The sequence below is a fragment of the Spea bombifrons genome, chromosome 4 (genome assembly GCF_027358695.1).
Source record: "Spea bombifrons isolate aSpeBom1 chromosome 4, aSpeBom1.2.pri, whole genome shotgun sequence".
Lineage (NCBI taxonomy): Eukaryota > Metazoa > Chordata > Amphibia > Anura > Pelobatidae > Spea > Spea bombifrons.
The window spans coordinates 72,969,626-73,094,874 of NC_071090.1; the positions used below are offsets into that span (position 1 = coordinate 72,969,626).

General features: G+C 38.3%; 6 protein-coding genes across 8 annotated transcripts in view; 4 read left to right on the forward strand and 2 right to left on the reverse strand.

Annotated features, from left to right (window-relative positions):
• ACSBG1 (acyl-CoA synthetase bubblegum family member 1) overlaps positions 1 to 5,655 on the forward strand; it is a 13,956-nt gene extending 8,301 nt beyond the window's left edge. For both annotated transcript variants that reach the window (XM_053461861.1, XM_053461860.1), the window contains 11 exons: positions 128 to 216; positions 433 to 553; positions 659 to 739; positions 1,274 to 1,423; positions 1,691 to 1,867; positions 2,268 to 2,449; positions 2,609 to 2,842; positions 3,449 to 3,666; positions 3,833 to 3,972; positions 4,044 to 4,290; positions 5,266 to 5,655. In XM_053461861.1, coding sequence (XP_053317836.1) covers positions 128 to 216; positions 433 to 553; positions 659 to 739; positions 1,274 to 1,423; positions 1,691 to 1,867; positions 2,268 to 2,449; positions 2,609 to 2,842; positions 3,449 to 3,666; positions 3,833 to 3,972; positions 4,044 to 4,290; positions 5,266 to 5,342 — 1,716 coding nt within the window. In that variant the 3' untranslated portion in view covers positions 5,343 to 5,655. The remainder of the gene's footprint in view (positions 1 to 127; positions 217 to 432; positions 554 to 658; positions 740 to 1,273; positions 1,424 to 1,690; positions 1,868 to 2,267; positions 2,450 to 2,608; positions 2,843 to 3,448; positions 3,667 to 3,832; positions 3,973 to 4,043; positions 4,291 to 5,265) is intronic.
• A 150-nt stretch (positions 5,656 to 5,805) lies between these two features.
• Positions 5,806 to 13,631, reverse strand: IDH3A (isocitrate dehydrogenase (NAD(+)) 3 catalytic subunit alpha). The gene is made up of 11 exons (XM_053461862.1): positions 13,554 to 13,631; positions 11,195 to 11,257; positions 10,592 to 10,675; positions 9,728 to 9,842; positions 9,425 to 9,612; positions 9,062 to 9,195; positions 8,624 to 8,726; positions 8,423 to 8,487; positions 7,603 to 7,687; positions 7,240 to 7,392; positions 5,806 to 7,032 (listed from the first exon to the last, which is right to left on the reverse strand). Exons 1-11 carry the CDS (start codon positions 13,584 to 13,586, stop codon positions 6,949 to 6,951), a joined length of 1,107 nt encoding a protein of 368 aa, XP_053317837.1. The 5' UTR covers positions 13,587 to 13,631; the 3' UTR covers positions 5,806 to 6,948.
• Positions 13,632 to 17,121: 3,490 nt separating this feature from the next.
• On the forward strand, positions 17,122 to 39,311 carry CIB2 (calcium and integrin binding family member 2). The gene is made up of 6 exons (XM_053463623.1): positions 17,122 to 17,605; positions 29,913 to 29,947; positions 35,438 to 35,549; positions 36,967 to 37,114; positions 38,171 to 38,366; positions 38,889 to 39,311. Exons 1-6 carry the CDS (start codon positions 17,555 to 17,557, stop codon positions 38,908 to 38,910), a joined length of 564 nt encoding a protein of 187 aa, XP_053319598.1. The 5' UTR covers positions 17,122 to 17,554; the 3' UTR covers positions 38,911 to 39,311.
• Positions 39,312 to 44,133: 4,822 nt separating this feature from the next.
• SH2D7 (SH2 domain containing 7) lies at positions 44,134 to 54,946 on the reverse strand. Its single transcript, XM_053463723.1, has 6 exons — positions 54,840 to 54,946; positions 53,151 to 53,240; positions 47,884 to 48,049; positions 46,531 to 46,692; positions 44,848 to 45,645; positions 44,134 to 44,205 (listed from the first exon to the last, which is right to left on the reverse strand). Exons 1-6 carry the CDS (start codon positions 54,944 to 54,946, stop codon positions 44,134 to 44,136), a joined length of 1,395 nt encoding a protein of 464 aa, XP_053319698.1.
• A 7,279-nt stretch (positions 54,947 to 62,225) lies between these two features.
• Positions 62,226 to 79,410, forward strand: TBC1D2B (TBC1 domain family member 2B). The gene is made up of 13 exons (XM_053464678.1): positions 62,226 to 62,718; positions 64,996 to 65,149; positions 67,120 to 67,285; positions 68,158 to 68,330; positions 68,931 to 69,133; positions 73,176 to 73,547; positions 75,114 to 75,224; positions 75,345 to 75,529; positions 76,061 to 76,555; positions 77,073 to 77,190; positions 77,678 to 77,863; positions 78,345 to 78,466; positions 79,128 to 79,410. The coding sequence occupies exons 1-13, from the start codon at positions 62,389 to 62,391 to the stop codon at positions 79,321 to 79,323; spliced, it is 2,811 nt and encodes a 936-aa protein (XP_053320653.1). The 5' UTR covers positions 62,226 to 62,388; the 3' UTR covers positions 79,324 to 79,410.
• Positions 79,411 to 85,435: 6,025 nt separating this feature from the next.
• On the forward strand, positions 85,436 to 120,172 carry DAPK2 (death associated protein kinase 2). 2 transcript variants are annotated; one of them, XM_053463546.1, is made up of 12 exons: positions 85,436 to 85,538; positions 89,184 to 89,283; positions 99,346 to 99,567; positions 103,028 to 103,166; positions 103,719 to 103,848; positions 104,130 to 104,178; positions 104,321 to 104,347; positions 105,375 to 105,527; positions 108,038 to 108,083; positions 113,601 to 113,690; positions 118,645 to 118,728; positions 119,696 to 120,172. In XM_053463546.1, exons 2-12 carry the CDS (start codon positions 89,207 to 89,209, stop codon positions 119,774 to 119,776), a joined length of 1,098 nt encoding a protein of 365 aa, XP_053319521.1. In that variant the 5' UTR covers positions 85,436 to 85,538; positions 89,184 to 89,206; the 3' UTR covers positions 119,777 to 120,172. The 2 variants fall into 2 exon arrangements, with proteins under 2 accessions (XP_053319521.1, XP_053319520.1); XM_053463545.1 differs by lacking the exons at positions 113,601 to 113,690; positions 118,645 to 118,728; positions 119,696 to 120,172 and adding an exon at positions 108,587 to 109,271.
• The last annotated feature ends 5,077 nt before the right edge of the window (positions 120,173 to 125,249 follow it).

Genomic DNA, 125,249 nt, shown 5'->3' on the forward strand with positions numbered 1-125,249 from the left:
CAGCATGCAATTCCTTTCAGAGATTGGAATATATTATAATGAACCTCCACATTTTCCCAGTTGTTATTTTTGTTGATACTAAGTTGTTTTGGTTCTAGCCCTTAGCGTGAGTTTACTATATTTGCAGCTTGGATTGGAACGGTTTCATGGTGTTGGAATACTGGGGTTTAACTCACCTGAATGGTTTATTTCTGCAGTAGGCGCTGTCTTTGCGGGGTAAGTGCATGTTGTCATCAACAACATTATATAGGGAGGTTTTCGGAAGAATTTTAAAGGGTAAATCACTCCTTCTGAGGGGTCACATATAAATGTTTATTGGACAAGCAATTTATTATGTGAAAGTGATCCAATGAGTGTTCTCTTGTAAAACATATTTGAAGAATCGTGCTATAATGTATATAATGATATATTTTTCTTAATGTTACAATTTAGAGGAATTGCTACAGGCATTTATGCAACCAATTCACCTGATGCCTGTCACTACATTGCCAGCGATTGTACAGCAAATATCATTGTGGTTGAAAATGAGAAACAGCTGGAAAAGATCTTACAGGTAAAATAAGGATGTACCTTACACAAGCGGATACCGAGGAACGATTGTGGGAAGAGGCCGGTTCCAGCATTTTCTGATTTACTAAACCGACTTTTTTATTTACAGACATGGGAGAAACTACCTCACCTCAAAGCTGTTGTTCAGTATAAAGGCACTTTACTGGAGAAACATCCAAATGTGTACATGGTATGCAATTATTTATGATTAATGTGGATTATGTAAAGACTGGAGGCTGACCCTAAAATTGCTCCTAAAATTATATTCAGCTTTTTTACAGCAGACACAAGGCTGCTATTAGTGTATGACTTGAAACCTATCTGTCTGAAAAGTACCTACCAAAATTCCTTTCATTTTAAAGTTTTCACTTTCGTTTTCTTCTCTTTTCTTCAATGTTTCTCATCTGTAGCCATAACAATGGAGGCTCATGATTTTTACATGTCTATGTGTAGCTTCTTACATTGTGCTATTTTATATTAAATTCAGTAATATTAGCATAGATTCTGTCATGTGTTCTTCCTTTGTCTTCCTATAGATGTAATGCAGCCATTTCTTCTTCATCATCAATATTTCCATCCAAAATGGTTGCAGGTGTTGTAGGTATGATTAGATGTAAAATGTAGGCCTTATCCAAAACTAATAAACATCTGTCTTAATGGAATGCTCTTGTGTTAAATGGACGTTTTATGTATCTTAACGCCTGAGATTTATGTTGTTTATCAGTGGGAAGAATTTATGGAACTGGGGAAAGATATAGCTGAAGAGCAGCTCGATGACATCATAAGCACTCAGAAACCCAATGAGTGTTGTGTTCTTATTTACACATCTGGTACCACTGGGAATCCGAAAGGTGTAATGCTCAGCCATGACAACGTAAGTGGAATTACTAAATCCCTGTGAGTACAATAACAAATTATCCACTATAACTAGTACTACCTTGCCCCAGAACACTATATTTGTTTTTAACTCTATATATGCCCTTAAAGCACACAAAAGGTCAAACACCCCAAAAACTAAAATAAAAAAATAGCACACTTTGTTAAATCAAGATAAAGGAGGGCAAATTAATTGCTTATTCTTTGATCCTCTCGCACTAAATTATTTCCTTCTCCATGGCATTGTTACTCCTGCCTCCAACAGATCACCTGGACAGCGGCCCACGCCAGCAGAGCTGGAAACATGATTCCTGCCGAAATCCAGCAGGAGGACATTGTCAGTTACCTGCCTCTCAGCCATATTGCAGCCCAAATATATGATCTGTGGACTGGTATTAAATGGGGAGAGCATGTCTTCTTTGCTGATCCAGATGCTTTAAAGGTTTGTGAATAGCTAGTTAGACAAATGAATACTTTAGGCATGGTTTGAAATCTTTGAGGGTTGTTCCCAATATTTTTCTCTGCTACTTTATTATATGGTGTTAAAAACACTTAGGGCTTAACTCAATAACTTGTCTAAGCAGTTGGCGTAGGTCATTGCCACATCCAAAGCTCATTATAACCAAGGCGATACAGACAGTAGTGTAAGTACGTTTACGTTTGCTGATGTTCCGTGCCATGTTCCATGGTTGCGTGATTGAGGGAAACTCGTTATTGATGCTGGTGAGAGGTATAGGTGCTGAGTAATTCACAGCATATACATGTTTGTAAAGAATAAAATAGGTCATCCTGATTGAGTGAGCACTGTGAGCTAATATATGTTTCTTTGTTTTGATTTAAAGGGTACGCTTGTGGATACACTGAGGGAGGCTCAGCCTACATCACACATGGGGGTCCCAAGAGTATGGGAGAAAATAATGGAGCGCATTAAGGATGTGTCAGCACAGGCTGGAGTAGTGAGGAGGAAGATGCTTTCCTGGGCAATGTCTGTTAGCCTGGAAAGGAACCAGAGACAACCAAGGAAGTACTTAAAAAATGTTTCATATATTCTTCAATACATATTTATTTATCTACAAATAGCACATTAAACTATAGGCCATGGTTTGTAGCATGATACTTTAGAAACATTGGCAATGTTTTGATCTGCAACACTCTCAAGTAAATTGAGCTCTCTTTGTTCTAGTGGGGAACAGAAGCCTTTTCTCACAACGCTGGCTGATTTTTTGGTCCTGTCCAAGATTCGCAAGGCCTTGGGTTTCTCTCGCTGCCAGAAACATTTCTCAGGCGCAGCACCCATCTCCAAGGAAACATTAGAGTTCTTCTTGGGCCTCAATATTACACTGTATGAGGCATATGGCATGTCTGAAACAACAGGACCCCATTGTATGTCTGGCCCGCAGACCCACCGCTTTCAATGGTAAAATTATTGTCACATCCTTATTGGCGTCTTACATCTTTTCGTACAGAAGCAATTTAAACTCTTTTACTATGTCTTCATTCAACCTCTTGAACACTTAGATTATCTAAAATACATATTAATCAAGACAAGAAGGTCTTTCTGTTTAAACTATATTCATACATAAAATACTTTATTAAAATTAAAAAAGGGCAGCAAAAATATAAAGAAAAAAAACATTTTTCCTACAATGATAAATTGTGTATTGCTAAAGCAAATCGAATAAAAGTCCTCAGTATATATTTACCTATTATGAGTTTGGAAATACCTTTATACGTTTAGGAGTTGCTTGGAGCCTTTTCTTAATAAAATAAAAATACTTTTACAATTTGTTTTATTTATTTTGCAATGCCCTAAACCAGAGAACAACATGACTAGAGCTCAGTTTTTATACATAACCACTGTAGGATTGTAAAATCTATGAACTGTTAAGACCCACTCCTCACTTTAATGCAGCTTTAAATATTAAAAAGGTCCTTATTGAGTTAGTTTGATAGGGCTGCATAACTGTTAAAATATGAAAAAAAGACTCCTTTTTCCACGTAAATGTCCTGCATCATTTTACAGCTGCGGTAAGGCAGTACCTGGGTGCCAGGTGAAAATTGTGAATAAAGATGGAGAAGGAAACGGGGAAATCTGCTTCTGGGGGCGAAACGTCTTCATGGGATACTTAAACATGGAGGACAAAACAAGAGAGGTTTTTGACAATGAAGGCTGGTTACACTCAGGGGATCTTGGAGTGTTGGATGATGATGGCTTCTTACAGGTGACGGGGAGAATTAAAGGTACCCGTATCTCAAACCATTATAAAAACCTAGACTGTAGTTTTATTCAATGTTGTATTGATATTGCAAAATATTTCTTTAACGAGATGTGGCAGTTAAGATTACATATTACATTTTCTTAACCACGTTTATAAGCGTGTTTTTTTGTTTTGTTTTTTTTAATCAGAACTGATTATTACTGCTGGAGGTGAGAATATCCCTCCCGTCCCTATAGAAGATGCTGTAAAGAGATGTCTGCCCATTGTCAGTAATGCTGTGTTAATTGGAGATAGAAGGAAATTTGTGTCAATGCTTCTCACCCTTAAGGTATAGTATGCAGTTCAATGACTGAAGATGTTCACTTAGACACTCCATAATAATAATCATTCTTTATCCAGAGCACAGTGAACCCAGTTACTTTGGAGCCAATGGACACCCTGACGCAGGAAGCAATACGGTTTTGTCACGGTGCTGGTAGCGAGGCCACAACTGTGTCAGAAATTCTGGGGCAGAAGGATCAGGCTATTTACAGAGCCATTCAAGAAGGAATTAACAAAGTGAACAAAGATGCAGTTTCCAATGCTCAACGCATCCAGAAGTGGACAATCCTACTCAAGGATTTCTCAATATCTGGTGGTGAAATGGGTAACAATACAACTCTTACTAGATTAACATCTTAACTCACTAGAATGTTAAATTCACTTTATCTCTAAGCGGAACACCACCTTTTAAATAACAGAGCTTTCCAAGCTGCGGAATACACTTTCTTCTTTGTGTTAAAACGCATATCTACAGGCTACCATTTTAACATTACAGTACTGCGCAAACATTTGAGGCAGGTGTAAAGAAATGCTGTTAAGTAAGAATTCTTCCAAAAATAGTTTATTTTTATCATTTAACAAAATGCAACGTAATTGAACAAAAGAAATATGAAAATCAAATCAATATATAGTGTGACCACCCTTTTCCCTACAAAATACTATCAATACTTCTAGGTACGCTTGCACACAATTTTTAAACAAACTCGGGTGGTAGGTTGTTCCAAAAATCTAACTAGAGAACTAACCATAGTTTCTCTGTGGATTTAGGCAGACGTCTTTACAAAATCCCCGAGTTTGAGCAAGTGTGCCTAGAATTGATGCTGTTTAAGAGGCAAAGGGTGGTCACACCAAATATTAGATTTTCCTTCTGTTCACTCACTTTGCATTTTGTTATTAACAAAAAAAAATATTTAAGCATTTTCACTTTGCAGCATTTTTTCACACCTACCTATTTTGCATAGCATATACATACCAGAGCTGAGTATATTTGCATGAAATATATTATTATAAATTCTTCAAGGTTAAGCATTCCTTACATCAAGGGTTGTTGCAGAAGTACACTTTCCGTGAGGTGCAGAACTTGGGATCGAGTTGTTGGCCACAGACATTTGGGCTCCCTTTCAAAACACAATTGTTCCCACTGAACATAATTAATTAAAAAAAAAAAAAAAAGTATGCGAATGGCGCATTTTTATTTTATTTTTAAATTTTTTTTAAGTGTTAAGTTTGTGTCACCTTTTTCCCCCCAAAGAAACCTTATGCTATGCACTTACCTCATTATTATCCATGTTCACTTCAGGGCCAACAATGAAAATAAAGCGTCATGCAATCATAGAGAAGTACAGAAAAGAAGTGGAGGCTTTCTACAGAGAGTAAACCCCCAAGTGGTAAACGTGTCTAACTTTGGTAACACTTGAAGTAACCATTGATGTTCCAACACACAGATGAACATATGGGTTTTTTTGCTGCATTGCATACAGCTACAAATTAAATGAGCTTATAGACACTCAACAAATAGAACTATATAAGATTATCCAGATCTCCAATTTAACAATTTTACGTGGTTTGCTAAAATTAATTTCTGGAACAGTGTTACAAAATTGAAGGTTATGATAATTGTATAATACAGTGAATACAATTAGTTACTTATGTGTTAAGTCTGGCTTCTCAATAAACATTTTGAAGTACACATTGTGTCCAATGCTCTTTAAATCGGCATTCACAATTAATGTCTCATCCCATGGCCATTATCGACCTATATTTTGTTGGAAGTAGAATTCTTATGCGTGTATAATACATAGTATTCCCCAGTTATGTGATTTTCCTATTTAGATGCAAATTCTGATTCATCGAGAACAGCTTTATTATGTTGTATCTGGCATAATTATTTACAGCATTAAAAACCGTGTACATATTTCTATAGAAATAATCCACTCATCTCACAAAACTAGCATTACACCCCAAAATAATAACCACATAACTTGAATCACATTCAGCTTTATGTCTCTTTGTAAAGACCTTGCACATTTAATGAAGACGCAAACCGAAGTGAAGTGCAAACAGAACACAGACTGCAGGAAGTACAGAGTAAATTAATTAACTGATACACAATAAATAGAGCTTCCAAAATTGGAGGTTTAAGGCTTAAAACAAAGACAATCGTATGGGTGGGTTATTTCAGACTGTGCTTAAACTCCATGTGGCACCGTACATTGCAGCACCCTCTAGTGGTGAAAAGTTTAATGGACAATAGCAATCAAATACCAGAACCAAATGAGAGCATTCTTTTCCCGTGCCACAGGAGGCTAAAGGAAGGGTTTTTTTTTTCTAACGAAAACAATAATGGAGTATTTTAGAAAACTATAATAGGAAATAATAGGAGGCTTTATGGAGTAACACGAGGTATCAAGTGGGCCTGTATATGTTATGCATTAGAAGCAGGGCTATGGAGTGCTTTAAAAGGACCATGGAAAGAACTAAAGTGGGATTATATTCAGCAGTGAGATACTTAGCGTCAGATGATATGGTGCAAAATAAATATCATTGATGCTTTAAGAACGCACTTTAAATAGTTATTTTGCATACAATACACTGCATCTACTGCAGTATGCAGCAAATATATTTTATAAAGGCTCTTACACGATTCATATCACATTAACATATAATATACAACCAAGCTGCATCTTAAGAGCTACGAACATGGTCGGTCAATTAAACATGGGATCTAGTATCTTAAACTTAGAATACTCATTCATGAGAAGTGTTATTTTGCCTGTAAATTTTCATGTGAACATGCTGTAATTCCACTTGGATTTAACAATTTAAACTTTTTCACTGCCAGTGTGTTCTGCTTTTCATAACAGATCTTTCTGACAGGGAAGGGATAAGATGTTGATGTATAAAGCCAGAAACAGCAGGATACAATGTGCGTGTGATGTCAGCTGGCCAGATTTCAATCAGGAAAGAAATGCAGCAAACAAGGCTAGTCACTGTCCCGTATCCTGCGGCAGATCTCATCGGTGAAATCGGAGCACTTCGAATTTCCTCCCAAATCCTTAGTTATAGTCTAAGGGACAGAAAAGTCACAAAGGTGAAATATTTAACCATGACGTGTACTATAATCACATAAGTTAAAATATTCAAACATACAGTTGTTTATGATACATTTAAGAAAAATAAAATGCAAAGCTCACTAACCGTGATATTAAAAATCAGACTGAAAAACTCAAAGTATTACTTTTACAAGCCTGTCTACAGAGTCATTGGTTCTCACCTTGCCAGATTTAATGGTCTCAAAGCAAGCAGCCTCTATTTTCCGCCCATGCTCCTGTAAACCCATGTGCCGAAGCATCATGACTGCACTAAGGAGTAGGGCAGTAGGATTAGCCAGGTCTTTCCCTGCGATATCTGGTGCAGTGCCGTGAACCTACATGGAATAGGAAGCAGATACAGATGATGAAAACAGAGCTAAGATGAGTCTACATACAGTCTATATTCTCTATATACAAAGGGAATGGGAATAACATAAGGAATAAGAAGCCACATACACTGTAGAGCAACAAGACTAATTTAGAATTTTACATTACAGTAAGCGGGAGCATGGGCTACAGACAAATAACAAAACTTGCAGATTTACCGATTCGAAGATTGCTACTCCATTGGCTCCAATGTTGCCACTTGGGGTGACTCCTAGCCCTCCAATTAGACCAGCACACAGATCACTTAAAGAGGCAATGAACAAGTAAATTATTAGCAAATCTATTTTATTAAAACTACCCAAGACTTAAGTTGCTTACTTAACTACTGCACCACAGACAAACCAAAGTCAGCCGCCTATGATGGTAAATTGTGTGCCCCTAATGACTTACAGTCCTGAACGCCTCTTACTACCATCCCAAGGCTCTCACAACAAGATTCCACCAAATGTACCGTTTGGGAAGTTGATAGAGTATGCAGTAATGATCTTTATGGTTTAGCCCTACCAGCTTAAATTTGGAATCATTTGTGATGTAAGTATTTTTAGTGCCACTGAATTAACCTCCACAAAATATGAGTGCCCTCTGGTACTCGGGAATCAAATATTTTGTTAATAGTGCGGTTCATACACTGATATAAACACGCATACGATGGACAGAAGTCTAAATACAATTTGGTATTTTTACAGTCAGCAAAAACTAGACTAGATGATCCAAATGGTTCTTATCAGCCATCACATTCTGTGTTTCTATGTAAAGTATTTGTTTTACACCTATGTGCCACAATGTGTAGGTGTAAACACTGACACATTACAGCTGATTCGCCCATTTTATGGGACACCCCTGTCACATTTGGTCTGTGTTACTATTTCATTTTCTCCAGCACAATAAGCTACTGTGAAAGATTGATATTGATAAAATAACAGGGCCTCAGAAACTGGAAAGGGAGTATCCGACTAGAAGAATCTGATGACAAATTACCTCAGGATATCTCCATACAGGTTTGGCATGACTAGCACATCAAACTGCGTGGGATCCTGGACCATCTGCAAAGGGAAACACACATCACATGTAAAAGGAACACAGTGAATCTTAGTATATTGCTGCAACATGATATATATATATATATATATATATATATATATATATATTCTTGATAGATGCTATATTTAATGTCCTTACGTTGAGACATACTGTGTCCAGGTACATTTCATTAAACTTTATGTCTTTATAATTTTCAGCAACCTCTCTACAATTCTTCAGAAAGAGCCCATCAGACATCCTCCTGAAAAGAGAAGAGTTAAAGTTAAAAAGTGTTTTTTTTTTTCTTACTCATGAAAATAAATATTTTCAGGCAGTGGTGGATATCAAATGAAATATTAACTACTGTGATACCACCTGCAAACATGCGTTTTTTGGCATGTCACTACTTGCGTCTCATTAAAAGCAGGAAAATCATGAATCACATCTCAAAATGCACAATTGATGTCATACTGGAGAAATCTTTTCCCTCTGGGTACATATTGTGCAAGACAAATTGGTCTTAACCCCACTGCTCCAGCTCTGTTAGATCCATAATGTCTATAATGCTCCCCCCTACTTCAGTGGAAAGAAGCTCACATGATGTTAGCTTTGTGCACAGCAGTCACCGTGCTCCTCTGATTGTTCCTCGCATACTCAAAGGCAAATTCTGCAATCCGCTGGCTAGCTTTTTCAGTAATCAGCTTAATGCTCTGCACCACTCCATCCACAATCTGAAACACAAGAAATCATCATTATCTACGGCTCTCAAGTAAATATGACACTTGCCTAACATTACCAACGGCCCAATGACCTTTTATTGAAGGTCCACTGACCTTTGCCATATTGTGTATTATTGAATACACAAATTTAAGATTTAAGACACCACAATTTGTGCCAAAAGCCCAACCACATATATCAACATTCCAGGAACAGAGAGTCATATTTTGCAGTGCAACATACCACATGTTCAATTCCACTATATTCTCCCTCTGTGTTCTCCCGAATAGTAACCAGGTCCACATCTGTGTAAGGTGTTTTGAACCCTTCAATGGAAACACAAGGACGCACATTGGCATAAAGGTCAAATGTTTTGCGCAGGAGCAAGTTCATGGAAGGATGGCCGGCAGCAATAGGTGTCTTCAAAGGTCCTGCAAAGACAAAAACCAACATGTTTATCCTACACACATCACTTACATTTGTGGCCACTTTAGCACACATACCCATGAACAGCCTATTTGTGAATATATATCATTAAGACTGTACCTTTGAGGCCCATCTTGTTTTTATCCATGGATTCTTTGGCTTCAGGAGGAATCATCCACTTCCCACCAGGTCCTTGAATGGCTGTGACATTTCTTTCCTCCCACTGTATTGGAGCCTGCATGCAGAAGAGAAACATTTAATTACTTTTTCTTTTTAACTTTGAAATTATAGTAACAAGTCATCCTATCCATTGTGTACATTGTGGACAAGAAAGAGCAGATAATGACTATCCCTCATGTGCATTCTTCATGGTTTTTTTTTGTGATAGTAATTATGACAACATAATTTGCACTGCGTGTTGTCTGCCAAGTGTGGTGGGATTGACCTTCCCTGTCCCACACCTATTGTTCTAGCTGAGAATTCTGCAAATGAGTTTTTGGACTTAATAAAAGCAAGTTTGGCAATAGAGCTTGCTTTGGGACCATTCTCTAGCATAGACTGACTCCATTAGGGCACATAAAACATATACTCAAATCAGATATTGAGCAATACCCTTATTCTGAAAAAGAAAAAATCACTATACGTAAAATATAAACAACCACTGACTTTAAGAACCTTGTTTTCGCTAATTTCACACCTAAAATAAAACCAGCATTACCAGATAGTCAAAGGAGGCAATGTGAATGAATTGTGGCTTCAGTGCTCCTGGAGTTGACATATTATATGGAAAGATGTGAAAGATTTCAATCCATGGAATACATTATTTGCCACTTTAACGGCAAAAGATGCTACAGGAGGAAGGCATATTTCACTAATAACAGTAAGAAAAACATTGATAAACAATAAGGGTAACATGTTAAAGCAAAAACAATGAAATGTGGATTATGTAATACACATAAACAAGGGGGCAGGTTTTATACTCACTTTGGCTGCATCGAAAATCTTCATGACAGCAGACGAAATCTCTGGCCCTATACCATCTCCGGGTATCAAGGTAACTGTCTGCATCTGTAAAGAAGATATGTAAGGTATATTAATAACAAGGGCGATATACCGTATTTGCTCAATTATACACCCCTATTTGCAACTCTGCCCCCATATATGCCTTATACCCCCTATACGCCACTCTGCTTCCAGAAAGCCCTTATAACCCCCATATGCCACTCTTCCCCTCCCCCGACTTACCAGTGCATCCCTAGACTTGTCCCCCTTGGTGTGTAGTGGGGCGGCCGGTGGAGGTCTGCGAGATGCTGTTGCCGGTACTTCCGCCAGGGTTTCTATGACTGAGCACCGGATGGTCATAGAAGCCACAAGCGGAAGTTGTCTGTGCGCATCCCGCAAACGTTCACCGGCTGCCAGAGAGGAGGATCCAGGTTCCCTGCAGCTCTGTGGGAATCTGGATCTTAGTCTTGTAGTCAGACCTCTATTTGAGGTCTGATTATAAGACGACCTTGAATGTAAGATGATTCGCACTAAAAAATAGCCATTGTCTTATAATCAAGCAAATACGGTTACCTGGTTACTTACCTGGCTTGAATAGGGCCGGGCTCCATTTATGCATTGGTTTACTTTTCCCGATAGTCGGGTGACCTGCATCATTATGGAAACAGAAGGAAATAGCATTCATTTTCATAAATATGAATGTTTATAGAACACTGATATGATATAGCTTCTGACTTATAATGACCAACGTTATGGGTAGCTATAACATGTTTGAATAACGATCATAAGCCCAAATAGCCACACACTCATATCAGATATCTCTGTGCACCATAACCTAAATATTTGTCAGGAGATCACTACCAAAAAAAAAAACGGACAGTTTTTTAATCTCAAAACAATGCAATTGAAACAGAGACAGCCCAAAGGTTACATTCACTGGTCATCACAAATCATTTCAATGAGGAATACAAAATTATGTCATATATTACTCATTTACAAATTATTAATTACTCTTATTTGAAAGACCACACAGAAATGTCTGTAAATTTAGAAAAAAACCCTTTGGTATTAGATTTCATTTTGGCGCAGTCAGAACACTCCCAATAATGGTTTTGTCTTGCCTTCTGTAAAACACAAGGATGCTACGACAAATGGTAGTTGCAGTTTTACATATAGTCCACATATATTTCTGCATTAATGACCCTACAGGAATCCAGAACTTGGAAGCATCTTGCAGAGAATTTGATTCAGCTACATTACGGGCTCAGCAGACATTCCAGGGGAAGGGGTCTGCGCATGAGCACAAAGCGCTGCCACTGATTTCACTTATCACATATCAATGGTACAAAAAGTTACACCACATAAGAGGCAGTACTAAATTTAGAATTATTTTTGTAGGATGCTGTCTGGCACAATGGAGCATCCCTTTAAAGCCCTTATATGCCCTTTAATGCATACAATAGCTATGTAGTATCTTTCTGTGTTGTCCATCTTACCAATGCATGAGGGCGATTCTACAGAATCTCTGCAGATGCTTTGCCTCTTTCTCCACCCCTCCTACCTAAATGCCATGCAGGAGATGTGTAAAATAATCCCACGCACACGGTATGCTTACTCTATTTACACTGCAGGCCGCTACAGACCCCTGTGTGAAAAGTCTTTCTATTGTTTTTAATGGGAGCGTTTTCCTACATATCTTCTCTAGTGGGGGGGGGTCAGGCACATTAAACTGGATGATGACTGGCATCGCTCTACATGTATCTGGTGCTATAGTGTGCGGCCACCAGCTGGCTATCCCTGGCTGCACTCCACATGAGCATAAAAACATAGCGTGCAGCGTTTCATATCCAGCCGTCGGCCACACTTCCATCTTGATGGCCACTAGCCTTAAAGCTCCAGAGCCGTCGTCTCCAGCAAGGCCCTGCTACCAAGGCTCAGGGAGGAACTGTGCCACAATCTAGTCTGCCAAAAAGGCTAGCATGTCATCGGTGTGAAAAAGGATGGAACTTAAACTCCCTGCAGAGTATTTCACATAGAAATGCTCTGCATGGATGAGGAAGAATAGCAGATTTGGGTCATTATTTTTGCCAATGCCAGGGTCATGTAAAAAAAAAAAAGTCACGCCTTAAACTGAAGCCCTTGACAGGTTGTCCCTAAAAGACTCAGGAAACTAAACTAGGCTGTCAACCTTGTGCGACCCCACCGATAACCTTCACCACTAATACACATTCTATCGCAACGCAATCCATGTGATAATGTAATGTATATTAGCCTTAATACACGGCCATTTAAATGCAGCAGGACAATAACTGTCTACATAATAGAAACCTATGCAGTGCAGGCGTCTATTGAATGCAGCCGGGAAAGGTGCCCTCCCAGCACATCGTGCACTTCCTTCCTGTCTCAGGGTACCTATGCTGCTCTGTGATAGAGATTACGGTGTATTCCCTGTCATCAATGGCAGTGTCACTCATCACTGCCCACGGAGCCAGCTTGCCTGCTATACTTAGCAATAGTAACTAACATGCCAGAGCGAGCTGCATGCATTTATAGCGATCAGCTTGTGTTTCAGTATTCTGTTTATTTTGCAGGAACGGTGAATACTGTGTGTGTCCGGCTAGAGTCACCATCCGTGCTTCCTGTAAACCACGCAAGGTGACCACTAAAAACCGTAAATACCAAGAAGATGTCTGCCAACGCAGCTCTTTTACGGCTAGTGGGATTTCTAAACACAAACCCCCCAAAATACACCATTACATACTGTCTCCCTGCAGTGAACGACACGAAATCTGTGACTTCGTTATACCCCCGGGAACCACAACATGCTTCCCAATTGCATCTACGAATTCTCTAACGTGACCTCAAAGAACGTGAACAAAATCTTTAACACCCCATACTTCCGCCGCCCTGTTTAGCAGTGACCACCGAACCCGCAGTCTCTTACCAGTGACCTCCAAGCGCTGCCAGCCATGTTCATGCGGGATCAAGAAAGGGGCGGAGTCATTAACATCTACCACGCCCACTATGCTACCGGAAGTCCTATCCTCCCCTGTACCGGTAGTTTATTGCTGATAAGGCTTACTAATATGGAGGCGTGTTTATCGTTAAAACTAGCGTTGTAGGGGAGGGAGCCATTGGTTTACTGTTAATTTATTTACAGACGGGAAGACTGATAACGTGTGAGCGAGTGAGGCGATAGGCCGCTAATAATACCGTATAAACAATGCTTCTTGTTTTGTTATTAGGCATTTGCTTTGAAAGGTAGTCAATACTGATTATTGTGTCAACATAGATAACTGTGACGTATTTATATAACGGTGTACACTGCTTGCTACATTGCTGGTATATACACAGCGAACATAGGTCCGTTATGTTACTGTAAAGTCCAATGAAAGAGCGCCAAATCAGTTATACATACAATCAGGCATATGTATGCTTTATTATGGAAGATGAGTGGAGTGCATATTAACGAATATTTTTGTGTTTAGTTTTTAGTTTCTGGACTACCTTTTAACTAAACAATTCAGGTTACTGGACTGAAATCCCAGAACAAAAAAGAACCCGGTATTGGGCATTTAATTTAAAGTTTGTAATAATGCATTCAATGATGTGCTCCTCAGGGGTTGGAAACAAGTTATAAAAAAAAATGAGGGATTACTGACCCCGTCAGTATTATTTTACCGTATTAATGATTATCTCTTGATCCCAGGTACATGTCCGGACAGTAGGATTGATGCCAGCGTGGAAGGTCAACGCGCCGTGTGTTATAACGAAACCAGTATGGTCAAAGGTTCCAAACAGTACTTTAGAATTTGTCTGGATAAATGAGACACTCTCCAAACATTCCCACATCTGATCTATTAGAAAAACTTGCAAAATAATTAAATTACCCATATACATAGACAAAAATGCTGCTGTTATAGGTAAACTGGTACTACTTTACCACGTTAACTACAAAAGTAATTTTGTAAAGTTAAAAAAAAACTAAATTTGTAACTTTAATTGTACACAGTAATTGTAAACTATTGTCAAATATTTTCTATACACAACCACTCTTTTTTATGCTTCTATTATATCTTCCAGTCAGTTTTAAATAGAAGTGAGCAATTGTTTACAAATTCCACTTGTATGCTATTAAAAATGAGTTCTGACTGCACAAAGGTCAGCTAGGGCATAATTTACAGAAGGGCTAATAGATTTATTGAGGTGATAAAATTCACATGCCAATGAGAATTTCAACATAAGTTCTCCTTAAGAGAAAAAATCAATTAAAGACAAAGGGCTGAGGAAGCCAATATAGTCCAACTATTGATCAGTCAGTTGATAGTTTAGTGAATAGGCATGCACTTTATGAACAATAGATGAATATTAGACATTTAAAGCCAGTGCACACTAAGCATTTTTCGGAGGCTCCTGTGAGGTAGCACTTGTACTTTACATAAAAATAATTTTCCACGCATTAAGAGGCCAGTATGTGTATCTTTGTGACCACTGTATTTCTTATAAAACTGAGTTTTATATTTTAGCCAGTGTTTTGTATACACACAAAAAAACAGCCATTATGGGAACTGTACTAAAACAAAAAAGAAAAGATAAAAATAAGGTTGCTGGGTAGCTTAGGGACAGCAATGTGCGGCCATCAACTGGATACGAGCAGCTCATGCTTCAAAAGGATAAAACCATAAGGTGCATGTACGTTATTTTGAAGCCACTGTCACCTTGTCATCCCCAATCTGGCCCTGAAGGTTGCAATGTCTTTTTAAAGGATTGGAGGCCATCATTATAGGTGACTTCAGAATGCTGTAATTCTGTCATATTTTAGCTACAATGTGGGTGGTTTACAAATTATCTACAATCTGACATTAATGTTTTGATAAAACGCCTTTGGTGCAAAATGTGTTAAGCAGTTTCTCTGTCCTTGAGGCTGGTATGATATTTATTGTATATTTAATTTTGTTAATATGGGATCAAGTATACAAATAAAAGATATGTTTATTAATTATGCATTTTTTTCAGTGTTTTGTCTTCATGGAATGGTGGTGTTTCTGTCCAATGTGACATAATACCTAGCAAGTGAACAGACAAAAATAAAGCCAAGGACTTAATGTTAACAAGTTTAACATTTTCACTTTTTACTGCTTTAACATACACGCTCTGCAGCATTTCCAACATAAGTGCTTTAGGATTTAATTGCAGCTTAAATAACCGTGTTCTACTATTTCATGGTTACATATAAATTATTTAGGTATCCTTGCCCCTTTTCAATCCCTTCACCTTGGTACATGTGATATAGGAGAATCACTTACATATGATATAGTAGAATTTAGTTACAAAAAAACAAGTTACCCCTGCCTGCCCCTTAATACATGTTAGACTGTTTACACTACAATATAATAGTAAATCATAACTCCTATATCATATTAAAGCATACCTTGGTCATGCTCTTTGGTTTGAATCAGTGATCACCCTAGTGTTTCCAATAATGTGTTTGCTGTGTACTTAGAATTGGAGGCAGACCTGCACCAGGTCCCATAGACAGAAAAGCTTCTGAAATAGCATATGTGAATTCACGTTTAGTATACTATAAATCACACTTAAAAATACTCTCCTTATAAAGCCAAACTCTGCAAGAACTCCAAGAATCCCCAAATAGCTCACTTCTAAGGAGTCTCCAAAGCCTCCTATTTCAGTTACATTGACGATATGTGTATCAACGTTTATTCCTATATAGTTTTGTTTGAGGCCAGTCAACTCATTTTTAAGAGGTTTTTATTATTTTATGTAATAATCCAGATGTAGACCGCTATACACTTACCTAACTTTTTCTCACAAAGGGGGGCTTCCCATAGTGGTCATTGTTAAAGGCAGTGGACAGTTTCTACATGATTGCTATTTACTTAGAATATATATATATATATATATATATATATATATATATATATATATATATATATATAGGAATTCTACACAGATAAGGAATGTAAAATGTTGCAGGTATCTCCAGGTAACTAAAGTCAAAAGTTGATTTATGCCCTTAGAGTTCTCAGATAATTTATATAAATGACAATGATGGTATTTGAAAGAAAGATGTTGGTAACATTTTTGAAAATAATACAGCTCATGAAATTGACCAAATATACCCCAAAATATAAACGCATGTTTCAACCTAACACAATCTATATATCTCTAGATTGTAAGCTTGCGAGCAGGGCTCTCTCCACTGAATGTATCGGATTCCTTTTTGGTATAATTAAACCAAAGAGAGCTGGTGTGAGGGTTTGCTGGAAAGTTATGGTTTTACTTTTAACCCTCTCATTATGAAGGACCAGCACTGGCAGGTTTCTCTTATGTAAAGTACTGAGCTGTGTATTATACAGGGGCAGCCAAGCTCTTCCTGTAGCAGAAGCTCCATAGGGTTGGCTCTCTGGGCATGGAGTTCAAATCACAGCTCTCCTGCAAACTCTCCCTTTGGTGAATTAACCCCCATATGTTTGGTTTCTAGTTCTTGAACTAGGTGTCTCTCCAAGAACTGCAAGCAGTTGTTTCCAGCGCCCCCGTGTGGCGAATCGCGTAGGTGCAGCGTTATGACAATCAGTGGGAGGGGTTTGCCCTGCTGATGCACTGCTATTTCATGTAAGACATCCAGGAGACTGCAGGCTGATGACACAGGGCACAGCATCAGCATCATCAGCATTGGTTCGGAGCCGCATCCTGTTTGTCCAGCCTCAGGAAAACGGAGCCTTTTCCACCTGTAGGCATGGTTGTATGTAAACGGCATTCGGTGCTACATCCGATTCCTTGTCTTCACCCAGCCACCCTAATGCAGGCTGTATCACCTCTGGCTCAAGCTGCCTGCGTGTAAATGCCAATGCATACACAAGGAAACACTTCTGCCCCTCCCAGTGTGATGCATTTCACGACAACAGAAAGGACCCCTCATCTATCATGGGCAATAAGCAAACTATATTTACTGATGAACAGCTAGATGCATACCAGGTAAGGGAGCCAGAGCTCTGCTGTCAAACTATGGGGAAATTGGCAATCACCCATCCCTTATGTAAGAGATTCTGTTCACAGATGACCTAACATGACTGCTAGTGATGTTAAGCAATCGTTTTAATGATATATTTAAATAATTGTGTAAATGAAAAACACTAATAGGTATATAGCTAAATATGTATGTTAACATTATTATAAAGGGGGTGATCTTCATGTGTTACTATAGATACTTGTGGTTTTATTAAAATGGGAATATTTTAATAAAATAAAAATGTCAAGGTTTACATGGATGTATCTTAAGCTATATAAGTGCATATGAAGCCTGCATTAAAACACATTATGCGCGTGTTTCACAATTACACCATTATTAATATATATATATATATCAACTCAAACATAATCTCCAATGTTTATTTGTAAATTATTTGATGTATTCAGAGTGTTTACATGCACAGCTTATGTAAATAACATCTATGTTTCAATTTAAAGAACATCCATTAAGTTGTTGTTTTGTGGACCCACAGCGAGGAAAAGCTTATCGCTCAGTGACTCACACTCACTAGCCATTAGCTTGTTTCTTCCTCCAGGCCTCGATTGTGTATTACAGTATATATATATATATATATATATATATATATATATATATATATATATATATATCGTTTTTTGAGGACCAGATGCTGAAGGTTCTTGGTAGATGTTTGTACACCAGCTTGTGGAGGTTATGGATGTGTGTCATATGGTGAGGCATGGGGCTTGAAAGGCTGAGAAGGATACTGTGAACCAGTGATAAGTGTGCTTGGCAGTTGTATACTGCTAGGGGCAGTGTCCTAAGTTGTGTTTGGTGTTTGTCAAGGCCTACTAAGATCCAGCTTTAAGGAGTTTGCAATACCTTGTAGTGGGCCTGCATTCTTAGAGTGTGATGTAGAACCACACAGACCCAGGAGGCCCCTTCTTTAAATATAAGGATGGACCTCTGTGTTCTTTACAGGTTAGGTGACAACTCACCTTACTATGTGATCTTTGGTTTATTGAAAGGCATCACATGCTTATTAAGTGTGATCTTTTTCAACAGAGGTAAAAGATTGTGTGTATGGATAAATACAGGTAGTTTGGGGTATCCCACAAAGACACAGTTGTTTATTGTCAGTCTGGAATGGATATGTCCAGGGATGACTGTCAATAGTTAAATAAATCATGAAGGACAGTTGGTGATCCAGAACTGTGAGGACTTCAAGACCTTGGGAGATATACAGTCACTGGTTGAACTCTGAGGTTCCTGATTAGGGGTTACAATGAATAGTTAATAACTGGTCAAGAATCGTGGAATATATAGTTCAGTATCTGCTGGAGATCTTCCTTTTGGGCAGCCCAGAAAATGATGGATCACAACTTATTTTACCATGCATTGCTCCAAGCTTTTGTAAGAAGTTATAAAACACTTGAATCTTAACATAGAAAATGACAAAATGGAAATCATCTTGTAACAAAATGAAATATTAAACCAGTGTAAAGATATTTAAAAATAAGCTATTAGGCATTGGGAAGAAATAGTGCAGATATGTATGTTTAGATAAATTATTGTGAATGAGACAGGAAAAGTGATTAAACGTTTGTAGGCAAGGGAGGTTGTGTCTGTGGTGAACATGAGGCCTCACTATCGAATTAAGATACAGAACACTGTACTGGAGAAGTCATACTGCATTGCTATATACACCATGCCATCTTATCGTATCTTTTAGCACAAGCCTGAATAATTAATTTTGAGGACGGCAGAGGGTAATCCTGGAACTTTAGAGTATTGATTCCCCTCCCCCATTAACCTATGAGCTGCCAGATGTTTACATTGTGTAACATCACCACGTAGCACCTGTTCTTCATACACAATCCCATGGGCTAGGTCAAATGTAAGTAAACAAGTCAATGGAATACTAAGTGACAGTAGTGGGGTGTAAACAGCTCTTTAAATTCTAAAATGTCCTTACATTCCCACGTTCCCTCTTAATTGTCATTTTTGTTTGTCTTACGTTCAATTTGCAATTTATTGGTGTTATACATAATTAGTAATTAATGCATTGTACATTAACACCATGCATTCATGTATGTTGTGCGTTTTTTGTTACGCAGAGGAACACTGTACACATTAATGCACAATTCTAATATGTTTCCATATCTCTTTCTGAAATCAGAAAGAGATATGTTATTTAAGATAAATAAATAATATAAGACGTTAGGAAGCATGAATACGGGACTCCTAGATTTCCCCATCTCTGGTAAAGAGGATACATATTTTATATCAATATTCATTGTACTTCCATGTGTACACACCTGTAATATGTCATTTGTTACACAGTCAAATATTGGGATATATTGTGTATTAAATATATACAGTATCATTTGTATTTTCTATATGAATACAGCACAGGTTACATGTATATATGTCTCTAGAGTTTGTATCTATGCAGCGAGGAAACACTTCATCTGTTTGAATTTAAGTCGCTCATGCAGGTACGAAGCGAAACCCATGGGAAACTTGCCAATACTTAATTGTCAGGTAGTTTCCACAAGTTTAACTAAAAAAATAGGGATAAATCCACAGTAATACATAAATCTATAAAAACAGCATATACATGGGGCCTAGAATGAGTACTTAATATTTTGTGGGAAATTAATTGAATGAGTTAAGCATTGTTTGAGGCAGGTTGCTTTTTTAAAAAAAAAACTCAATTACATTACAACTATGTTTTGAGAAAAAGGAAGATAAGTTGAACAGAAGAAATAGAATTCATTCCTTAGCGTAGATACAAGAATGAAGGATGGTTGGTAAATACTTCAAAAATAATGAAAAAGGCTATCGTTTCTAGTTCAAAGTTTTATACATTACAATTATTCTGTTGTTGATGTAGATAGACTAATATTTATACAGACATTACATGAAAATAATGCAAACATCAAGTTGACTGCAAGGCTGTTGGAATTCTGTATTATAATATTCTTTGAGAGATTGCATACAAGTGTACACCGGGTTTTCAAGGGGAGTTAATGAACCAAAATAATATTGATAATATGTTACATAAAAAAGAAATCAGGGTTAATGTGCTGGAAGATGAGAAGGGGCAATGTATCAGCAGGATTCATGTAAGTCTACGCAACTGTGGTTATAAAATTAACATTGATTTTACTTTAGGCCCAAACCTTATCATTTCATTAGTAGTCTCAATATGATACTGCAGTTGGTCATCCTGGAGGATATTGCAAAAAAAAAAAAGGCTTGACACTGGTTTTGTGGTGTAAGCCTTTGGAAGACATTTCTGAATATTTGAAGTAATAGTGTTTCTTTTTACCAAAAATACTAAATGAGAATAAGAGATACTTTTGTTTCACATGTAGGTTTGAGTCAGGGCTGGCCTTAAGAGAGCAGGCTGGTCAGGCGGTTCCAAAAATGTTCACAGGGCTTTTCCAACCAGGATGGGCCCTTTGTGAACAATTTTAGATTGGCATGGGGAAGCAGGGACGCAAGGTTATGTGACTGTGGTGAAAGCGAGGCTGCTCGTACAGTATGCAGGCTGCCAGTGGGGTAAGCAGGGTGCAAGAGGGAGGGAGTAAGAGGGGAAGGGAAGGAGTATGTATGAATGTGTGTACATATGCTAGAATGAGAATGTATGTATAAGTGTATGTTAACATGAATGTGTAAGTGTTTGTGTGTAAGCATGGATGTGTGTGTGTTAGCATAGATGTGTATGTGCAAGTGCTTGTGTGCCGGCATGGATGTGTGTTTGTGTGTTAGCATGGCTTTGTATGTGTTAGTGTTAAGATGGATGTGGAAATGTGAGCATGAATGTGTGTGCGTTGTGTGAGAGGGAGTGTTTGCTAATATGAGTGTAAGTGTGTGTTAGTATGAATAAGTGTATGTTAGTGTAAGTATGTGTAAGCATGTGTATGTGTGTTAGAGTGAGTGTGTAAGGAGAGAGATAAAGTGAAATAGGAGGTGAGATAAAGAGACATGGGAGAGATGAGATAAAGAAAAAGAAGAAAGCTAATGAGAAAGAGGATTAAGGAAAAGGGGCTGAGATAAAAGAAAAGGGTGAGAGGTAGGGAAAAAAGGGAGAGAGAAAGAGGACTAGAGATGAACAGAAAGCGTAAAGATAGGGAAAAGGGTGAGGCAAAGATGGAGAGGGAAAAAGGAGGGATAAAAATAAAGAATATGGTTAATAAGAAGGGGAGATCAAACGGAAGGCAAGAGAAAGGAGAGAGGTAGGAGGAAATTGATGAGATAAGGAAAGAGAAGAGAGAAAGGTGAGAGATGAAGGTGGGTAATGGGATAGAAGGACAGAAACTGCAGGGATACTGAGAAAGAGGAGCAATAATGAGATATGGGAGAAATTATGAGAAGGGGCATGTTTGGGTTGTGAAAGTGTTTGTAAGAGAAAGTGTGTGGATGAAATTTGTGTGCTGGCCAAGCCCTGTGGATGCAATCTGGGTCCAGAGTAAGTCCTATTTGTGCAATATGGGTACACGGACTGGCCTTTGGGGTGTGCAACCTGTGATCTATTTTTGCAATTTCCATTCATTATTTATTTGATCTATACCTTCAATGCCAAGTTTGCTTGTGATTTTTGCAGTTGCTCTATACATGCAATGCTATGTTTCCTTGTATGTATTTGACCTACAACTGTACTACATAGGGGAGGAAAAGAGTTGCACAGTAAAGGAGTGGACACATGGACTCTGGGAGTGTTAAGGCTGGCCCTTGTTAGAGTTATGGCTAGGGGGGGAAGAAGGGTTTGGGTCACAGAAAGTGTCTGATTGTACCTCCTCAAGTTAGGCAGTTAGGAGGTATGCTTTTATTTGTCTGTGTTCAGTTTCTTTCAAAATTTCAGGTGCAGTTAACAGGAAAAAAATGTTGTCATCCTTTTTTGTTTTGCTAAGCTCACAAATATTTTGAAAAAGATTATTTATGTAAATGAGAGGGGGAAAAGTATACGTTGTGTGAGCAAAATTCTTATTGACTGTTGGTGAAAACCATCTCAATTAAACTTTAAATCTTTCTTTGTTATGTATTTCCTTTGATGATTTGCTATTAAGTAAGATTTAATATTAAGTGGAGTGAAATGCAGTGTGGACAAAAAACATAGATGTAACAATGCGTGTGTGTCCACTATATGGACAAACGTATTGGGACACACCTCTTAATTATTGAAATCAGGGTTTGAACAATGCTGTGCTTTCAACTTTGTGGGAACAGATTGGGGAAGGCCCTTTTCTACTCCAGCATGACTGTCCCCCCTATGCACAAAGCAAGGTTGATAGTTGAATCCATGATTGGATGAGTTTGGTGTGGAAGAACTTGACTGATAGAACCCTGACCTCAACCCCATTGAACCCCTTTAGGATGAACTGGAATGGAGATTGCGAGCCAGGCCTTCTCACCCAACATCAGTGACTGACCTCACAAATGCTCTACAGAATGAATGGGCAAAAAATTCCATAGAATCCCTCCAAAATCTTTTGTAAATCCTTCTCAGAAGAGTGGAAGCTGTTATAGCTGCAAAGGGGGGTTAATTACTTATTAATGTCTATGTATTTAGAATGAAAGTCCCTGTTGGTGTAATGGTCAGGTGTCCCAATACTTTTGTCCATGTAGTGTATCTATGTATTCTTGCGTTTGTTCTCCCATGCTGTAACAATATCACCTCTATATGCTGATCTGCATCAGATTAGAAGTTCAGCAATTGCACATCATATGGACATATGCTTTGTGTCTTCTACTAGAACAGGTGTAAAATGACTATCCATTTTTATCACTTGTATGGCTTCTTCACAAGTTATTATTTATTACTGTTGATGAACACAATGAGAGCCATGATCTGAGGTTGACTCCTTTTGTTCTTTGACAGACACAGCGTATTCGAGGGATTAGACTCATTTCTAATAATTACTGATACCATATCTGCACTGCATTGCAGAAAATGTAATATTATTATTATTATTATTATCTTTTATTTATATAGCGCCAACAGTTTACACAGCTCTTAATACAATACATAAATTCATGAGATATGACAAGACAAGACTTGACAGACCAAGACAAACCGATACATTCGGTGGAGAGAGCCCTGCTCGCAAGCTTACAATCTAGAGGGAAATGGGGTGACAAACATAAATGATGTTCTATTCTTATAGTTATATATTGATCTGCTCATCTGTGATTGCATCTTATTATTGTCAATTGAGAGATATAAATGATATATGATATATTAACCCTACAGGTCATTGGTAGTTTCAGCATTTTGTGGCCACACATCCATCCGGCACTGGGAGTCAGTGTGATCTTGGACCTTCAATTAGCCTAGCTCTGCTATTAATGCACTGCTGCTTTTAAGGTCACAGAAAGTTCTCATTCTCAGAATCTCTAGTGAATATTGTAGAAGGAACATTAACTTCATGAGAACATTTGGAAGCAAACTAGCTATAAATCTTCATTATTTTTTCGTCGTCACCATTTCCCTTATTATGCATTTGCTGCTCTCCCATACATACATACATCCCATGTTATACATAATTAGTAATTAATGCATTGTACATTAACACCATGCATTGATGTATGTTGTGCGTTTTTTGTTACGCAAAGGAACACTGTACACATTAATGCACAATTCTAATATGTTTTCATATCTCTTTCTGAAATTAAGATAAATAAATAATATAAGACGTTAGGAAGCATGAATACGGGACTCCTAGATTTCCCCATCTCTGGTAAAGAGGATACATATTTTATATCAATATTCATTGTACTTCCATGTGTACACACCTGTAATATGTCATTTGTTACACAGTCAAATATTGGGATATATTGTGTATTAAATATATACAGTATCATTTGTATTTTCTATATGAATACAGCACAGGTTACATGTATATATGTCTCTAGAGTTTGTATCTATGCAGTGAGGAAACACTTCATCTGTTTGAATTTAAGTCGCTCATGCAGGTACGAAGCGAAACCCATGGGAAACTTGCCAATACTTAGTTGTCAGGTAGTTTCCACAAGTTTATGTGTTTAATCCAAGCAAACATGGGTCCTAGCTTAAGTATGATGAACTTGAATCACTATGGCTTTTACTTACCCTTTCAAATATTGTAGGTTTGTTCTAGATCACTATGTCTCCTCATATTGGACATGTTTAACTAAAAAATAGGGATAAATCCACAGTAATACATAAATCTATAAAAACAGCATACATGGGGCCTAGAATGATTACTTTTGTGGGAAATTAATTGAATGAGTTAAGCATTGTTTGAGGCAGGTTGCTTTTTTAAAAAAAACTCAATTACATTACAACTATGTTTTGAGAAAAAGGAAGATAAGTTGAACAGAAGAAATAGAATTCATTCCTTAGCGTAGATACAAGAATGAAGGATGGTTGGTAAATACTTCAAAAATAATGAAAAAGGCTATCGTTTCTAGTTCAAAGTTTTATACATTACAATTATTCTGTTGTTGATGTAGATAGACTAATATTTATACAGACATTACATGAAAATAATGCAAACATCAAGTTGACTGCAAGGCTGTTGGAATTCTGTATTATAATATTCTTTGAGAGATTGCATACAAGTGTACACCGGGTTTTCAAGGGGAGTTAATGAACCAAAATAATATTGATAATATGTTACATAAAAAAGAAATCAGGGTTAATGTGCTGGAAGATGAGAAGGGGCAATGTATCAGCAGGATTCATGTAAGTCTACGCAACTGTGGTTATAAAATTAACATTGATTTTACTTTAGGCCCAAACCTTATCATTTCATTAGTAGTCTCAATATGATACTGCAGTTGGTCATCCTGGAGGATATTGCAAAAAAAAAAAAGGCTTGACACTGGTTTTGTGGTGTAAGCCTTTGGAAGACATTTCTGAATATTTGAAGTAATAGTGTTTCTTTTTACCAAAAATACTAAATGAGAATAAGAGATACTTTTGTTTCACATGTAGGTTTGAGTCAGGGCTGGCCTTAAGAGAGCAGGCTGGTCAGGCGGTTCCAAAAATGTTCACAGGGCTTTTCCAACCAGGATGGGCCCTTTGTGAACAATTTTAGATTGGCATGGGGAAGCAGGGACGCAAGGTTATGTGACTGTGGTGAAAGCGAGGCTGCTCGTACAGTATGCAGGCTGCCAGTGGGGTAAGCAGGGTGCAAGAGGGAGGGAGTAAGAGGGGAAGGGAAGGAGTATGTATGAATGTGTGTACATATGCTAGAATGAGAATGTATGTATAAGTGTATGTTAACATGAATGTGTAAGTGTTTGTGTGTAAGCATGGATGTGTGTGTGTTAGCATAGATGTGTATGTGCAAGTGCTTGTGTGCCGGCATGGATGTGTGTTTGTGTGTTAGCATGGCTTTGTATGTGTTAGTGTTAAGATGGATGTGGAAATGTGAGCATGAATGTGTGTGCGTTGTGTGAGAGGGAGTGTTTGCTAATATGAGTGTAAGTGTGTGTTAGTATGAATAAGTGTATGTTAGTGTAAGTATGTGTAAGCATGTGTATGTGTGTTAGAGTGAGTGTGTAAGGAGAGAGATAAAGTGAAATAGGAGGTGAGATAAAGAGACATGGGAGAGATGAGATAAAGAAAAAGAAGAAAGCTAATGAGAAAGAGGATTAAGGAAAAGGGGCTGAGATAAAAGAAAAGGGTGAGAGGTAGGGAAAAAAGGGAGAGAGAAAGAGGACTAGAGATGAACAGAAAGCGTAAAGATAGGGAAAAGGGTGAGGCAAAGATGGAGAGGGAAAAAGGAGGGATAAAAATAAAGAATATGGTTAATAAGAAGGGGAGATCAAACGGAAGGCAAGAGAAAGGAGAGAGGTAGGAGGAAATTGATGAGATAAGGAAAGAGAAGAGAGAAAGGTGAGAGATGAAGGTGGGTAATGGGATAGAAGGACAGAAACTGCAGGGATACTGAGAAAGAGGAGCAATAATGAGATATGGGAGAAATTATGAGAAGGGGCATGTTTGGGTTGTGAAAGTGTTTGTAAGAGAAAGTGTGTGGATGAAATTTGTGTGCTGGCCAAGCCCTGTGGATGCAATCTGGGTCCAGAGTAAGTCCTATTTGTGCAATATGGGTACACGGACTGGCCTTTGGGGTGTGCAACCTGTGATCTATTTTTGCAATTTCCATTCATTATTTATTTGATCTATACCTTCAATGCCAAGTTTGCTTGTGATTTTTGCAGTTGCTCTATACATGCAATGCTATGTTTCCTTGTATGTATTTGACCTACAACTGTACTACATAGGGGAGGAAAAGAGTTGCACAGTAAAGGAGTGGACACATGGACTCTGGGAGTGTTAAGGCTGGCCCTTGTTAGAGTTATGGCTAGGGGGGGAAGAAGGGTTTGGGTCACAGAAAGTGTCTGATTGTACCTCCTCAAGTTAGGCAGTTAGGAGGTATGCTTTTATTTGTCTGTGTTCAGTTTCTTTCAAAATTTCAGGTGCAGTTAACAGGAAAAAAATGTTGTCATCCTTTTTTGTTTTGCTAAGCTCACAAATATTTTGAAAAAGATTATTTATGTAAATGAGAGGGGGAAAAGTATACGTTGTGTGAGCAAAATTCTTATTGACTGTTGGTGAAAACCATCTCAATTAAACTTTAAATCTTTCTTTGTTATGTATTTCCTTTGATGATTTGCTATTAAGTAAGATTTAATATTAAGTGGAGTGAAATGCAGTGTGGACAAAAAACATAGATGTAACAATGCGTGTGTGTCCACTATATGGACAAACGTATTGGGACACACCTCTTAATTATTGAAATCAGGGTTTGAACAATGCTGTGCTTTCAACTTTGTGGGAACAGATTGGGGAAGGCCCTTTTCTACTCCAGCATGACTGTCCCCCCTATGCACAAAGCAAGGTTGATAGTTGAATCCATGATTGGATGAGTTTGGTGTGGAAGAACTTGACTGATAGAACCCTGACCTCAACCCCATTGAACCCCTTTAGGATGAACTGGAATGGAGATTGCGAGCCAGGCCTTCTCACCCAACATCAGTGACTGACCTCACAAATGCTCTACAGAATGAATGGGCAAAAAATTCCATAGAATCCCTCCAAAATCTTTTGTAAATCCTTCTCAGAAGAGTGGAAGCTGTTATAGCTGCAAAGGGGGGTTAATTACTTATTAATGTCTATGTATTTAGAATGAAAGTCCCTGTTGGTGTAATGGTCAGGTGTCCCAATACTTTTGTCCATGTAGTGTATCTATGTATTCTTGCGTTTGTTCTCCCATGCTGTAACAATATCACCTCTATATGCTGATCTGCATCAGATTAGAAGTTCAGCAATTGCACATCATATGGACATATGCTTTGTGTCTTCTACTAGAACAGGTGTAAAATTACTATCCATTTTTATCACTTGTATGGCTTCTTCACAAGTTATTATTTATTACTGTTGATGAACACAATGAGAGCCATGATCTGAGGTTGACTCCTTTTGTTCTTTGACAGACACAGCGTATTCGAGGGATTAGACTCATTTCTAATAATTACTGATACCATATCTGCACTGCATTGCAGAAAATGTAATATTATTATTATTATTATTATCTTTTATTTATATAGCGCCAACAGTTTACACAGCTCTTAATACAATACATAAATTCATGAGATATGACAAGACAAGACTTGACAGACCAAGACAAACCGATACATTCGGTGGAGAGAGCCCTGCTCGCAAGCTTACAATCTAGAGGGAAATGGGGTGACAAACATAAATGATGTTCTATTCTTATAGTTATATATTGATCTGCTCATCTGTGATTGCATCTTATTATTGTCAATTGAGAGATATAAATGATATATGATATATTAACCCTACAGGTCATTGGTAGTTTCAGCATTTTGTGGCCACACATCCATCCGGCACTGGGAGTCAGTGTGATCTTGGACCTTCAATTAGCCTAGCTCTGCTATTAATGCACTGCTGCTTTTAAGGTCACAGAAAGTTCTCATTCTCAGAATCTCTAGTGAATATTGTAGAAGGAACATTAACTTCATGAGAACATTTGGAAGCAAACTAGCTATAAATCTTCATTATTTTTTCGTCGTCACCATTCACCATTTCCCTTATTATGCATTTGCTGCTCTCCCATACAGAAACTCAGCACTTGTGCACATGTCCCCAGATGCTCTTTAATACATTTCCGTAATGTAGAGATAGGTGAGGCAGGTGCCAAGCAGGGGCCTAATCGGGTCCCAGCCATGGTATATTAAATCACAAGCAAGTAGAGCTGAATTTAGTAACCAAATGTCGGAAGACTTCAACCACCAATGGATGTTTTAACTGAGTCAAGTCTCATATTGGGGTCATGTCATATAAAGTAATATGTCATAAAGAATTCAGCCTACGGTTACTATGTGATGAGCAGGAAGACATCTTGATACATCCAATGCATTCGGCATAGTAAATGCGGCTAAGTGCCCTTGTTTGTTTAATTTCCAACTGTATTGTATATTCACAGAAGTTTGTGAAACTGTTTTAGTGGACTGAATGTTCATAAAGTCATATAGACTCATATAAGCTTTCAAGACGTTAGAGGTTCCTTCTTATTTGATTTTTAACAAAGATGCATTCATATAATATATGATCAAACACTGAATAATATCATAGTCCTAGGATCTACTAAGCATAATCTATTTCATACTCTATTCCATACTATATTGAGGATTAGTCGATTGCTGTGTGACTTCTTACCTTTGTCCAACTGTTTACATTTCCCTTTGTATCCCCAAAGCACAATATTCATCCTGCAGATACCCCCTAAATGCTTTATTTGGCCGTGTAAAGACACAGATATTAATGCAATGAGTGGTTCTTTAGTCTTTCAATCAATGTTAAATAAGAATGGTTCCAGCAAATGTTTAGCAATTTGTAACACCAGTTCGGTAGGATTTTTACCCCTTACAATTGCTCTGAAATTTCCTTTTATAGCTTATAGATTTAGTTTATTCTTGTGAAACCAAGCGTAATAATGTTCATTGATTTATTACAAAAAAATAATGCAGCTCATTGTACATCTGGAATGTCTTTTAATAATGTGTAATTGTTCCATTTTATTTCAAAGTCAATAAAGACATTAATAGTTTCATTGCTTTCATCCAAGATGAAGGCTTTCAACATGTACGTGACTATAACACATTTAGAAGCACAACTCAGAAGTTGCAGCATTTTATATAGATCCTGGCTTTTTTTCAGTAAATAGGGTGTTTCAATAAATAGAGTAAATTATATGAAATGCTTGTTTCTTGCAGGACTGTACGTTCTTCACAAGAAAGGAAATCCTTAGGTGAGTTATTAGCTTAATGATCCAATAGTTTTAATGTTAAGTTGCAAAAATTAACTTAACTTCTAGAAGACAAAATTGGGTGTAATGCACAATACATAAACGTATGTAGATTTAAGAAGAACTGTACAATTTAGATTATCTGTATAATCGCATACAGAAGGTTTCAGTGGATTAGTCACACTCATTTCCCGTTTGAACACTGTAGTAATGGGTGATGCTAACTAGGATTGTCTCATTACCGGAAAGGAATTAAGTTAAAAACAAGATTTAAAATGTTTATTTCTTATTTTAGAAAATGTCCCAATTATTATCTGCATAATTAGCCTTGTTCTCTGGATCACTAATCCAAATTGAATCCCATTCCCACCTCTATTAACTATTCAAGAGGTATTGACCCTACTCCCTCCTAAACCTAACTAAATGTAAATGTTCCCAAGGACTTAGAAGTCCTTATTAGTTGTAGGGTGACAACATATAATAGGGATATAAGCCAACTGGATTCATCATTGCCTATGCCATTAAAAAATAGGATAGATGTTTGTTCTACTACACGTATGTGCAGCATCCTAAAATAGTAACCATAACACCTTATGCACCATCTACATCTTCAAATCATATGTGAAATGTTTCAAGAACAAGACATATAATGCTGAAGGAGTCCTCTGCAGACCAGGAAGATAGCTGGCAATAATAATCGATAAAAAAGGTGTTAACTGTTTTCCCGCATACAGTCCTAGAAAAATGGAGGACATTCATCAACTATAGATCGTTATTAGCACATGGAGGTCTTTTTTCAAGGACATTTTCTCTACAATTGCACAGAATGACAGAGATCTATGGCTAATTGTGTGCTCATGTTGACACCTTTAAGATAGGTGGCCAGTATATGTCAGACATCCTGTCTGTTGCTGAAAATAAGCAGTCGTATTAAGACAATGTATGCAGGCAATCTATCTCCATCACGTACTGTCTTCCTGTTATAATATGTGTCATCATTGGAGTCTACATGTAATTTTACCCAATAGGACAAATTGTTTTGGGGGATTGACATGTTCTGTTTTGCGGTATTCTGTGTTTAATGTACTCCCTCCCAATATGTAATATAAAGTAATATTAAAGGGACACTCCAGTGTCCCAGGCAGCCCCTTAAACAAACAATGCATATGAAAGTACTTTGTAAGTGCTTCGTATCACATGCTGAACAAATCTCCTGCACACAAAATAGCAGGTGGTTGGGCAACAGGGCAAACGCATACCTCCCCCGGGTTAGCCCCCCCATATTAATTTTTTTTACAAAAGATCATGGCATTTGTTAGATCTTTGTTAGATCAGGTTTGATCAACTGTTTTTTTCGTTAGATCAACTCTAAAATAGGCAATATTAACAATCTTTTTCAGGGGGGGCTAACCCGTAGCCAGCCCCCCCTCAACAAAAATTTCAACAAAATGTTACTGATTATGATAGCTCTACGTTAGATCAGGTTTGATCAGACAAAATTTTTGTTAGATCTAGTCTAATTACGGAGATATTGCATATTTAATGAGGGGGGGCTGGCCCCCCCTCAACTGAAATTTGGATTTTTTTTAATGGATCTTGGTAGATATTCGTTAGATCAGGTTAGATCAACTGTTTTTTCCGTTAGATCTACCACGCAGGAGGCGGGAATTCACAATCCTATTTTGTGTGCGGGGGATGGGTACACATACGGTCTGGCCCCCCCTCAACTGAAATTTGGATTTTTTTTAATGGATCTTGGTAGATATTCGTTAGATCAGGTTAGATCAACTGTTTTTTTCGTTAGATCTACCACGCAGGAGGCGGAATTCACAATCCTATTTTGTGTGCGGGGGATGGGTACACATACAGTCTGGCCCCCCCTCAACTGAAATTTGGATTTTTTTTAATGGATCTTGGTAGATATTCGTTAGATCAGGTTAGATCAACTGTTTTTTTCGTTAGATCTACCACGCAGGAGGCGGTATTCACAATCCTATTTTGTGTGCGGGGGATGGGTACACATACGGTCTGGCCCCCCCTCAACTGAAATTTGGATTTTTTTTTATGGATCTTGGTAGATATTCGTTAGATCAGGTTAGATCTACAGTTTTTTTCGTTAGATCTACCACGCAGGAGGCGGTATTCACAATCCTATTTTGTGTGCGGGTGATGGGTATACATAGGGGCTGGCCCCCCCTCAACTGAAATTTGGATTTTTTTTAATGGATCTTGGTAGATATTCGTTAGATCAGGTTAGATCAACAGCTTTTTTCGTTAGATCTACCACGCAGGAGGCGGTATTCACAATCCTATTTTGTGTGCGGGGGATGGGTACACATACAGTCTGGCCCCCCCCTCAACTGAAATTTGGATTTTTTTTAATGGATCTTGGTAGATATCCGTTAGATCAGGTTAGATCTACAGTTTTTTTCGTTAGATCTACCACGCAGGAGGCGGTATTCACAATCCTATTTGGTGTGCGGGGGATGGGTACACATACGGTCTGGCCCCCCCTCAACTGAAATTTGGATTTTTTTTTATGGATCTTGGTAGATATCCGTTAGATCAGGTTAGATCAACTGTTTTTTTCGTTAGATCTACCACGCAGGAGGCGGTATTCACAATCCTATTTTGTGTGCGGGTAATGGGTACACATACGGTCTGGCCCCCCCTCAACTGAAATTTGGATTTTTTTTTAATGGATTTTGGTAGATATTCGTTAGATCAGGTTAGATCAACTGTTTTTTCGTTAGATCTATCTACTCACAATCTTCTTTTGATTTTACATATCCATGCCTGTTCATTTGCACATCAAGCCACAGGTGCATACCTCTCAACTGTCTCGATTAATGCAGTACAGTCACGATTTGGAGGCTCTGTCCCGCTGAGCTCTACCTCTGTTCCATGGAATTCGGGATTCAGAATCCTGCGGGTCCTGATCGTGTTCTCTGGTGCCTGGGTCACCAGAAAACGACTACTGGACATGCTCAGCATTGTACGCATGCACAGTAACACTGCCAGCTTCAGTGACAGCACTAGCGCGCATGCGCGGTAACGCTGACACTCTGATCTTCACAGTTTAGGAAGAGTGATGGCAGCAATGCACATGCGCGCCAGCGTCCCAATTTGCCGAGATGTTGGGAGGTATGAGGTAATGTCATAAATAACAGACTCCACAGACACATTTAAAACACATTTTTCTCCGAATTTAGGCATTTTCTTGCAGTTTGCCTAACACAATGTATAGATAACTTTCAATATTTTTTTATTCTCTGCATTCACAGTATGTGTACCCATCCCCCGCACACAAAATAGGATTGTGAATACCGCCTCCTGCGTGGTAGATCTAACGAAAAAAACAGTTGATCTAACCTGATCTAACGAATATCTACCAAGATCCATTAAAAAAAATCCAAATTTCAGTTGAGGGGGGGCCAGACCGTATGTGTACCCATCCCCCGCACACAAAATAGGATTGTGAATACCGCCTCCTGCGTGGTAGATCTAACGAAAAAAGCTGTTGATCTAACCTGATCTAACGAATATCTACCAAGATCCATTAAAAAAAATCCAAATTTTCGTTGAGGGGGGGCCAGACCGTATGTGTATCCATCCCCCGCACACCAAATAGGATTGTGAATACCGCCTCCTGCGTGGTAGATCTAACGAAAAAAACAGTTGATCTAACCTGATCTAACGAATATCTACCAAGATCCATTAAAAAAAATCCAAATTTCAGTTGAGGGGGGGCCAGACCGTATGTGTACCCATCCCCCGCACACAAAATAGGATTGTGAATACCGCCTCCTGCGTGGTAGATCTAACGAAAAAAGCTGTTGATCTAACCTGATCTAACGAATATCTACCAAGATCCATTAAAAAAAATCCAAATTTTCGTTGAGGGGGGGCCAGACCGTATGTGTATCCATCCCCCGCACACCAAATAGGATTGTGAATACCGCCTCCTGCGTGGTAGATCTAACGAAAAAAACAGTTGATCTAACCTGATCTAACGAATATCTACCAAGATCCATTAAAAAAAATCCAAATTTCAGTTGAGGGGGGGCCAGACCGTATGTATACCCATCCCCCGCACACAAAATAGGATTGTGAATACCGCCTCCTGCGTGGTAGATCTAACGAAAAAAACAGTTGATCTAACCTGATCTAACGAATATCTACCAAGATCCATTAAAAAAAATCCAAATTTCAGTTGAGGGGGGGCCAGACCGTATGTATACCCATCCCCCGCACACAAAATAGGATTGTGAATACCGCCTCCTGCGTGGTAGATCTAACGAAAAAAACAGTTGATCTAACCTGATCTAACGAATATCTACCAAGATCCATTAAAAAAAATCCAAATTTCAGTTGAGGGGGGGCCAGACCGTATGTATACCCATCCCCCGCACACAAAATAGGATTGTGAATACCGCCTCCTGCGTGGTAGATCTAACGAAAAAAACAGTTGATCTAACCTGATCTAACGAATATCTACCAAGATCCATTAAAAAAAATCCAAATTTCAGTTGAGGGGGGGCCAGACCGTATGTGTACCCATCCCCCGCACACAAAATAGGATTGTGAATACCGCCTCCTGCGTGGTAGATCTAACGAAAAAAACTGTAGATCTAACCTGATCTAACGGATATCTACCAAGATCCATAAAAAAAATCCAAATTTCAGTTGAGGGGGGGCCAGACCGTATGTGTACCCATCCCCCGCACACAAAATAGGATTGTGAATACCGCCTCCTGCGTGGTAGATCTAACGAAAAAAACAGTTGATCTAACCTGATCTAACGAATATCTACCAAGATCCATTAAAAAAAATCCAAATTTCAGTTGAGGGGGGGCCAGCCCCCCCTCATTAAATATGCAATATCTCAGTAATTAGACTAGATCTAACAAAAATTTTGTCTGATCAAACCTGATCTAACGTAGAGCTATCATAATCAGTAACATTTTGTTGAAATTTTTGTTGAGGGGGGGCTGGCTACGGGTTAGCCCCCCCTGAAAAAGATTGTTAATATTGCCTATTTTAGAGTTGATCTAACGAAAAAAACAGTTGATCAAACCTGATCTAACAAAGATCTAACAAATGCCATGATCTTTTGTAAAAAAATTTAATATGGGGGGGCTAACCCGGGGGAGGTCAAACGCATAGGGTATTTTGCAGAATCTTGCCATGTATTTGCATGGAGGTCAGCGCATACATTTAAAGATGTATATATATAGCATTAAAGTTCATATGATGTCTGGAGTGTCCCTTAACCCCCTCCCTTTAATATATTAATGTATGGTTGCACATTCAATAGTACAAAGAGACCTATATACATAACATAAAAAGTGTGACAGTTGGGCTGGCAGTTGTTTAGTAGCAAATGGGCCCTGTTGACGGCTGTTTTCACACAGCTTCTGGGTTAGTACTGCACTCTCTTTGATTAAATAGATATATCCGGTATAAACATTATTCTGTCTGTGGTGATTACAGATTACATGGGAGATTCTACGAGCTGGCTCCTAACATGGTACCCATGGACTATACAGATGATCCTGATGTCAAACTGCCCATGCAGCTTATTATTAACATGCCTGAGCTTATGGTAAGAATTACATACTATTGTATAAGCATACCTGGGAACACTGTGTGTTTTACCTGGAGACTCCGTGAGAAGCTCCGCTTCCCCGGGTCTCTGGGTCACCACTGGAAAACTCTAGGTCGAAGAAGTAGAGCCCCAATCCCCACACATTTCACAGTCAATAAACTGTGTGTCCACCCACTGATGTCAGAGTTTACTTTCTGCCCGCATCTGCAAGGAAGAGCTCTAGCTAGGCGGTGCCATAAAGTTCCCAGGCATCATTGTAAACAATATGTAAGTTATTATGTATGTTACTATGCAAGTTCCAATACATCTCTCAGTACTGTATAGCAAGTAGAACAAGCATACAGAACCACTAATGAATGAAATGTTAGGAAAGAATGCTAGGCTTTAGAGTTTGTGACATGCACAACCATACATAGGCACCAACAGGGGTTTTTATGACATAGACATTAATATGTAGTTGGTCCCGCTTGGTATGCAAAAGGGAACATGCAAAGACATTTTGGACAATGCTATGCTTCCAACTTGGGGAACAGTTTGGAGAAGGTCATTTTCTATCCCAGCATAACTGTGCCTCAGTACACAAAGCAAAGTACATAAAGACATGGTAAGATGAATTTGGCATGGAAGAACTTGGCCAACCCGCACAGAACCCTGACCTCAAACCCATCAAACACCTGGGGTGAACTGGAACAGAGATTTTGAGCCATGCCTTCTCATCCAACATCAGTGCCTGACCTCACAAATGCTCTACTGGATGAATGGGCAAGAAGTCTCACAGAATTGTGTGGAAATTCAGAACAGTGGAAGCTGGTATAGCTGCAAAAGAGAGGACCAACCACATATTAATGTTTATGTACTGTTGATGTCCATAGTGTATGAGGGCTGTGTACAATAGTTAAAACGTGATGAGAGCCAACATTTGTGACATTAGTTTGCTCTGCCTTTGACACTGGCACGGAAAAAAGTCTGATCAAGGAAAAATAAGAGGAAAAATAAACAACTGTCAAGTCTCCATGAGTTATTGACTGATGGCTAAACTCATATTCACACGAAAAGTAAACTCATATATATATATATATTACATTTAACAAGAAATCCCTAATGTTTTGGGTTTCATTTGCTTTCCACCTATGTTTTTTGCTGGATCACAAATAAATCAGTAAATATACTTGCTCTCCACTATGCAAAGTTCCAAACAAATATACAATCAGAGCGGTGTGGAATCACTGAAATACTTAAATAAAACATAAAACCATCAGTTAGGAAGTTACTTTAAAGCAATTTTCAATATTTCCCTAACTATACAATATGTTCTCATAAAATAATCTGTCAATATAGAGAAGTGATATTGGTGAATGGCACTGTTACACATGAGTGCATACATTCCATAAGCATGCCCTGCTTTCCTTTACAGGAGAATCCGTTCAAAGAGAGGATTGTGCAGTCCTTTTCAGAAGATGGTGAAGGAAACCTCAGTTTCAATGACTTTGTTGACATGTTCTCAGTGATGAGTGAAATGGCACCCCGGGAGCTTAAAGCCATCTACGCTTTTAAGATTTATGGTAATCTATCACATATATCACATGGAATTATAGAGGTAGTCTAACAGTAACAGTATGCTTTAGCCCAGAGTCTCTGAAGCTGCCATCCTGCTTTTTTCTTTCTACACTCGCAAAGCTTTCCTCATTCTGGGGCGATGATAGAGGCTTGCACTGTTGCAGGGGTGAGAAAGACAGAGATACATGTCGGCGGCAGGGGCGTAACTAGAAACCACAGGGCCCTGGTGCGAAAATTGCCTTGGCCCCCCCCAACTTCACAACTTGTCTGTTCCTTCTTTGCCCTCCCTTCCAACATACACTCTGGCACACATATGTAAACACACTTACACATATTTTACCCACTTACACGTATATATATGTACACACAGACACACACACACGTACTTTGTGTGCATGTGTATGCTATGGGCTCTAGCCCTAGATCTTTTGGAGACCTAGTAACTCCCCTGTAGTCAAATCTGACAAATTAATAAATGAAACTGGAACAACTGTCCTTTTCTACTCGGTTTTCTAAACTAAAAATAAGTGATTACAGAAGAAACAAGACAATGAATGTATTAACAAGTCTGGGGCAGTGGCAGTTGTGAGGATCAATTTGATCCCTGTATAAGTACAAACCAGTCTAGGGCCACTTCCTGTCACCTGAGTGAATGATGTGTTTATGTGGCAAGGTACAGGGTCTGTAAGGAACAAATTGAATGAAGAAAACTGGGCTCAAATGAACTATTAGCTTTAATTATTAGATATAGTTACAGTATGAGCAGAGGAAAGCTCCCTAAACTATCTAGGGTGGTAGAAACCACAATCATATTGTAATCGGGTTCAGACTGACATTCAAGACACCCCTGGTAAAGACAGTTGCCTCCTCAAACACAAGCTAAACAATATCTTACATTAAAAAAGATAGGATAGGTATAATGTCTATAGTGTTCTATGGAAAGAGGGGCCCTGATTTTGATTAGTACATACCAAAGTGTGTTCTGTGGAACAGTACTGCTCACAAACTACAAACATTGATCACGATTCATGTTGTGTGAACCATTATTTTATATTCTTTAGATTTCAACACGGACAACTTCATTTGTAAGTCAGATCTGGAGAAAACTCTGAATAAGGTGACAAGAGAGGAGCTAGAGGAGGAAGAAGTCACTCTGGTGTGCGAGAAAGTTATCGAAGAAGCCGACATGGACGGGGATGGGAAACTTGCATTTGCTGATTTTGAAAACATGATTTCAAAAGCTCCGGATTTTCTCAGGTAAATCCTGGGTTCGGCACACTTAGCAGGTAGTCAGACATAGCCAAAGTTGGTACACAGAGCAGGTAGTCAGGAATAGCCAGGTACATTGTACAGGACAGGTCAGCAGGGCACAAAATCACTAGGTAGAGAGGAGTCAAATAGGCCAGGAGTAAGATTTGCCGAGAAACAGGAGTCAGAACGCCAGAATCTTGCAGACAGACTAAGGACCACTAGGCTGCCTATGTACAGCAGTTCCAGGCATTTAAGCTATAGCACAGACACTGCGCCGCACCACACATCTGCTGTACTGTTCACGACCCGACGTGACTGCGCAGGAGACAGCAGTCGAGTAAGTGCTTTCTGATCAGAGACCACACTCTGGCTAGCTCTTACTCTCCTGCCACAAGCAGGTCTCCTAAACATGACATTGAGGTATGTAAATATATCATAAAACAATTCAAAATCAGCGATTGTAGTAATCACTTAAATATTTACAATTGTGGGTCATTATTTACTTATGGGTTTTCATTTTACTTGCAGTACTTTCCATATACGAATATGATGTTGTGATTGAACAGTTCCTACCGGTTAAGAACTTCTGAGTCTCAGGCCATCAGCCTCCACAGCCCTGCAAAAAAACAGCACAGTGTCTGCAGACAGAATAGATGTCATGTCCTTCTGAAAATATACCATTCTTTCACCTGGAATTATTTGAATCTAGGAAAATTTTAAGGTTATTACCGAAGCAAAAAATACATACGTGAAAGAAGGAAATGATCAGTCTTGGAAAAACAAAAAAAGATGCCTTAGATATGGAAATATGGGACATATAATGGACCATGTAAACTTGGATACATGAGCACACCTTACACCCGGCTAATGAAGTGTTTGGTAGAAGAGCACCGTTTATTCTATTTTCAAATCAATATACATAAAATGACATTTTTCACTGTAGATTTAAAAGTATAAATTGTGAATTATTTTTACTTAAGGGCTTGTGCCTTAAGATCTAGCGATTCCACAGGTTTGTGGAGTACAGGACAAACTTCAAATCCATTATAGAGAAACATGAAAATAGCCACCATTTTGTATTAGGCAAGCAATGGAATCAAGTCTCAGGAACAAGAACATGGTGGGACTTTACATGTGTTTTTTTTTTTAAAGATACTATGGTTTGAAAGTAGTCTGAAAATCTATCTTACTTGTGAACACAACTAAATATGGACTAAATTTCAAAAACATGCTCATGCCTGTCGTAAACAACCAGGTAATCAATTTCTTCCAGTGAGACAATGAGTGTCTTGTTGGTAAATGATAATATTTTGGAAGATAAAAATGTTTCTGCTAGACGAAGGTTGAGCATTAAGGGCTACAATGGGACTGAGGATGCAACAACCTAACTACTGGAAAATGAGTAAGGAAATCCCGTGTCCCGAGGCCTCAGTGACAAATTAGTGAAATACTAAAGGGCATTCCCAGCTGGGAGACGGATATAGTAGCATTAAAGCTTGTTCATTAAAAAAGTGACATGGTGCCTTTTCTAAATAATACTGAGTATTTGTAGACTTCCTATAGTGGATAAAGACGTAGTGGAGATTATATCTACTATTTACGGTAGCTATAGTAAATATATTGTAAAACACTCCTTTAGGTTTTTTTATTATAGAGGGCACATTTTTAGAACGGGACTTATTGTAGTAGGGGAAACAAGTGGCAGATGGAGACATTTCCTCCGTTTTCATGCTAGAAGACAGGACCTCTTAGTGGCCCACTGATGTGAGATTGTTAATTCTCTTGTGTGGCACTGGACACAGAGGACATCTCAGCTACCACAGTCAGTTCTGTTGGGGTACACCAAAAAGAGCTGAGGCAGAGATCTGTATCATCAAAGACACAGCAACAGGCCTATCTACTCATGTGTGATATCACAGTAATACTACTTATTGTGAAAAGCATCCATTTTATCTTGCAGAAGAGGTCCACAAAAAGTGATTTTAGTCATACATACTAGTAGTTTACAACTTTAATTTGTAAAAGGCCTGTTTGGGCTACTTACCTCAACCCAATTATACGTTTGACATATTTTTGTGGTTATTGCTGAGATTATGTAATGTTTGGGCCTAGCTATAACATCTTCATATCTTACATGGTTATTTGAAACATCTTATGTTAAAGTGCCTTGCCATGAGAGATCTCATATTGGGTTCAAGGAGCCACTCTATTCAAGGCAGTTCTTCATCTATGGTACACATTGTCGATAGAATCATTCCCAATCTTGTCAGTAGAAACAGTGTGGAATGTGTTTTGTCATGATACCATTGGCTTTGTAATTATATTTTAAAGTTGAAACTAATTTGGTTGTAATATTTTGTGTCCTTCTATAATACTTTGCTAATACTCAGAAGCACATTACAAGACATACAATTACAATACATTTTCTACTTTTGATAACCTATCCCACACAGGCTGTCAGGCAACTACATTCAATATTTATTTACTTGCCCCAATGAAGCGATTGTCTCTCACTTAACAATAGGGCTAAATGTGTAGGTGACACACTGAACAGTATGCTTGCATCTGATGGCTTATTTCTTTCCTATTATTATACAGAATCTTTTTAGAACCGAGAGGCTAATCTGTGGACCAGTATTATATTGGAAGATATTTTTACATTTGTTACCAATAATTAAAAAAAAATAATAATAAACTGACAAAATCAGTTAATGTAAAAAAAAATCTCCGGGGCTTCAGTTATTTTTTGGTATGGGGCGATTTATTGTTAGTCCAGAGCATGTCATTGGATTTCAAAATGCTTCTTTCCCCCGTTGTCTTAGAAGTGCAATTATAAATTACATTATATTTTCAGAAATAACATGTATGGGCAAAAAAATATAAGTGGTAGATTTGAATGCTCAAATTGTGAAATTGCTGTAAAATATAAGTGTGGGTATAATACTTTTATAATAGCTAATATGATGATACAAACATGAATAATATTAATAATACCAACAGGAAACACTGCTGCAATTCTGTACTTTCCTTTTGCAGGCATTTAAATAATAGTGGCTCTTAACTATAACTATTGTATCCCAATAAATGTCAGCATTGTGTTGTTTTCATATTTATTTTTCCGATCAAATTTGCAGGTAAAAATGAAAAGTTGGTATATGTCATTTGTCTGATCTAAGAGAAAACATTTTATTCTAGAGAGTGTATATGCCACGTATAGTACCATTATACTTTATGTATAGATTATTCTACACACATATGAAAACAATAGAGTTTAAACACAATTTCTTCACAATTATTTGTCGTACGTAATAATCTTTAGCCAAAACTGAACCCGTCTACAATAGCTTTATTTCCTGATCAAGATTCCAGCAATATTTTACTCCATTTTCAGTTTGTCTCAAAGTGGGTTTTACAGAGGCAATAGTATTTAACCTGCAAATTACCATCAATATAACATGTATGATAGATGATCCTATTATTCAGTATTTAATGATTTTGGTTTCACAAAACTGCAGCTTTACCGTTGAATATTTATTTTGGGAATCAGATGTAAAGGGTTTCCTTTCCAGGTCAAGAAATGATTTTATGAACATTGCACCCTGTTGTTTAGAGTGTTTTATAATGCCTTTTGAAAAAATATACATTTAATTATTTTACCTTTAATTTTTCTTATTTTCAGTATGGTGTCCTGCTGCTCTCAATACACACAGATTAGAGTCTTCTATCACATACCTGTGTTTTACACAGGATCTTTTAAAACGTTTATCTTTTTTAAAAGAAGAATACACAGAATAACCCTTCTTAGTGCAAAATAGCATCAATCATAGTTTTGCACAAAAATTGTGTGACTCAAATAATGTTTTACAATTTATTAAAAAGCAAAATGATTTAAAGCATGCAAATACAGTATGTTTTCATAAAAACGTAATAAAATATTTTCAGACATGATTGTTAACTTTTTGAATACATGTTATATATCTAAAATCTTAATATAATAATGACGAGACTGTTGAACAATAAAGTAAATCTATGAAGTAAATCATCATGCAGAATTCCGGATAACACTAACAGCATCCTTTATTAATTAATAATATTCTTCAAAATGTTTTCAATTTTATTTGGCATACTAAATATCCAAAATAAATTTAATGGTTGGGTTAATAGGTATACAATGTGTTTGACAGCAAAGTGGTGGGTTTCTCGTTACTTGGGGCATTACAATGTTGCCTCAAAAAGGTCACATCCCCTATTCTCTCCTTTTCACATTCCAATAATCCTAGTGCTCTTCCATCGCAACATCCCCTATCTCATCCCTCCATCTTAATCTGCATTTCCCTCCAACCATGTTGGCATAATGGATAGATGCTGCCACAATGACAGCCTTGTCTCCCTTACTTTAGACTAAAAAACAATAGATAGGGTCCAATATTCCCTTTCTAGAAGATGCTGCACCCCCCATGTTTCTTAGGGTTCTTAAACTTGGGCTACTGTATTACATTCCCTACCTGCAAGAGTTATATTGTGGCATGTTGTTTTGTGGTTTGTGTGATTGACCTATTACCCACAATAGAGCAGGTGTCCACATGATGGGAACAGATGAATTAGTAGTTGAATCAGTTAATTTGAGTTCTTTACCTGTGCTTGTGATAGGTTCACATATATTTATGTAGTCATATGAAAATGTGTTCTATTCTAGTGTCCTGATTGTTGACAACGATAACTTTTTGTTAGGTTTTAGGTTGTTCCTATAGGTAGGAATATTTGCACACCATTTTGCCATATGGTCCATTTACAAAAAACAAATTGAAAAAGAAATATATAGCAAACAAAAAAACACAGGTTTGATGTATATTTTCTGATAAATTACGTTCAGATCTATCTTGCCGATACTGAACTCTTAAAATAAGATATAAATTTAACAAAGGTAACATTATTATTGAATCCAGCAAATTAAAATGTTACATATGGATACCTTTTATATTCATATATTTTTCAATATGTTTATTGATTTCATAAGGAAAGTTTTGTTTTCCATGTTCCTTTCTTTAACTAACATTGCACTAAACAATGTTAATTTCAGAAACACAATGGAAGGAATACCTCACAGTGATCTCCTTATGTATTTGTTGAATGAAATTATTTCTTCTTGTCGGCAAAAAAGAACCTTTTCTGTTTTTCATTCTGTTAAGAAAATAATGAAATGTAATATAAGAAGGTGGTTAAGTTAAAAAGATGATTCTAGCCTGTTAAAACATAGCCCAGAGAAGCCAATAGGTATCTCTCTAACTGTTGTATAACTACAAAGATGCCCAGTGATACTTAGGCAGTCAAACTCAGTCTATGCATCATGGAAAGCTTAACACTTGTAGCACAGCAACTGGAGAAGTGGATAATCTTGGAGGCAGTTCTAGACATGAGGCGCATGACTGGGGGCAGATCATACCATTGGATAATCAGGCTCCCTGACTCGCCTCTCCTCCATGAGCCAGTAGGATCACCCTTTTAATAGACCCATATACTGTGCCTAGTGGGTTCAGCTTCCATTCAGGGTGGGATTAACATAGGGGCTGATGGAGCTGCAGCTCCAGGCCCCAACCTGGAAATAGGCCCAGTCAGGGCCAGACTGACTGGTCCCATGCGTGGGCGATGCGGCCGCCAGTGCCGTGTTTAACATAGGCTAAAATGGGCAGCTGCCCCTTGAGCCTGCAGAAACTGCGGGTGCCGCAACTGTGATCTGGCCCGCTACTTAAGGGGGCACAGGTGACCCCCGCGATCACTTCTGCAGGAGTCCACTACTTACCCGTGCTTGTACCGCCAAGGGGACCCTGCTGGGCATCTGCGTCCCCTGGGCGGTAAAACAGAAGTTGTTCGCACAGAGTGCAAGCAACACAGAAGGAAGCTGCGGGCCCCTGCGGAAGTCTGCGAGCGGCACAGACATTTGCAGTTCAGGTAAGGGGGTGTGGTAAGTTGTATGAATGAGTTTTAGGATCACCTCATGTAAATGAGTGTCTGAATGAGGGAATTAATTAGTATCTGAATGAGTGAATGAATATTTAAATCAGTGAATGAGTATCTGTGAATTAGTGAATTAATATTTATTTCAATCTGCAGAGAAAGGATTTGTGGCACTAAAATGTGGCTTCAGGCATCCCGTGTATGATTACTTTTTTTAGTTTATTGATGTACTCCCAATTCCATCACATAAGATTCTATCTTATACTATCTGCCTAGCACTGATGTTCTTTTTAACCAGTACACATGGATGGCGAGGAGTTAAGATTCTGTCTATTCTGTCTTTTTTATTTATTTTTTAATAAAAAGGCCCACCAAAATCCTCAGCACCAGGCCCATGATGCTCTTAATCCGGCCCTGCTTCCATTGCAAATTTACTCAGTGCTGTGCATAAAAAAGAATTGGCTAGTAGGGATTCAGCTAGTTATATGTTAAACACTTGTTTTTTAAAGTTGAGATTAAAATATAGACATACCTTCCGAATTACATTCTGTTTTTTCACTGTAGGCTCTGTAAAACCTCTTGTAACCATCTCATAAGTGTTATCTTCCAATGTGCTCTGAAGAGGCACCCTTTCATATAAGTTTTCAGATATGACCTCCTTGGAAGTTTGGGTGGTGGTTTTGCAAGAAATTGAGATATTGGATATTTGGTCCATAGAATGGCAATCACCCATGGCATTTAAACGCTTAAACGGTATTTGTTCATATGTACTCCCAAGATCAGATTGGGAAACTGTGGCAGAATGCATGGAAGAGCCAGCAGCCATCTCAACTCTTCCATGCAACAGGGGGCCATTCAATGCTGCATTACGAAATGTATTAACCATGTCTGTGCACTGGAGCGATGATGCAAATTTCATTTCCAGAACTTTATATTGTGAAACTTCTTTTACTTTAGTATCTACTCTCTGAGCTTCTTGACTTGTCGATGAAGAATGGGAGGAGCTCTGTAAATGCCCCAGCGCAAAAGGTAGGCTCTTGTCCAACATTACTTCAGAATACACAACCTGTGGAATGTTATTCTTCAACATGTTCTTTCGATTAACTTGTGCCTCTTTTGCCAACGAATAGACAACATCAGTTTTCTGACATTGAGAATAAACCCCTTCTTTTGACTTGTGCTCTTGTTGCTTTGCTGGCACTGTTAGGCCACTGGCATTACTGGGGCTTCCCACTAGGCATTTCCTAGGCTTGGAATACACCTCATCATCATCATCTTCCGCATCTTCAAGCAGATTGCTGCTTCTTTCTGGTAATGGTGGTGCAGTGTCCTAAAGCACAGATTAGAACATTTTTGATAAATGTGTCATACTATAAAAAAAAGACTAATGGTGCAACAGGCAGTTGTCTGCTATCAAAGACTCTAGACTATATCATGCCTGTGTAGGGTTCTGAATATGTACCTGTCCCTGTAAAGGGTTTCCCATCTAACCCAGTACCCACAGCTGTGACAGTCGGCTTTGAGGTTGCTGGTATCTCATGCTGTAGGTCTGGAGAAGAAGCCTCCCTGTCCATAACACTCTGAGAGGTGCTTGGATCAGAAAATAACATAGATCTTAAATGTTTAATTCAACTTTCAAATGAGTTCCCCTTACTACTGGATGAGTCAAATGTGTTCCAGGAATTGGAACCACAGAGCCTCATTGTGGTGGAATGGGCAGGTGAACAACTTCCCACGCTTGGGGTTGCTGGATCTAATCGCATGGTTCCTGACAACCTCTGTCTTCCAGTTTATAATATTGAGGTAGCTTCAAGAACAAGGCGCAGAGGCAGCTTTTTGGCAAAAGAGACAGCGGATCGAAAAAGGCCACACTGACAATTTAGCAAACATTGATGTAATACCGTAATTAAAATGGATAAAAACGAGAATAGTGAAAAGTGCTATAACCTTTTGCAGTAACTGATTAAATTCCCAGTTCACTATAATAGACATCAATATGTCAATGTGTGCATCATCCACCCCAAAATAGTGGTATTTTCATATTATAAGGATGTTACATGTGGTCAAATATGAACCCATCCTTCCTGGGTATAGAGGAACCAGAATGAGTGGGAACATGTCACCAGGGCAAAGGTAACAGTTTCAACACCCAAAAAATCTATTAGAAAGGATAAACAAATTAAAAGTAGTATATAAAGTGCCAGAAATATCATACTTCACCACGGGACCCAGTGCGTTTTTCTTGGGCATTCCCCTCTCTCTTATTTTTAAGGGGGGTGTCTGGCATCTTCTTTTGAGGAAGAGAATTGGCATTTCTCAAACTATTCTTGTCTTCATTTATTGAACTTATCTCGTCATATTTGTTATAATCAGAAAACTGTAGGGTAAACAACACATTCATTATTAAGGGTACAAGCTTAACATTTCAAGAGCCACAAAAACTTTAATGGCATCCAAAGATACTATGCACAATGTAAGTCCACAATTCACAAATAGCCCTGTTTGAATCTGTCGTTTATATCTGTTGCTAATGCCTTACTTAATTACCCAGTATGCACACATTCCATGATATAATGTTGAGTTTACTAATTAGTTTCTTATAGGCAAAGCTGCTTTTGATAATTATCACACAGAGTACATTCCTGATTAAGTTTAGTAAGCGTTAACGTGTTCTTGCAACTGGTCTAAATGTCCAGTTATGAAGTGCTGCCAGAGGCATTGAGGGAGGAGGTTACTGGGGCTGAAGATTAGAATTTATTTGTGAAACTACTTAAATAGTAGCAGTCACCATCAAACTTTAGCATAAATAACACATTTTTTTATACTACATATAGCTTGTACATTTTTGTGAATTAGTATTCTTTGGTAATATCGGAATTCAAAGTTGACCTCATGGATAAGTGACAACCTGCACCAGATTCAGCATTATCTGATTTCCTTTCCTAAAGCTTTCTTCCTTTGCTTTGTCCACTCTTACAAAGGCTGTCTGAGCCAATCAACAATAATCATCATGGGAACGATAACACAATAGCATGGAGTTCTAGCAAAACGTGAAAAATGAAATAAAGATATCTTTCCCAATGGCTCTTTAGGTGTGTTTTTATAGTCTTAACTCCCAGTACTGTCGTCTCATCCACTTCTAGAAGCACAGAAGGTTCAGGGACATAGCCGCTGGGCCACTTACCTACTGGTGCCTAGGGCAGCTGCCACTCTTGCCTCATGGAACTTATGGCCATGAGTATTTAATACATATACACATGCCTAGATTGGTCATCTGACATGCCAGGCAAATGCCCCGTGGTCCAGTGGCTGGTCCAAATACTTACTAATATTGCTACTTTAGTGGCAGATTAGGTCCTAGAGTGTGCAATCCCCTGGCTGGATACATGTAGCTGCACGCTATGAGAGTATGAAAGCATAACATGCCATTTGGTGGCTGCTGGCCTTAAAGTGACAGAGCGGCATAATCATCCCCTGTCTAGTCCTGCATAACACAATTACATTGGTATAGATTTGTAAAATATAGAATTTGTGTAAATTGATCAAATCTTTAAATCTGTGCTCTTACCTTGATGAAGGTTTCTGTTAGTTTCTCTCCATAAGGATCAATAGGTGAGTTCTGGTAATGGCTTATAAGCGCAGGTAGACTGTTATGTGAGCAGCAGTCACCTGACACCACCAGCCTCCCATTTTTCAGCTGGTTTATGATATAATGGCGGCATCTTTCTTTCCCCCTGTAATCAGAAAAATGCTATAAGTTGAAATGGAAAAACACACTATTCTGGTGTGCAGGATATGTTGCTACCTCTGTCTAACTTTAATAACCAGCTAGCGCTCAAATTGAGGTTGAAAATTGGTAGATAAGAAAATATTTTCTATTTAACAGAAAAAAATTGTTTGTCCTTATTCTTCATGGTTAAATCTGTCATTCTTTGTGGACCTTTCATGTGTGTATAACTTTATACTGTCATCTGTTTGTGCCTATGTTTATAGATAATTTATCTTTTAGCTTGCTTGTCCTCTATTGCTACTTGCATGCTACGTTTGTATATACCGTACATTTGTTAAGCCACTCATCAGGCCTAGTACAGTACAGATCCTGAAATTAATGGTGGCCAGACAAAATATTGCACTTTGGGCCCAATTTAGACATTTCCACTTTTGTTGCCAAGGTTTAGACATTAATAGTGTGTTGAGCTATTTTGATGGGAAAACCAAATTTACACTGTTATACAGGCTGTACACTCCCCGCCCATTTTTCTTTTAAATGGGGGTGTTTTTCCTCGCTGCCGTCAGCGGGAATGCCCCCGACATCAGCGGGAACTCCCCCAACATCAGCGGGAACTCCCATTAACGTCAGTGGGACCAGGGCCGGCCTTAGGGGTATGCGGCCGCACAGGGCGCCATGGCAGCAGGGGCGCCTGCCCGGGACTTAAATTAAAACATTGTTTGGGTTTTTTTTAAACTTTATTTAATATCCTTCATGTTAAATAAAGTGAAAAAACCCCCCAAAAAACGATGCTTTAATTTAAGTCCTAGGCAGGGGCGCCGAGCGATTGCACGTGAAGTCCGCGCCCCTCACTCTCCGTGACTCCGTTGCGGTGCCGACATTTCATGTTGAGCGCCGGAATATCATGAGAAGTAGGGAGAGGGAGTAGATAGTTAGAAGGGGCGGGGGGAATAGTGAGGAGGGGGGATAGTGAGAAGGGGCAAAGGGGGGGTAGTGAGAAGGGGGCACCAGAACACTTAAGGCTGGCTCTGAGTGGGACCTCCCACCGAGATCAGCGGGACCGCACACTGACGTCAGTGTGCAGTCCTGGCCTCGTTCCGCAAGGGAATGCTCCAGGTAGCTGGAGTCCAGAAGTTCCCAGGTATGGTAATCAATTTTGTGAGTTAGTGTACATTCACAAACACACATAGTTACATATACACACTCACATACACACATATATATATATATATTTATACAGGATTTTTTTATTGCACCCATATTGCAAAACAATGGACTTGCCATTGCACCCACTTTGCACCTCCATAAATTTCACCTGGATCCATGTTGCACCTAAAGGACTTGTTTTATTAATTTAATAAATGTGTACAGGGATGAATAGATATTCCCGGCTGCTGCTGCTTTATGGTAATTATTGTAAAGTTACATGAGAATAGTTGAACAGATCAGCTTGGGTTCTGGCTCTGTGTGTCTGTGTATGAGGATTTAACAGCCATGTGCAAAATGACAGCTGCCAATAACCAAAATGGCTGCCACAACTCATTGTAATGCTATTGCCAGTAACAAAAATGTCCACCACACAATCGCAAAACATCAGATACAGATGGGGACGCGCATCTTCGGACGGATCCGAGCTAAATATTACTCAATATGGATGCACACACCATTCTGCATGGAGCTCTTGGGCAATAAGGCTCACAAATTTGCTGCAAACTGTGATTTATTTGCTATGCAAATCATATTCCCAAAACAAATTCATAAAAATAAAGCCTAGCTCCAATTGGACCCCTCTCTGGGTATACTTTGCTGGCCCAGACTGACCAGCCCAACTACTCACTGGTAGACCTGCCAGAACCAGCTAGCTCACGTGGGTCCAGGCAGGTAATGCCACACTTGGCTCAGGGATTTTCTTCAGGGCCTCTCCTTGCCCTGGGAGCACTTCCTACAACAGTCTCTCTGATTTTCCGGTTTTAATGCCCAGCACCTCTGCCTGATGTGGGCTTAATTCAATTCCGCGACTGGATCCTGCAAACCCAGATTGGGCATCAAGTCTCCTGCCATACTGAGTTGGAGCATTGGCCTACCCTGCTCTCCAAATGCTCCACCCCAGGGACTCCTATATGTTGATCTTGGCCTGCAGCTGCCACGCTAAGCTGTGATCATCTTCACTCACAGACACTTGGTGATGTTACTTTCTGGAACACAGTATCAGTGAGGGAGGATTATTCCTGCATGTCATGGGACACAATCAGATCACCTCTTCGTGGGACAGGTGAGAGGTATGGACCAATCAGAACACAGGGGTCCTGGAGCAATTTCTAGGTGTGCTCGGTCTTGATTGTTGAAATTTCCCTTAAGCAGTTTTGCACAATCACATTCCTCAGGGGCCACAAATAGACCAGGAAATCTGTGTATCCTTGTCTGAAGATAAGTAGGTTAGTTTCATATTCATGAATTTCCAGGACTGTCCTTTTCTTGAATAGTTTAGGATATTCCCTCTGCTGGGTTGTGTAGCATGATTATCTCTGGGGTGTTGTGGTTGTATATTTTGTTAGCACGGGGTGGGCTGTCAGTCTTAGTGTCTCCTCTGTCACAGATAATCCAATTCTCCGAACCATTAGTGGCTGGCAGTAAAATTGTGTTAGCATAACCCTGAGAGAGTAGCGGATACTCAAAGCAGAAAACAGGAAAATCACAAAGAAAACATCATTAAAATGTAACATGAAATCAAACAGTGTTAAGCTGAGAGCACTTAGCCCAAAGATTTTCTGGGATGTGACAGTATGGATGGACTACCAGTTACACATAAATATACATTATACGATGTAACAAAGACACTTAGCCACATAATAGTAAATTATGTAAATTTATTATTTAGAATACTTGTGTATCTAAAGAATTTCAAAAGATTGGAAGTTTATCTTGAGTTTGTTGTATTTAGTAAAAAATATCCTATGAGGTCTTGTTTTTATGTCATCAATGACGGTCTACTACCTCACATAAAATGTAGGATTTGGTTGCCCTCCAATGCTCTCAAATGCTCCAAGTCCAAAAATCCAGCCATAGGAACAAGTCAACACCGGCCTCAAATACACATTCTGCAACAGCTGTTGTATTACTCTCTACCTCCTATATGTAGGAAGGGTTCCATAGATACTGCCAATTATCAATTTATTAATTTATACATTCCAGGAGGATAAATTAATACATTAGTTAGATACACGCACACATCTCCTAAACGCTCACTGCGCTTCCACTCTCAGGATGCTATTACTCCAGACATGCAGGGTCACATTATGTTATGTGACCCCATGCAGGGACAGACTGGGGACGAAAATCTGTCCTGGTGCTTGAAGGTCAGCGGCTGATTAAATGGCGTACATGTGCATGCTGCTGGATACACTCAACTGCACGCTACTTTTTATACTTTTCCAGCATGTGTTCATGTGTGCAGACAGCTGGCAGCTGCACACTAAAAGCAATAAAAGTATATGAGAAGCAACATTGGGCAGCCCATCAGGAATTTGCCCAATTTGCACAATGTACTGTCATAGCCATAGATCTCTCTGAAGGCTCCGACTTCAAAATTCCACTCAACCTCATATGATCATGAAAACCGGTGCTTATAATAGATGTTTCCTTATTTAAAAATATAATTGAACTGTAACAAGCTCTCTAATGCTGAGACTTAAATCTTTACCTGATAGCTAAATTGAACTATAATACTTTGTTGACCCTTGCAAGCTACTGCAGACACTCTGGAGGCATATAGCTGTGTTTAAACACAGCACAATACAAATGACGTGTAATACTTAGCCGTATGAACGTGAACATTTGCATGATATGTTTCAGTGCTGTGTTCCTGGAACAAAGTTTTCCATGTGTAGCTAAACAAACACGTTCTACTCCCCAGACCTCTTTCTTAAACAAGCATTAGTGACTTAAAAGACAAACAAAATGCTTTATTCTGGTGTGAAGATGAATTTTTCCATTGATGTCTGGGGCATAAAAACTATTTATAGATTCATGGGAGGCAAGTTAAGTCTCAGCAAGATATTTTCACAATGAAGAATGATAAGGTTAGGGGATAGTTGTTATCATGACAAATTGTCTTATATTCAGACAAGACAAGAAATGTGTACTTATCAATGTACTTACTTCTTGTTATTGCTATCAATTTATATAGCACCATCATGTTTTTCAGCACTGGTCATTGAGAGTTATGATACATTGTCATACATTGCCATTAACCGGTATAATTTATCCAAAAGCTTAATGGGACAGTTTACTGACCCTGACACTAAAGAAGAATGTGTATTAAAGTACTCTGTGTATACCATCACATGCTCTAACAATAACACACAAGCTAACACCCTACACTAACACATGCACAATCTACCACTTCACAGTAACACACACTAATGCTAACACCACATACTTATACCTACTCACTCTACCACTATACACATACACACACCAACACACACGCTAACATGCATTCGCTCTCACTCTTTCCCATTATCAGTGCAGTTTACCAGCTCTCCTTCTCTCCTCCTCCCTCGGCTGCTGCCACCCTAATAAAGTAGGCTCACGTAACACACGTTACATGATCCTGCTGGGTGCCACGGTTAACCAGTACCTCATTTAGCAAATGAACAACAAGGTGAAATGGGAGACATTATTAAGTTACCTTTCTGACACAGTATGCAAATAGGGTGGGGTGTTAATGTATACCGATTGCTTTTTTTAATACACAAGAGTAGTTGATGTGCCCATTTTTAAAATAATGGTAGGCGTCCCACCAACTTCTATATCAGTGAATTTACCAGGAGACAAGGGACAACAGCATTACACAGAGCAGCAACATGGCTTTCATTTTTATTGATACTTGTTAACATATATTAAGCTGTATTGGTTAACAGAAGCAGGTTAGTTCAACAATTATATTTGGTGACATATTTCTCTATTGTAGTTAAGTACTAAAATTAGTTAACAACAGTTAGAAAGAGTATGTGAACAATACAGAATAATTGCTCTTCTGCAGTGTTTCTATGTGGACATACCAAGGAATATCATAAAACATACTGTGGTCACAAGAAACTTACTTATAGGACAAGATATAACCAAAGGTCCTTTGGCTTAATCTGATAAGGAACCTGCCCGTCTCCTGGTTTTTCAGAAGGTCATCTGCTTCCCTATAACAGCATTGAAAACCAGATTTATATTAAGGACTTTTCAAACAAGAATAATCAAATGGCAGGAATAGAAATGATTAAAAGCCGACTCATATTCCTAAATATACATTGGGATTTATTTACACATGATGTCACTTGAATGTACCCATTTAAGTTTTTAATTAAATATGTTTTGTGAACAATATTTTAAAGTGCTTTGTAAACATGCCTCTCATGCCAATTTAAGAACAAAAGTTATAGAACTACAGGTAGTCAACTGCCCCATTTGTTACTCTAAATTTAAAAATTATGGGCCGTTATTTTTGTGTTCCACAGCACACATTTACATCATGACTGGATTACTTATGTGCACATTTTATTAGTTTTCTATGCATTCCTATACTGTAAATGTGTTCTGGACAGGATTGGATAGTACACATGTTCTCTGACAGATAGGTCTTGGGCTGCTTTATCATTGGGCCACTTAGTCTTGCCCCCAGGCTGAATGCTGCCTGTCCTCCCCTGCCTGGCCCTCTACCGCCTCCATCCCCTTGCAACTTTCCTGTCCAGGAGGTTCCTCATCATTTAATAAATAAAATAAAAAGCATCATCTGATGAGTCTGCTCACACTGAATCCTATAAATCCTCTCTTGGAAAACTAATCTCTTATGGATTTCAGTGCCACCTCTGTGCTGGTGACATGCTAGTTTATCTTTTCTTTCGTGACCACTCTCCTTGTCTTCTAGCTCACCTCACAAACCGTCTCTCTGAAGTTACATTCCAGATGGCATCCCACTACCCGAGGCCAAATACCTCAAAGGCACATCTCCTGGACATACTTTATATCTTCTACTCCCAGTTCTGTATATTCCAATCACAGTTAAGGATTCCACAACCTCCCCAACTACCCAAGTTCCCTGTTCTAATGTTATACTTTTCTGGGTTTTCTTCTTCTTCACACCTCACAAGACACAACTGCCCTTTCCAGACTAATCTTTTTATCCAACCATTCTTCGAGTGCTGCCCCATCGTGTTAATCCCTCCACTGGCTCCCCATCCTCCCCAGAATAAAATTCAAATACCTGATCCTTATTCGTAGAGCCTTAACAATGTTGCACCCTATGTATTTCTTTTCTTATCTCCAAATACACCTAGTCACATCTCCAGGATTTAATCCATGCTATACCTCAGCCAAGCAGTCAGCCCCCTTCTACCCCTCTTCTGCAAACTCTCCTAAATAGACTGCTAGCTCATAAGAGCAGAGTTCTCTTCTCAGTATGACTTATGCGTGTTAATATACTTTTTAATTTTGTATATTGTCAATTATATGACATTTTCAGTGTTATGGCTAATGTTCTATTGTCCCCTACTGTAATGGTAATATGTGATCAGTTGCTGCAAGATAAATAAAATGTAGTAAGTATAATGTCTAAAAAAAAGTTTTATTAGACAGCATGTGATATATCCAATCTATTTGTATTTCATTAAATTAACTTCATCATCAATTAATGATTTGGCATCATCCTCACGTTACCTGCAGCAGTTTACCTATAAGTGTCCTTTATGACCACTCTACGTATCCTTTGCACTACAAGTTTCACAATATATACATTCACTTACCGTCTTGACATGAGACCATGAAACCACTCAGGTAGAGATTCGCTTTCACTCTGTTCCGATTTTTCATCAGGTCTGAGCATTCCGGCCAGCTTTGTGCATCTCTCCATTCTGGAACTGCAAGTTTTAGAATAGAGAAGCTACACAGAACATATAAAGGGTAAACATCTAATTTGCTTATCTTTTACCTGCATCCTGATCTCTGAACAGATCCATTGTTTGCGGGTATGTACACACTGTATTCAGCAGAAGGAAAAAAGATGTACCTGGTGAACACATTATGTCATATATGTTCATATTCACTGGTGGTACTTTTAGACAAATTTGTTACCCCTGTATTTCTGCATTTGTGGTTAATTTACTTAGGAAGAGTTGCAGGAGAGTTGTTTTAACTCTCTTGACTTCATGATAGATCCTGAAGGGGTGACCCCACTGTAGTTACTGCTGTAGGAAGAGCTTGACTAACTCTGTATAATGTATAGTTAAACCACACATAAAATTATGCGTTATCAAGTGTTAACTCGGCCCAAACAGGACTGTGTTGGACCATCGTAATTTTCTAGAAACTTTCATGCCAACTTGAGCAAATCTTTAAGGCAGAGGAAGATAAGCAGCTGTTCATAGAGACTGTCCTTTGTGTCTAAGTGAAATGGAGAGTTGGGGGGGGTAAAACTGGAGAGGGACATATCTTAAGGCATTGACCTACAGATCCCTTAACTACTCTGCCCCCTCGCATATCTCTACCCTCCAATCCAAATACAATCCTAACCGCTTTCTTCCTTCCTCTCATGTCTTGCATCTCTGTTCTACTTTGATTACCTCTTCTCACTCCCGTATTCAGGATTTTACTTGTGCTGCACCCCTTCTGTGGAAATCACTTCCCTGTTCCACTAGACTTTCTCCCTTGTACACGACTTTCATAAAGTCTTTGAAAACCCACAAGCGTACAACCTTTCCACCTAACACTCTCAGTCATCATCCTAATCAAGCCATCTGAATGGCCAACAACTTCTACAGATCATCCAGAACCCATCAACTCATCCCCATTCAAGCAGTCCTCTACTACTGGTTTACTGCCAACTCAACCACCGACTAGATAGTAAAGTAGCCAGAGCAGGGCCTTCTTCGTCTCTTGTGCCAGTGTGTCATTGTGTGTGATTTTATTCCATTGATAGTTACAGAATCTGCTGGTGCTATATAAATACGTGAAATGTAAACTAGGATACCAATATGAGATATCTAAGTGATGGGGCTTTGTTACATTTAAGGATAGAGGTGAAAATGGGAACTACATATTTTGTGTTATGTTTCATGTAATTTAGTATTAAACTACCTGTGAATACAGCAAACTTATAAAGATACACTATAGCAATAGATGTCACCAATTGTAAAACCATGCAAAACAATGTAGCTATCATTGTTTTATTTTAAAATCTCTGAAGTCAAATTAGCTGATGCATCCTAACCAGCACGCGCAACACTATAGGTAAAACCTATAGTACAGTATAGCCTATGGCAGATATAAGTGTCTAGCAATGTTTCGTGTTTTTGGAAAATGTATAAATTACTCAACAAGCAGTATGTACAAACATTTTTTATCCAAGTTGCTGTATGTAGAGAATGAGCTGTGATTCATCATGCTGGATAAAGCCTCAGAGATTAACATGTCCCTCTTCTCTGGTTGACATACTGAGTAAGTGGATTTAGACAGAGTTACTTAATTATGGAGCATTTCAGCCACCAGAGAATGTAGAATTTAAGCAATTAACATATATGCATCTGTGAAAACAAGCAGTCTGCCACCACCATGACATCTGCCTGTAAGGAAGAGCAGAACTGAGGTGTCATTAAGTACACACAAAGTAATACAAGCAGGGTGCTGGGTTGTATAGCTAGAAGCATTAGTAACAGGAACAGGGAGGTGGTTCTGCCACGTTACAGATCTCTGATCAGATCCCACCTGGAGTATTGTGTAAAGTTCTGAGACCCCATCTCCAGAAACATATTGACATTTTGGAGAGTGTTCAGAGGAGGCTACCAAAATGGTAAACGGTTTGCAAAATTATAATCAGCTGTGTCTGAGGTAAGTAAGTGAGGGAAGGGGTGAGAGGTTAAGGGAGGGACTGTGAATATGCATATATGGATGTGTGTGCATGAATGTGTAAGTGTGTCAGAGCATGTATATGCAAATGTTGGCGTGTGAGCATGGCTTTGTAAGTGTTTATATGTGAGAATGGATATGTGTTTGTGTTTGTGTGAGAGCATGGCTGTGTGTTTGTATGTGAGCATGGCTGTGTGTTTGTGTGAGAGCATGGCTGTGTGTTTGTGCAGATGTGTGCGAGCATTGATGTGCAAGTGTTTGTGTGTGAGCTTGCATGTGTAAGCGTTTGCGTGCGAGCATGGATCTGTAAGTGTTTGCGTGTGAGCATGGATATGTATGTATAAGTGTGTGAGAGGTTATACGTGTTAATATGAATGTGTAGGGTGTGTATGTTAGTAAGTGTATGTGTGTGCATGTTTGTTGGCATAAGTGTGTAAATCAATGCAAATGTGAGAGTATGTGTCAGTGTGTATGCCAGTTACCGGGGGACAAAGAAAGAACACAGGAGAAGAAGTGGAGCTGTAGGAAAGGAGACAGGGACACGAAAACGATTGGTAGAGAAGGTAGAAAGACATTGAGAGAGTGTGAGTGAGAGTGTGGAAGCATGATAGAATGAATTGTATTAATCATGACATAATGGATATGGGTTTGGCTTTTGTGGGCATGGGGGGCAGCATTTCATCCTTGGACCCAGGCAGCACAATGTCCTTGGTCGGACGTGGGATGGAAGTTTATTTCAGAGTAAAACTGTTAGAACAAGAGGCCATAGTCTAAAGCTGTAGGGTCAGAGCTTTAGATTTAATAAAGTTTTCTTTTACTGGCAGATAAATGTATATACATATTGTTGTCAGAAGTTGTAGAGGCTAAAATAGTGTCAGAGGTTAAACATGCATGGGGTAGGTATTTTCAGTCTAAGGGAAGGTAAGGTAATATCTCTACATCAGGAAAAATGGGCAGACTAGATTAGCCGATTGTTTTTTATCAGCCATCAAATTCTATGTTTGTAGGTTTTTAGGGCATATCAATATATTTCATAGACCTAATAATCATACCTGGGAGATTGACACGCCCCGGTCCTCGCCCATTTTCCCTTTAAATGGGGGTGTTTCCCGCTACCATCAGCAAGAATGCCCCTGAAGTCAGCGGGAACTCCCACTGATGTAGTCGGGAAGGCCCCTGACTTCAGTGGGAACTCCCACCAATGTCACGGGACCACCCACTGACTTCAGTGGGCAGTCCTGGCCGCATCCTGCAAGGGAAGGCTCCGGGGAGCCGGACTCCTGAAGTTCCCAGGTATGCCAATGATGTTTCCAGAATTTAGTATAAAGCTATACACATTGAATATGTATTTGTTTTATAAGAACAAATGCATTTATTGATGTATGCATCTCGTAGAACTATAAGGTACATGCACAACCCATGTAATACATTCTTCTCCTGTGCTTCTTGCATCATACCTCCCAGTCTGGCTAAACCAACAGGAACCCAAAAGCACATATGTAAATTCTTACTTACATTACATTTGTATTTAGTTTTTTGAACAATGTGTACTTTGCACTACCTTTTGAACACCTTTGGTGGAAAAAAAGAATGCCCATTTGTTACAAATTAGTGGAAACTCTTACGTAAATTGAATTTGGGGAAAATCATTTCATGCGCCAACAAATAAGCGGTTAGTTATGTAAATAACCACATTAGGTTTAGTATCCTCTTACACAATTTGCAAACTTTATGGAAAGATGGTGATTTGCAAGTCAAATAATTACCCGATAACATGAATGATGTTACCTGAATTGAGTATAAAGCTACACACATTGAATACATATATGAAACCAAGACAAGACTTACAGTCATATTTAGCACATATGATCTATGTAGTATATACAGATATTGATATGTAGGCGTGTATCAGCATTATATAAGTAAATGATTAATGACTAGTCCTTAAATGAAGGAAAAATCAATTCCGGTTTATGTGAGCTAATACCAGGTTAGCTTGGTTAAGGCACATACTGTCACCACACTACACGGGTTGCCGTGTGGGGGCTGTAACTGTGGTCAATGCTACAAAATCACATAGATTAATCAATCCTACAGTTGGATGAACTATCCAAGCACCATCCTCTTATCTTCTAAAGTGACCCATAATCACCAATGCCTGCAAAAACAATACATTGTTACTGCTCTGTGGGACATATGGAAAAGAATTCCCTGACAATACCACCTGATTCTGCTAATTCTTCGTCCTGATCTAGAAGCCCAGTAAGTTTGGCAGAAATCACTGAGCTTATGTCCACAATTTTTATATACATTTGGAAATATATATTATTATTAAATAATATTAATATTAAATTAAATAATAATGTGTATCATGGTCCGACCAGCCCTTTGTGAGCAATTTTGTACTTGCACAGGGAGGCAGGAACAAAGCGTGGTCATGTAACGTGACGTCACATGACCCCATGGCTAAAGTGAAGCTGTAAAGAAAATCTACAGCTCAGTTAAGAGGGGTGTGTGAGGAAAGGAGAGAGAGGGTAAGGGGGGAAGGAGTGAAAGTGTGTAAGTATTGCGAGCATGCATTCATACATGTATGTATGTTTGTTCCTGAGCATGTATGTGTAAGGGTTTGTGAGCATGGATTTGTAAGTGTGTGTGACCATGCATGTGTATGTGTAAGTGCATGTGTGTTGACACGAGTGTGTAAGTCTGTGCAAATGTGAGTGTGTGTCAAAATGTGTGCCACTGCAAGGGAAAGATGGTGGAATGCCAAATATAATAATGAATAAGAGAAGAGGAAGAAGAGATATAATGAAATGGAGGAGAGATGGGGGAAAGGGGGAGAGAAAAAGAGAAATAAGAGAGATTAAAATAAAGATGAGGAGACATAATGATACGTGGGAGAGATGGGAAGAAAAGGGAGAGATAAAGTAACATTGGGGGCGAGATAAAGAGAAATGGAAGAAATTAGATAAATAAAAAGAGAGATACGTAAATTGGAAAATGGATCAAAGAATAGGTGGAGAAAAAGAGAGAGGTAGGGAGAAAGGGGAGGGAGAGAGGATAGATAAATAGAAAGAGGAGGGGAGATATACAGAAAATGGAGGGAAAGGAAAAAAGGTGAGGTAAAGAGTAGGAGGAGTTATAAAGGGGAGAAAAGAGAGATTAAGGTGGTAAGATAAAGAGAACAAGGAAAGGTAAAAAGAAAAGGAAGAGAATAAACAGAGAGGAAAGTGAAAGAAAAGAAAGGTACAGAGAAAGAGAAGGAGAGATAATGAGAAGGGAGATAAAACAGAAAAGGAGAGATAAAGATAAATGAAAGAGATAGTCAGGGGAGGATCAAGAGGAGTCCTGAGACTCTCGCCCCAGGTCTTTTGGAGATGTAGCAACAGCACTGATGTATATGTCATCTTTCAAATTCATTAACTGGTTATATAAATATCAATAGGTCACTAAACATACCTTTAACCACAGCCCTAACGCATATAGATTGATGGATAAAATATATACCGGTACATTCGGTGTCCCAAATCTTATTATTTCCTTCCCAGATTCACAGTATTCAAGTTGAGGGATGGGTTTCCTCTCTTACCAGGGACTTTCCATGACAGCTGAACTTTTGTAACTCTCTGATATGACATTAGTATGCATCATGCTCGACCAACCATTCTGAACATTGCCCTTTATAGTGTGCAGATCCTATACGGTTTATATGTCCCACTCCGCTGCAAACTTCTAGGATAGAACAGGTTAAGTTTTAGCACCGATTTTCCAAAGCAGTTGCCTGGGATGCCTAAATCAAAGGTGCGCAAGTGAGCGGCGCATTCTTACAACAGAGACGGCTCTAATGACTACTGAGGGGCCACTCAACTAGAGGCAGTTTGCCTTTTTGAGATGTCTCTCTTCATTCTGATGAGCTCAGAATATTTGCTGGGTGTCACGGAGATAATCCCCCCAGCCAGTGATGAGATGATATACTGCTGGGGGTAGCCACAGAAGCCTTTACAAACCCAGGGCCCATAGTCAGTAGGGAGGAGGCTGGCAGTTAGGCCCCTCCAGTGGTCCCAGTGATGGAGGCTTCCATCACACTGGGTATGAATATATCTCACCATTCTATAGCCATAAAAGTCACAATAATGTTTAGATAAAACAAAAATGCAACACAGAAAATGTGCTTTGTAAATACACAATAATTGTGTAATGCTGTCTAAAATGGAGAGCACGGTTAGTTTGAGAGGATTTCCTGGGCTGACAATACCTTTAGGACCCTGGGGCAGTAAATGATATACAGTATATATTATTCACCTATGCTTTTCCTTGGAGAGCAGTGTGGTTTCTGTGCACACTATCCCCCTAGCGACACGATTACATATAACACGCTAGCCGTCCAACGTCTTCCATGCTTTATGTTTCATATTACATATAGAACTTTGCATGACACACAAATAAACATACATGTCTGACTGTGTGCATGTATGCAGTTTCTACTAATACTGTATACTGAAACTACTAAATAAAAGAACAAAAAATACCATTTTCATTCTTGCGTTCGCCCATATATAAAATCTACACATATAAACTTTATGACTAAGCATGCTGGACAAGTGGTAATCCTATCTTCCTATATTATATACGTGGCATTGTTCCGTTCCGTAAAATTTGGGTGGAAACAATATAAATATGTAATTTTTTTTAAAGTGGGAAATTCACGCCCCGACATGTAGATTTCTCATTGGTTGTTGCATTTCGGGAAATGTAGTTCTAACATTATTTGTTGGCGTTTCTACAACGCGCCTCGAGACTACAAATCCCATGAGGCGCCGTAGCTTCGCGCAGTCATGGGTTTCTGGAGAGTGCACATCGGTGCTAAAGTGTGTTGATGGGGGTAGTGAAGTTTGGATGGTGATTACAGGCAGCTGTCATGTTTCATCTGGTTACCCTGCAATATTATTTAGTCCGGTTATCCGCCATCGCCATTCCGATTGTGCAGTCGGAGTGAGTATGTAGCGAGGAGGGTGTCGTGTGATCGGTGTGGTATGACTTCGGAGGAAATGTAGGGTGGTCACATGTGTTAAAGAAAGCAGGCAGGATATTAAATATTAGGAGGAGTCTTTTCAGAGTCAAGCCTTAGAATTGCAAAAGATCATGGAGAATGCACGTATCCCTTACTTCTATCTGTAGAGATGGATACAATATAGAACCTATTTCATGAAGAGGAGGATGACACTTCACACAGGACATCTCCTAGAAGAGTCAGAGGCACTAATAAAGTAGTTTTGTACAAGTTGTCTCAGAAATCAACCCAAAACTACAGTTCTAGTGACCCTACAGCAGCATACAAATAATCTTGATTAAGAAGAATCAAACCTCAGGACTAAAACCAAGCAGTATTATTTACAGACTAATCAATGGGAAGATATGGTAGTAGGGTGGTGCATGGCTTGATTTTTACAGATGCCTGCAATGGAAGAAAGGAGGAACAGTCATGACTTTCCTTCTGAAGACCCCATGACTTCTGCTTCACCTGGAGAAACCGTCAAGGACCAGCCTTCCAGACTTTCTGGTTATCTGGCCAAGCTCTCTGGAAAGGGGCCTCTGAGGAGTTTCAAGAACCGTTGGTTCGTGTTTGACCCCAGGAGGTGCTATCTCTATTACTTCAAGAACCCCCAGGATGCACAGCCAATGGGACATATAGATATTGCGGATGCCTCTTTCAGCTACGACCTGGAGGCAGAAGAGGGACAGTTTGAAATCCACAGTTCTGGAAGGGTGTCCCTGCTCCGGGTAAATTTTCAGGCTTGTTAAGTACTGGCAAGGTCATCGACCTCGGTAAAGGGGTATTTTAGCATGCCAAATTATTTGCTTATTGACGAGAGTCTTTGGGTAGTGAATACAAAAGGTGTTAGCTTAGATCTGTACTTTGTATTTACGGGGATCTATTTACGTCATGAGATACTTTTTTCCATAATAGCTGTATTTGCCAATCTACTAAGACCTTTATGTATTTACATACTTTTCTGTCTTTGGAGTTACATTTATGTTTAGATATAATACACTAAATTTTCAACCTGACAGGCACTCGCACAACTGGGGCAACTCACAGTTGCACAACTTACAACAGAGACAGGCTCTTACAAAACAACACAGCTCACAGTGCTTATAAACATGCACATACAAATCATAGACATCAAGTTACAAAACGTACAACAATCAGAGCTTCACATATAAACAGTACACATAGACATGACGCTCTGAGGCAGACACACCAGAACAACTCATACACCCAACGCCATGCAGGGGCAAAACTAGAAACCACACGCCCTGATGCGAACATTTACTCTGGGCCTTCCGATTTCAGCATGCAACATGTCCCACAATGCCACCTTTGCCCCCAGACAGCTTGTGAGTGACACATTTCCCCCCCAAGCAACTTATCAGTGCAATCTTTACCCCATACACACTCATTCTAACACACGCACTGTCACACACATTCATGCTAACACATACTCCATCTCACACCACATATGCATGCTTACACACACACACACGCATCTATGCTCACACACACATTCATGCTCGTACATACACATTCTTGCTCGTACATACACATTCTTGCTCACGTACGCTTATACATAGACATTCCTACTCACGTACACTTATACATAGACATTCATACCGACATACACATTAGTGCTTACATGCATACAAACATACATACCCTGTCGTTGTACTTGTTATCTGTGGTTTTGACAGAAATGGCAGATAGGCTCACCTAAGAGTGGTGTGAGGGATCGACGTGTCTATTCTCTAGTGTTGGAGAAAGCATGAGGTTCATCTAAGTACCTAATTTTCTAAGTGATGATCCAAGAGTAATGAGCAAGGAGTAATGTATGAAATTCCTAAACATTCAAATGTATTCACATATGCCAAACTCAGCATCCTCATCAGTTGCTTTTAGTTGTTACAGGGCAATATGACTGCTATGTATCTCACTCATTTGAAAAGAACACTGTGCCTTTAAAATTTCAGATTTAGCAAATTAGCATTTACAGTAATGCAGATGAAGCAAAGGGAGTACTACGGGCAGCATAAGTCCTCATTTAATTTAAGGTGAATTCAAAAAGATGTATTCTGTTATAAAGGGCTATGGATTTGGCTTTGTTTTCAGGTATATGGTAGAGGCATTTAAGGTACTTATATGTTTATTCCCCTTTGTGATATCATTGGTTTTTTTTTCACAATCCTGATTGCTGGTATCATTTTATTCCCTGGTTTTCCAATGAGGACTAGATACATTTGTTGGTTTTGAAGTTCATTCTCCATTATGCAGCTTTTTCATTTTGATGTATCGCAAACCTTTTTTTCTGCCATTCTCCAATATGTACAATTTTGGTGACTCCCTTTGCTTCTGTCACAACCATCCCTAGTTATCAGTCCATTGATTAATGGCTCTTTAAACAACAACCTTTTGCGTTCTTTCTACTCCAAGACAGAAAATGACATAGATTATGTCTGTTCTGTCATGTTGGGGTGTGCTTTAAATATCTCAAATAGGAAGCACACTGGCACATGCATAAAATAATAAAATAAAAGACTGAATTCATAAAAAAAATAAAAAAAAAATAAATAAAAAAAATTAATAAAACTCAATTGAATAAACTGAATTTATAAAAAAACAAACAAAAAAAAACACACATTATGATACCAAATCAAGTAGGCAAATAAATATGATTTAAGAAAATATAAATATCGAGAGATTTCTGTATCAGTGTCTTTCTTGAGTGCTTCCTGTTAGTTCCGGGATCAATATGATGTTAAGTTAATAAGTAACTAGATGAGGAGAAAAGGGCCTCTTATCGGGCGCAGATAAGTGCAGTTTGTAACAGCTGCAGTAGTGGTGCTGAATGTCCTTTTTTAATATTTTGATATATTTCAAAGCTCTGCAAACCATACAAACACTCTTGATTGTGGCACTACTGCATTATAGGCTTGAGTCAGTTGCCTATAAAATGTAAAAGCAAGGTCATACTTTCTTCTTCCTCTCCCATGATGTGTATGCAGGCTCCGAGTAAGCAGATCATGACCTGTTGGCTGCAGGAACTACAGCAGAAACGCTGGGAATACTGTAACAACCTTGGAGCTGTAAAGAGGGACAGTACCATCCACCCTGGGGCTGTAGAGGTTCCTACAGGTCTAGTGGCCAAAGAAAGTACAGGTATGATCCCTGCTATCCCTGTTATATTGTTGTTAATCTGCATTGGCTATGCAATATTACAAAGCAATGGGGTACTGCCATAGGTGTTGGAACCTAAGTGGAATTTGTAGGAAATGGCTGCACACCGCTTCTACACAGCTACCCTTCCAGTATTGCAAAGTAGGGGAACATTGTGAGTATTATAATAATAATTTTTATAGCACTTGTGATCCCAGAATGCCGCAATAAACAATAAACAATTTTCTGCTGTTGTGCTAAGTGTAACATAATACACACCTTATAAAAAAACACTGGGTCTCCGCGGCATCTTGGGTTTCCCTACTTGGCACAAAAACTGGCTATAAACTGAGCCAATTCGCATGCCCAGCAGCTGGCTCCATACAGAGCAGGCTTTTTTGTTTTTTTGTTTTTTACTGCATAAGTACTGCCACCTTTTCTTGAGTTTTTTTTTTCCTGGATGCTCGTAGAGTGGTTGCTTCTGAGCCGGTGGCCATGGTTTTAGAAGAGAGAACACAGAAGAGGAGAGGAAATAAAGAAAATGTAGGATGTTAAATAATAGGAGAAAAGAGGTGGGTGAAGGGAGATTAAAGAAAGACGAGAGGAGAAAGAGAAAAGAGAGAAGATAGGTTGACCATAAGAGAGACAAGCAAATGAAGAGAAGAATAGAGCAAGAGGGAAATCCTTTAATCTGCAAAGACATGTCCCCTCCCGTCCCCTGTAGCAGGTACATTAATAAAATAAAAACTATGCTATGCTAAAAAAATAATAATAAAGAAAAGGAGCAAAACCTGCTCACGGTTTTAGTGTTCCAGACAGTGTCAATCACCCTTTTTCCACAAAATCTTCATCACATGCACACCTCAACTGTAACTTGGTCTTCCTCCCACACAGCACGGCAACACTCTCCCCTACACAACATTAATGCCGTCGGCCCCTCCACATGCATTCCATGTACGTTGTATGGTCCTGGTAAGTTTTCCCATGTTTTCCCATGGCCAATGGAGTCACTTGAGATGCGTTGCCTCTTCCGTTTGGTGGCTGACTCCTAAGTGTGCTTCACGTTTTTCATTTGACATTCCATATTGCATATATATATATATATATATATATATATATATATATATATATATATATATATATATATATATATATATATATATCATAGCGACGTTAGGATGTTTGATCTCCCACTTTACCTGTCCAGCTGAATGGATTTCTTTTTTATTGTAACTTAAATATAACTTTGGTCAGAATCACTGGCCAGTACTCAGAGTTGCTGTGTAATATCAGCATTTGCTGTGTATATTATATATTAAATATTTTTTTTTATTTTCAAATGCTTCCTAGACTGTCCTGTGAAAATATTATATCTAGTTACATTGCATGCGGAATGTAATAAAAGAAAAGTCTATGTTTTGCAAGTTAAGCTGTACCCTCCTGCACTTTCATGCGGGATAGTTGGTGTGAAAATAAATAAGAAACAAAAAGAGGAAGGAAGAATAGTTCTGCTATACCACATGCTATGTTTCACAAATAATAATACCCCCATACATGGTGAAACAGAAAACAAATTCCATGTCTGGAAAGATAGCACATCTCTGTACATGTGTTATGTTCCTTATACAGTAAATACATTAGAAAAACATGGATTTTTTTACCTTCACACAGCAGGCCCATATGAAAAAAGTCAATTGTTGATTTTAGAGATGATAGTTTGAATTAAAAAAGTGAAAGGAAAACTCTTTAAAGGTCCTCACTACACCTTAATTTATATGATGAGCGTAAGCAAAAGAAAACTATCAATAGGAGAAAAGGTTTAAGAGTTGCCTGTCCCATTCATGCCCTAATTTTCAGCATTTTTTGTTCATGTAATTGAGGCAGAAACGTAACTTGTAAGCATTCAAATGGAGCCCACATGTTTTGCCTCTTCTCATTTGGTCATAATATGTCCTCTGCTCATTTGCTCTTAGATCTTATGAATATTCCAGGCATTAGTGAATCGGCAGAGCATGCTCGGAACCAGTTTGCTGTCGCGATGAATCCAGGAATCCTTGGTGAGCAGATGTCTGCTGACCAAGCGGCTAACCACCCGGCACCACTGCAGGGCCTGCTGAGACAGTGGAGTAATGACATCAGGTGAGGCCTTCCATTAAACCTGTGCAAGCATTGCGTGTCCGCCAGACCTTCTATCCGGACTAGTAGAAATAGAACCTCCGTCTTTATGAGGAGTGGATGCAAATAAACTTCAGGCTAGATTTCTGGATCCAGTTAAAATATTGCAACATCATCTAAAAAGTAGCAACTTCACTTCAGTGATTATTGAGGTCATGCTGAAAAAAAGCCCAGGATTTTCAGGCAGACTTCATGGCTCTTCTGGTTCTCATTATCTGAAATCAACACATTTACATCTCTCATTTGTTTTTATTTCTGTCTCTATTTTCCACAACTCTTGAAGTTCGTCCATGTTTTGCCTCTGCCATTTTTAGTTGATTTCCATCTTGACGTCATTATATAATTTCTTTTTTTCTTTCTCTCTCTTATATTTTTGTATCTGGATTATAAAACGTGTTGCAACTTGGAAGTGAGGCAGAAAGAAAACTACTAAAGAAATCGTAGACTTCACTCCTTTTTCTCAGTAAGCAGCTGTAACAGCAGGGGCTGTGAATCTTTCTGTTGCAACAGAAAGCAGTCAAGTTTTGAAACCTGCTGGTTTTGTACAGAATGTGAGAAGCATTTCCTGGCAGATAAATGAAGAGACAAATGTATGTGCTGTTAATAGCTAAACCAGAGCTGCAAACTAACACTCAACTACTTCCATTGACAGGGAGACCATTATGAGAGCTGCTCTTATCAGCCCGAGTGCTAGATGTTGCCTTACATTGTGTATAATATGAGTGTAAATAATAATTTAACCAATTAATGTGTCTTTATGTTGTGTTGGGGTTATATAGTCACAGGGTGTGTTTACCCATTACACACTATTTTTGGTCTTCTTCTTGTTTTGATAGAAATTCAGTGCAACATCTCATGCCGAGCAGAGGAAACCATGATGGCAGGAGGAGCGTGTTCTACACCAGTGACGAGTGGGAGCTGCTAAACCCCACCTACAAGGAACTGGAGGAATGCCATCTACAAGAGGAGAGGAGGAAACATCAATGGGAGGGAATGAAAGGTGGCGCAGGTGCTGAGACCAGGTTCCATAATAAGCACTGTGTGCTCGTGTTAGGAAGTGCTTGAGCGTCCATAGATGCGTTAGAATGTGTTTGCTATTTAAGACAAACAGTAATAGTAGACTAACAAGTGTTTAAGGGTTCCTAAGAAACTGAAGTATGATATGATTAGCTCTGAGGCACAAAATGTTCCTTGGTTGCCTGATTAGATGCAGAATGTATAGGCAGACTGGAATTCTGGATGCAGAGGTTCATAAAAATTATTTCAACATGTTTCTTGGTGGAATGCCAAGCGTCGAAGTACTGCTAAAGGAATGTATTTCTCTTGTTCTAAGCAGACTCTTGCCCTCGGATCAGGGTTCAGCAAGAGTGAACAAAGCATATGTTTCAATCTATGATTTTACATTTTGTTTGCTATTTAGCTCTTTATCTAAAATTATCAAGGACTTTGAAGATTTCTAAAATGTTTTGCTACTAGCCAGAAGTTTAAAGTCGTAGGGTTAAATGTCATAGCCAATTTATTCGAGAGTATTCTGAGATATGTTAGATTTTACAGTCTTCTTAATTAAGTTTACCAGTGCACTCATTTCACTCTGCTTTGTCCTAACTAGGCACGGTATACCATACTGATTTTGGACGCATCCCTTTAAAACCAAGACGCCCATTACGTGAGATTTTTAGCATTGTCGGGAACCGGAACAGCACAGAATGTCTCTCTGTGGAGTCGATGTCATCTGACTCGGGTGCTAATTCACAACCTCAAACCCAGGATGATGAGTTGGAAAAACTAAAAAATGATCTCAGCAGCCAAAAGGTAAGTAGTTGAATGCTTTTGTGTCCCCCTAACACAGAGAATTCAAGACTCATAACAATCCCTATTAAATCAGCAATGGCATGTCCTAATGTTGATCAAAAAGAAAAATGAAATATGGTGTTATCAAGCCAATTGGAAGACATTTTGGTGAATAAATGAGCATATGTCAGCTATTGTAAAGCAACACTCCAGCTGTCGTTATCTGATGCATATAGTAGCTGAGTGGTCCCTTTACATTTTTGTTTGGTACCCCTTGCATGTGAATGAAGGGATCCTGAAAAAAAAAAACCTTAATATAATTTGCCTCTTTTCTTGCACTTCCCCCTCTAAGCTTGCAGGAGCAGTGTTTGGCTAAACACATCTCCTGCTTGCTAAACTGCAAATGTTACACTCGCTGTCAGCCAGTTGTAACGTTGGCTTACGCAATAGTTTCCAGAGTTACATGTCTAAAGAGACCCCCCACAGGGATGCTCAGGAAATAACTTTCCCATTTCACACAACACTGGTATGAAAAAAAAGACTTAGGACTGAGCTAAGAGATAATAGAACAAGGCACGTATTCACTATTGCAAAATGTAATTGTGGCATTTAACCTTGAAAGGAGATACCAATTGTTACAGATGTATTACGGTGTGTCTGATATTTTGTGACTAAACAATAGTATGAAGAGCAAAAAGTCTTTAACCCCTTTAACGTCCATTGACAGGTTACTTAACGACCTATGACGTGCCTGACACATCATTTCATTAAACAAACTGAGAAAGTGATCTATGATCTCTTTCCTCGCTTAAACAGTGTTGCTGTAAAAAAAAAATAGGTAACATTTAAAAATTATTATGCATCAGAGGAACCATTCCGTTCCAGCAAAATGTAAAAAAAAAAAAAAAAAAAGAGTAAAATAAAAAAAAATAGTTTATAATGAGCAAGTGCTAAAATTACCACTGTATCTTCCTAAAAATCTTAACATGGAAAGAGTTAAAGTAAAAGCATTTCAAGTGGTGTTTAATTTAAAAAAAAAAATAATGAATGTTTGATGAGGTAAGTTGGAGTGGGGGGGGGGAGTTATGCGTGGATGGTATCACTGTACTCAGGAGATGTTGCTGAACACATATTGGGGTGTTGTTTGATAGTGACGTATACCTGGAGCTATAAATTTATACCCAAAGTACAATTTGTGTGAAAAAATTACTACCACAAAATTTGGCAAAGGCTGGTGGTAGAATCTCATGCATGGAAAGAGTTAAAATACTAGCATTTGAAATACCTTGGGGTGTCTAGTTTTCTAAAATATATGGTTTAATGGGGTAAATTGAATTGGCCAGCTTCAAAGATGGTCCTATTAGGACATGGGGGCATTAGGACCAGATGTAAAAGTTCCAAGTAAAAAAAATAAATAAATAAATAAAAGTGCATTTTACCTTCCAAACAACCCGACAAACCCATGCATGGGGGTATCATTGTACTCGAGAGATATTGCTGAACACATATTGGGTGTTGTTTGATAGTGACGTATGCCAGGAGCTGTAAATCCAAACCTGAAACAATCAGTCAATCAATCTGATTGACTGATTGATTCTGTGGACAGGTGACTTTTATACAGGTAATGAGCTCTTAAAGGGAGTGCTCTTAATCGCAGCTTGTTACCTGTATAAAAGTCACCTGTCCACAGAAGCAATCAGTCAATCAGATTCCAAACTCTCCACCATGGCCAAGACCAAAGAGCTGTCCAAGAATGTCAGGGACAAGATTGTAGACTTACACAAGGCTGGAATTGGCTACACGTACATCGCCAAGCAGCTTGGTGAGAAGGTGACAACAGTTGGTGCAATTATTCGCAAATGGAAGAAACACAAAATAACTGTCAATCTCTCTCGGTCTGGGGCTCCATGCAAGATCTCTCCTCATGGAGTTTCAATGATCATGAGAACGGTGAGGAATCGGCCCAGAACTACACAGGAGTATCTTGTCAACGATCTCAAGGCAGCTGGGACCATAGTCACCAAGAAAACATCAACTGAACTCGCTGTGTTTGGAGGAGGAATGCTGCCTATGACCCCGAGAACACCATCCCCCACCGTCAAACATAGAGGTGGAAACATTATGCTTTGGGGTGTGACCCAAGACACACGGCCAAGGCACCAAAGGAGTGGCTCAAGAAGAAGCACATTAAAGTTCTGGAGTGGCCTAGCCAGTCTCCAGACCTTAATCCCATAGTAAATCTGTGGAGGGAGCTGAAGGTTCGAGTTGCCAAACGTCGGCCTCAAAAGCTTAATGACTTGGAGAGAATCTGCAAAGAGGAGTGGGACAAAATCCCTCCTGAAATGTGTGCAAACCTGGTGGCCAACTACAAGAAACGTCTGACCTCTGTGATTGCCAACAAGGGTTTGCCACCAAGTACTAAGTCATGTTTTGCAAAGGGGTCAATTATGTATTTCACTGAGTAAAATGCACATCAATTTATAACTGATTTAAAATGTGTTTATTCTTTTTTTTTTTTTTGGTAATTCTGTCTCTCATTGTTCAAATAAACCTACCATTACAATTATAGACTGATCATGTCTGTCAGGTGGCAAACGTACAAAATTAGCAGGGGATCAAACTATTTTTCCCTTCATTGAATACCATGTTCCCTGCAAGCTCTCGGGCCGTTGTCACGTTTTCTGTTGGCCTACATATCGCTCGTTGCGTGTCGGATGCCAAACCTTTCAAGAGTTATTGTATTACATATGTAGTTTTTAAAAAGTCTCTATTGCTAGATCCTGTGCTGCTGTTCTTTTGGTTTACAGCAGTGTCTGTGGTTTGCTGTGCTGGTTTGTCTAATGTTGTACATAAATTAACCGTGTCACTGCCCTAGAAACTAACAAAACTCAAATTTGATTACGTTTAGACTTTACTAAGTTGCTTTGCTGCATTACCAAGAAGAAATTGAACAAATGTCCTTGTTTTCTAGCAATCTTTATAAAAGGCAGCTTGTGTAATGATATAATTTACAAAGTCATGCAGAGAAATATACTGATGTTTCCTAGATTGGGGTCTAGTGAGAAACTGTCCTATAAAAGGTTACAAAAAGAAACTATGACTTTATAACCAAAAGAATAACGGCAGAAGGGAGAAATTACGGTGGTACCATAACCACCAACTGCTGGCTGGACCATTCTGTTGATGTCTCTATATAAATTGTAGCCTTGCCTGTAATTTCCTTTTAATTCAGTGGTCTCACTGTAAAGTCAGTACTAAAACTTGGCAGGATTTCTGTGCATGACCATAACTACTAAGGAAATGTGGGCTGGAAAGGAGTCTTGTGATCTTGGATCAAACCCAATAGAAAGTACATCTGTTGATCAGAAAGTTTTCTGGGATTTGCCACATCTGGACATAACTCCTTCCTTCTGGATGCTATTAATAACCCATAAAGTCATGTGAACATTGAATAAAAGCCATTTCTTTTCATGTTTGCATTGTACAGTGCAGACGTTGTTAACCCCCTTGTTGACCAAGTATCCGCAAATAACCATAGTATCAATATATTTAAAATTTATATTAAAAAAGCATCAGCTTCATATCAACCAACATTACATTGTCAACATTTGTTTGTTAAACCATACTGCTATGATGCTACAGATTATTACAAATATGTATAGAATTTATTATATAGGTTTATTAAAAAACTTTTTGGGAGGTACAATGAGCTTATGTTCAATTAATGCCAATATAAATTTTTACAGAAAAGGTAGCCACCCCATATACTAACCCATCCACAGAATGACTTCAAGTATACACACACAGGGATGCCTCTTTGTACTTAATTCTAGTATGTAATGTCTTGGTCATACGAAACACACATTGTGGAGTTTGTGTAGAGATAACGGTCCCTGCTCATGTTTGGAAGACTGCTCTTTGTGCAGTTTCCTCTTGGCTCTCTTATATTCCAGGCAACTGACTTAATCCTTGACTATCTCACACAAACGATGGTTAACATATTTTCATATATTTAAAGTGAAGGCTGTATTTTTTTTTTTATTTTATTTTTTTTTTCTTACAGGAGCTGGTGAGGCTGTTGCAACAATCCTTGAGGTCATCGCAGTATGATAAATATTTTGCTAGGCCTTTCTGTGATGGTATTCCAGAAGACCATCTGCAGTTATTGCAGCAAAAAGACACTCAAATGCAGGAGCTGATTGTTCTCCTGGAGAAACAGACGGATGAGAAAGATCATCTGAGAAAAGAGATGGAGGAGCTCAAGAGCAGCATCAAGGACTTAAAGGACCAGCTTAACATGATGATGGAAACCATCCAAGCTAAAGATGAGGTCATCATGAGGCTATCAAGACAGCTTAGTGAATATGAACAGAATTCCCCCAAATCAATAGTGGCTCCTGAGAGTCTAGATTTAACCGAACTGACCCGACTACAGGTAAGTGATGTCTGTGTGTATATACAGCCCTGGGAAGTTCTCAGATAAATGCAGAAAAATGTGCGAAAAAAATAGAGAAATTATAAAAACTCTGAGTTACTTGACGTCTGAATTGAAAACACAAGAATGGATATATATTATGTATAGACTAAGATTTATAATTCTGCTTGATTGAACAGAACATATTGTAAATGACATGTGGTACATGTTTTTTTTTAAAGGAAAGCTGAACAAACTTGCTTGTAAGCGCTACAATACCCAGCTGAACTTTAACTCTTGTATACAATGTTTCCAGCTGCAGAAGATGGCAGTAAAACTTTTTACTTCCCCCATCTTTTATCCCTGTTCTTCTTCTTTTTTTTAACGGTTTTCAACCCCACACAACCGAAAGCAGTTGCATCTATATTACTTTTTTAAATCTGTAAATGCTGATATCAAGGTTAAAGCAAGGTTAATTTAGTATATAGCACTGTTAAATGTAGGATTCGGGAAGTGTGAAAGTGAAAATGTACTTTACAAAATTGCTGGAAGGGAATCAAAGTATACGTGTTCAGAGTTCTGTGCCCTTGCAACCAAAGTGGTTACAATCTCTTCCTTTGTTGTGTATGAAATCTTTGCTCTTCCAGTTCGAGGATGAACTCTTGTTCTTTGTACATTTCTGTTTAATGAGCAGGTCATTGGAGACCTCTTTATATTGACCCTGCACATATTTATACAATGGCATAATATCCCCTCTAAGATGGATACCATTTAATGTACAGTATATGTTGCATTGTATTATTTCCCCATAATTCATAACTTTACATTTGTCTGTGTTTAACTTTATTTGCCACTTGCCTCCCCAGTCCCCCACAATCTAAATCCTCCTGCAGAGAAGCAACTAGGGCTGCAGCAACTAATCGATAATAGATAATGAAAATCATTGAATTGATTTTATCGAATACAAGATGTTTTATAATCCGACCTCAATTAGAGGTCAGACTATAACACTTAAGATCCAGATCCCCTGCAGCGCTGCAGGGAACCTGGATCCTCCTCTCTGGCAGCTGTGAACGTCTGTGCGATGCGCGCAGACAACCTTGGCTACTGCCGTCCACTTCCACAAGGGCTTCTAATGGAGCACCGGTGTCAGATGACCTTCTGGTACTCCACTATAGAAGCCCCGGCAGTAGTACTGGCCAGCAGCAGAGGTTGTCTGCACGCAGCCGGTGAACGTCTGTGCGATGTGCACAGACAACCTCTGCTACTGCCGGCACTGGAGCACATATAGGGGGTATAAGGTATATCAGGGGCACAGTGGCATGTAGGGGGTATAAGGCATATCAGGGGCACAGTGGCATATGTGGGAGTAGAGTGGCATATTTACTTATTTCACATTTACATATTTTCTTTTTAATTTACTGTCTTACATTACTGGTAAGCCACATTGGGAAACAAATGCAAATAAAAACCAAAGATAGACATTGATATGTGTTCTGTCCAGAAAACATCCATCCCAGTCTTGGTATTCAATAGATCCCCTTAGCCTGGCAAAGTTAAATCTGACCAATTTCCTTTCTCTCATAGGACAGCCTACAAGGCTACAAAGCACAAAACCGGTTTCTCAACAAAGAAATTTTGGAGCTCTCTGCCCTACGAAGAAACTCGGAGAGGAGAGAACAGGAAATGATGACCAAGGTACAATGTGGGGGAGCTGTGCTTTCAGAGCTGTCTCATTGGCAAAATAAAGAAGGTGTTGTCTAATGGTATGATCTTGGAGAAGGTATAACAAGTCCTTACTCTTCATTTGTTCTGTAGTATTCAAATCTAGAAGCCAAGCTGTGTCAAACAGAGAGCAAGTACCTTATTCTTCTGCAAGAACTGAAAGCACCAGTGTATTCAGATGGACAGGGGCCAGCTGTGGAGGTTGTGAATCAGCTGATAGAGGATGCACTTAAGGTGGAGACCTGTGAGCATACCTTTATTAGACCTCCAACTGTCAGGTATGAACTTTTCATTCCATATCTATTTAATGTAATCTTGTTACTGCCCACTGGAAGTGAACGTGGTTGTCCACTCATTTCTGGATGGCAAATGGAGGATTGGCCATTCCGCATCTGCATTGTCATTGCTGACCCACAGTGTAATGGACACACAGCAGGGGTCTGTACATACATTTATGATCTCAGGTGACCCTTCTACTCTCATGAAGTGAAAATTGCTTTATTGTTCTATTTTTAATTAATTTGATTTAAATTAACATAGCCCATTATGAAGTTACATATATATTTTTTATGTAAATACATTTTAGAAGAAATCTACACAATAACAAAATCACTTTTCAGTGGATATATTTTTTCAGAATGAATTAAACCCAAAACAAACTGTATTTTAGAACGTTCTGAACTATACATTTTGCTTATTCACTTTTTTTTTGTGAAATTCAGATATTTATATGAAAGGGGAAATCTACAAAAATTATTGAAACCTCAATTTCATGTGAAGTAATTTTGGTTTTATTTTTTTTTCCCCAGCAAATATGACATTTATGGGTTTCAGATCCTGCCAGAAGATGATGAGGAGGAGAAATTAGTAGCAAAATTAAGGGCACTAGAACTTAAGACTTTGTCACTTACTGAAAACCATGAGATTTCCACTGTGGTCAAATGGGACAACTATTTTGCAAGTACTGTAAACCGTGACATGGTTCGTTCTCCAGAGCTTAAGAATCTGATCCGGAATGGCATTCCTCATGAGCACAGGTCCAGAATGTGGAAATGGTTTGTAAACCTGCATATTAAGAAACTAAAGGATGAGGAGGCTCCCGGATACTTTCAGACCCTACTTCAGAATGCGCTAGAGAAGCAGAATCCAGCATCCAAGCAGATAGAGCTGGACCTTATGAGAACACTTCCCAACAACAAGCACTACACTTCGCCCACCTCCGAGGGCATTCAGAAGCTGCGCAATGTCCTGTTGGCCTATTCTTGGAGGAATCCAGACATTGGCTACTGCCAGGGACTTAATAGGTGTGTGTGGGGTTTGGTAAACATGCGTGTTATGTATGAATTTGTTTTCTAAACTACCATGAATATGCCCTGCATATACACACACACTATAAATTTAGGGATCATGCAAGGACCTACTATATTCAGGACACAGAACGTCTATTTTGATTAAAAATGTTTGCATAAACAAGCAAAATGTACTGCAGAACCTTGCATGCACACTTACTCTGTAATTTTTGTGTTGTAACAGTGGTCTTAAATGGGGAGAATATCGTTCTCCTTGGACATAGAATATATTTCAGTATACACTATGGTAGTTTAGCATTGAGAAAAAAAGGTTTCTGTTTAATTTTGCTCCAATATATCTGCAGACCTGTGGACTGCTATTGTGCCAGTGTGTTTATTATCTTTATGTGCATAATCAGGGTATTCCTCTTACACAAAGTTTGGGAGTCTGAAAGATACTTGTGTGGGTGAATGGTATGTAACTGGCTAATCGCATTGCACAGCATACATTAACAGTGGGTTTCTGATTTAGGTTGGCTGCCATTGCACTGCTATACCTTGACCAGGAAGATGCCTTTTGGTGCTTAGTCACCATTGTTGAAGTATTCATGCCACGAGATTATTATACAAAAACTCTCCTTGGATCCCAGGTAAATGTGTCATTTTCTTAACTATGATTATTAAAGATTACAGTGATATGTTGTACTGTATACTGAAATATCTACTGTCATCCACCAAAAGGGACCTCAGAGGCAGTAACATAAGGAACATAGCGTGAATCCAGGATTGAAAGGCTATTTGAGAAAATTACATAATTTATTAACCTCGCTGCCCAATGGTCATTGGTGGAATTTGGCAACATTCCCCCCCCCCAAGTGAAACAAAAAAATGTAGACTGATCTAGAATTTCTCTTCCTATTTTTGCACCTGTACAATTTCTCTACCTGAATTTTTCACATAGGTTTAAGCACAGTTTAGGGGAAATCATACCTCATGGGCCCTATTACACGGGTTGAACGTCAGATATGTTTCATTTTCAGATAGCATTCTACACGCAGTAAATTTCATTCAGCATGCATTTGCAGTATAATATAGAAAACATGTAATGATGTCTGTCTGGTTTGATTGGCTCTAAAGGTGGATCAGCGAGTGTTTAAGGACCTGATGAGCGAGAAGTTGCCACGACTCAGTGCACACTTTGAACAGTACAAGGTGGATTATACACTGATCACTTTTAACTGGTTCCTCGTGGTCTTTGTTGACAGCGTGGTTAGTGACATCTTCTTTAGGATATGGGACACCTTCCTGTATGAAGGATCCAAGGTCAGTATTACTTTTTTTTTTTTTAATAAAAATTAAAATAAGTATACTTTGGAGTGTGCAAATTAATGAATTAAATTTATTTATTCTACACATTCAAAGAAGTCAAATGATTTTGATACCAAGCCCAATGTATGCAACAATTTCTAAACATGTACATTTTTATTTTGGAGTAATCTAATAAAAAAAAAAAAAATCTTTATAGACAAAACATAATGTTTAACGAGTCATAAGTTGTAGACTGGAACCATTGTAATAGTTGTGAACTGGTACAATAGTCAGTGGTTCAGCGGTTCTGGTACCATAGGCAGTCTGTAGTAATTGTGGCTTATTCATGAGGCATACAGAGTATGACCATTGGGACAATGCATGCTACTAGTAACGTCAGACAAAAAATTTGTTCTGTATAAAACTTAATTATAAAAACTATGTTCTGTATTGCCTCAATAGCATGAATTTTTAATTGTTTGTATTCTAAATATAGGTGATTTTTCGTTTCGCTTTGGGATTATTTAAGTATAAAGAAGAAGAGATTTTAAAGCTGCAAGATTCAATGTCCATATTTAAGTACTTGCGCTATTTCAGTCGCACTGTCCTTGATGCAAGGTAAGAACTGATGACAGCTAGTGCAACCTTTTATTTAACTTGCCAGCGTTCTCCAAGAGCGTTCAATACAATACAAACTGCAACCCTAAATGCACATGTAATTCTTCCTGAAACCTATTAAAGGATAACCCATACATAATTTCCCTGCCCTCGAATACCCTGCTATTGTCTTCAGTAATTAGTTCTACGTTATTGCTTAGGGGCAACTTTCCAACCAATTTCCTGTAAATGCAGATGCTCGAAACAGATTAGGTAGACACTGTTTTCTTCCCTGTCCAGTCCTCTACTGCACACATAAACTAAACAGGGACAGCCATCCAAAGTATATAGCCATGGTATACTTAACTAAAGTATTTCCTAAAGTACCCTTTGTCTGTAAGCTAGTTAAGCACTGCTGTTGACAAGAATGGGAGCGCTATAGCACACGTGCAGGAGGCGTACCTAAGTATACTTCCGCTTTAAGCAGAGGGAGGAGTTAAATGAGGCATAAGTTACATTTTTTTAGCTGCAGTAACTACAATGTTTGTGCCTATTTGCAAAAATATTTTTTCGTTTGAGTTTTTTTTTGTGATGACCTTTTAGTCTGCTAATATTTGTAGAGTGTTTTCACTTATAATTTTGATTGAATGTGTAAAAACTTCTTGAATGTCCTTGGTTGCAGGAAACTGAGTAACATGGCGTTTTTGGACATGAACCCATTTCCGTTGCGGCAGATCCGTAATCGTCGGGCATACCACCTGGAAAAGGTTAGACTGGAGTTGTCCGAGCTAGAAGCTATCCGCGAAGACTTCATTCGGGAACGGGAAACCAATCCGGAGAGGCGGGACCTTATCAGTGATGATGATGAAGATAGTTGAACAACCATTTTGAGAAATCTTCTTAAGACTGTTTTGAGTCCCCTGCGGACTGCAGAAATAACGCTGGACGTATTTCTAAACTAACATTTTGCCTCCTTTAGGTGAAGCTGGTAGAACACATCACTCAATATTCAGAATATTTTCAGATTTGATTCTGGTTAGATTTTACAGCATGAATTTGATCACACCAGTCTGACCTGTAACTGACTCTTACTAGCAGACCATGTGTCAGAGTCTCTGAACTTTTCTGGTTTCATATGCTCCTCGAAAAATTATATCTATTATTTGAGTGGGGCCTGCATGCTATAGTCTTCTGCAAATGCACTAGTGACAGGTCTGCTTCCCTCTGCCTATTTATGGAGTCTATTGCTGTCAGAAGCGGTCTGTTGGTATTTAGGTATTGTTTCAGGTTGTAGCTAACTAAATTCACAAGTTCTGAGTTACTTGTCATGGCGGGCCTACCTGCTTCTCCATTGTTCCATGTAAATGATTCACTATGAGTCCAGGCCCAGATTTACTTCACAGGAGCTGAAATGACTCTATTGTAGACTTACACTACAATAATGACATAAATGTGGAGTAGGAGAGACAAGAGGAATATGGGTAAATAAACACAGAGATGAAAGTGTGAGTAGTAAAAATTGGACAGCACATTGCTAAAAGAAAGTCGAACCAACCATGCCTTTACTAAAACTACCTGTAGCCCAGCAAATTCTTAAATAATTCCTTGTGGCTGCCATTAGTCCAGCGCACACAATATTGCTCTTAGTGTATATCATTTCCTTTGCCTTTTGTGTAATTTTTTTTGGAGATGTTTAAAGTAAGTGACTATTCTAACGCTGAGACGCCAAGGTTTTGGTGGTAAAATCTCTATTGCTAATACATTGTGTCCAAGGCTGCCCCAAATCTGTTCCTTCCACCTTTACCAAAGAAACCAAAGCCAATTGACAATCCCCAAAGAGAGCCAGCAGATTAACCAGAGAGAAGAAGTAATGTGGGTGGAATAAACCATCCGATCCATGTAAACTGGATTTATTTCGCAGATATGATTTTATATGACATGTTATAGTTCACCTTTCAAATAAAATACATGTCTTGGTCAAGATCTTATAATTTAATGCAAATGTATTTAAAAAAAAATGTAATATTTATAAAAGATCCATCATGTATTCAAATCCTGCGTTTTCTTTTTAGTTTAAAACACTTAATTTAGTAAAAGGGGAGGGACAGGAAAAGTAATTGGCACAGAAGTCCTTTTCTAATCAGAGGAGTAGTTTTGAAAATATTAGATTTAAAAGTAAACACATGTTTATATTAACTATAATTAATGTAAGTAAAAATATTGGTAACAGGTCCTGTTTAAGTCTGTGATTCACCATAAATGTGAGATCACAAACTATGGTTGCATTCTTTTCTGAAAAGCACTTTTTAAACTAAGTCTGGTGTATAATTTGTGCCAAACCCTTAAATGCACTGATGGGCCTAGCAGTTTATTTGCTATTGTTACATTTTACAATAATGATAGCTGTTACATTTTTATTTTGTAGTTGTTACAATTGTATGTTTTACTTTTTTAACATAAAAAGTATTTCTATATATACATTCAGCAGAAGAGGAATACGTTTATTATAGAAGAATGCAACCATTTACTCATTTTTTCCAGGAATTGGAAAAGTTAATTACAATTTTGGAAAATTGAAAATAATTTTATAATGAATGTCTTGATTATACAAAATACTAAAATAATGATCTACAAGGCATTAAACAATTTGAATGGCCTGATGCCTTTTGTAGATTTTGGCTTACCAGATAGGATATACATGTGTGGTTGTTTTCTCTTTTCTTCTCCCTTAAACTTTGCTGTGCCGGTGCTCTGTAACTTGTTGGGATTCGTATGAACTAAGCTGTATCTGTTCTGAAATCTGTGTTGCAAAGTGTTCCATTAATTGGATGGAAAGCAGGATGTTTCAATAACTGCAAAACGCTTGATTATTACACTTTTTAAAGACATATCTATTTTTTTTTTTACATTTTTTGTTTATCTTGTTGGCTTTATTTTCTATTTTACAATGTAATGTAAATGCTGTTAAACTGTATTGTATCTGCTTGATATAAGTTGACTCTTATTACAAGGCGACCCCTCCAAACTCTGGATCTTAATGAAGAAATCAAGAAAACCCCTATATATAAGGCAACCCTACTTTGTGCATGCCAGGGTTTGAAAAATCCCACTTGGGTTTTCCGATGTGCTTTTTCTATGTTACAGTGTACAAAGCACGGCAACCCTTGCTTATAAGACAAAGCACAGAGTAATCCTCCTGCATGGCAGAATGTAGGTTTTACCATATGTTTTTTGCTGAGCTGCTAATATTGAAGGGATACTCCACCTTATAGTTTTCCATTATATCTGTTCAAAGTATTCCTCCTGTGTGTCATTATATTGTATCCTCCTCATGCTGTAGTTACTTCTGAGGCGCTTCCCTGCGCTGCTTCCTTCTGCCTTGTGTGATTGCTTGCACTGATGTCCGCATGGAGGTGAATTTCTTTGGGGAATGAGGACTGTGCTGCGATACCCCAAGGTGGCTGGTCTGAATAAAAGTCACCTTTCTATATAAAGAGTCTGACTTTTCAGGCCATTTTCCTCCAAAAAGCTTGTCTTTTATTTGTGCAAATTTGTTAGTAACTTGACTTTCATAGATGTCTTTGAAGTACTTGTTAGCATTTTAATGACGAGCAATTCAATGCAATGCAGGCCTCTCTTATTGCAATTATTTTCACAAGGGACCACTATAAACTACCATAATGTGTAGTACTATATTTGTGGTAATGCGTTTGGATCATGTGTTTAACCTTTTATTGTTTTTACACAGATTACTGCCTTTATTACTTTAAGTTACACCTGTCTCTCAAAATCTGATGTGTTGCTGGTTTTGGGCAATGTCCGTATGCTGTCAGCAGTATTCCTGTTTTTGTTTTTTTCATGTTACTTTGATACATAATAAACAACATAATATGTAACAACAATGCTCTGGTCTTGTTTAAAGTACACAGGTTTTTTGTTTTTACAATATTGTCAATATTAATTTGAAAAGTCATTTTTCTCAGTTTTCTGTTTACGGTTAGCATCTTTAGGGAAGAGAATAACGCATTCTGGCCCAGGGGGCATTTAAAGTTAAGTGGCCCCCCAGTCACTCCCCTCACACTAGAATACAAACTAACACACAGACTAACACCCACCCACACACGCTTACCTTGCATGAGCAACCACGCTACTACAGCTACTACAGATTAAAATAAGGGAAAGGTTTGGTAAAACAAAGATTACATGGATAAGAATAAGTGAATGGCAATGAAGAGATACAGATGATTGTTCTCGGTTCTTGAGTTACTGTATCTTCTAGACTGCTTCTTCGTCAATTGGAGGGAAAATACTATAGTACAAACCAGGTTTCCAAAACAAATAGTGCCTTGGATTTTATGTTGGGAACGGTCTCTGTCCAGACCCAGGGCACTGTATTTTGGTACATAAGTTCATCTGCAACATCAATGTACCCCATGAGAGCCGAATCCTAGCTAACTTAGTGTCATTAAAACAAGATAAAAACTAAAGCTTCATGTTTCGTGAAACTATCTATTTGTAGCTTTGGATTTGAGTGGTGGTAATTTCCTTTATTTCCCTACACTACGGGAAGTGAATGAACCTATTTAAATAATGGATTTTCTATTGTGAGTATATTCATCACACATACTGCAAGGTAGCGCTATTGGTGACAACATTTGATATACATAAACCAAAGGATAAGATAAAAGGTAATATAAAACTAGACTGAAGCAGACGTCTATCCTGTTATTTATTTGTTCAGCATTGAAGATCAGGGATTTTGTCTGTAAAACAGTGATTCATACTGCCAGTATTCAGGGCACAATTATTCAACGACCCAACCTCATATGTCACAATGAAAATGCAGGTTGCCAGTATGAGGGTACTGAGATTAAGGGCAAGTGATAGTTGTGCAGAAACTTACTCTTGAATACCCAAGTTCATCTGCTGAAAGCCGTAAAGCTAAATGTATGAATGTTCATGTCTTCCATTATCTATGAACTAAGGCTATGCTATGATTAATCTTCCTTGTTATATCACTATATTATATGACTTCACACCTATTAGTCATTTCCTATGGCTGATGTCATACAAGCCACTACCTCTATTCTACTTAAGTGTGATGTCACCAATGTCCCATGCATGCATGTCTCACAAATCTCAATAGGGCAGGGGCACTATTTTCAAAAAACACCTCCACACATCACATCCCATTATAACACCTAGCAAATAGTCACAAAGTTCGAGGTAACCTGTAGTCTAGGTGGCCAGGCAGACCATTATTTAATGGCAGAAACATACTGATTTCTTTTTCACATTCATCTTTAGTACTATTTAACAGTAGTTATTATTAGATATTAACGATGATACCAAATAAGTAGCATTATAGACATTTAAATAGAGCACCTAAGTATGTAGAATCAGTATACTGAATTACGGTACTATGCTTTGATCGTACCTATGAATAAATTGTCTATATTTCTCAGCAATACATGTCCGAAGGGCCTGTTCAACCTTCTCTTACTAGGAGACAACCCCAATGATTTCTACAGTAGGCATTTTGAACTTCCAATAATTCTGAGACTGAACTTGCAGTAACTTGTGAACGTGGCAGATGCTCAACAAATGGTGACTTTTGAGAACTCTCTTTTGATAGTTCATGAGAACTCCCACCCTCAGTGCTTACAAGTTTCCACAAGCAATTTTTATAATTACATTCTATTTATATAGCGTCAGCAGTACTGTTACATTGAGTGGAGGAATGTAATAATGTTACATTTCTCCCCTCAATGTACCATGACATAGATATATTGGTCCGGATGAAGAAGAACTTTCAAACTATTAGGAGGCTGAGGGTGATTGAGCCAGGATGAAAGTGACTATGTGGACAAGGATAATTTGTAGCGAAGGTCAAGAGAGGTTAGTTGACTGAAGATCTCCAAGCTTAGGGGTTTCTAATTGGGAGGGTTTTAATGTGAATGTTCAAAAGGAGAGAGTCTGACAGAACGGGCTATGGAATTCCAGATAGGTGCTACACAGTAGCATAGTAGTACTGGAGACACTAACAGGAAGTCATGATAATGGCTACCTAGAAGTTGTAGGAAGAACAAGGAATTGTTAGGAGAGTGATTGGACCCTGAGAGCTGCTCTGTTTAACCCCTACAGGCCCAGAACTTTTCAGAACCTAAGAATCAGATTTCTTTTGTCATTTTTAGCATATATTTGTTAAACCACGATTCCCTTTTCCATATAAGATGAACCCACACAAATTATTCATCATTTTGGTCAGGAGAATTACAGAAATAAATCACAGAATTTTTTTGGGCAATTCTGCTTAAAATTTCTTCTATACTGTAGGTGCCACAGTTGAACAATGACCTAATTTATGTTTAGAAACATCTTCTGATGTCATAGGCTACACACACAGTATTTATTTTATTATTTTCTTGTAATTCATTTATCTATTTTACTATTTTACTTTTGCACTGTTCTCAGTGTAGAATGGACCTGCATCCATTTGCGGAACTCTGATACATTTTTGATGCCAATGATGTCATGGGGACAAAAAATGTTATTCCCATAGAAACATAGAATTTGATGACAGATAAAAACCCATAAAAAACCCATCAAGACTGTCTGTTTTTTCCTGTTTTAATGACTCATACATTAAACAGTCTTTGATCTCTTCTTAAATTCAAATATGACCATCCCATTTGTGTTTAAGTTCCCTTACTGTGTTAACCTTCACTACTTCTACTCGGAGCCTGTTCCATTTATCTGCCACCTTCTCAGTAAAGTAAAACCTCCTTACATTACATAACCTCCTGACCCACTAGTTTTAGATTATGACGTTTTGTTTTAACATTTGGAATAAACTTCCCTCCCAAAGCCACTTGGTGGCGCTCTCCCTCTGCTATTACCTATGAGCAGTTCCTGCTGCAGCCATGTGGTGGCGCTCCAGTCCGTTGTTTCTATTGCCGGGGCAGGTCCATGAGAGCGGCAGTGCGCACATTACAGGAGTGAAGTTACAATGTGTCAGCTGAAGAAGGGTGAGCATGAAGACAAGCTGCAGGCTGAGTAAACTCTGTCAAGACCTTCCCAGCTGTTCTTCCTGGTAAGTTACCTGGTGGCTTATTTATTCTCATGTATATACAGTTTATGGTAACATAATTGGAAGGTGTTTATAAAGGGCCCCCTTACAGATAACAAGGGGTTGGGGGGCACTGTTTAGGACGTGTAGTATGTGAGGTGTATGTGCTGTGGGATTTATAATGTTAATTGCTGCATGGTGCAGGATGGCTTTAAAGGGTCACACGTTTGTATATGGAGTATTGCTCGATGCTGTTTCTAATATGCCCCACTATGAGTATTATGAGTATTTCAGTATCCTCAGTATGATCCCCTTGACCATGAGTATTGTTATGGATATTGCTCATATGTGTAGGTAGTCCCAGTGCTCTGAACGCTTGATTTGGGTGCAATGCAGGGGTACTAATGTTCTCTTATGACATCTAATAGATCATAGGCTTTCAAGAACACGGTGCCCTTCTTCGTTTGCAATTGTCTTTGTTAAACATTTTCGCTATTTGTAACAACGCTATGGAGTCTGCTGGCGCTATATAAATAAATGTAATGTCATAGTTATGCTACACGTATGCTCTGCACCAGGTAGTAAATACATTGAAGAGGTTGTATTGAATGCACTTTAAAATGGACCTCAGCCACACACTGCATACTTTATCCTGGGAACTGTGTGGGTTGATACTGCTACAACTGCACACTTTCCAAGGAAGTTCCCATATTCTGACACAGCGAGGTATTTGGGATCTGTGCTTTGACACAGGTATAGGTACATACTATGCTCTCACTGCTGATGGCCTCTGTGTTTTGACACAGGTACGCTTTGCAAAGTTAATATAGGATCTGATCTGACACCGGTAGAGGTACCTGCTGCTAATACAATCTATGATTTGGCCCATCTACACACATTGTGTTTTCGTATTGTTAAGTTCTGCACACGTCTGCTTTGAACTGTGCCCTAGCATATACTACTAATTTTGTGACACACTTAATGCCCGAATACACCTATTAAATACACCAGTCATTGTATGCATACCAGTTTTCTGATAGGGATCCCTTTGCAAACACTGTTGTTGACATTCGTCACTGATCCAGAAAGGACGTCACTGCAGAATTGTTATGCTGGGAGATAAGAGATTGACATTTGTCACTGGACACCAATGTTAGTTATACCTCCTCCATATAGAGACACATAGGGATACCGGTGCACTGGAATGCCTGTTAATAGCAGATTTTAAAGAAAAAAGGAAGCCCCATCAACACTGAGATAGCCTGCCCTGGAAGGTGCCTACTCAGGAGGGGCATCACCATTTTTTTTTTTGCTCATTTGCACCATTACAGAGGAGACCTCTTATTTTCTCGTAATAAATGAGTTTTTGGGATAGGGCACTCAGTAAAACAAATAAAATATGTAATCTGACTTTCCAAATGCTTCCAAGATGGTGGTTGTAAACCTCCTTTGACGATGCATGGTCTAAACCTTTTCATTGGCCAAAATGAGCCATTGTTTGAGGCTATGTAGTTAGTGGTTTGGCTTGGGGTCAGAATCTTACAGAAACCCTTTGTGTGTTTTTTTTATTTAGCAATAGTTAGATATGTAACTTTAGGCATGTAGAAGAGTAAGAATATACTTTGTATACACAGTGTATTTAAAAACATGTTTTCTGTTGTTTCTATGCATAATTTTGAGATGTTCTGGGCTACAATACAGAGAAAACCTTCTCTCGATAATATTCAGCTATGGTTGTTTCAGGGCATGTGTCATTACTGAGCCTAAGGACACACAAATGCATTGCTGAGATTGATGTGAATTCTGCCATTTTGGTGTAAAAAGTACACAAAGTATTCCTGGTAGTTGATATAATGAAACACCAACATAATCAGGAAGTGATAGGGAAGCAGTGACTGGAGGAAGTATTGATTTGGTTTTGCTTGCAGGCTATGTATAGAACTATTTTGTCACTTCAGTACGTATTATTATTTTATACTAAAAACATATAAATGTCCCCAAAGTGCTGAGTTTTAATTAACTGTTTCTTTGTGTTGCTGATACCATCATGTCTCTATAATTTCTTAATACATGGATTAAAGCCGATAAACCATCCCAGGATAATTACCTTTGTCTTCTGCTCAGGTGTGGATCTTATAAATCCTGGTGCCATTATATGAATCCTCACACACCCTGTTAGAAATATTCCTTCCATACTCTGTTTCAGCCAGGCAGAGGGTTTGCACATTTTGAAATGGGGACCAGGAAAAGCCAAGCTGCCAAACCTCACATATACAATAAAGCCAAGTGGTCTATCTGCCCCATGCCCCCGCCAGTGACTAACATACACACTGGTACACGTACTTACACACTGATGCTAAAACACACCAATGTTAATACACATGCTAATACACCTATGCTAATGCATACTGTAACAACTTAACTAACAAAGCTTCACTTCCAGCACCTTGACATCCTAGGCTGATACCCCCACACACATGCTAACACGCATACACTCACACTAACTCTATATACTTACATTAACACCATACAGTAACACACGTCCTAACACCATACACTCATAAACAGTTATGTTAACCTCATAAACCAATAGACATGCTATAACACTACATGTGGATATACACACTCACGTGATACACTAGTGTCACACACTGACTAACACTTTTTATACATATTGACTCTAGCGCAACAGTACAGTACACACACATACACTAGAAAGCAACAAATGCTGGGCCCCTGCAAGACATACAGTTGGGACCATTAAGCTTCTCATACACACTCAGTAAAATACTTACACATATTAACATACTTACACCCATAAACTAACATATGTACTTTCACACACACTGTAACATACTAACATACTTACACACACATACAATAACAGAGTTTCACACACACAAACATTATTCTGCACACACAGCAATTTACAAGCATACTTACACATACTAACACATACATGGACTAACACATACATGGACTAACACATACATGGACTAATATACCTGACTACATGCTTTGTGAACTGACCTCTGGCTTTAAACGACAAACCGTTTAGTGTACCAAACCTGGCTATGTATGACCGTCCATGCTGCATTAACCCCTGGCATTCTGTATCCTAGGCTGGTGCCATGTGTTTCTTGTTATTCATAGGAAAAGAGGGGGCGAAGAGTAGTTAGTGCTTATAGTCTTAGCCTTTTATATTGGAACTATCCGCAAATTTAGTGTTTCTAAGATGTCCATAGATATTAATTGTGATTACACTCATGGTAAATCATTTTAGAAAATATAAATGTATCTGTTCTGACCATTTACAAATGTACATGTGAAGGGATGCGTGATGGTGATGGAGGTTGACTGTTAGAACATGCAAAACATGTTGGGTATTTGCAGAGTGTTTGGTGAAAGAATAGTGTGTAGAAAAAAGTGTAATGTTTACCATCGAAGACTGCAGGTCAACAACTCTGTTACTAAAGGGATTTAATTATTCTCCAAATCCTACTTCAGGAATCCACAGAACATTCTTGAAACTATCAGTTGTGAATAAGACATGGCCCATCCCTATTGCTTGAGGGGTCTCCACAGCTTTGAGTTTGATTCTGTTTTTCTGGAATGTTGACATTCTTTGCGGGTCCTGGCTCAATACTCTTTTTAACTTTTTAATTGCAGCTACACCCAATGAAATCCCCTTGATGCAGATATCCAGAATGGCTGTATTCAAACAGCAGAAAGTAGAAGATGTTTATATCATCACAGATGAGTTGGGAAGGTAACATACAAATCATTTAAAGGAATCTATGAATTAGGAAATCGGAACTGTGTCTAGAATTCTAAAGACAAATAAGATATGTTTGTCTTAAAAAAGTATACATATTTGAGAAACCAAACTGGTAAACCCCAAAAACTATTGACGCAATAGATCTAACATGTGATATATTGAATGCCCAAATACTTTCTTTTTTAGGTAAATATCATGCAATGAATATAATCATGTGTCTTCTGGAAATATTTGCTATTAACATCACTTATAGGCACTTGCCTAGAGCATTGTGCATAGTACTGGATACCCCATGTACAGAATGACATAGCTATTCTGGAAGAAGTACAAAGAAGCTTTATTATTAAAGTGCATATAGTGCGCAGGATAACATTTATCAGGAAGCTGTATAGGATATAAACATATGCAGCACTGGGAAGGGGGGGGGTGATATAAACATTGAATAAATCCAGGGGTTATAAAGTACTAGGACAAGAGGGCTTGTAAAATTAGATTCAGAGGTTTAAATGTAAGAAAAGGCATTTTTTCACTGATAGGGTATTGGAAAAGTAGAACAATCATCCAGCAGAAGTGGTAGAGGTTAATATATATTAAGGGATTTTAAGCATACATGGGAGTGTATGGGAAGTCTAGCCACCAGGGCCCTCCACACTTCCGGTCTCTGAACTTTAATTATCCAGTGTACAGCACTACAGAATATGTTAGAACTATGTAAGGGCAGTAATAATAAAAGGTTTAAGACTAAAGCAAGACCGGAAAATAAAGTGAAACCGGAGGCAGTTAAAAACCCAAACCAAACATTAGCTAATAATGGTTCCTTTTTTCACTTGTACCATGGATACAAAATGTTAAGAGAGGGAAAATGTCACTGCGTAACTAAGCTATAATTACCACTGTTGTGGCTAAAACCCATATAAAATCCTACCTGGATTGCGTAGGTGTAAGACTTTGAGTACATATATTCCAAATGCGTACAGCAAGACTATATCTCCATATCAAAATAGATTGACGTGGTCAGTCTGATTTTTGTTTTTTAAAGAGCAAAATTGATGAAATTTGCTGTATTTGTTTTCTGTCATCTGTAAAAAAAAAGTTTATAAAGCACAGAAGATAATGAAGCACAATATCTATTTACAGTGCATTTGTTGATTTCTCCAATAGAGGAACAAGAATGTAAGTGACTTCAGGAAAAATAAGTCTCAGACATGGGTAGGACTGCGACTATGGGTAGGGGGGCTCTGCGAGTCAGGAGCTCAGTGGCGTAAAGTAATGCAACGTTATTTAACCCCACGTTACTAGCGAGGCAGCATGCACTGCGCACAGGGCTGGAAAAGGGCTCCATGCAAGGTGATGTTATACATGTGTATAGGGGAGCTTGGCTTTGACTTTGCCCCCAGACCAAAAGATGCCAGCGCTCCCCTGACTGCTAACGTGTGATTTGTGAGACTGAGAACACTATGCTATGTGCATCAACACATGTGGCCCAGCTATAAGAGACCCCACACAATTTAGTAGAAGTACTTCTACAGAGATCTGTCATTGTGGAGGTCTCCTGCTGCCTCACAATTCTCAAGGCAGCTCAATACTTTCAGATCCCGCTTACATTAATGTTTGTGTTACTGTTTTTAATTTGTAGTAAAAAATATAAAATTGTCGATGGATAATTAGGAACAACCTCATCAAATATAAGCATCTTTACACTTTTGACCTGTGTATACCTTTGTATAGTGCACTTGTGTAAACCAAAAGCCAAAGTGCTAGAATGTAGAGGGAGGACCAAAATACACAGAATGGATTTTGTTAATTCCATTTGAATGGAAAAAAAAGCCAATTGTAAGGTAATACTTAGCTGTCATATTCATTAAAATGCACATGATGACTGAAAAGCTCTAATATACCGTACTTATTTGAAAAGGCTTCATAGAAATTGACTCCACTAGAACCATCTGAATTATTCATCTTCAATGGGCTGATGTCCCACCTCATAAGTCATCCAGCGCTATGTGACGCTGGACATGTATTTTGTTGATAATAAATACTGGGTGGCCCCTGTATTACATCAAACCCTGTGTGAGTGAAACAAAAGGCTAGTTAAATGGACACCCTGGATACCAAGAGAAGAGGTGTTGGAATGTCTCAGAGAGAGCAGAAAGAGAAGGTCAGAAAATGTGGGAGATAATAGAGTGTGTAATCTGTGAAATGATGATGGAAGAGGGGCAGGTAATACAACACACAGTGTTGGGAGAACTACAAAAGTGTCGTTTTTTTTGTCAAAAACAGAACACACAGAACAGTTAGTGCCTGCTGTTTACCACGCATGCTGCACAGTGAAGTAAAGAGTGAAAAAGATAATAATAATAAGGTGATAAAGGATTCAAATAAATATTGCACCAAAATGTATCTCCCAAGTAACAAAATAGATGAGCCAAGTGCACATGGATAAATACCAAGTGTATAGTGACACTAGACACTAGACCAGGTGTGACAAGATCCCAAAGTTTTGTGGAGTCTATCCCTTTGTCAATGTGCTACGTCCCTGCCTTTAATTAAATGTAGTGTCACTGTACACTTGCTATTTTTGGCTCATCTTTTTTGAGTTTCTTCACTGAGAAGGGACGGTAGTGGCCATAGCCTACAGCTGCACTGAGGTTTTAAATAATGGAGTATTTGGGGTACCCCCCTTCATTATTTTTTATTGGATTGGAATTTATCTTGAATACATTTTGATACATTTTACAATGGATGCTTCCTTTCTATTCCTTGGTGTCAGCTGGCGACCTTTGATCCTTTGTACTTAGTGGATTTTTGCACCGGATCCCATGCGCATTGGGAGAGAGATCACTACACTACAGGTCTGGAGCTACTCCCAAGTTTGTTTTTGGAATTTATCTTCTCATTGTTTCAACTGGCTGAGAAAATACAAACAACAACATTTCTGTATATATTCTGCATCTAGATAACATACCTCCCAAATGTCCCACTTAAAGAGGGACAGTCTTTCTTTGTTGTGTCCCCTCTCCTGGTGTACCTCTTTTATAGGACTTCAGAGTGTTTGGTGGTTACATCACTGTATTCTACAGAAACAACAGAAACAATGCTTTGTGTATAAAAAAATATTCTCCTCCTAAGTCCCTTACTTAGATAGATTGCTATCACGACACGCGCCAAAGTCACACCAAATGACTTGGTGAGACCCCTAACCTTAGGTCTTAGGTCTAAAGCTGGCCTTAACACAGCATATTAGTAGCAGGTCCCCAGTGCCTTACATGATGCCATGCAACCATGAATCATGTTGGCACATCACATTAATGCTATCACACTCTCAGTGCTCAAAGCTGTGCACTGTGTAGCACTGCAGTGTTCCTGAGATTAAACACACAGTTTTGATGATCCGAGGGTGAAGTGTGGGTGAGTTACATTGTATTGTCTACATTGTATTCCATCTGCTAACAGAGGGAAAGCTGCCTGCTCCATACATTCTTTTTAAATGAAACAACATTGTTACATTGTATGTTGCAGGGAGCAGCCAGCAATGCCAGCTCCAAGAAGACCAAGCTGTCAGACACCGTACTTCTCCCTGTAAAAACACCTGTTCCCTGTAGAGCCATTTAGGATATTCAGCCAGCAACCAGCTAGATCAGGGCTGGACTGGCAATGTTGAGGCAGCCCAAGCACTTAAAGGTCAACAGCTGCCTCATTGCATAGGTGCAGCCAACGTCTGGATATGCTCCCTCGCATGCTACATTTTTATGCTCACATAGTGTGTGGCTGGGGATATAACAAGTTGCAGTAGCCAATCTGTCACTGGAGCAGCAGATCGGGGAGTGGCATTTTCCTGGTGTGACAGATGGCCAGTCCAGGTCTATGGTTGTCCTTTCAAAAACAGTAAAGCTGGGCCACCTGGAAATACTTCCCTACCTGCACCCCTTAAAAGAAAAATGTTCCTCATGCAATTTTAAATGATTGAGGGTATGCATTGGATGATGTTCCTTCACAATGAAGCTATTGCAGACAATACATATCTAGAAGTTTTTCTTACTCTCTATGTGTACATGGATACATTGCAAAATTCTTATCTTATACTAAACCTAGAGTGTATACCTTGGTCAAGAGATGGGAAATGAAAATGCTCTATTCATGAGAGAGGAAGGAAGCAAATAGTGTAGTGTTAGAGTGAAAGAACACAAACACACATTTCAAGCATATAGTCAAATAATGTACTGTAAAAGCATATAATAAATTACTTTAAATAAGAGTTTACAATTTTCAGTGCTATACGATTTTACGTGGCATCTTAATTTCTAGCCAGCCAACACTAAAATAAAACGTTTAACAATCAAATATTGTAACTAAACTAAAGACACCTAGTACTGTTTGAGGAATGGAGGAGCTCTAATACCAGTTTATTTTAACTCAATCAATTTACTGAGCTGATATAATGTTAACTAAGTGATTAGTATGTTTCTAGGATTGGTGCCTAATTAGGTTATTTTGATAGTGGATGTATGGTCAATTAATGCCTATTTGCATATTGTCTAATAACTACACAATATTAATATTTGTTCAGTTGAATGCTGATCTACCTTAGTAATCTTTAGCACTCTCACTTAACCATTGCCTTATCCATTCAACTATTTTTACATCCAAACCAAAACACCCAAATCAATTTATTTAGGTTTTCTATGTGGATAGTGTGGAATGCTTTACTGAAATCTAGATATTAACAGCTCCTGGCTGGTCAATTATTTTGGTAACCAAGTTAAAAAATAAGTAAAGTTTGTTTGACAGGATCTCCCTCTGTAAACACACCTATTTTACATACCATTGTATTTCTTTTTGTTAACAAGGGCCCTCTTCCTCCGTCAAAACAGAACAGAAATGTATTTAAGCAATCGGCTAGATCTTTATTCTCATTTATATAATTCCCTTCCTTTGTCTTTCGTTTAATTATTACTGTTTTATGTTTTCTTCTTTCTGTTATTCATCACTTTTTTTTTATTAACCTGGTAATTTTCTCCTCCGTGTTTGTTTTAGTGCATCCAATAATGTGCATTGTCCCCCCAAGCTTAGCTTTATATTTGCTCCCATCTTCCTCATTTTGAGTCTGTTTATAGTTCCTTAAAACTAGCCCCTTCAATTTGCCACAACTGCGGAGGACCACATTGGTTTCCTTTTTCGTTTGGTCTTACTAACACGTTTAATGCAATCTTCTCCTGCTTTTAGCAGAACATCTCTTCAAAATGTCCATTTCTCCTGGGCTCCATCTAAAGGTGTCCAGACCAGCAAAGACTTACCTGCAAATATTTCCATTTTAGCTTATTTTTAGTGTGATGCGATTCAGCCTTTCTCCTTATATTAAACCACATTGATGACCACCGGCTCCTCTACCAGCTGCCATAAGACAGAGTCCCTGTAAGGAATTCAGGATGTCTCTACAGTATGCTGTACCCAAACTGTCTCTCAGGTCTCCTCCTTGCTTTGTAAAAAAATGAACTTTAAGCTAATTGTTACATAAATGACAATGCCTCCTCCTTTCTGTATAACATGTATCCTGGTATGGGAACATCGCAATAATCTTGCTTATTGTACCAGGTCTAAGTAACTGCCACTAAACGATTCCACTCCATTCCTTTCCCAACTTCCCAAAGTCCTACTCTTAACCTTCACTAGCTACCCCTTTAATGCTATCTCCACACACTCTAATTTAAAATCTCATTCAACTTTCTAACGATCTTCTCCCCAGTACAGATGACCCGTCATCAGGTGCAGCAGCTTGCTATAGAGACTGTAGCGGACTGCAAAGTCTGCCTCGTTCTCTAAAACCCCAAACACCACTTTTACAGCCACGGATGGATCTCCCTAAGCTCCTTAAGCTAGTGTAGTGTATTTCTGAAGATATTACCATGGAGGTCCTTTCCCTAAGATGGTTACCAAATTACGTTGATGTTCATGGATACACTTCAGAGAACTGCATAATAGGAGGAGTAGATTTTTAACCCTTGGACAAATTCATCATGATTTCTTTCTAATGCCAAACGGACGGTGAACGTTAGACAATGTCATACGTAGCATTGTAATGATGGAAAATAACAGTAATGTGTGGCTGGACATATTTTAGCTGTTTTTGCTTACAGAGCACTTACACAGGACTCGTACATTATATATTGAATATATTCATTTACAGTTTTCAGGAAGCTGGCTATTTGAGCACAATGTGTTGGTGGTTTCTAATTTGCACGTACCCAGACAAGCCTCTACAGATGCAAGTTATGAGAGTGACAGCTTTTCCTGCTAAAGCACAGTTAATGGTTTTGCACGACAACCCTGCCGTGTTCAGCTTGTGCAGATAACATACCTATCATAACATCACTTCTATATTTAGTAGTCTACAGTCCTTTTTGGATCTGGAAGTGGTTACTAGGGTAAGCATTCTAAACAACACTGTCTTTTGGGATCTGTTTTTAGGACGGCAGAGGTGAGAACTGTGGTTATTTGTCCAACCTGGTCATAGACTATGTTAAACTCCTAAAATGTAATGTAACCCTACAAGTGAAATGTACCCTTTGGGTACACTTCAAACTGTTGTACATATACTTCTACACAATTACCTATAGTAGAATCTGTCCACGTATAAAACAAAAGGATTCTCTCAGAGAGAGAGAGAGAGAGAACTAGGGAGAAAGTCACAGGGGACAGGCAAGGGACACAGTGTCTTGTAAACAAGCCTTCCAAAAACACGATAGGGAGTTAGGGACATTTAGGCAAACTGGGTTAAACAATGCTGGACAAAATAAGCAAATTCTTGCATAGAATTATTGGTATTCCTAAACGAATGTACATCTGCCCTGCTGTTCCTAGGAATGTGCTGAGGTCCATTGGTAGGCTTAAAGGTACATTCCAGGCATTTAAGTGCATATGATAGCTGAATGTAACTTTTAAATGAACCCTTAAGCATTTGCTTTCTTTCCTTGCTCCAACTATTTCAATTGTTCTATCCAACACAGGGCTTCGGCTCATGCCAGAGCTCCAGGGTGTCAGATGATTTCAGTGGGAGCTTCAAGCAGCCAAAACTGACAGAGGAAGGGGGGTGCCATGCAGTCATCGTCCGTGGTTTACTAAACGCTCCTTTTAATAAGATATAATTACAAATGTGTCTATTTGTTCTACCAATACAGAGAGTAGGTATGGCATATTGTTTGTTCAGTATGTTAAAGTCTTCATATAGTTTTACAAATGGCAGAATTGAAAGTACAGACTAAAATAAAAAAAATGTAAACTTATGGTTATGGTAAAGTGGCTTGTCAAATCTAGGTGATCTATTTCTCAAAATTTCAAACAACCATTCTTGAAGAAGATGTTAAACTGCTTCCCTGTAAGAAATGAGAAAAGAGATACTATATATATATGTATACATACATATATATCATATAAAAATATATATATGCCAGTGCCAGTTTCCTGCGGGTAGTAGTGCATATTTGTGTCTTTTGGGGCATAATTTACTGGTGTACTTTATAACATGCACATTGCGTGGTTGTAATTTCATCCCTATTGTATAGTGCCTACCCAGGAGTGAATCAGAATTGATATTACCAAAGAGAAATCGTGACACTGGTAGCCATTAACCTTGACTGAATAATAAACAGACCCTTGTACTGGAACATGTTAATTTGTTCTGTGCCAACCCATAAGGAAATTCTGCATGATTCAGAAAAAAAGCAATGTCAGGTAGTGCTTGTCACCAGGTGAGAGTTGGCTTGGAACAGGGTAATTAAATGCTTGCAATAAAAAGAATCACTGGATTTGAATACAACAGCAGAGGAACTTTTTTAAATGGAATTGCATATATATAACCTAATAAATTGTTGTTTGGTTGGATGTTTTTTATGTTTACAATTTTGGATCTTTAGTTGGTAAAGGCACCTCCTGGCAAGGTCAAAACTGAGATGACCCAAAATAGTACCGGTTCTCCAGGAAGTGCCAAAAGGGTACCCAAAGATTGGGAACCCAAGACATAGCTAAAAATAATTACAAAAAGTCTGGGCAAATGTTTATACCAGCAAGTGACCATTTTGTGTCTATTAAGGGACCAGCTACATAAAAGCACGTTTATAAAACTGTAAAATATAGGATTCGGAAAAGGGGAAGATCCTCTAAGTAATTGTTTTTCTGCATGTTTCTCTGCAGCCCTAGCCCCACTGACACTAATAAAAGAACCAACAAAAAGAAAACATATTTAAAAGACATAAAAAGGGGACATTTCTACATCAGTTCCTGAATTCTTTGCCTAAAATAATTCAAATAGTGACATGACTGTGGTACAAACTGTTCTGTGAGTTCCAGTGTATTTGTGTGAAGACTAAACCAAGGAGCAGTGAACTTCACATAGTTCAGTGAAAGACAGAAATGGCTCAATGACATTTGGATGTGCAGTACAGAAAAACTCCATTATGATGACTCAGCAGGTATTGCTTTGCCCTGAATCTTCCAGTTTTGTTGAGTGCAGTCCAGTGATACAGGAAATATTATACATGTGTCAGCTATATACACTATATGACCAAAAGTTGAGTTTAGATGTTTCAGCCACACTGTGGAGCAGTGGAGATGTGTTCTCAGGAGTGATGACTCAAGCTTCACTATCTGGAAGTCTGATGGACAAACCTGGGTTGAAGGATACCAGGAGAACGCTACCTTCCAGAATGTATAGTGTCTAGTGAAATGTTTGGTGAAGGGGGAATAATGGCCTAGGGTCAATTGCCAGGTTTTTGGCTACCCCCTGGTTCCACTCAAGGGAATTGTCTACAGCATACAAATACAGTTTAGATGTATGTTTCCACTGTTTTGGCACCAGTTGGGGGAAGGTCCTTTCCTGTTCCAACATGACTTTGCCCCTATGCACAAAGCAAAGTTCATAAAGGCAGCTTGACAAGTTTGGTGCTGATGAACTTGAGAGGCCTTAACCCTATTGAGCACATTTGGGATGAATTTGAATGCTTATTGTGAGCCAGGCCTTTTCATCAAACATCAGTGCCTGACCTGACAAATGCTCTTTTGGCTAAATCGGCACAAATTCCCACGGATACACTAGAGACCCTTGTGGAAACCTCCCTTCCCAGAAGGCAGTTATACTGTAGCAGCAAGGATGGGGGGGGGCAACTTCATATGAATGCTTATCTTTTTGGAATGGAATGTCCAACAAGCTCATATAGGTGTGATGGTCAGGTGTCCACATACTTTTTGTCATATAGAGTGCATAGGTATGTGCTCTCTCTCTCTCTCTCTCTCTCTCTCTCTCTCTCTCTCTCTCTCTCTCTCTCTCTCTCTCTGCCTTCTTTGAGTAAAATTTGCTGAAAACAAAGTATTCTCTGTGTGCCATGGCTTTAAAGAGCTGTTCTTTTTTTTTACAATTGTAGTATATTCACTAAAGCAGTAGAATTTTCAGAACTCATGTTGCTTCAACTCACCAACTTCACTATCTATTATAGCCTTAGTTTGCTTCTGTTGAAAGAAGCTGAGTTTGTCTTATATAATATATAAGCAACTCAAAGATATTTCCTGAAAGTTATCTCAGAAATAGAAAACATATGATCTGCAGATGAGAACCATTTGGCCCAACTAATCGGTTTTCTGGTCTTAAAATCTTTTTTTGGCCCTAGTCTTGTCTGCTATTGAGGATATGTGTGTTGAAATTCCTACACGGTATTAACCTCTACCACTTCTGCTGGAGGCATGACCCACTTATCTACCAGCCTCCCATTTTTCGCAAAACTTCTTTACATTGGACTAGGCTTTATGCAGAGCCAGGTAAACATTCTTGCAGGTGAAACTTCTCATGGATGGCCTTTATAACACATAATCAAGTCAGCGAGTCCAAATTTGGTGAATTATTTTAGTAAAGCTTGATTGTGAGATACAAATACAAAGATTGTGCTATCATTTCCATTAATTTCATTGTCTCATGCATCATACATTATCGTTGCTGCGGGTTTATGGTTTTGCTCATGCACTCGTTTACCTTGCTCCCTACTAATGTTGTTCATCTTTTACTTACAGTGGACAATTTGCAATTGTAAAATGCTGCCAAGAGAAGAAGACAAGTGTGAATTATGCTGCCAAGTTCATTAAGAAGCGGCAGAGTCGAGCTAGCCGTAGAGGGGTTACGCGAGAAGAGATTGAACGGGAAGTTAACATCCTGCGAGAAATAAAGCACCCCAACATTGTCACTCTGCATGATGTGTACGAGAACAAGACAGATGTGGTCCTAGTTTTAGAGCTGTGAGTATCCAGAGTAAACTTTGATAAGTCACATGTAGAAGCAAAGTGACCAGACAAGAGCGGCATATTCAATCAGAAAAGAGTCAGCTATAGGTAGGCACATATACAATGATGGTACATATTTAGTTAAAGGGCTAACCAAAGGCATTGGATCAGAGGTTGGGCAGCTCATTTAAATCTTAGTTAGACATTAACGGTGACATACTTTTTATGTTAAAATGCCAAAAAGGTGCAGTAGCAAAGTGACCTAATGACTGAGATGTTTTATATCTATAGCTATAGACTTCTGTATTGTAAAGATAGTGATTCAGTTGAGGAAACATTAATTCTGTTTGCAGGAAGCACCAGGCAGGTCATAATCTAGGCAGAAAAATAACTAATCTTCCTTCCTGTACATTCTTCTTACTGATATGTGATGCCTTTCATGGAGTCATTGTTCTAGATACAGGAGCGTTTCCACCAGCTTTGGAACTACATAGATTGCCACTTATAAGATACTTCCAAAATGAATTATAATACGTTTTCATTCCCAGTCCGTTCCTGGTTAGATAAATGCAATCTACAACTGAAGATCATCAAGTCTTCCACATCCCTTGCCAATTGCATATTTGAGTTTAGGATTTTCTCTTCAATTTACTGCCACCTCCGGTCATGTAGCTATTGATCATTATATGTCCATATTTGGGAAACCTTTTTGTAAATAAAAATGATTCTTGTGCGGAATATAAAAGGTGGTCTTATGATCATAACAACCAATAAAATAGTCATTCTGAATGGACTATCAATATATTACATTGTATCTTATTTATAGAGCACCAGCTGATCCTGTGGGGGTATTACAAGAAGACAGAGTGAAAATCAACAGAACTAACATTATTAAAATTAACAATATGCAAATGAACAATAACATAAACACAAAAGACATACTGGTATAGAAGGAGATGAGGACCCTGCTCTTGTGAGCTTGAATTGTATTACAACATTTCATTAGATATTTTGGTGAAAAGACAACGATTGAAACTTTGTACAAGAAACACTCGTTCCACAAAACCTTAAATGGCATGTTATCAAGCTTTGGCCAATAAGTCAAAGATGACTTTTCCTATGGTTGTAGGTCAAAATTAGTAGTTTATTTTCTACAAACATTAACGCTATAGGCAGGGGAGAGAAAGTGAAAAGAAGGAAAGTAAAGGTTAGCAACGTACAAAAGACTACTAGAAAAAATTAAATGGTGGACAAAGAAAAGTAGAAAATTGATATTTAAAGTAACAAAGTAAGTGTATTTGCAAAAGGAAACCTGATAAAAGCTGCTAAGAAAACTGTATATAAATGCTGCAAATCTGTGTTTAGCTGTGTTTAACAAAAATCAACTGGCTTTAAAGAGTTTGTTAGCAAAATTAAATGACATGGAGCATATGAAGAAGATGTGTTTACACGGGTGACCATGTAATCTTCTGATCTATAATAATATAACTGCAATACGATTATAGTTCAAGTTACAGAAGGTCATGGGAAGCAATTCCGTCTTTACTTCCTGATGTGCCTTATGCCAACATCGTGCACAGGAAGGGAAGGAAACAAAGTTACACAGCCTGCTAAAAAACAATTATTCAAAGGTGTGGAAACAATTTCACATATAGAGTTATGAATATAATAAAATATCTACACCGCCACTGCTTCTAAGGAGGTCATTTCTATAAAATCATTATCTTAGAATCATGGCATGGGTGAAGTAAGTGGTAAAAGGCCCTGCTTAGTGAATTATGTGGCAGTTAAGGTTTGCTTGAGAGTGTGTGGTTGACCAGAAGGATATTGCACATTGTTGGCTTCCTTTAAACATAGATACTGTCTTTTTGTTATCAAGAGCAGGCCGAGCAGAGCTCTTCACTTTATGATATAAAGAGCAAAGTATTTTGGGAAACCCGTTATCAGTAGGGTGCCATTATACCCTACTGTGAGTTTCAGTCATCTGTATAAACATGGTGCCCTATAAGAGGCAAATTGTAAGCTTGCGAGCAGGGCTCTCTCCACCTAATGTATCGGTTTGTCTTAGTCTGTCAATTCTCGTCCTGTCATACCCCTTGAATATATGTATTGTAAGCATAAATTGTTGTATATAAATAAAAGATAATAATAATAATAATAAATTATAATGGACCTTTGATTTGATTCAGCCTTAACAGGACCACACAAATCTTAGATCCTAGATGTGCTCAGTAAGACATACTATGATATGTTCACAGTTACACCAAGGAATATTTAGATATATTCAGTCAGTGCACAATTCAAGATAGGTGTCTAGGGTTAGGGCCAGCCTTGTGCATTTGTGGAAAAAATATGAAGGAAGCAGTGTGGCAAAACAATTTCAGAGCAAGTAAGTTATATTGAAGGTTATAAATCAACACCCACACAGCTCTACATACAACATGTTTTGCATGTGAGCGTGTTCTACACAGACAGAACATCAGAAGGGTGCCTGTCACTAATGTGGCAGACTTTATCAATGAATTTGGTGCCCAGCTTTTGAACATTTCAGCAATAAAAGAAATATATTATAATTAAAACATCCAGCCCATACAATTACCCCTGCATTGCTGATCCCTTTAGTTTCTTACATTAAAACATTTAGATGAGTGCTGGGACCTAGATATATCTGATACAAAAAATAAAACAATGTAGCAATAAAAGAATCATTTTGTCAAATATTGTATACTAAAGAGCAAAACAGAAACAAAGCAATAGAAAATGTATTCATAGGCACAATCAGATGAAATAAGATCAACATTCTGTGGGGAAAAAGTAAGCCTCTGTAAGGTCATCATGGTGCTCAGTGGTTAATATCAATGGCATGTCAACTGGACACTGGAACTGTTGGTCCTGTTAAGCAAGATCCCTGGCAAAGTATGTGTGCAGAGCACAAAATCAGCCTTGGTTACATATGAGGGATCCAAAACCTTCCCAAAGTATAAATGAAACCATTCCTATACACATGTCAGAGCTGGATTCTATCATTGCACCAGGTACCCCACCCTGCAAAGTTCCCAGGTATAATGAGTAGAGTGCAATGCATTTAAGAGCCATACTTTGTGTATCGAGTAATACATTTTTCCTTGCCATTAAAACAAAAGGAAATTTCTCCCTGCTAACAATCTTGTACTTCTCTGCAGCCTTTGACACTGTGAACTACCCCTCCTTCTGCAAACTCTTCATGCTTATGGCATCCATGACATGGCTCTCTCCTGGCTCAAATCCTACCTCTCTGACCATACTTTTTGCTCCTCTCCCCAGCATCTGTTGATGTTCTTCAGGCCTCAGTTCTAGGGCATCTGCTCTTCTCTATCTACACATCTATCCTTGGAAACGAATATCTTCCTTTGTGGGGGTATTATACAGCGGGTATTTTCCTACCTGATTGTTAAGGACTTGGTCACTATTTCTCTTTTACCTTTTGTCTACTCAGTGTTTCGGGAGGAGAGCTCTTTGATTTCTTGGCTCAAAAAGAGTCCTTAAGTGAGGAAGAGGCTACAAGGTTTATTAAACAGATCCTGGAAGGAGTTAATTATCTACACACACGCAAGATCGCTCACTTTGACCTAAAGGTGAGGCAGTATAGTAAATGATCGTTTCCATAAAAGTTATATCAGTCACCACTATAGATTTGTTGTAGTCAGAAGCATATACAGGGCTGGATTGGCCTCCTTGACACAACTAGCTGTTATGAGGGACACATAGAAAAATCTGCATATAATATATTTTTAAAAGAACAGACAATTTTAAACAAAATCCCATGTTTATTTTATTTTATACATGAATTGCAACCCAGCACATCTAAAATGTTGCCCTATAGAATGTGGGATGTATAAATAAGAAATTCCCTACGTTGCATTTATATATCCCACATGCTGCAAGGTAGATGTTCGGGTCAGTAACATGAAATGTGTTGATGTTGGGATTCTATAACCAAGTTGGTTCAAAGAGATTTTACTACACATCACACACGAGAAGATATTGTAGAATGTGTGCGGTACACATGTTATCAATAATCCTTTTTCAGGTGGTGGGTAGTATTTGTTGTATAAGCATTGTAACAGTTTATAATTTGATTAAAACTACCAGCACATTTCACAGTTGATGGGTTTTTCTTTCCTCAGCCAGAGAATATTATGCTGTTAGATAAAACAATTCCTGTACCCCACATAAAGCTCATTGACTTTGGCTTGGCCCATAAAATAGAAGATGGAGTGGAATTCAAGAATATTTTTGGTACACCTGAGTTTGTAGGTGAGTTTTGAACATCTCCTTGAATGGAACTGCATGAAAACGATCCAGCTAATTAGTTTCCCCATAACAGGTTGTGACAGAATCGTTTTAGGACTACTAATTCTTCTTATCTTTTTAACTTCCCTATCTGGCATCTGTGTAATCTCTCCTGGGGTTATTATCAATTGTATTCTCAAACACTAATGATATTTTAAACACACATATATATATATATATATATATATATATATAGACAGAAGATGTGCAGCTTTCACCTTGATATTGTACTGTTCTTATTTTAGCCCCTGAGATAGTGAATTACGAGCCACTTGGACTGGCTGCAGATATGTGGTAAGTATTATTTACCTAGCTGTTGTAACTCCCTCCAGTCACAAAGTAGAAGAGTTGAACCAGCATGCCATGTGATGATCCCATATAGACCTGGGGCAGATGGTGTTACAGGGTGAATAATGAACTTAACATTCTTTTCCAGGAGCATTGGAGTGATCACCTACATACTGTGAGTACTGAGTTTGTATTTGTCACTGAGTGTGTTTTATGTATATTAATGCATATATATACTATGCTATGCTATATAATATACTAATATAGATATATCCACCCATACAATATATGATAGACCAAAAATATGAAATAAACTAAAATGAGCTAGCAATTGCTGTGCTCTCTAAATTATAATTAGAATGGACTAAGTTTCAAAAAAGCCATTCTCAAGTTCTGTATTTAGAAAGGCTGATTTGTAGCTTGCTAGGAGAGGCTTACAAGCAGCTTGTGTGTTTGCATTCATATCTGTTTTAGGACGGTGGGAGTTGACTGGGGGCACATAAAGGCTTAGGACAGGTGAAACTCCAAATTTAGATGTAAATGAACTCCAAGATTCTATCCTCAACCTGCATAAATTATTTTTTTCATTGTAAAGCCAAATTTAATACATGTGTTGAAATAATCTGATAAAAATATTTTGGAAAACCAGAAGGGCTGATGTTTGTTGGAGTTTTGAGAACTATTGCTGGCCAGCTTTTCGGTATCACAGGCTAAAGGCTATTAACTTAATGATGCACAGTAATAGACATTCTAGATCCTAAACCAAACTTGGTGGCAAACAAAGTCTGTTATAGGCTGCCTGCAACCCCAAGTTAGATAGCCCTGATATATCTAAATATATAGAAATTCCACAATGGCACTCAAAAATCCAGGTTAATGTCTAATTCATCTTCTCACATAGCAGGGCAACCACACTAAAAATATGTACATTTAAAAACAAGCCCCGTGTCAATAAATGTGTGCTTTTTATAATTATTTTTATCATAATTTTTAGAAAACAATTTCACATTATTTAACATTTCTTTAGGTTCAGCCTGTGAGACTCCCATACCCAATGCTCCTTATAAAGCAATTATTAAATGGATTATTACATATAAGATTAATACAATAATTATTGTGTTGAGTAGTTGAGGACTGAGTGAGTTTATATGTATGTGGCCTGTCTGCGATATCCTCGTGATTCCTATTTTTAATGTTTTCAGGTTAAGTGGGGCGTCCCCCTTCCTGGGAGAGAACAAGCAGGAAACACTCTCCAACATTACTGCTGTCAACTACGAGTTTGATGAGGAATTCTTCAGCCACACGAGTGAACTGGCCAAAGATTTTATTAGGAAACTCCTGGTGAAGGACACGAGGTGAGAGGTTAGCCGAGGAAGCACATGTAGCCAAAGTACTGGGTGCAGCAGATACAGGAACAATGCTGACACAATAAGTTTTTTTACAAGGCATTTTATGTGTTGAAATGCTATAAGTTGTCATAGTCTAAAATACTGGAGGGGTGTCTTAAATGTAATGTAAATAAGTATGTCAACATTAAGAAGGTGGTGGATAAGTGGAATAGCCTTTCAGTAGAATTGGCAGTGAATACTATGAAGAAATGTAAACATGCATATGATAGACATAAGGCTATCCCGACCAGACCAAGAACCAAGTAAGGTATGAGCTTACCTGGGTACCTAATGAGCTGACCCTGCGGCTCTTTAAATATTAACCCTTTAACGGTCCATTATGCAGATCCTATGTAACGATTCATCAAATTTCTTAACCAAATAACTCTAATACTGGTCCTCATGGGAACCTTGACTTTTCATTATTTTGAAATAATGTACGTATAAACAGGGATATTAACCATGACATACTGGTAGCAAAAGCATTAGTTAGGAGTCTTAGATATAATCAGATTGGTGTAGTGCATGAATGAGTCAGCTCCAAACTGTGTGACTCTATGATTTAGCTACTTCACCATTAGGTAAAAAGAGTAAAAGTCCTGAGACTCAAGGTCAAACCCTGAGAGTTCCCAGGTATGGGTATGAGGCTTTACAACAGGTAGAAAAATTGGCAGATTAGATGGACAAAACAGTTCCATCAGCTTCTAGGTTCCTAAATGCTTGTAGTTCATCACTGCACTATTCATATTCCATATGCATCAGTCTTTAAAGCAGGAATATGGTCATACTTTTTCCTGATGTAAGCTAAAACACTATATATAAAGATTATTTCTAATGTTTGCTCTCCATTCAACCCAAACACCCTATATATCCTGTTTTCCTCTGTAGAATAAAAAAAATGTTATGTTCAAGATATACATTATATGACCAATAGTATGTGGTCAAAAAAGTATCTGGTTTAGGTTTTTTATCCATGCTCATTGCTAACAGGTGTATAAAAGTAATAACATAGGCAGGTATATCTGTAGACAAACGCTGTCAGTAGACTGGATTGTATTGAAAAGCTTAGTTACTTTAGACTTGGCACTGTTATAGGATGCCGCCATTGCCACAGGCCACTGGTTTTCAGGGTTTCGGCTAGGCCCCTTAGTTCCAGTAAAGGATAATATTAATGCTACATCATACAAAGATATCTTAGACAATTGCATGCTTCCACCGTTGTGGCAGCAGTTTGGAGAAGGCCCTTTCCTGTCCCAGCATGACTGTGACCCTGTGCACAAAGCAAGGTTCATAAAGACATGGTTTGACAAACGTGGAAGAAATCAAATGGCCTGCGCAGAGCCCTGACCTTAACCCCACTAAATATCTTTGGGATGACTTGGAATCCTAAATGCAAGCCAGGCCTTCTTATCCAACATCAGTGCCTGACCTCACAAATGATATTTTGGCAGAGCCTTCGCAGAAGTGTGGAGGCTGTTAAAGCTGCAATGGGGTAGGGGGGACTCCATGTTAATGCCCATGATTTTGGAATGGAATGTCCAACAAGCTCATATAGGTGTGATGGTCTGGTGCCCACATTCTTTTCGTCATGTAGTGTACTCAATCTCTTCAATGTTGCTACAGTAGTATACCATCATTACATTATAACAAGTGTTCCTGTTGAAATTGGAAGACCTAACACATCCCGTGTATAAAAAAATATAATACTGTTTAAGCTGGCACCTTTAAAAATAAAATACATTTAGTATTGGTTCCCTTTAAAGGCTGTGAGTAAAATAATTATTGGCACAAACATCTCTCGTGTGTGGCCTGTTATGTTACAGATGAGAACAGACTTTTTATTATCTATGTGACTCCGTATACATTTTTTTAACAGATTTGGGTAGAATTTCCATTTAATCTAAGCTTACTCTTAATGCCATAATTGAGCGACAGTACCTATACAACTTTAACACATATTCATTACAACGACAAATCATTAAGCTATATGATATATATATATATATATATATATATATATCAACAATTACAAGAACATGTTATTTCATGCTTTAGTCTGTATATCATTAAATACATAACTTTTGTTGTTTTACCCTCAAATCCTAAATGCCCCTTTTTTGTTTATTTGGAAATCATGAGAAATAAAGTCTCCCACTGGAGGAGGTCACTCCATTTCCTCTGTGTCTGAACAGAAGAATGCTAAAGTGTGTTAAATGATGACATTTTACAGTATTTGTGCTCTAGAGCAAGTGTGCGCATGGGCTATTAACCATATGCAACATAAACAACTGATTCCTAAAATGAAGTTTTAAAAATGAAATATAAAAAGCATATAAGAAAGCTTTGTGACACTTTCACAAATGTCTATATGTCTAGCAAATGCTTATTGTTACATGTATCGTATCACTTATCTACATTTTGCTTTAGAAACATGTTACTTGGACATTCTGTAATCATCGCCATGCTTTTGATTTCAGAAAGCGCCTCACCATCCAGGAGGCCTTAAACCACCCATGGATTACGGTAAGCCCCACATCTAACAGTATCAGTGCATGAGAGTGATATTTAATAACTGGCCACTGGAGCAGTAAGGAAGGTTTGATGGCCCTTCTTGCAATCATAGATCTTTGGTCACTTTGTTCAAAGGTTTCCAAAATGTTCAAAGGCATTAATCATGTACTTCAGGTTAAACGTTACTAAGTATTATTTATCATAAAAATTGAAGAGCATGTGGAAGTCAGACATTTGTGAAGAAAGGTATTTAAACATTAATATTCAAAATACTAATCCATAATTATATTTAATTGCCTTGTGTGTGGTGCTGCAATGTTTACCTGATACTTAAGCCATCATATGTGCATTACTCAATCAATTAACCCTCAAACACATGGTGTGTGCTTGTATGTACTTGAGTATTGATGTGTTGTTTTGGGTTGGCATCTTCCACGCATGAGTTTTTGCACGGAGTGTTCAGGCATCCTTGGTACATACTCCACATTATTAATGTGCTCATTTCCTGTCTGAAGACTCTCCAGTCCAAAGAGGAGACCAAAATCCATGACACTAAAAGGACAGCAATGCGGAAGCTTAAGGCCAAGCGGCTGAGGGAATATACCATGAAATCTCACTCTAGCATGCCTCCCAACAACACCTATGTCAACTTTGAACGCTTTGCCAAGGTTGTGGAAGACATATCGGCCGCAGAAAAGAGGTTTAGCACTTTGGCAGTGAATTATGACTCTTTGCAGGAAGATACAGAGGCCCTTATCTCCATATACAATGAGAAAGAAACCTGGTACAAGGAGGAAAATGAGAACGTCAGACATGAACTGTCCCAGCTCCGCTATGAGTGCCGTAAAGTTGAGTCCATGAAGAAAAATTTTCAACAGGACATGTACTTGGTGGAAACCAACGTTGGAAATCTCTCCGGAAGGTACTCTGAGCTGCAATGCCGGTATGATAGTCTGAGCAAGGAAGTGGCAGAAGACCTCAAGTGGATCCAAGATTTAGTGCATGGGTTTCAAGGGGAGGACACACGATACTCTTGTGGAAACTTTGCTTCTGTGTTGAATAGGGACTTGACTGAATCATTTATGGCTCTACTAAATGGATCATGCAGTGAAGACCTCTTGGAAGGGTTGAACCTCAGAATCACAGACTCAAGAGTCTAGCAGAGCACATGTGAGATGTTCTCCATGAAGAGGCATCAGCGAAATACCAACAACCAGGATATATCTATTTAAAGTAGTGTCTTAGATTAAAAATGTGGACTGCTAATAATCTTAAGCATTTCACTTTGAAATTAACTAAATAGTAATAGAACATAAATATATATATATATGTCATCATATGTAATAATATATTTAGTATATATTTGTTTATAATATTAAATGGTTCTGAAAATGTTGTAATTTCTTCATGTAGATATTGCTTAACAGAACTATTGTTTAGCATTTTGGTACATTGTATAAGCAAGGTTAAGTGAATGGAACCACTATCGATAAAGACAAAATTATGTAGAATAATGTAGTATGGCTGTGGCAGTTATTTTTAAGTAAATGGACACTGAGTAGAGGACTTGCGTATTTTTTTCTAAAGCTGGTAAATAAAAATAGTGGATGGTTTCATGGAGCTCATTTTACACCCACACCACTAAGGTTTAGACAGATTTATAGATACCTCAAATCCGCCAAGCAGTATTAAGTGCTTCCAGAGACCTATATGTGACCACAAACTTTGTGCAGATGGGGAGAATATTTACTGTATATTCCAGTCCTTATAGCACTGAGGACCGATCTGTCTAAATGTTCTCATCCTATATTCTAATGAACTGTAGAAGACTAATACTGCTGATTTTGTTGCAACTCACCTCCCCATTCCCTTGACATTCTATGGCATGCATCACTGACCCTGATATTTTCAGGAACAAATACAGTACAGTCTTGGATACTGCAGCTGTGGATACCTACAGACCCAGACATCATCACGAGGGTTGATTTAAATCAAAGTTTGTAGCACACACACATTTAGCTAAAAAGAAAAACACATCTGCGTTTTCGTATTGTAACGCGCTTTCTTTGCCTCATTATTGGATTTCAGGTTATCACGTTGATTGGCTGTGTTTGTGTTTAATATGTTGCAGAAGGTTAGATGCTAAGTGCAGCTTGTTCCCTGGCAGTAAAGAGTTAAGAAGTGAAGTGCTCAATTCCTTCCATGAGAGTTTCACAGTCCTATTTAGCATATTACTGAGCCTATTCACAGAGAGGAGCACTGTGACCTAAATATTCAGATGTCCTTCGTGTGAGATAAATGGCTTGTTTGGTTATACATGCGCAGTGTTTACCAGTACAGCAGGGTGCATCTGAGAAATATTATACCCACCGAAGTGCCTTCTAACTAATATGTTCTGTAGATTATAAGAATGTCAATGCTACTGAACAAACTGAACCTTTTGAAATACTGATACTTAATTTTTAGTATAGAGAAAACATGCTAATAAAATGTCACTCACACCTGTTTTCCAAGTAATGATGATGTCCAGCAATGGTGAAGGTGTAAGCAGCACTGCACCTCGCCATCAGAGAGCTAGTGCCTTAAGGTGTGATTATAAGAAATGTAAAGATCTGCTCGGCATAGAAAAGACATGTGACTAAGCAATACATTTATAATATCAACCTTGCTATCAAATGGCCATTATAAATGTACTGGAATATAAGGAATATTGTACGCAGCTTTTTGTTGTTAAGAGAAAAATATGTACATTTTAAGGGGATGGACTGCTGCAGACAATAATCCTTGTTCTATTTATTTTTTCTGACACAAATACTAAGCCCTGGAAGTTTAAAGCATTTTTCGTCCATGTCTCTACTCTCCCATCACAGCAGACCCCACAGCCCATTAGATTCTTCTGTGAGCCCTTGATAAAAATGTTAAATGTTTGTTTAAATAACAAAAATGTCCTCATACTCAAATTATTTTTTTCAAAATTATGTAGACTTACCTTTTATTTTTTCATGTCTATAGAGCATACTTTTTTTAAAAACAATAATGATATCAGCACATTATACAAGATTTCAAGACTATCTAGGTCTCTTCTTCCGGCATATTGTATATCTCCCCCCGATATTGCTCATACATTTATACAGCAAAGTGCAGACAGTCATAGCAAGGTACAGAGATTGTTAATCGTGATTACATTCCTGTAGCGATGTTAAAAGGAAATGCAAATGTGCTATTGGTGTGAAATATAGCATTTGGTCACTTTTGGTGTTGTAGTTGGCAACAGAATATGAGTCCGTGTGTGAGATTTATTGTGGGGATAGTGTAAGTTCTTTATCAATATCTAGGCCTGAATTAAGGGTGTCAAATTGTATCATGAGTTTGTATTCCCATATCTTCTTTTCTGTCTGCATCAGGAAATTCCCCATTAATATGATGCCCCTCAGATCTTTGATACATGTCCATTTTGGCAGAAGCCATCTCCTGCAGGTGAATTCATCCACCTTCCTAGGATATGTAAATGTTTACTTATGGATTATGGGCACAGCTATGGGAACACGGATGGCACCACAATATGCCAACCTATTTATGGCCAAACTGGAGGAACAATTCCTGACTACCTCTGATCCCAAACCCCCAATCTACCTTCCCTACATAGATGTAAGGCTGTTACATCCCGTCCAAATTTAAAATAGTTGAGTATGAGCTCCATGAGTGTCAGTTTTGCTTAATTTGGTATGTTGCCCTGTCGCAGGTATTTCTGGCATGCTTTTAGCCATCATTGTGGGGAATGATGGTATAGAGGGATTCAACATCTATAGTGGCTAGAATGGTATTTTTGGGGAGGGGAAGCCAGCTAGTTTATTGAGTTTATTCTGTTTTAACAAGAGGTTTCAGGATGTTTTCCTCCCAGCCAGAGATGTTTTTTGTGAGTGTACCATCTGCTGATATTATAGGCTTTCCAGGGTTACCATCCTTGTGGGTCTTGGGAAACATATAGAAGGAGCCTATTGTTTGGTTCTCTTGGGATTAGTTCTTTTAAGTATGAAGTGTTGCTATAGGGCAGGTTGGTGAGTTTGGTTTGGTTTGGTGAGGTCCTCCTTCAGTTTGACGTAATGTCTGTTATCAGACAGCTGTCTATGTGCCTCTCCTATGTAGTCACTCATGCTCATAATGGCTACAGCTCCTCTTTTATTAGTTGGTTTTAAAATAAGGTCTTGGCTAGTTTTTATCGTGTGGCCTTTTGTTCTTGTATTCTTGTTTAACGTTTCTGAGGTGATCCTGTGTCTGAAGTTCTCTGTTTAGTGGCATGTGTCCTGTGGGATCCAGGTGGACTTCTTTATGTTTTTCCTCTGCTGTGCTTTTATTTTGTGGTTATACATAGATCGTTATCGCTTTTGTTGTAAAAGTATTCTCTGGGTTTTCTGAAAAATTATTCCATGTCACTATTTTGTCCATGTTCTTTTGTGGGGTCGAATGACCATCCTTTGGACGGTACAGATTGTACCTCCTTGCTTGGTTTGTATGTTGAGAAGTTAACAACACAGTTCTTGTAGCCTGGTGCAAAAGCAGTTTGTAACTGTGCTCTGGAATCTTAATTAATCACAGGCTTTTTGTGCATTGAAGTGAAGGAAATGCACATACATGTGATGTTGAAACCCACCCACTAAGAGTTGAACATTTCTCTTAGGCCACCTTTATTTCAAGCAATTGAGAATTAGTTTCTTCCACGCTTACTTATTTTCCTCATATTCCTTGCTCTGCGTGTATGAACTTGACAACTGTGATTATGTCTTGGTAAGGATATTAATCTACTAAAGGAGAATTGGTCAATGTTCTGACTGAGGCAATACGTCTCCTTCCCTGGAAGTGAGAGCTGAAGACAGGAAGCCAAGAATAGGTTGGGGGATGTTAGCAGAGGCCATTCCAGCTCTAAATATAGAATATTAGGGCTGAAGTGTCCTGCCAAAGCTTGTGATATGGATTAGATTAAAATTGTGCATTTAAAGCAAACACTAGCTATATTCCTATAAAAAACATTTGAATTGTGTATATGTGTGTTAACATGGCGTTTTTACTATCTATACATTAGTTGTATTATATTAGATATATATAGTAAGAATGGATCCAGGGTAAGTAAAAGCAAAGCGATAATTATTTAGAAAATGATTTTGGGATTATTTAATTAATTTTAATGATAAATACTTTTACATCATTAAAGTGTATAATAATATGTTAAAGACTACTGATCTGTTATAAACACTGTTTTTTGACAAGGTGTGGTTTGCAGCAAGATTAAAAAGCTCAGCTCTCTTCAGAAGAGAAATTTGCTGGAATCTGTCATATCCTCAGGCCATGCTGTGTCTCGTTGAAGCTCTTCAGAGCTCCTGAATGAGTCAGATGTTCTGAGTATATGAAATAAGATATGCAGAAGAGGTGCTTAGGTCATGTACTACCGACAGAAACCAAAGCACCCTAAGTGTAAACTGGCAGTTTCTTTTATGTAGACGTTTAATTCATATTTTGGTCCGTGTCTTTCAGCCAAAAGATAAGTGCCAAATCCTTGTAAGGAAAAAGTCTTTGATAAATTTGGAGAACTTCAGGAAGCAGTATATTCGGAGGCGCTGGAAGGTAAATAATCATCATAGAATTTCTCTGCTGTTCATTAATATATTTGCATTATTTTGGTTCTGTTGTTAATTATTATAACTCATTCATGTCTTCTTTCGGACAATAACACTGGTAGCCCCTTGCATTTTGTTAACACCATACATATTACAAATCTGACATTCCTTGTGCTCAGGTTCACTGAATTCATCTTGATAAATAAAAATCCAATTACACCCACCAAAGATCCTGGTGGTGCACCCTATCATAGAGTAAAGCAATTACATTTTAATTTCAATAAATAAAGTGCCCAGTATATTTCGGCAACAAGCATGGATTTATTATAAATGTGTGTATATATATATATATATATATATATGTGTGTGTGTTCCATATAAATCACCAATCACTCACCTTCATCAACCATTTCTCGTGCATAATGCCTTACAATTTACGTATGATTCCAATTTACCAAACTGGAAACATGTTAACATATTAACCCCTACAATGTTTTCTTCGGCCCCTACCGAAAATACCGATATTGCCTGTTTTAACCTCTCCCTGCCTCTCCTCTCATAACTCATATCAGTAATTGAAGTAAAGTATGCAATAGTAAGATTACATTGTTTGCACTGTGTGTTGGGTCAAACATTAAAAGAAGATGTTTGCAAGAGAAAGCAGATACAGGCAAAACAGAAAGTGTTTGGGTTACACCGCCTTCTTCCCAGTTTATATCTGTGTTTGGTAAAATTTGCTTTATTGGAAACACTATCTTTGTAGATGAAAGATCTGAGAAGAAGGGAACAGATAACAGTTCAACAAATGTCATGCAGCAGAAAATATCCAGCCTTGTTGGTTGGATTACCTGAAGAGCAGACTCTTTGCGTAGGAACATGAGATTATCTAGAGAAATAGTGATCATTCTTGTGGAACTTCTGAATCCAGAATATCCTGGATGCAAATCAAGAGCACAAAGCCCTGAACTCTGAATGTTTTGCAATCCATCCTATGTCCCTCTCGGTAACTGATAAGATTCCAAAATAGCAATTTAATCCCAAATCCAAATATTGTTTTGTTTATGAAATCACTGCAGGGTTGTGAATGTTCTGACATTTACTGTACTGAATTCTATTCTTTGATGTCCTGAAATGTAAGCACCACCCTAAATATTGTGTATGAGGAAGAGCCAAGATTTACTTCTATTGGCCTGGGGTGAAGATTGTCCAACAGTCTTTCAGAGTGCAGAGAAACATGTGGTTACAAACATACTAGACGTTTGCTAAATGGCATAATCATGTGTGTTGTCTAGTAAGATAACATCACAGCAGACAATGAACAAGGAAACTAGGTGCTTTCTGTGTCAGAAATGAGAACATCAAACCAGTAATAGGCATATCCTTGAAAAATAAATGTACAAAAATGTACCAGGACAAACTGTACAGTGCTAGGTTTACTGCTTAACACACTAATCAGTAAAGTACGTGCAACGTCCGTCATGTCGAATGATATTGGGCACAAGATGAATATAATTATTAATTACATCTGTAAATCCTTAAAAGAAATAAAGTTCCCAATCTTGTTTGCCTATATATGAAACCTAGTACCAGGACAAGTTCTAGACCCCATGGCGCCCCAGGCAAGAATATTATTTGTCAGCCTCTTTTTAAATTCTGCCAATAATTGCTGTTAGTCCTGTCTAATGCAAATGTACAATTTACTGTCAAAATCTGTAAACACAATTACATGACTTTATTTAGTATACTAAATAATAAAATGTCACATTTAGTGACAGATCCATTTTAAGTGTAAAATGTACCTTATTTCCCCATGTATAGGACGCACCTTAATTTTGAAAAAATGTATTACGTAAAGTTATTGAACTCAAGTTTTATTCATCATAAAATCCATCCTCATCATCCCCATCACCATTAACTGCCCCTAAATTAACCCTAAAGACCCCATTAATCATAACTGCCCCTTAACCCTAAAGACCCCATCAACCATAACTGCCCCTAAATTAACCCTAAAGGCCCCATCAACCATAACTGCCCCTAAATTAACCCTAAAGACCCCTTTAACCATAACTGTCCCTAAATAACCCTAAATACCCCATGAACCATAACTGCCCCTAAATTAACCCTAAACATCCCATCAACCATAACTGCCCCTAAATTAACCCCCACCTTCCCTAACTTTCAGCAACCCAAATATTAATGTGTGGACGCTATAAGGAAGGAGGCGGGGCCAATCATCAATGTGACTGCAGGGAGGGGCTGGAGAGAAAAAAGGGGTGTGGACAATCATCAGAGTGACCGCAGGGAGGGACTGTAAGTAGTAACTGCAAACGCACCCAGTTTTTAGACCCTGCATATTTTGGAAAAGTGCGTCTAATACATGGGGAAATACGGTATTTGCCTTTATACTTTTAACAGAGGCTATTAAGGTAAGTATAATTAACTATTGCTCTATGTGGCATTAAGGGATAATTCTTATTAGTGAGGTAGTGGTTTTTTTTTAAAATCCTTTCTAAGAATATTGAATTCAAAACTCTGCATATGGTCCCCATACCTTAACATTGCACAATGATGCATTTCCAAGTTATGAAAGCGTATTGCAATGGTTTGATCTCTGTCTTTGCCATGTGTGCAAGCAGCAAGCGATAAAAAAAAAAAAAGAAGCAAACAGCAAAAAAAAACCCAACCCTTAAATATGTGCAGTGCTTACAAAATCAACTCCTCAGAGACTCTTGTTTTGTAAGGGTGTACTTAGTTTTTAACACATGGCTTCCCCATTTTGGCTTTATGTCTGTTGGATAAATCATGACACGGTGTAATATGTCATGTGTTGTTGTTCATCTGAGGTTGTATTTACCTAATTTCTGGCTAAGGAACAGATGATTGTTGTCATTTCCTGATATGTAAAACCATAGAATTCAAAGAGGGTGTACTTTCTTTTTCACACAACTGTATATAGTTTATAAAGATCACCCCATCTCTTTAACCATTCAATGTCTATGAACAATGCAATTGGAGACATGTTAAATTCATGATTTTAATACAACACGTCATTGTACAGTGCATTGTGTGTATGCATATATAAGAACTTGCTACTTCACAGAGCCGAAAAAACAGATGTTAAGTTGTGATATTCTAACTGTTAAAATGTCTGTCTTTGAACAGCAAAAGCAAACTGACAGCTTAAACAGTCATAGCATGATCTATTCTCAGGTATGTGCCTCAGATCATGAGGGAAGGGTGATTTCTAAAAATACAACTAATATGCCCTGGTGCAGTAATAAGGTATATTTAAATTTCAAGATGTCCTTATGCCAAAAGTTGAAAACTAGTCTATGTATCACATAAGTGATTAAACTGGAAATTCTAAACAATTGGGGGGGGGGCTTTACTCTTAAAGATGAATATGGTACAAACATTCTCTGACTTACTCCAATAGTGACCTACCGAGGCTATCACTTGTAGTACCGTGTTAAGAGCGATTGCTATCACACTGCAGGGATTTGTTAGGCGCTAGGTGTAGAAATAAGGGCATAGCGTGTACACGTTTTACAACTTGTCAAGAAAGAATTGTCTTTAGGGTGTACTTATTATAACCAGGGAGTTTGCAAGATAGTTGAATATTTTGTCTTCACTATGATTGGCGTCACTATGGATTATAAAAAGCAAACTCTAGTAAGATTCACTAGCTGGAAGGACCATCACTCAGCAGTGCATATGTATTGTGAAAAGGTCTCTTACTGGTTTAACTATGTATTGCATAGACCAAGGAGAGCCGTTTAGTCAGATGAAGCTGTACAAGTTTTCAACTTCATAAAGCATTGTAAAGTCTGGAAGTTGATATGTTTATCACACCTGAAAATGTGCTTGTCTGTATACAATTACAACCACAGATCCCATACAGGAACAGGAACAGAGTTGATTAGTAGCAAAAAGATTGAGGAAATAAGTATGAGAACATGAATTAAGAGAACAATGGGCTGAGATAAATATGGAGAACATCCTTTTACTGTAATTTAATGGAGCACCTAAAGTTAAACACGTTCTATGATTACAAGGGAAGGCTGTTTGGGGTAATATATGGATGTATTGACAAAGAAAAATATTTGCAAATTTGTCATTTATATTAATGATCTTGTTCTTTGATACTCTTTACCGTTTCCTTTGGGGAAATCCTACTTCTTTCTGACTGCCATATGAAGGGCAAACTGCTGACATATGTATATGGAAACAGGGGTAAAGACAAGGATAACAAGCATGAATGAACTGATGGGACATACTATTAATCGAGGATTAATGTGCAAAATTTGGTTCAATCAGCAAGAATATTCTGTTAGTTACAAGGTTTTTATTTTTTTCCAGAATGAATCTTGTTAAATATAAACATGACAATGTTTAATATTACCTATATAGTCTCTATATATGGTCTCTATATATATAGTCTCTATACATGAGCCATTGTTTCTTATATACATATACATGTCACATCTGGCTGACCAGCACATTTAAAGCACTGCCCTGCATTATGTGGAATGTAAAAACTCATGTAACGCAGTACATATAATAAGTTATACATCCTGGATACTGCAAGAGAGCGGTATATGTGTGCTGGTTGTAGAATTCTTACCGAACCTATATACATCCAAGTAAATATTTCTCCCCATGAAAGTACATATTGTTGTTACTATTGTTTTTAAATATTGTGAAGAAGTTTGAATTTTCTATACTTAAGTGCCTCAAATAATACTGAAACTCCGTGTGTCTAAAAAGCATTCTATTACCAACAATGAAATAAATACATATAAATCCTATTCTCCATAATATCTTCATTCCTCCATAGCCTCTCCCTACGCCACTTTATTTTTATGGCGTGTAACTAAATCTCCCGGTTGGTACTAATCTTTAAAAGTCATTGTGTTTGCCTGCTATTGTTTCTGAATGATGTGGTTTCTTCTTCTCCACAGCTTTCTTACAGTGTTGTATCCCTTTGCAATCACCTGAGTCGATCCCTCAAGAATAAAGTTTTGAATCCAGAAGATGTTAAACCGGTAATACACGCTAACATTATGGAAATGATGTGTTACGTTGCAGTGTATATCTTCAGGTGTAGGGGAGGTAAAGGATCAGAAACAAGCAGAATTTTGGTACTGAAAAAATAATCCATGAAGAAAATGCCTCAATGATCCCTAAGAAGAACAAGACAACAATGTCTCATTAAACCCGCTCGCATTTGGCTCTGATAGGCAGAGGATGCAGATCAAAGACACACTGAAGGTCCATCCAGACCTTATGCATCTGTTTTTTACTTTCTACATTTTAGTGCCAGAATAGGCTTTTTAAATCTCACGTGTCCTGTGTACTTTGTGCCTAAGCAATTAAAGATTGTACTCGTATTGTTTTTGAACTTTTCCTCATTAAAAAATGTAGGGCAAATTGGCAACATTTTTGGATGTGCTAATGAGTGCGTTCTGACTCCCACATAACTCCTGTTCTGTCATATTAGTGTGTGTATGTCATGAAATACTAGATCTTTTATGATCTGTTGAGAGTTAAAGTCGGGGGTTGTGTCACTTTTTAATTTGTGAGGCAAGCAGTTTTTTTGCTTAGCAGGCAGCATCTCTGGGTCTACTTTTGCCCGCAGTTGCTCATGAATTGGGGTGCACCTGATGAACAGTCTAACATGCCATTAATTTTATCAAGGAACCTTCATATTATTATTATTATTATTATTATTATCTTTTATTTATATAGCACCAGCAATTAACGCAGCGCTTCTTACTATACATATATTCAACGGGTATGACAAAACAATAACTAACAGACTATCACAAACCGATACACTAGGTAAAGAGGCAAGCTTACAATTTACATCATGATGAGTTTACTTAATGAACAGGGCCTCATATCTTTCAAGATTATCCTAGACATTTTTGGGCATTAGTTGAATATTAGATTTTGCTCGCCGTTGTAGGTTGTTTTTTTGTATGTGAAAGCATTCATGTTTTGTTTTTTCAGAGAAACTGTGAAAGCGATGCAGAAGATGAAACGGTGAAGAGGAAACCTATACGACCCAGAAGAAGGAGCAGCACCTCCTGAGTCATTTTCATGCTGCATAGGATTCCCACGAAGAAGGTCAATGATCTTCTGTGAAGGTCAAAGGAAGACAGGACACAGGAATGGAGGGATGCTGGGCATTCAAATATGACACGCTGCATTGCATTCATTAATACATTTACTGTTCAACTATGTTAATTCCAAACTCAACTGAATATGAATGACTCATTAACAAAAATGTTTACATTGAAAGTCTTTATATTTTTACCATTTATTCATTTTTTCTCTCAAAAAGTAAACTTTTTATCTTTGTTTATTGTTGGTAATGTTGCTATATGTTTATTTAGAAAATACTCATTATTTAGATATCGTCATAATCTAGATGGACATGTATTATAGTTTACGGTTTTCAAATAAATTATACCTAGTCGTATAACCTTTCCATCTTCTTTTGTTCCTTAAATACTGCTTTAATCTTTTTCAAACCGGGATGTATGTGGTTAATTATGGAATTAATTTATATACAAGTAACATACCGGCCCTGCATTTCTGTTCACGGTGTGTGTATTGAGCCAGCATTATCAAAACCGCAGTAGGGTGTGTATAGACCTTGCGGTGCCTTCCGTCGTTAGCATTAAACTTGTTGAAAGGGAGTGCCCAAACAGGTACTTAAACACTTCTACATGTGCCAGTGGTTGTGCTCAGCACCAACTGATGGGCATTGTCAGCTCAGAGCCAGTGATGCTGCAAACTGCTGATGGAAGAGGGTCTGTAGATTCTTATGTCTACAATTCATGATCCCTATTCTGAGTTTGGTCATGGAGTTGACTCGCATACCATGAACCTTCAGACCACTGTTAAGAGCAGTAAATATTTAAACGGATTGTTGCATCAAGTCCAAGATGGCCGTGTTGCTGAAAAGAATGTGCCTTGCAGATAGTTGAACCATGATGGGTTAATACCTTTTTTTTTAAATGTTGTCACAATTGCAAATACTGGATTATTTTATCCAGACAGAAGAACCTATGCTGAATAGCAATAGCTAGTTGCTGAGGTTTTTAACTCACACCCACTATTATGGAATTATTGTTCTTCTCATTTGGAGATTGAAAGAACAGTAAATGACGTAATCAGTAGAATTATTATCCATAAAGAGAAGTATTTCTTGGCACGGAACCTTGAGGTTTGCGTGGCTGACTCTCCATATAACATTTATCAGTATAGTCTCCGTAAAGCTCAACCCACGTACCTGTACTAAATTGTACACAAGACAGGGAGGAAACCAATGTACTGCAAAATTAGCTTATAATTAAATGTGATACATTTGTTGTTATTGTGCTGTACTGCATCAAATTCATATTAAATTCGGAATCAAATGTATGAGTTTTCTTACCACATCACATTGTAAAATACCTTTTTTCTGACATCAGCTGGGCCTGAAAGAGAAATTCTCATGTGTCATAAACACCTGCACAGTTACATCTGATTACCGTACTTTCTTGTAATAAAAAAGAACACTTTTGAGTTTGGGAAAGTTCCATTGTATAATAAGATCCATGTGTATTGTCATAATTCATTGTATACATTCCCTGTTTTATTGTGCTAAGGATTGTGCGTACCGAGGTAATAACAATATGCCTTTCTAAGTAGTTAATCCATTCATTTATTTAAAGGTACATAAGAAAGGCTCACTCCCTCACCCTCTGGCTCTCCCCTATTTAAACGGGCAGCTTCAAACCCTATTTGATCTTTTCTTTAATTATACTGAGTTTACCAGACTCTCCCTAGATGAAAAAAAGAGGAAGGAGAATTGGGTCATCACAATGATGTTTTGCAATTCTAAGCCCTGCAATTATGAAGGCGAACCCCACCATGCTTTTGTATTCAGTCATTGTCATTTGGTTACAAGGTATAAATGTAATAGTTGTTGGAAAAGTCTTATAAATAGTAACTATCATTTTTTCTACATTCATGCACTTACATACCCATGTTCCTCTGCTATTTGTGAAGCTCATTCTTATGACTTGAAAGTCTCTTGGACATCAAAACAGGGCACTGATTTCAGTGGAATATTTACCTCTGGGGCTTCCTTTTTTTACCTAGGGCAATGCCCCCAGCCTCCTCCATCTCTGTGGTCAGATCTGCGGTACACTAAAAGGCGCTGTGCGTCTTTAAGAAACTGAGTGCCACATCTTCTCGGCACACAGCCTTCATAACATAAATCGCCCCATTGTTGGGTGGGACACTGGGGGTAGCCGCTACCCCCCTAGTTTTGTACCAGAGGGACTGCCACCCTCCAGGACCTGCTGCTCTAGGTCTGTGCCTTGTCAGCCTAGGCCAGAATTCGTCACCGACAGATTATATCACCCATAATGCAGAATTCAATGTAATTGCTTAAATATTTATCCTGCAAATGGTGTCAAACTTTCTTATCCAAGCCTTTGATGAAAAGGTAGCAAAATGCGTTTTCATTTGTGACGATACTCTGTCTTCATATATGTCACTTTTGGCATCAGCTCAGGTTAGTACCGTGAACTCCATCCAGGAAAGATGACACAACTGTAGGGAACGATGTCAATTGTACCAGGAAAACAGGGATTTAGAGAAACCCATGCAAAACTTTACGTCTACCTGCTCTTTTGCTTCAAGTAACAAATAAAGCATGATAAAAATACAATACAATACTCGCCTCGCTACAAATCAGAAAACATATAAACTGGCCTTTTATAAAAAAATACTTGTATTTGGAGGTTTTCATTTTTTTGATGTGCGCAGATGACACACATGTTTATTAGACAGTTCCCTCCTCACCTTTCACTATAGGTTAAATTGACCTAAGAATATCCTGAGGGTGAATAAGGGGTTAGCCAAGGTTGAGCCAATCAGTTATGGCTGGTAGATGTTTAGTAAATGGACAATTGACTGAGCACTCTCCCATCATGAGATTTTGGAAGCTGGAAGAAAGAAAATTCTCAGTTTAGCTTCTACTAAATTACTTGTGTCATTAAGGACAACATAACAGAGGTATTGTGCCATAGAAATCTGGGGTGTCACATGAACCGATCTGTGGAGGGCTATCATTAGTCCAATAGCCAAGGGTAACTTCCATACCAAATTGTGCATAGGTATAATATTTCCTAATGCTTTACTGTACATTATTCATTTTTATAGCTGTATTTCATTGAATGTAGGTCACAATGTTCCCCTTCAATCAGGTTCATCTGTAAAAATGCCTTGTGATAATATTGTATATCATCTGAACATATCCCTGGTTAAAAGGAACGCCTGATTCCCAATTTAAAAGGGAATTATAGTAAATCTGCTCAGGTCATTAAGACATTTATGTTCATAAAATTTACTTCTAGTTTCAATTAAATAAATGGACTTAATGAAGCTTCTGTCTATAGCTGTTTTTTTTATAAAATGTAATTGTTTTCAAGATATTTAAACATTATCTTAATAAATGTTGCTACTTCTGCTTAATTATTATTTATCTAATCAATTTCTTGTTCTGATGTTCCCCCTCTATTTCTGTTTTAGAGGGGCAGGGCCAGCTTTATCTAATCATTTTCTTTTCTTGAAGTTCTCCCTAAGGCTGTCTGAACCAATCCACACCAATTAGTTTAGCAACTTAAAGTTAGGACAGAGACAAAATAGTGAGGCGGGAGCCATTCAGATCTTAAGAAATCTTGAAATAATTTGCATTTAGTATACACTGAGTGTTTTTTTTTTTCTTACATATGGTTTTATATTACTAGAGTCACACAGTTACTCGGGCTTACAGAAATTACAGATCCACATTATCTGTAGGGCTTCCGAATAAACGTCTAAGTGTAATGTGAGCGCCCTCTACTGTTTGAAAGTAGTATGGCGACTTCAATGATTTGTAAAGTGAGTCAGGGTTAGGATGCTGCTTTGTATGCCTCAATTTTTTATAGTTTGTATACTTTTTATTTTAATGTTATTGTCTCCTCTTCTGTAAGTAGTGCTACAGTAAAAATGTAAGTTACAGCGGGTTTTGTAAAGACCTGCCAATAAAAATCTTGCAAAAGCTTTTTAATAAACACTAGGGGGCAGTATAATACAACATAAAACTCAATGCCTTCTTAAATTCAGTTTCATTTCTTGCTTGAAAGCAGAACATTTCTGACCCATTCGGTAGCAGCACAAATCCCCCAGGTCGAAATACATTGCTGCCCTTCACTAATGTTTTGTTTTGGTAAAAAAATAAATGCAGAAAATGTTTGATTTATATGAAAAATAATTGTTTGCCCAGATAAAAAAATATATATATTTATATATACACAGATACAACAAATATTTGTATTACTTGTTGATTCATTTAATGGTGGGTTGAAACATTTAATATATTATGAACACTGAGAGCTTCTCCTTTGAGATGATCTGAGCTTGTGCTGAAAAATACCTGTAACATTATCTCATCAAATTTAGAGATCAAGGGAAACTCAGCCCTTCTTGCAAGCAAAGAGCCCATGGGCTTCCCATCATAATGTGCTGTGAATGAGTTGAACTATATTTTCACTTAATGCAACTCAAGAAATAGTCCACCCATTACCCTACATAAAATGTTTCACAATATTTGTCTGTTTTTCAAGGCAGACTACTTTTTATTGATTATATAAAGCCCAAGGAGAGCTCATAATACTTTCCCAAATAATTTGAAAGTGGTCATTTACGGTCGTTTAAAAATTACATATTTATTAAATGTTTTGTAACAATAATATATAATTTTACTCAATAGCTTGAAAATTACAAAATAGCAGGCTGTTTTTACCAAACTAATACATCTCAGTGTATCATAAATAGTTGAATGGATGAAATAGGTCAATGGATAATGCAATTGTCATGTGATAAGCAACACAAGGTTGTAGTTCATGGGAAACATTCAGTGGAAGGACGAGCTATTTAGCATGGAACCTCCGGGGTCAGTCCTATGTGTACTAAATTGTAAACTCACAACCAAAGCTTTTTTATTTTATGCTTCAATCTCAGTCAATTAGTTGGGTCTACAAAACCTGTTTAAGGTATGGAGTGCACTTTTGCAGGTGACACAAAGTTCCGCAAGAAAATATATAATTCCTTTGGGAATAAATCAATCAAATTTTAGGTAATTTAGAACAAAGAAGATGCTGTGGTAAATGCAAAATAAGACGTGGGGCATAAAAATCCAAAGCTAAGATGTATTCGGTATAATGTACTGTCAGCAACATCAAAGGGAATAAGACTTTAGAGGGATCATCCTGTAACTTCAGCAGCATTATCAGCCAACGGTCCTCTGACGATGCATATCACCCTCTCGTGCTGTTCTCTGCCTGAGCATGAGACGAATGGGCTCGTTGGCCGTAGAAGAGAGAAGGATGCCTGTGGAACCGCAGAGGAACTGGCAAGCCCAAGCTCAGGTATTATTATTATTCTTTATTGTTTTATATAGCGCCATCAAATTCCATAGCGCTGTACAATGGGTGGACAGGACATAACAAGTAGTAAAGACTTA

What these genes read in the sequence shown, in the direction of transcription:
- IDH3A (XM_053461862.1), bottom strand. Translation starts at nt 13,586, where the DNA reads ATGAACATGGCTGGCAGCGCTTGGAGGTCACTG. An exon ending in GCAGCGCTTGGAGGTCACTG is followed by an intron (nt 11,258 to 13,553) that starts GTAAGAGACTGC and finishes ATAATGATGCAG; the next exon opens with GTCACCCGACTATCGGGAAA. An exon ending in AGACCATTAAATCTGGCAAG is followed by an intron (nt 7,033 to 7,239) that starts GTGAGAACCAAT and finishes TCTGTCCCTTAG; the next exon opens with ACTATAACTAAGGATTTGGG.
- CIB2 (XM_053463623.1), top strand. Translation starts at nt 17,555, where the DNA reads ATGGGCAATAAGCAAACTATATTTACTGATGAACAGCTAGATGCATAC. An exon ending in AACAGCTAGATGCATACCAG is followed by an intron (nt 17,606 to 29,912) that starts GTAAGGGAGCCA and finishes TGTTTCTTGCAG; the next exon opens with GACTGTACGTTCTTCACAAG. An exon ending in CTACGCTTTTAAGATTTATG is followed by an intron (nt 37,115 to 38,170) that starts GTAATCTATCAC and finishes TATATTCTTTAG; the next exon opens with ATTTCAACACGGACAACTTC.
- SH2D7 (XM_053463723.1), bottom strand. Translation starts at nt 54,946, where the DNA reads ATGGAGAGATGCACAAAGCTGGCCGGAATGCTCAGACCTGATGAAAAA. An exon ending in CATGGTCTCATGTCAAGACG is followed by an intron (nt 53,241 to 54,839) that starts GTAAGTGAATGT and finishes ATGCTGTTATAG; the next exon opens with GGAAGCAGATGACCTTCTGA. An exon ending in TAACAGAAACCTTCATCAAG is followed by an intron (nt 46,693 to 47,883) that starts GTAAGAGCACAG and finishes TTTACCCTACAG; the next exon opens with TTTTCTGATTATAACAAATA.
- TBC1D2B (XM_053464678.1), top strand. Translation starts at nt 62,389, where the DNA reads ATGCCTGCAATGGAAGAAAGGAGGAACAGTCATGACTTTCCTTCTGAA. An exon ending in GAAGGGTGTCCCTGCTCCGG is followed by an intron (nt 62,719 to 64,995) that starts GTAAATTTTCAG and finishes ATGTGTATGCAG; the next exon opens with GCTCCGAGTAAGCAGATCAT. An exon ending in TCCTGTATGAAGGATCCAAG is followed by an intron (nt 77,864 to 78,344) that starts GTCAGTATTACT and finishes TTCTAAATATAG; the next exon opens with GTGATTTTTCGTTTCGCTTT.
- DAPK2 (XM_053463545.1), top strand. Translation starts at nt 89,207, where the DNA reads ATGCAGATATCCAGAATGGCTGTATTCAAACAGCAGAAAGTAGAAGAT. An exon ending in CTCCTGGTGAAGGACACGAG is followed by an intron (nt 105,528 to 108,037) that starts GTGAGAGGTTAG and finishes TTTTGATTTCAG; the next exon opens with AAAGCGCCTCACCATCCAGG. An exon ending in TAAACCACCCATGGATTACG is followed by an intron (nt 108,084 to 108,586) that starts GTAAGCCCCACA and finishes TCCTGTCTGAAG; the next exon opens with ACTCTCCAGTCCAAAGAGGA.